At 35.3% G+C, this 144,179-nt stretch overlaps 1 protein-coding gene and 1 pseudogene across 1 annotated transcript; both read left to right on the forward strand.

Annotated features, from left to right (window-relative positions):
* The first annotated feature begins 14,618 nt into the window (after window positions 1–14,618).
* On the forward strand, window positions 14,619–113,042 carry LOC120226840 (cadherin-12). Its single transcript, XM_039225006.1, has 9 exons — window positions 14,619–14,733; window positions 27,390–27,557; window positions 51,414–51,601; window positions 67,206–67,459; window positions 84,633–84,769; window positions 99,508–99,629; window positions 103,262–103,379; window positions 107,867–108,118; window positions 110,937–113,042. Exons 2-9 carry the CDS (start codon window positions 27,416–27,418, stop codon window positions 111,434–111,436), a joined length of 1,713 nt encoding a protein of 570 aa, XP_039080937.1. The 5' UTR covers window positions 14,619–14,733; window positions 27,390–27,415; the 3' UTR covers window positions 111,437–113,042.
* Window positions 113,043–137,085: 24,043 nt separating this feature from the next.
* On the forward strand, window positions 137,086–139,098 carry LOC120226839 (annotated as a pseudogene).
* The last annotated feature ends 5,081 nt before the right edge of the window (window positions 139,099–144,179 follow it).

Here is a 144,179-nt window from a genome sequence, read left to right on the forward strand (position 1 = left end):
TCAAGTCACAGACTGGAAGGAATTCACACCTCTGAGCCTTGCTGTAATGGAAAGGACCATGAAAATCTGTAGACAAGGTAATAAAGGAAACCATAGCGGCGGGAAATCTGACTTTACTTGAGTCACAACTACTCATGGGTGGGAGTTAGGAAATGAATTAAACTGCTATCCAAACTTAAAGGCTGAATGTGGCCCCAGGTTCAATGTTCCAAAAGACCAAGAGGAAAACTTGGCCCCAGCATGCATTAAGGTCTGGTTTGTCAGGTGGATGACTGGCCAGCTTCTGAATCCTTACATGCCAGGACATCAAATCTTTTCCTGAAATTTATCTTCCCACAGCTTCTTTTTTTAATGCCACTAACCCATAATTTGCAATTATGCTCCCTTGAAATTGCCCTTCACCAAGTTTCCAGTCTATCTTTTAAATCAAATAAGAATCGAATTCGTGACTTTATCATTCTGAACACTCTTGTGCTCCTGGAGCACCATCTCCCGCTGTCTGCCCACTTTTCATCTGGTCTCTTTTCTGCCTCCTCAGCTGAGTCATAAAATAAATTCATGGGTAACCTCATCTAGCTATAACTCACTCTCTCTTAGAGTTTTAATCCCTTTTTATCTTTTAATCTGCACTCTATTTTATGGCTGGCTTACAACTTTAAAGCTCTTTAGAAGATACTATATATGAAAAATTTCATATGATGATATATTCAGCAAAATATTGAAAAGGAATCATTTTTAGTGTAATGGGAGAAGCTTTGTGACAAATAATGGAGTCATAAACTAATTAAGAGAGATAGCTTGCATTTGGAAAATAATGGCATAGTTAATTCTATCTGTGTCATCAAACTTACATTTTCAAGTAACATCTGTATGTTTCATTGCTTTAAGTAACAAGAATGCCTCCAAGTTATTGGCATACATTGTGTAGTTACTAGATTAAGTTCAATGTTCCATACAGTATGCATTAAAATTATAGTTTAGTGGTATAACAGCTTTTGTCTTTATTTTTATGTGTTACTATGAAAAGTTCAAAGTGGTTAATAAGCAGATTGCTATTCTAGAAAGTAGTGGTAATGTATGCTATTTTTCTTTTGCAATGAATTTTAAGATTCATGTCCAACTTTTAAAGTTTTGTTGTTTTTTTTTTTATAAATGGAGGCGCCTAGGTGGCTTAGTCGGTTAAGCGTCCGACTTTCGCTTAGGTCATGATCTCGCGGTTCGTGGGTTCGAGCCCCACATTGGGCTCTGTGCTGAGTGCCAGCTCAGAGCCTGGGGGCTGTTTCAGTCTGTGACTCCTTCTCTCTCTGACCCTCCCCTGCTCACGCTGTCTCTCTCTCTCTCTGCTAGAAATAAATAAAACATTAAAAAAATTTTTTTAAGTTTTTTTATAAATGAAAATGTACCTCACCATGAGAAAGATAACTGTAAACTCCTTAAAATTTAACTTACATTTCATTTTCAGAAAAGAAACATATGAAATGAAAATTTCATAGAAACTTATATGAAGTGAGCAAAGTTGATAAATTCCTTAAAGTTTTAAGTGATCAAGTATTGATTTAATTAGGTTGCTCTGTCTAGAATCACAATATGTGTTTATATAGTGGAATCTAAAGACATTGATTCCCAAACTCCCATTTTATAGATAAAGAAAATGAGATAGGGTTATTTGGCTTATCCAGTGCTATTTGTTCATCAATTGGGAGAATTTATAATAGAAGGCATATAGAATCTAATAATGATTGAATTTATTTTTAGCTACAACATATTCTTCTGGGTTATAATGAATCTAGCAAAACAATGTCATGTAGTCATAGTGTCTTTGAATTTGTGAAATAATCAGTAACCAAGCTCACTTGGTTCTAGGTGATGTGAATTGCTACTTTTTACAATAATGATTTTCCATAGATATAACCTCAACATATTTCCTGCTTTTTCAAAAGTTTACTCTTTTCCCTGCAACAGAATAGAATTATACACTCTTCTGTGCACTTGCTTGATGTGTCAGGATTACCAAAATGCTAGTAATTGATTCCTTGTATTTTTTTTTTTGACACTGGTTTTAAGAGTTCTCAACGCACTTTGATTTGAAGCTGCTCCTTTGATTTCTGTAACAGATAGCAAGCAGTATCACTGTCATAACTGTTGACAGAGGTAATATTGAGCTTTTATCTCAGGCAAGAGATATTAAAAAGGTTTCATTGTTAATTGCTATTATCAGCCAATCAAAACTTTTTCTAAACCAAACTCATTGTTGTTGTTGTTGTTTTTAATTTATTCATTCAAGAGACATGTATTAAGCATCTATTATGTACCAAGCTCCATTATAGGTACTGGGATTCCAATAAGAAGAGGAAACATGACTGCATGTCATGTTTGCATGACTCTGCATGTCATGTTCCCTGCCTACTGGAAATAGGAAAGATGTGAAAGAAGATGTTCACTCTGTGAACATATGGAAATGAGTTTCTGGAAGAGGAGCTATTGAAGTCAATGCTTACCTTGGGCTGAAGTGTACCTGGGTGAAAGGACATTTCTGATGTCTACGACAAATCTTCAAAGAGCAGGATATGAAATATTACTATGTTGTGGGGAAGTAATATTGTATTGAAGCAGCAAATAGTAGACAGGGTGTGTGGCAATGGAAGAACCTGGAAATGTAGGTGGAGACAGATTCCCAAAGAGCATTAGCGATAGTGCTGAGGACAAAATCAAATTTACATTTTGAAAAACAACTGTGACTTAAATATATAGGATAGATGTTATATTGTTATGACAGACAATAGGATGATTATTAATATCATAACACTATAATTCAAGTGAGAAACAATAACATTTTGAAGAAAAGTAGTGGCAGAATGGAGAGGTCAAACATATTATTTAGCATTGCTTCGTCAGTAAAAGAGACTGGTCTCCATATAAACAATAAGTGATATTAAAAAGTTTATAATGTAACCAAGAAATTGGGTACATCTTGGCCTACTTAACTTTCAATTTTGTTATTTAAGAACCTGGACAATATAAATGACAATCCAGTCTCTGACACCTGGCTAATATGAATGAAATTGTAGAGTTAGGTATATAGACTGTGAGAGAAAAACCTGAGGCTCATGAACCTTTGAAGGCCAGGGAGAGGAAAAGAAGTCTGTAAAGAAGACTAAAAATGGTGATCACAGTAGAAAGAGCAGAGCCAAGAATAAATGATGTTGAGGAAACCAGCCATAGTTGGAGGCAACCTGGAGAGAGAGAGTTGTATCAGTCTTACATACCTCCAGACAAAACAGGTGACTGGGGTGCCTGGGTGGCTTAGTTGGTTAAGCGTCCGACTTTCGCTTAGGTCATGATCTCGCGGTTTGTGGGTTCGAGCCCCGCGTCGGGCTCTGTGCTGACTGCCAGCTCAGAGCCTGGAGCCTGTTTCAGTCTGTGACTCCCTCTCTGACCCTCCCCTGCTCAACGCTGNAAAAAAAAAAAAAAAAAAAAAAAAAAAAAAAAAACAGGTGAACATGAGGAACGCCTTGCATTCTTGGTGAGAAAGATCAGTAAATCAGAAGAAGTATTGGAAAGCCGAAGAGTTGCAGCTGTGAGTCCAAAACGTACTATTAAGGGGTGCTAAGCTCAGGGGAAAGCAAGATTTCAGGTAAGGGAAGGAACTGATGAAACACTGTGTGAAAGTGTAGTGGTGAGCAAGTTTGTCTGTAGTTCTTCCTGAAGTAGACTGTATCTGCCCTAGTGGAAGAAACAATAGTGGCAACAGTAGAAGAATCCAAAAGGAGGTGACATATATATAACAGCTTAATTTATATTTTGCAAACCTGTGATGAAATTCAGATATATGTTTTCAATTCTTAGATGCGAGACCCAAAGTCGTTACCCCCAAATTAATTAGCAGAGGTCTAGTTTTTGTTGGACTGTGGATTAGACAAACTTCCTAAAGAAGAGGTTTGGAGAAGCATAGGAGTTAAAGTTTAGAATGAAAAAAAAAAAAGAGAGAGAGATGAATTTCAGACATTGAATAGTCCTGAAGGAATTCAGATGGTAAGGAGTGACTCATACATGCCATTGAAGGATTGGGACAGAGCAGTAATATGTTCAAAATCCTATAACCAAAAGATTAGTCTATAGTAATGGGAAAGATATTTTAAAAAGCATTAAGATTGGATTTTGTTTCAATTTGTACAACCAATTAGTAGAATTAGAAGGAAACAATAAAATGTTACCCCTTCATTATAAAGTTGAAGAATTTTAACAGCAATCACTTTGATGTGGGCTCCCCTATGTGCCAGTTATTATGCTAAGCAATTTACATGCATTAACTCATGAGTTAATGCGTAAATGAGTTCCATGTGATCCCAAGTATTTATACTCCTACTTTCAATTTGAAATAACAGGCTTAGAGTGTTTAGATGTCTTGCCAAAATGTTGTTAATTTGGAAGTAACAAAAAAAAATTCCCAATCCAACTCAAAGTATAAAATCACACACACACACACACACACACACACACACACAATGATTTATAGTCTTTTTTTTTTTTAAGTTTTTTTTTTAATGTTTTTATTTATTTTTTTAGGAGAGAGAGAGAGACAGCGTGAGCAGGGGAGGGTCAGAGAGAGAGGGAGTCACAGACTGAAACAGGCTCCAGGCTCTGAGCTGCCAGTCAGCACAGAGCCCGACGCGGGGCCGAACCCACGAACTGCGAGATCATGACCTAAGCGAAAGTCGGACACTTAACCGACTAAGCCACCCAGGCGCCCCTAAAATGATTTATAGTCTTAAATCATCAAATGTTTGGAGGTTGAGCTCCAGCCAGGTTTGATCAAGACTCCTCACTTCCTTTCCTGGGATTCCCAAGTCTGTGTCCTCTTGTGTATCACTGTCTCTGGTGACATTTCCACCAAGGTGTTGAAATGGCTATATTAGTTCCAGACATTTGCACACCAGCTTCCAGAGAAAAAGAGAAAGAGAGCATTTCCTAGAAACTCTCAGCAAACATCTCTGGTCTTATAGGCTTGAACTGGTTTACCTTTACACTTCTTAACCACTCATCATTAGCCAGAAACAAACAAACAAACAAAACAAAACAAACAAAAAACATACTTATCAGTTTAAACTGCCTTCATGGAAGTTTAGTTTCTTCTAGCATTCATAGAGGTGTGAGGGAGATAGTGATATATAAATGCAGATATAAACAGTTTTAAGGTTAGGTGGGATTCATTTGGGGGTGGGATTACCATACTATCCACTAAAATTACATTATTATCCTTACAGAATTGAAATAGCTTGCAAAACAATCATATATCTATTCAATTACACAGCTACTTCCAGGATCCAGTACTCCTGGCTTGTATATACACACACACATACATATACAATTTATATTTTTTCATTTTACTAAAGCAAAATAGATAAATGGACAGGAAGACAGATACAGATAAATAGAATTGATCAATAGATACATAGATACGTGATGGAAAGATAGATGGATGAGTAGATAAGTACGGTCTCTAGTTAAGCTTTTCGTTAGATGATTTTGCCCAACTCTAGGCTAATGTAAGTGCTCTGAGAGCACTTAAGTGAGGCTGGGCTAAACCATGATGTTCAGTAGGTCAGGTGTATTAAATGCATTTTCAACTTAAGATATTTTCAAACTAGGATGTGTTTATCAGTATGTAACCTAATTGTAGGTTGAGGAAGATCTGCAGATGGGTACATAGACCTTTTATTTTTTTTAACCCTTAACATAACAAAATCCTCTGATCAAATAAAAACAAATAATTTTAGGAGTGGAGAGTGTGTGTTAAATAAATAATTGGTTACATTAACTGGTCCTCAACATCTTGGCTAACTGTATTTAATAAAAAACAATTTTTTTATCCTTAAGAATACAATATTACACAGAAAAAATACAAAGCTTAGAGAATTATGACTGAGAGCCACTGAATGAATGAATTCCAAACTCTTATACCTCATCATGATTTCTATGGAATTTCCTGACAGCATTCATGAAAATAATTCCCAATAACATTGGGCACAGAGGAGGCAACATTGTATCATTACTGGTAATTGGAATTTAGTGTGTCACTGGGAGCAGTCATTTGCACCTTTACTGGTGTATATGGTATAGAATTCTTGGCACACACTGGAGAGATAAAGTGCTCGTAAAAATGGATTCTCTTATCTGTCAAAGTACATTTGAATCACAAGGTGTAAATATATATAGTCTAAAATATTTACTACGCATCTAGAACAAAAGTTTTATAACCTTAGAGTGCTTTTGGGTCCTTGGATCGAATACCAAATCATAAGTGGATGTCAAAGCCACTTTGCAGGTTTGCCCAGGGACGCTCTGTGGCCAGGCTGAGCAGAGTCAGAGTTGAGAACAGTATAAAACCAAAGTGCCTGCTCTTACCCTAGAAGTACAGTTCAAGAGGGCATGCAATCCACTCTGGAGGATTTTTATGACATATTATCTTTAGTAATCTTTAAAAGTTCTGATTATGTCAGCAAATTTAACATGTATGCAAACGCTACTTTCTTGGGTCTCTAACAAAGTGGTCCAACACTGTCATAGTCTACTTGTTTGTATCTTAATGGGTTCTAAATACATATTCCAAAATCATGTTTTTCTAACGTACAGAAGATAATGTCCAGATCAGGATATGAGAATCTAGATGGAGGCTTGAGGACTCCTGAGGACAGAAATTGTGCTAATGTTACATAGCTGGGTGTTCTCACCCTGCGTGCAGAGCAGGAGAACAGAAAGAAAGTATGTATGCATTTATTTTGTCAAACACTTAGCACATACTAGCGGGAAACCTTTGTTATAACTTCCTTATCAATATTAACTTATTTAATATGGCTAGAAGACAGGTATTATTTTTTCCCTTTCTTGTCACATGAAGAAACTAAAACAGAGAGGTTACGTATTTAGTTTGAAGTCAAACAGTTGGCCAGTGGTCAATCTCGGACATGAATGCAGGCTTTAGGGACCCAGAGGCACAACCGATGATCACAATGGAAAGTAATTTAACCTCTCCTATTTGACGAAACTGTGTAGCACTCACTCATCAGACTGATCAGCAAAGATTTTAAAACTTTCTGATAGGTGGCATGCCCAAAAACATTTAAATTAGACTTTCTGATGGAGGCCCAGGAATTGGTGCTCCAAATAATCCTTGTAAAAGCTTTATATGCAGCCCTTGTTGAAGATAAAGAGGATAAGGGAGCCATTTACAGCTTTAAAGGGAAAACATGGGAAGAGAATCCATAGAAGGAAGCCAAGAGCCAAGTGTTGATGAGTAGTACAGTGAGATCTAATGCAAAATTGATTAAAGACCCAGTTACTTTAGAGACTAAACTCACCTGCTGTACATCTATGCTCAATTTTACTTTATAGTTAAGCCTAGCTTTAGCATATCTCATGTTTCAGTGTGATATAGTATCCTATTCCTTTGTAGGATCTTTTACATGTGTGTGCACCCATACACGCATGCCACACATGCTCTCTCTAAATTGATTCCATTAACCTTTCTGCTTTACATTTCTTGGCTGCTTAATGCCTTTCTGATGTAATAAAATGTACATTTATTTTCCAATCTAATTTGGAAAGAAATTCCAGTGTATGTCATCCTATGCCTTTCTAACTGGAATTATATTGTATCTTGGCTACAATGCAATGTATACATAAAGCAAGAGCTGAAAGAAACCTATATGTCTATCTTGATATAATTTGTCCCTATTTTACTCTTTATGCTTCAATCCTGAGAAGGGTTAAAATTATTCAGCAGAAAGAAAAAACTTGTTATTAGCACCCTATGGGTGTGGATTTCATATTGTGGCTAAATCTTGCTTCTGTGTTTTTTTTAAATATAATGTCACTCATCTTGGTTCTGCTCTCTTAAATGAGAACAGTGATATATTTTAGATATTCGAAACAAGCTAAATTCACAATGTAGTGTCAAAAAGTACTCTAAAGGCCATAACCAGCCACCAGATCACCCATTTAGAGTATGGTATATATAGAATTTGTGTCCTCTTTGTGTACATATAAGTACTATATGTATCCAACGGACAAACATGTACTTGGGAGTTATGTCATCATATACTGGATATATAAAGAACGAATATGGAAGGGTGGATGATGTAACAGATTTTGTAGTCCATGAAAAAAACCATAATGTATTGCATTTCAGAAAAATCAAAATATATTGAGACTGAGAGCACTACAGAGGTGTGGACACACGATCTCTGCTTGGGAGTAAAAGAACAAGAGTTCACGGAAGTGACAGTGGAGCTGGGACATCAAGGGTGTGTAGGATTTCTCCAGATGGTGGGGGTAAACATGCTACGGGTCTCAGGATCACCTGGGCAAGAACGCAGAGCCATCAAAGAGCCTCAACTCCACAGTAACTGAGTATGTACAGGCTTGGCATGAGGGCCCTGACAGCACAGTCAGAAACTAATCTACAGGGAGTGGGGAAGGGTGCCTAGGTGGCTCAATTGGTTAAGTGACCCACCCTTGGTTTTGGCTTAGATCATAATCTTATGGTTTGTGAGATCAAGCCCTGTGTCGGGCTCTGTACTGATGGTGTGGAGCTTGCTTGGGATTCTTTCTCTCTTCTACTCTCTCCCTCCCTCTCTCTTTCTCTCAAAATAAATAAATAAGCTTAAGACACACATAGACACTCACACATATGTGTGTGTGTGTGAGTGTCTATGTGTGTCTATACATATATATGTATATATACATATACATATGTATACGTATATACACATAACAGTTTATATATATATATAAAGAAATTAATCTACTGGGATTTTGAAGTGCATTCTTATGCTATTTATAGCATGCCAATGAGTTTAGGTGATTTTTCTTTCAGTATGAATAGAAACTCACTAGGGCTTAAAAATTGTTTTAAACTTATTTATGTTTTATTAAATATTTTTTTTAAATTTATTTTTGAGAAAATGAAAGTGCGTGAATGAGGAAGGGGCATAGAGGAGAGGCAGACAGAAGATTCAAAGCAAACTCCACATTGACAGCAGAGAGCCCAAGGGGGGGCTCAAACTCACAAACCCAAGATCATGACCTGAACCAAAGTTGACCACTTTACCAGCTGACCCACCCAGGCATCCCAAAATTTTAACTTATTTTTCAGTGAAGGATAGTAACATGATCAACCTTGTGTTATGCGACAATGATTCTGATGTTCCTCTGTGATGGGAACTGGAGAAGGAAGCAATTAGAATGCTTCTCAGCATTGCAATTATGAAAGTGAGGGTCCAAACTAGTTGAGACAGTTGTAGGGGTGATAAAAAGCAAAGAACATATTCAATGAGTAGAATATCTTTATTCACCTAGGAAATTTTTAAAAATGTTATTATAGAAGCCATCAATTGTATATAATCCACTTATATTTTCAACATATTTCTAACACTTTTTTAAATATCCCCAATGCAAAACAACACATGGAATATAAAAACGCCTTGCTTGAGGTGACTTTTGCCAGAGTAAATAGTTATCCAAAGCATTTCTTTTTATGGTATGTTGAGAGTAGTACCTGATAGATGGTGTGTAAAACTGAACATTTGTTGATTGAAAGAAGAAATTAATCAATCAGCAAGTTAATGTTTACTTGGGCCAAAATTGTTAAGGGTTCAGTTCTGCTTCCACCTCTTCTACCATGTCGAATGAAAATGTGTTGGTGACATTCTTTGAGTGTCAACAAGAATGATTTGAACATCACTGGGTTTCAATTCTTTCACTGTAAAATGTAGGCATTATGTTGGATTATTTTTAAATTCATGCCTATTGGTAATATTAATCGTCTTGAAATCAAATAAATAGTGTATGACTATCACATGACCTACATGTGAGCAGAAGTAGGCCATGTGTGCTTGGATTATGAAAACCAGCTGGCCCATCTGCTCTAGGTTCCAAAACACGTAAGCTCATTGAGTATAGATTAGAAAGAAGAGATTAATTAAAACCCCCAAACCTCATCCATCACACATATAGAATAATATTTTTGAGAGAAGGATACATACATGTATGTATGTATAAATATATGATAAACATAAAGGAAAACCACTTGGAACACAAAATGAAAAAAATAAACTACAAACTAAGTCAAAATGAGCTAGTAATATAAGAGATTCACTCATAATATAAGAAATACAAAAGAAGAACCATGAATACTGGTGAGAATACTGGAAAATATGCCAGGTTAGTAGAAATGTAAATTAGTACAACCTTTGGTGATCAACTTGACAATATATATTGACATGTCTGATTCATATGCTTTTAGACCTGGCTTTCTCAATGGAGAGAGTTTACCAATTCCAGATTTTTTTTTTTAATGTTTTATTTATTTCTAGGAGAGAGAGAGAGAGAGACAGCATGAGCAGGGGAGGGTCAGAGAGAGAGGGAGTGACAGACTCTGAAACAGGCTCCAGGCTCTGAGCTGGCAGTCAGCACAGAGCCCGACGCGGGGCTCGAACCCACAAACCACGAGATCATGACCTAAGCGAAAGTCGGACGCTTAACTGACTAAGCCACCCAGGCGCCCCCAGATTTGTTTATAATAGGACACTCCTCCTCACCCCCCCTTCTCTAAGTAGAGTGCCCACTAAAAGGAGATTCGTTAAATGTAATATTATATACTTCCATTACTTTAATCATATTTATTATTTTAATAATGGTTATGTGCTTATATAACATGCCTGCCCATTGTGTTATTTAATGAGTAAAGTACAGTTCAAGAATATGCAAAAAGTTCCATCTCTTTCATCCAAATAAAATTGAAATATAGATTAGTGCATAAGTAGATAGTTATGTCAAGGTAAAGATAAATAATGTTGGAGGAGTTGTTAAACTCTGAGAAAGTCCTAACAATTTCTTAAAAACAGTGACTTCTTCACGACTTACTTTTCCATCTCTTTTGCAGTCCGCTGTGCGAGGGGTTCTGAGGCTCTCCTCAACACTTTAGATATGTCCTTGCCTCAAGACCTTTTTGTACCTAGGGTTCTTCTGTATGAAATGAGCTGCATAAACAAACAGAAAAACACGCCTGATTTCATTGAAGTCTCTGCATAAAGGAGATTTCTCAAAAGGTGCCTTATCTGAAAACCGTGTACAGAAGTCCCTCACTTTCTCACTCTCTATTTTCTTATAATGCTATATTTTATTTCTTAGCACTCATCAAAATGGGATCATACCTATCAATATGCAGATGTATAGCTATATATTTGTTTATTTCAATATTTGCTCCTCTTCTAATTCCCTTCTAGATAAAATATTATTCTTGAGAATTTTGGCCTCTTAACTTTGTTCGTAATTCTTCCCTAACACTCTGATTATTGTGTCTAGCATATTATAGGAAACTAGTGATTTTTTTTCCTTTTTTCTTGTTTCAAGTTTCTATTAAATAATAGTTAACATATAGTGTAATAGTGGTTTCAGGAGTAGAATTTAGTGATTCATCACTGGCATATACCATCCAGTGCTCAACACAAGTGTCCTCCTTAATCATCATTGTTAAATGAGTGATTGAATTGGTGAATACATGCTTATAACTTTGAGAGAAATCATTAGAAATAATTAAAGCACGCTGTGGGTTTCTGTGTACTGCCAGACCATATGAGACATCCGTATGAATTCTCAAATGGGAATTACTACGTCAAGTACCATGACATTTGTTAGTGTTTTCAACATAAATTGGAGGAAAAAAAATTAACTAATTTAAGTTGATGTATGTAGGTAATGTAGCACTATTTAAGAATTTTGTTTTATTTAGAATATTATAAAGATATGAATGTTTATTGGCCAAAACTGAGATCATATCAGATTACAGCTGTGAATTTACAATGTGGAACTAATTTTTCAAATATATTTTGACATGTATATGCGTGTGCACTAAAAATTACATCCAAATTGGTTCTCATATAAACTCTCGCCAGTGTTCATGTATTGTCATGAAACTCTCACTTAGTTGCATTTTATATCAAATGCACTGCTGCTAATTACTGTTCTTTCTCTGTGATAATTCTATACCTCTCAGGATTCACTTTCTCTCTTCCTTACCCTGCTTTATATTGTGCATTTTGTGATATTAACTTATATAATATATATATATATATTGAGTGACTACTTAAAATTTAAAAATTAACTATTACTATAAAATACATTTTTTATTATTAGCTTTAATTGTGATTAAAAATTACATCAATTAATTTACTACTGATCAGAACAATGCTACATGGAAAGCTGAAGTGTACAATTTAGTGATTCAACACTTCCATACACTACCCAGTGCTCATCACAAGTGCCCTCCTTAACCCCCATCACCTACTTAACCCATCCACCCACCTACCTCCTCTCTTCCAACCATCAGTTTGTTCTCTATAGTTAAGAGTCTGCTTCTTGGCATGTTTCTTTCTCTCTTTTTTTCCCTTTTTGCTCGTTTGTTTTGTTTCTTAAGTTCCACATATGAGTGAAATCATATGGTGTTTGTCTTTTTCTAACTGACCTATTTCACTTAGCATAACGCTCTCTCTCCATCTATGTCATTGCAAATGGTAAGATTTCATTCTTTCTTATAGCTGAGTAATATTTCAGTGTGTGTGTGTGTGTGTATCACATCTTTATTCATCAGTTGAAGGACAGTAGGCAGTTTTCATAATTTGGCTATTGTAGATGACGTTATAACCACATAGAAAGACAAAGATGAATAATATAGTATCCTCTCTTTTATATCTTTGTTTTTAATATTAATATGAACCTTCACGAAGTATGCAGAAAAATATTTTTCCCCAAAAGTAGTATTAAATGTCTTCTTAAGTTTTTAAATTTAAACTCAAATATTTAAAGAGTGAATTAATAAATATTCCCATAAAAGGAAGATGCTATCTTATTCATCTTTGTGTTTCTTATTGAGCATATGACATGAATTAGGTAAAAATTTATTAAATTAGTCACTAAATATTTCTTAGCAGATATAATACCTTTTCTTCAAATATATCCTCAGAGAAGAACAACTCACAGCCTTTTACCTGCCATATTTATACCTAAGATTGAAGAATTATTTAATGTTTGTGGATTGTGTCTATACAGCACATATGTAACACAGCGATAGCAAAGATCCAGAAGATAACAGGAATATCACTGTGTAACAGAAGGGAAGAAAGAGGGGAATTTAGTCTTGCACTTGTTATTTCCTACAGCATAAAGGAGAACATAGTTTTGATGAATCTTTAATAGAGGTCCTTAATGCCTATTTGTCAAATAATTATTAATGATGCAGCAAATATTGATAATGATGATCATGATGATGATGATGGGTGGTGAGGGATAATATGTTATCACTCTTGTCATCTCAGAAATGTTTGTGTACTTTCCTTCCAGAAGTTTCCTGGGAAACACTATTGAATTAAAACCTATAATTCATCTTTTGATATAGCTAGCTTTCACCAAAGCATTCTTAAGATAAAGCATTTGGTATCAAATGTGTGCTGAAAATTATCATTTTTAAATGTTTTGGCTATCTCAACAAACAAGGAAGAGGGGAAGAGATGTTTCATTCTTGCAAGTAAACCTTTAAGATTTAGTTTATCCCAGTTTTGTATAGCCTTAAACAAAAATTCTGAATGAATACTTGAATGGAAAAAAAAATTTTATTCAGAATTGGGTCGTTACTTTGAATGCCTCCAAGAATAGGAGCATTTTGTCCACTTTATACCTTTGGATGTACATATCACTCTTTATGCTCAGTGGAGATTTCCTTCTAACCATCACCAACATATTGATTTTATTTATATCAAACTTGATAATTTTGATTTTGCTTTGTTCTCAACTAGTACAGTAATATTGAACAAGATATTATGATATAGTCCAAAAGATCTTAGAGAAAGACTTAACTATGACTATGAATATGTAAGATGAAAATACAGAGAAAAATCTCCCCTCAAAATCTCTTAGTCCACAAGTAGTCAAAAAAGAGAATCAATACACATAATTTGGATTGTCTTTAATGTTTTCCTTGGACACCGATTTCTTAGCTTAATTCAGTCTTGAGGCCTCAAGGTGCTCCTGCAGTCTTAACTGCAATTATTTTTGGTTGCTCAATTTCTCAGATACTCTGTCCTAATTTAAAGTGTTCCTCCTGCTAGTACGTAGTTGTTGATTATAAATGGCAATACAAGTTACTTACAGCCTGTACAGTTCAGTAAGCCTTCAAACCTTTTAGCTTTTCTATTGATAACCTAATCATGAAATTAAAGCATCTATAGTAAGCAGATGAGCTAATGTAAGCAGTGTCATGTTTTTTTTGGTACACAAATCAATAAAGCTATCATGATGACTTTCAGTTCAATCATCTTGCTACTGGAAATGAACATAGCTTTTAAAATAGATTTTTCAAATATGTATCATTTGCACTAACAGCTATATTGTTGTCCACCATTTTGGTTATAGTAGTTACATCATTTCCAGTGGCAACATATATTCACAGAATCATGGAGTAATGCCAATTCCAAAGGAAAATAGAGTCCAGTAGATAAACGAGATGACCTTGAGCTCTGTAAAACAAAGATGCTAGAGTCATACTGTCTTATTTTCCAGGTGCATATGTGCTCCAGGTCAAGGCCACCGACGCAGATGACCCGACCTATGGAAACAGTGCCAGAGTCGTTTATAGCATTCTTCAGGGACAACCTTATTTCTCTATTGATCCCAAGACAGGTAAATTTTTTATTAGAGACAACATTATCACCACCCCTTTCAAATATTTAAACTTTAATTAAATCTTGGCATGGGAAGTCACCTACTCTAAAAATGCAATAAAGATTCAGTGTGTTGTACATTAAGTAAAAGAAGATAGGACCTTACCTTGCTGCCATAGAACTATTTCCTCTAGATTGAATTTTGTGTAAATATAAGCCGTCTCCGATATATGTGTCAAGTCCCAATCTCAAGATAACTATTCTCTATAAGTATTATTTTAAGTTTTCAGAAGCCTGGGCATATTTGATTTTTGATTCTTCTGGAATTAAAATAGTTATTCATTTTAAGTTTTCTTGATTGGGTTCAATTATAGTTAATTTTGGGCCTTATCAATATGTGGTAAGATCATGGAGCTTCTACTGTTATATTTGCCAGAGGTTATAGATGGTTGATTTGGATTAATAAAGACTTATGCTTCTAGCAGGGGAACAAAGACGGTTGACAAACTTGAAACACCCAGATCACTAATTCTACTGACAAATGCTTTTGAAGCTAGTCTCATTTTTGAGTCAAAACATTTTTTTTTTTTTAATGATTTCATGCGTCATTTTTTAAAAGTTATTTCTGAGAGAGAGAGAGAGAGAGACTGTGAGCAGGGGAGGGCCAGAGGGAGAGGGAGACACAGAATCTGAAGCAGGCTCCAGGCTCTGAGCTGGCTGTCAGCACAGAGCCCAATGCGGGGCTCGAACCCATGAAATGTGAGATCATGACCTGAGCCGAAGTTGGACGTTTAACCGACTGAGCCACCCAGGTGCCCCTTAAGTCAAAACATTTGAATGGAAGTTTTCAGAACCAAATATATAAGAATCTTTGGAAAGTATAGAAAGAGCAGGATATTATTCACTAAAAGATTTTGTATTCCTTTGTAAATAAAATGAAGTCCTTCTGTTCTAGAGAATTTGCTTTGTGAATGCTAAATACGTTTTTAAGGAGATCTAGCCAGGCTGAACAGTTATCAAAGTAGGTGTCCCATGTCACAGTTAAAATAGAACTGCACAATGACAGCTATTTTATGAGCACTTATGTTACATTATAATACATTGCATATTGAATTCAATATTATTTATTACATTAGGTTAAAATAATGAAATGAACTGTTAATATACTAGACTACTGGAACTTTATAAATTTGTAAATACATTTGTAAAGAGCTATATCAATTCGAAACAAATTAATTTCAGACACTCTATACGCAAAGAAGCTAAACGTTTCAAAATTAGCACTTCCCTGTAAATGTGTGCTGAAATCTGGAATACCAAATAGATATAGGTTAATTAATAATTAGCCATGTTTTAATGTCACCTAGAAACATAAAGTCAATTAAGTGGAAACAGAATCTGCAAAAACTTTCTGCAACTGAACCTGCTATTTTCTCATTTGTTTCTCTCCTCCTTAAGCCTGAGGGACAGAAATCAGCAAAATGTTAAAGGAATAAGGCAGGAGGTTGCTCCCTTTCATAAATCTAAAAAAAGAGTAGTTTGTCATAGGACAGCATCAATCTTTTGAGAAGGGAAGATCAGTGCTGAAGAGAATCTAGAAAAGTTTAAGACATAGAAACACTTTTGGTTTGGAAAAAGGGTCAGAGACCAAAAGCCAGAGGTGTCAAATATTAAGAGCGGGTGCATGATGGAAAAATTGTACCTACAATGTAAATTATTGTCAAGAAGTATGACAACGAAGGTAAGATATTTGGCAGTATCAGTGTTAAGGAAGTTTAAACTGGGAAATCATATGTATTTGTAGAAAAACAGGAAAACATTGTTGAAGAAAGAATTTGGGGAAGTTGTTCATTGAAGTTTATGATGGTATAAAATTCCAGAAGGGTGAAGAAGGTTTGGACAACAGTCTCAATATATAAACACATACTGAAGGAAAATTATCTAAAATATTATACAGCCTTTCATCAGATGTAAACATCATGGGTTATTTCTTCTTCTATGATTACCCATATTTTCCAAATTCACTATGATCGATACTCTAACTAGAAACTAGTGTGGGCAATATATGTGTCTTAGACCTCTTCAGCCTCTGAGAAGCAGTGCTGAGAGTCAGAGGGGATGGACAAAGGAGAAAAGGGTTGTAGAGATTGGTGGAGGGGAGGTTCTGTATTAGAGTAACTTAGTGGGTTGTAGTGATTAACTCTATAGATAGAGTAGGTAAGTTTATATAGTCAGAATAAGTGCAGCAGAAGAGAGATAAACTAATATTGATGAAATAACTATAGATGTAGTCAGTATCTAACTAAAAAGTAACATAATCATATAAAGATGAATTTAAGCATAGGGCATGGATTAAGAATACAAGCATTATAGTCAAATTAATACTAGACAGATAATAATTATATGACTCAAAACACATTCAGTCTCCTTGGCTCTATTTGGTCAATATCAACTTTAGATGAATTCTAAAGCTTTTAGAAAGTATTACCTTATAGGAGATTATTCATAATATGCCTTTAATAACTATGTATTTATATTTTGTATAATGCTTATTATTTAGAACTAAAGGTGAAATAATTCTGGCGTAAACAATGAAATAGATTTTTTGAAGCATTGATTTTCACTGGAGACAGAAGTCTTGATACTAACAAGGCCTCAGACCGCTAGACAGGAAAAGAGTGGATGAGGAGGCACTTCATTAATAGAATGATAACTAGTTCTTCATGCACAGAGACCATTAAGAAGACTTTTTGTCAAATTTATCACCTTGTGGTACATAAGAGTAAATCAAAAATCAAGGATAATTGCAATTTCTCAGAAATAGCCTCCATTTGTTCCAGCCATATAGCTTCCTTTTATGATTCCTTTTGCTGTTATTAAATAAAATGCATGAAAAACTAATATTATCTAAAATTGTCCACATTTGAGTATAGAATAGACTTTAAAATAATTTTTAAAGGAAGAGTCTCATCAGAAATTCTGGTGCCTAAGTATTTATAAAGAGATAAATAGAACCATTTATTATTTATTTGGAATAAGAAAATAAAAAATGTTTCCTTAGTGATATTGTTTTTTGACAAAAACTCTAAAGCATCTCTACCCAAGTGAATATAGCACGCTTACTTATAAGCAGTATATATTGATGCAAACTATGAAATAAGCTCAGAAATAATAGTTCTCTTTAAAATTGGCTAATTTGGGGGCACCTGGGTGGCTCAGTAGGTTGCACGTCCGACTTTGGCTCCGGTCATGATCTCATGGTTCATGGGTTCAAGCCTCACATCAGGCTCTGTGCTGACAGCTCAGAGCCTGGAGCCTGCTTCAGATTCTGTGTCTCCCTCTCTCTCTGCCCCTCCCCTGCTCACAGTCTGTCTGTCTCTAAAAAACAATCAATAAATATTAAAAAGTAAAGTAAAATAAAATAATAAAAATAAAGTAAAATAAAATAAAGGTTTATTTTGCAATTATTTGGCCTAACTATGAAATTCTTCACTATGAATTAAAATTTACATGTATTCATACACCTCAAATGATTATTAACTATTTTAAAAACTTCAAATGTAGAGAAATCTATAAAACATTAAATAACATTGATATTCATTGCATTTATTGTTTATGAAACATTAACATGTTTGTAATATTAGCATGTTATATTATGTTGTGTACATTTTTATATTTAATGTTTTTATACATTAGAAAAATATCTATAATCTATAAAACATTAAATATCGGCTTTATAATATTTTATCAAGGGCAGAAATCAGGATGCTAAACATTTCTACAACATTGATAATAGAATTACTTAGGAAAATAAACATTAATATAAGTGACTTCATGTCTTAATTTGCATTTCAAATTTGTTTAAAGTATTTAAATTGTTACCTAAATGATTTGAAAAACTAATCTGAGTTGAGTAACTAGTTATTGCTATTTCATGTCATGTGGTGATGGTATGTTGTATTTTTCCAAATAAGCTGAGTTCTAATTTAGAAAGCATCATTATTCACTTTGCCTCAACATTTTTTAAACCTATAAATTTAAATTTTCTATTGTGATAAAATATACATAACATAAAATTTACCATGTGAACTGTTTTAGGGTACAGTTGAGTGGCAGTAAGAATATCCACACTGTTGTGCAACCATCACTACATCCATTTCCAGAACTTTTCCATCAATCTCTTATAGTTTATGTGCATTGTCAGAAACAATGTATCTTTATAAGTTTGTATGTTATGTATTTATATGTTCATTCATAGAATCCATATGAAAATAATTGAGTGAGTCTTAGAGTTGAACCCATGGGCTATGTATTTTTTCCCTTTTATTCACCATTCTGATATTTCATGCTTTGTGATTCTGCCCTAGCCTCTGTTTAGGGAAATCTGATAAGTGTTGCTGAGAGATTTGACATTTCTCAAGACTTTTATTCTTTGAGTCTATCACCTTTTATTCAGTAATTGTACTCTGCAAGCCTATATGTCCTAAGTCAAACCTCCTCACATATTCTGACTGATATTTATTTTTTCAGGTCTTTAAAAATATGTTGGTGTTTTAAAGCACCATAGTATAATCAAAGCATGGGTTAGATTATATTTTGAGCTAATTCTTGATACCAGTATATAAATATTTACAGTGTTTCATGGTTTGAAATGCCTTTGATATTTATTCAGAGTAAAGTCTTTAAGGATTCAGACACCTCAGCCCTGACGTGCCTGATGAAAGAAAGATAGAGTATATCCTTTCTTCAAGGGCAAATAAGAGTATTTACCTACACAAAGTCATCATGCCTTTAATACGTTTTTGCATTAAGATGAAGTCTAATTATAGACCTAGAGAGCAAGAAAAGCAATAGGTGCTGATAGATATAAGGGAGAAAAAATGTGTCATGGAAATAGACAATTATCAAGCAAATACGTCACATATTACCTATTCTGGAATATTTTGCATATGAGTAGTAAAACTACACGTCTAACAATGCGCCTCAGTGAATGGTTCCCTTGTATTCTGCGTCATCTCGCTTCCCAAGAGCTCTATGTGAACTCCACTTGCCTTATTTAAGAAATCATGGGTTGAACACATCAGTGAGTAAAACTAAGATGTTTGGCCTTGAAAGGAAAATACTCCAGGGACATGTGATACATGCCTTTAGAAAGTTGTAGAGCTGTTATGCAGGAGGGTAACAGGCTATGTTCTGTACTGCTTGAGAGGAAACGGGCTATCAATGGCTGGTATGAGTTACAGGAAGAAAGAATTTTGGTTTGATTTCATATGCATAAAAAAATGTTAATACTTGTCTGTCAATAAGAAGAATGTCTCTTGAGATCATGGGTTTCCCATCACTGGACGTGTTAAAATAAATAATGAGCAATGAGCTGCCGATGCTGGAGTTGACTATTTATTCATGTCATGCATGTTGATGTATAACCAAAAGCTTCACAGGTGTTTTGATATCAGGAGACCAAGATGAATCAAGTAGAACCTCAAATGAATCCTCATCTCCTGGGCAAGGTCATCAGGTCCTCATACAATTCATTTCGATATTGTAGGATAAAATTCTCCAATCCATAGTATTATTGCTGGACACTGGTATAGACTGAGAGTCAACTTCCTGAGGAAAGAGGCCATGGGAAGTGACGTCCGATTCCTAAACAATTGTTAAGTTGTGCTATTGGTGGTAAGATGGTCTCTAAATTTTCTTCCTACTGAAACTTACCTCATGACTCTACTTGAGCTCAAAATACATTATTCAATTATTGGCAACTTTTTTTTAGATCATACACCTTATCTGTGTAGTGATAGATACAACATTCTTGTTAATATTTTTAAAGATTGCTCTAGCTTTTAAAACCCCATTTCACATTTTAGGCTAATTTAAGACTGTAATGAAAAGAAACTCAGTAACTTTTAATATAGACTGCTGCAAAAACAGGTCTGGGACACTGTTTTTAAATACAAGTTAGCTATGGAATTGAAAAGAGAAATTTTACAATTCTCACTGCTAAAGTTAAGGTTCCCATTTTTTAACTATAATTATTTTCTTCTATTCTACCATCTATTAGCAATTCCTTTTTTTTTTTAATATTTTTATTTATTTCTAGGAGAGAGAGAGAGACAGCGTGAGCAGGGGAAGGTCAGAGAGAAAGGGAGACACAGACTCCGAAATAGGCTCCAGACTCTGAGCTGGCAGTCAGCACAGAGCCCGACGTGGGGCTCGAACCCTCAAACCGCGAGATCATGACCTAAGCGAAAGTCGGACGCTCAGCCGACTAAGCCACCCAGGCGCCCCAGCAATTCCTAAAAGACTGAGCATTAAAATATATTTGCTACTACTTCCCCCAAATTCACATGTTAAAAGGTTAATCAGGATATGGCCAACACTGTGTTCTCCAAAGAGATATCATTTTCAGGTGTAAAAAATAACATTTAATCAGATTCTTTTTTCATACCAGCTATAATAAACATAGATCTATACTAACTACACCTCTCATTCAGAATTCCATCATGAATATTCCCATGCTCAACCATCAATAATGACCAAGATTACTAAGTTATTGAAGAATGTATGGTAATTTTTCATGTGTTACCTAAGCTTATTATTATATGTTAATTAATGTATTTTATTAATATTTTGTGTGCCCACCATATGTTTCACATTGATCTAGACCTAGGTATCCTACAGTGAAGTAAAAATAGAATAAAGACAAAACTCCCACATTCAGGAATATACATTTTATTAGGGAAAACACAAAAACACAGTAAGTTAGAAAAAATATGTTTGGAATAGCAGTAAAGCATAAGTTGAAAATGATAAAGTAGAGAAAGAGCATAGAAGATCCTGGGGAGAGTTATGTGTGGTATGCCGAGTAGTGATCTGCCAAGCATGTCTGTGTCCTAATCCCTGGGATCTGTGACTATGTTATGTTATATAATGAAGAGTAATTAAAGTTGCAGATGGAATTAAGTTTGGTTGCTCATCTGCAGATAAGGTGGAGAGATTATTCTGTATTGTCTATGTGGACCCAATTTAATTACATGTGTTATTAAAAGCATAAAAAGGGGGTGGGCAAGTTAAAGTCCAAGAAATATTTAAAGATGCCTTACAAGTGGAGAAAGAAAGCCAGAAGGCAGGGAAGTAAGACATCTTTCAGAAGATACAAAGCTTTTAGAAAGAAATGCATCGTGCTCACACCCTTGATTTTGGTCACCAAGACTCATGTTAGACTTTGTAAGATAATAAGTTTGTGCTATTTTTAGGGCACTTAGTCCGTGGCAATTTATTACAAAAGCATTAGGAAACTAAACAGTATAGAATTTTAGATAGAATGGCAAGCAAAGTCCATGAGGATGGCTTTGAGAAAAGATATGAAGGAAGTAGAGGAACTGCTCATGAGTAAACCACAGGAAGAATATTCCCCAGAGACGGAAGACAGTGTGCAAAGCTCTAGTGACCAAAGAAGAGAGTTGTGGAAGAGAAGATCAGAGAGTTAAGTGGAAAGCTGGATATCACATGAAGTTTTCACTCTGAATGACTTAACGTTCAGAGGATATGGGCAGACTTGTGTGGTTCATGCTCTGACCTCACCACCATGACTTCTCTTTAAAGACAGAATAAACGACCCAGGGCTTCTTTGGACTCTAATCCTCAGTAAGTGTAAAATTGAACCGTTCATCCATTGTTCCTCTTTCTCTCTCTATTGTCTCAAAATAATAATTAACATTTTCCAGCTTTTTGGGATATAATTGATGTATAACTTTGTATAAATTTAAGATACAGTGTGTTGATTTGATATACTTACATATTGCCGAATGATCACCACTATGGTGTTGGGCAACACCTCCATCATGCCTCATAGTTACCATTCCTTTTCTGCAGTGAGAACTTTTAAGAGCCAGTCTCTTTGCAACTTTCAAGTATGTAATATAGTATTATTAACTATGATCACCAGGCTGTACATGAGATACCCAGAGGGATCCATCTCATAACTGGAAATTTGTGCCTTTGACAAACGTCTCCACTCCACAGTTCCTGGTAGCCACCATTTTACTTTGTTTAGATGAGTTCAGCTGTTTTAGATCCTACCTATAAATAATATCTTAGAACATTTCTCTTTCCCTGCCTGGCTTATTTTACTTAGCCTAATGCCCTCAATGTTCATCCATGCTTTCACTCTCCTGACTAAATAATATTCCTGTGTGTGTGTGTGTGTGTGTGTGTGTGTGTGTGTGTGTGTGATATCTTCTTTATCCAATCATCTGTTAATGGATGTTTAGGTTGTTGTATCTTGGCTTTTTGTGAATAATGCTACAGTGACCATGAAGGCACCAATACTTCTTTGAGATCCTGTTTTCATTTTCTCCTGATATATACACAAGGTGGTATCATTGGATTATCTGGTAGTTCTATTTTTAATTGTTTGAGGAACCTTTACACAGTTTTCCACAGTAGCTGCACTAATTTACATCCCCAGTGTTCTCTTTCCTCCACACCCTGCCAACACTGGTTACCTCTTGTCTTTTTGAGGACAGCCATTCTAACAAGTGTGAGGAGATAATCCTTTGATTTTCATTTCTCTGATGATTATTGATGTTGAGCACATTTGCATGTCCTTGTTGGACATTTGTTTAACTTCTTTGGAGAATGTTGAGTTCCTCTCCCCATTTTCACATCAGCTTGTTTGCTTTTTGTTACTGAGTTGTATGAATTATTTTATATTTTGTATATTAACCCCTTATCAGATAGGTGATTGGCCAGTATTTTCTCCCATTGCATAGATTGCCCTTTCATTTTGTTGATAGTGTCTTTGCTGTGCAGCAATTTTTTAGCTTGATCCCGCTTGTTGAGCTAAGATGCTTTCCAGTGGGCTTATTTGTCTTCGAAGCCATCATGTTATTTGGTTTCCCCTCTGTGGTTTTATTTTACCCTGTCCTTCCCCCATAGCAGCCTAACTGCAGCCACATAGACTCTTCTGTATGCTTTGAGGGAACATGCCTGCTTCTACAAAGTACTTTCCTGCTTCCCTCCCTGGGATGCTCCTTCTTGTGTCCTTTCCCAGGTCTGCCTCCTCCATTTCTCTGAGTTTGCAACTCTAAAGTCTTTTTTCAGAGAGAACTTTTCCGACACCACTTTCAAAAGCACTTGATTTCATTTTCCTCATAACATGAATCACCATCTGAAATTAACTTAATTATGTAAGTGTTTCTCTATGGTCTCCTCAGCATCACATAAACATACACCCATTAAGTGTACATTCTATGAAAGAACCTTTTACAGAGACTGCCTCAATTATTATTCAAGATGGAAGCAAAGGACACCCAGTTGGGTAATTTGAGATTAGTTTAATAAAAAGACTCTTTTGGAAAGTGCAAGCAGACTGAAGGGACACCAGTAGGGATGGGGCAGTGTCTGGAGAAAGCATAACAGGTGGCTGTGGTCAGTCACCACACTAGGGCTGAAAGAATACTGGGCTTTGGGGACACATGCAGCTGTGTGATGAGGGGCCATAGCAGGAGATGATGTGGGATGTCCGGGTATCCATGCAAAGAAAAGCCCAACCTCATTCTCCTTATACCATCCAATCCCTTGCCAGTTGGCCTAATAGAACCTAAAGCTGGAGAGCAGAGAGAAGTCTAGAAAGGTGTGTAAAGTTGATCTAGAGGGGCTAGTGGAAAAATGTTCACCATTTTCCTGTTAAACTTGATAACAGGACTGAATGAAACATACATTTTCGCACAAACGGTGACTGAATCAGGTGTCCCATGTCTCAGTCCTGCAGTGCCATCCTCAATTCAAGATATAGCTCATGTAAAGCCATCTACTGGATTATCATATGCAGTATTTTATGATTCTTCATGTAAAGTATTGCATTATTTCATCTCAAAATGCTGTCAGAATATTTAACCCATTTTCTGCAAAATAAGCTGAGACTTGTTGAGGTTAAGGGGCCCGCATACAACATGAGGGTCCTGGCAGAGGATAAATATGTTCCTTGGCAGACTACTTACTTTGATACATTATTTTAAGTTTGTAACTCTTTCAACCATATATCTATATTCATATTGGCAGAAATAAAATCCCACTATTTTTCTCCTTCTTGTATTTAATTTGTCACGATTATGTATGCTGGGAAGTCCATCAAGTACAAGACATTTAAATCGTACCAAAACTCAATGTATACTTGCCTATCCACCTTTTTCTAATAAATAGGATTTGCTTCAGAATTCTAGCTAATTAATTAAATTTTGCGGTATTACTACTGTGGAATATTTATTCTATCCTGCAAAATGCATTTTTTAGGCTTCAGTTATAATCATACAAAGCTGTAACTTTATATACAAATACTAAAAAATAGAGATGAGCACATGAACTTAAAACCTGAAATAACAGAATGCAGCATTTCCGTTTGCTGGTTACATTCTACTATAGAAGCACTTAACATCATTCCTTGGCAAAGTTCCTCCTTGCTTAAGATCATACAATCCATTTTTGTCTTTTTGGCTTTAAACATTAGGCCTTTGGTAAATAATGAGTGGTCCATAAAAAGAGTAACTTCTTGGAATGGAGACTATTTTCCACCAGGCTTTTTCAATAGACCACAGTGCTTTAAGATTCTCTTCTCTCATTTGAATCTTGTCGTCTGACTGATTTCCCAGATTCACTCTGAAAAAATTCTACAAATGCCGTATTTTATTTTTCTGAAACAGTGGTTCTTAAATGGAAATGGTGGTGGGGATCATGGTCATCAGTGATTTTCTGTGGAACTACATATGCAATCCTTTCCTCTCTCCAAATTCTATAGTTCAGCAGCACTATAGTAAAGGAAGAGAGCTTAGCAACTGAAAGGTCACCTATCAGACACAGGATGAAGCAAGAAGGCAGGGCAGTTTGATGTCTGGATGATAACTGTAGCAAATTACCAGAAAACAAACAAACAAACAAACCTAGGTATACCAGAAAACAATCAAACAAACCTAGTCTTAAATAAGTGTGAAAATACTTATTTGCTCTCTTTTTCATAGCATCTTAATGTATATATATATAACATATATAATATAAAGTATAAAATTTATATGTATATGTTTCATATTAGAAATGAATCAAGTAAAGTAAAAATTATGTATAAATATGTGTAATTATGTATATATATATATACATGTGTATATACATGTGTGTATATATGTGTGTGTGTGTGTGTGTGTGTGTGTGTGTGTAAATTTTATATCATAAATGAACTGACTGAGAAGAGATCTGGTCAAAAACAAGACAATACAGCATGCCTATGAATTAAACCTAGGCATTTATCTATAAAATATAAACATTATAACACAGACAGAAGTCATGTAACTTAAGGCATGTGGGACCAGTCCCCTGAGATGGCAGAGATGAAGAATCTTAGTTAAGAGGCTTGGAAATTACACATCAAGAGTCTGAACTGAAGATAGAAAACACAGAATGAAATAATAGAGTGTCGGTACCCATGCCTGAATAAACAGTAGTAACCAAAAAAAGGAACTTGTTTGTTTTGTAAACATTGCCTGCCAAGGATCAGAAGAAATCTTAGTCTGTAGTTCAGTCTAAATTAGCAATAGAATAGCATTTTGTAAGTCAATAGTGGAAAGTACAGATTAAATGTGGATGTATATTCAGATTATGATCTGGATGCTATACTTCGTGTTGGTGCTTGATATTATACTGATTATTCATATATGCCACTTTATTTAAGAAACAGCATTATCAAAGACACACAGATTTAAGACCAATGCTCTGTAATCTCTCCCTAAAACCATTGGGTATAGGTTGGAATTTGGTATTAAATTTATTCATAATTTTACTCGCAACAAATCCAGAAGGTTTTAGTTATTTTACTATGAATAAATATAAATATAAATTAGTTCTATACTTGGACAGAAGGGGAGAAAATGAGTAGGATGTGTAAATATGCATATATATACTGCATAATTCACAATTGTAAACTTAATTTTTTATATATCCATTCATTCATTCATTCATCCATTCAGCCAGTCATTCAACTAGTCACTTGTTTGACACATTCTTATTGAGCTCCTTCTAAGCAACAGACACTGGAATAACTCGGTGACAAGGGAGAGAAGGTCCCTGCAGTGGCGAAGCTTAATGAGATCTAAGTGAAAAATCTGTGGTGAAAATAATTAAGAGGAATCCTAAGAGATGGAAAATACATGGGAGGGGATATTTTGTGTGTTTAAAAAGTAAAGTAATACATTTATTTTAGAAATTAAAGGGAAGAACAGAGAATTAGCTTTCCTTAGAAACCTCACACTCAGTGTAACCACTAATTTTTAAAATATATGTATTTTGTCTATACTGTTTAACAGTTTGGTTGTCTTTTAAAGATAGAGTCCTAAGTAAATCATGTCTGACCTGTTGACTTAGTGAGTGATGACCATCTCCTAGAGCTGATATATTGTTTTTTAACCATATTCCACAATGTTGCAAGCGTTTCAGTATATGGCTGTTATCGTAATATATTTAATTATATTCTAACCATTGAACATTTTGAGTGTTTCCCTTTTTAAAAGATAGGTAGGTTTGTTAGCATGTCTTTTCTACCGAACGTAGATAAAATCATTTTCTTGTTGCAGACTGTCTTATCTCAGGAAACCGTGTTTGTGACATTTATTATTTTTTCCCCTTAAGGTGTTATTAGAACAGCTTTGCCAAACATGGACAGGGAAGTCAAAGAACAATACCAAGTCCTCATTCAAGCCAAGGATATGGGCGGACAACTAGGAGGCTTGGCTGGAACCACAATAGTCAACATCACCCTCACCGATGTCAATGACAATCCACCTCGGTTCCCCAAAAGTAGGTTCTTTCCTATTGAGTTTAAATTACTGAGTCTTAAAAAAAAAAAAAAAAAAAGCCCTCATATTTCATTGAATGTTGCAGAAATTGTAATGATTTTTCAGATGCTTTTGGTCTTTAGGAAGTAAAAGCCAATAGATAAAAGTTAAACGACTTAAGAGTTTCATTTTCCATGAGAATCACTCTCAGTATGACTTTAATATAAAACAATACATCAGTAGTTGGACAGTAGTCTTACGTTGTAGATTCCTGTTAAAGTAAAATATTCACAATAGGTTGGAATCCTCTAATTTTTTTACTTGAAAAAGTAATATAAACATGAATATTTCATTTTAATTTAAGATTCGTATTGATGACAAAAATGACACCGTATTATTTACTCTCTCGTGCAATTAGTCTAAGAATTCTCTGCCTTCTCCTTAGCTATTATATGCGTTGAGTCATTTCTATATGCTTCCATGTAAGTATCAGATGATATTACAGTGATGCTATTTACATTACTTTAGTCTTATTTTAGTTTTGCAGTAGGTGAAAATTGCTACAGTTTCTATGATAATAGAATGTTTCACACCTGTATTTTCTCTGTAACTCTGTGCTTCTTATTGAAAATGAATACTTCTCACTTGTGTTACATCTAGTTTTCTTTTGCAGTATTACATTTAACACCAATCAGTACCTGTTCGATTTCTGGTACATTTTCAAGGATTAGTTCAGTGTTCCTAGGACTTAGAATACAGAAACTGAAAGTCTCTATCACTGGTTACACAAGGAACTTGATTAAATCCCTAGATACTCATTTGTGTGAACAGTTTGTAAAACCAAAACAAAATGATTTTCCTCTCTCAATCCCAGTAGGAGAGTTTGAGTTCATCTACTAAAATATAAAGCCCTGAGAATATTTAACTAAATGGACATTTTATTCCTTTAGCTGAATGGATTTTCATATTTTACTATTTTATCATTTTCTCTTAAAATCATTAACATATATTTTCTTATGGAAATATTTCACTTAGTGATCAGAAGGTCCAATGGCAAATGTTATGAGTGGCAATAAGAAGTCATCATACTTAAGCAAATGAAATGTATGTGACAAATGACTGGTATATAATAGGCTATAATTAATAACACAGAGAGCCTTATGGCAACACTTTTCCTTACTTTGCTGTTAAGGGAACCAGATAAAATGTAAATAAATATTAAAGAAGAAGAAAGAAATAGTGCATTTGATCCTCTAACATTTGACATTAATAAAAAATATATTCCCAACTTGAAAAATACTGATTATTTTTACTCTTATTTCTTTACTGTTTACTTCTTACATGTGACAAGCTGTAGTAGCTAAAGGGAGATAGTTGGGAAGCTACTCTACTTTTATATAAACAACATCACTGTGAATGTGGGTCCTTCCTGGTTTGCATTTTGTACATATAAAATATTCTCCATGTAAGGGATAGGAAATAGCAGAGGTAGTCCTCTGTCAATATTCTTATTCATAAAGATGATAATGAGGCTTTCAGATAAAGGATATAAACTCCAGCCAGTGGAAAGAAACAATTTCTGCTGATATGGAAGAAGGGTAATTTGTAAAAATTTGGGCAGGGATCCAGATAAATAGGCTGGGGTATAGGGGAATAAAAATATCTCCATGAGAAAGAGGTTAGATTATACTTAGCACATAGACAGTGTGCTCAGGTCCTCCTGAAACAGGACGATCACTTCTAGAACTTACCTAGTGAAAAGAAAACTAGGATAAAGCAGTGGGTTTGTTGGGGATTTATGCAAGGTTGAATATGTAGGTCTGAGGGTAACTGAATGAGGGCCCCTAGGAAGGCATGTGGGAGATAAGTGGACTGGAACTTTTAAAACATTTATAGGCCATGCCAAAAACTTTATCTCATTCCCTATTTACAACAACATTCTGAGTTCTGTATTTTCCACATTGTTAAAAAAAAAACAAAACACTGAGCTGTAGAGAAGCTAAAGAACTTTCTTGAGACCAGCAAAATTAAGGAGAGATTTTTTTCTTTGCTCGGGAGTTCAAATTCCTTCTAGGTTACCATAATATTAAAATGAAAAGTTATTCTTTTCTTTTATCTGCCACTCTGAAATCATACTTTGTAGAACACTTGCACAAAAGTCACATGACACATGTTGAATTGTCACCATTCCTAAACAGAGAAGCAAGAGAGCTAAAGAAATATACCGAGGAGGTCACCATGAAAAATTATTTTCTTCTTGTATTACACGCATTTCTGAACTATAGTCTGAGAGTATAACAGGTGAGAGATATTTTTGAATCATGAGAAAGGAGAGAGTTTTCACATTTTGCATGAATAAGAAATTAATTCCCTTGAAATTTTACATGCCCTGTGTCAAGCCCTTTTTACTGTATTGTCATTTCAAATTACATCCTTGAGAAGAAGAGACAGAACACAGTTATAAACAGAAAAGCCATTTCTTTAGAAGCCAATGCTCTTTTTGCAAGAATATTTCTCATGTGAAGCAATTGAACTGCAAATGTGACATAACATTACAAACTGAAATGATAATCTTTCAACATTAAAAGTAAATACGTATATATATTCTATATGTAAATAAGAGAATGCCCACAACTAACTATATTTGTTCCTGCTTGATAAGCAATTATTCTGAAAACAAAAACAACTTCATTCAGATGAATTTCATGAGCTACAATTTCTCATTGCTTAAAAATTATGGAAGATAATTTCTTAAAATTTAATCATGATTTGTTTGTGCTTTGTGTGTGTACCTATGTATATGTGACACTGTTAAGTACCCATTTCCAAGTGTGGAGATTCCTCAAAAAAAATAACAATAGAACTCCCCTGTGACCCAATAGCACTAGGAATTTACCCTAGGGATACAGGGATGCTGATGCATAGGGGCACATGTACCCCAATGTTCATAGCAACACTCTCGACAATAGCCAAAACATGGAAAGAGCCTAAGTGTCCATCAACGGACGAATGGATCAAGAAGATGTGGTTTATCTATACAATGGGATACTACATGGCAATGAGAAACAATGAAATGTGGCCATGTGTAGCAACATGGATGGAACTTGAGGGTGTTATGCTGAGTGAAATAAGTCAGGCAGAGAAGGACAGATACCATATGTTTGCATGTATAGGAAGATTAGGAGGAACTTAACGGAGGACCGCAGGGAAGAAGAAGGGGAAAAATATTTGGGGAGCGGGAGGGAGGCAAACCATGAGAGACTCTTGAATGCTGAGAACAAACTGAGGGCTGATGGGGGTGGGGGTAGGGGATGGGGGGTGTTGGGCATGGAGGAGGAAACTTGTTGGGATGAGCACTGGGTGTTATATGGAAACCAACTTGACAATAAACTATTTTTTAAAAATTTAAAAAATAAAACACTTTGTGATTAAATATTAAAATGGTAGCACACTAAAAAAAGAAAAAAGAGTACCCGTTTCCATCCATTTCCTTCTCTGAAGAATGGCACATGCATTTGTATCATGCAAGTATAAGCATATAGTAGACTCTGGGTCTGAAGTTTTGAAAGATAAACTTTGTTAGGGGTTTGGGTCAATACAACACAAGATTCTGGTGCTGGGTGGAAAGTTGTTTACAGCAAACACAAGGCACCACCTCTGCTTACCTGAACTGGTCTAGGGGAAGAGGAAGACAGAGCATGCCACCTCAGGGTCAACAAGGCACCATTGTTTTGCTAATTAGCTCTGCTCTGGGCAACATCACCTTGCTGCAATCTAAAGCCCTGTTTTCCTGTTTGCCAATTTTGGTCCTTCCTTCCTGTAAAGCAGCTTTCTGCTATTCTACTAAGTTAGGGAGTGTTTCAGTCTTTGCCCCTTTTATCTAATCGTATTTACTTAATCTTGTTTACCCATACTTGAGTGTGTACCTCCTATTGTTTTCTAATTCTTTATGGTTTGTTAACCCATCAGTGTAGCCCAGGGAATTCCTAAGCTTATTCCCCACGTAAGCAGTTTGCTCCTTTATTGTTGAAAAATACATGGTTCCCATGACATCAGAGCTTCCTGTCAATATGATATGATAATGGTGACAAAGATATTGACTACTAAATTACCATGTATCATCTACTATGCAGAGTGATTTCCATATGTATTTTCTTCTTACTTTTATAATGCCCATATAGTATTTTTTATATTTTTAATTTTAGAAATAAAGTAGCAAGGCATATTATTAAGAAGAGTTGCCAAAGTTAAGTTTTTAAAAGTTAAAAACTTGTGGGACACCTGGGTGACTCACAAGTGAGTAAACCCTCTGACTTTGGCTCAGGTCATGATCTCCCTGTACTTGGGTTTGAGCCCCTCATTGGGCTCTGTGCTGACAGCTCAGAGCCTGGAGCCTGCTTCAGATTCTGTGACTCCCTCTCTTTCTGCCCCTCCCCTTCTTGTGCTCTGTCTCTCTCTCTCAAAATAAGTAATAAAACATTTTACAAAATAGTTTTAATGGTATTTATTTAAGCTATATAATTTTATTCCTAAGCTCTGTTCACATCAGTAGAGATCACTTTGTCTCTGTCTTTCAAAAATGAATAAATGTTAAAAAAAAATTTTTTTTAAGTTAAAGATTTGTCCAAGATCATGCAGCCACTAGGTGAGAGAATCGAGACTTCATCTTATATAATAACTTCAGGTTTCTCTTTACACTCTTCTTGAAAGGCAGTTTGCCTTTGATACCATGTTTGACTTAGAGTGTCCTATAGATAACTCAGAAAACCATCCAAAACAAATATAGAAATGGAAATAATACCTAACATGTTAAAAGAGCTGTACCTGTAGTTCTATAAAGGCAAAATATTTTCTTTTTAAATCTTTTCTATACACTTATAAAACTACCATCCACCATAAACAAGGATATCTGCAAAAGATTTCCATCTGTTAAAATAATCTACAGAAAAATGCTGATGGTTTCCATTACTTGAATTTTAAATGACAAAACCATCTAACGAGCTGACCTAAATAATACATTATGAGATCAAATCAATTAAGTGATGTGGTTAATTCACATTAGGCAAAATATTCATGCTTCTCCCACTTGGTCTCTTTCTTCTGTATAATAATTTTGCAACGAATATGAGAACAACTTAAATGAAATACAGTATTCCATATAGAACACTGTATGAAAAGAGTTACTTCATTTATAGGAAATGTAAAGAGGTATTTGCTTCTTCTTTCTTTTTCAATAAAAGAGTAAGAAAACTCTGAGTTAGGTAAATGAGTTCAAATGTAGAAAATAAGATATTAAAATAATTGTTCTAAGAAATTTCTTAGAAGTAAGGAAATAAAGTAATTCCATTTTGATAAAATACCTACCCAACATGTTTATATTGACTGCTGATAGCGATAAGTATTTTGATTTGGGTACAAGTCAATAATACATAATTTGCACAATAATTAGTGTCTAAAATATATAGTTGTATCTATATAATATAGTTTGTTAATTTAATGAATATGATATTTGTAGATGCTAGACTTCACTCAGGAGAAATTGTTATTGTTCTCAAATAAACAAAAAGTAATGTAAGTAATATTAAAGCATTAAATGCATCAGCCAAAATGTCTACTGCACAGTGAATAAGGTTTGATCTTGTTTACATGAACTATAAGAAAACAACTACAGATTTATGGAAAAAAATATGTATATATATTTCTGTTGTACATTCATTGATATAGAAAGACGATAGACTGCCCAGGTCAGTTATGAGTTATTAAAAAATAAATATTGATAACTATGCATTTATTTAGTTTAAATATTGATGTGTTTAATTAAAATATACTTCATTTTTTTCATGCTGTCATTACTTTTCTGGAATCCAAGTTTTCTTAACTTCACTCTTTTATTATTTTGAAATGTATAAGATTGTTTATTTCTAAATACATGTTTATTACAATATGTAATTTATAAAGATTTTTGTTAGAATCAACATTAACCCAGGGCACCTGGGTGACTCAGTTGGTTAAGCATCCGACTTCGGCTCAGGTCATGATCTCACGGTTCGTGGGTTAGAGTCCCGCATAGGGCTCTGTGCTGACAGCTAGCTCAGAGCCTGAAGCCTGTTTCAGATTCCTTATCTCCCCCTCTCTCTGACCCTCCCCTCCTCACACTGTCTCTCTCTCTCTCAGAAATAAATAAGACGCTAAAAAAAAAAAAAAGAATCAACATTAACCCAATTATAACCAGGTAGAGGCAGTCTATTTCTCTTTACCATTTACTATCCTTAACTTGGAAAATTGCAAGCTTCTAGAGTGAAATTTTCTTGTTAAAATTTTTAATAAGTCTTTAAGAATAAATAGCAGAGGGCTAATTGAATTTTGACAGTTAACTCAGATCTAGCCATAGAAAATATACCCTTACATTCTTCCAGGTGCCCAAGGGGATTGTCCTGAAGATAAATGAGATAGATCAAAGATACAAACTCCATGATTTAAGTTTATTTATAGAAATTATATGCAATCTAAAAGTATACGTGTATACAATATGACAGTTCATGTCTTTGTATGTATTTTATAGACATAAACTTTTATAGAGCTATATAAATTAGATAGATACATAGGTAGACAGGTAGGTAGGTAGGTGGATAGATAGATAGATAGATAGATAGAATATCAGAATCATTAAATAACATCTCAGAGAAAATATTTTCTGGCTTTTGAGTACAGAAAAGGGCTCTGCTGCTCAGTGTTTATGTCAGCAAGGAAACATGGTGGGGATCACTTCATTGTCTTCACAGCCCACCCTGTTACTGTCAGGATGTGAATTGTATAGAACTCTCACATCCCAAATTAGGTGGGGACTTCAGCTACTGGCCTGCTTCCTACCTGCAGGTCTAGTGCAAATAATGGGTAACACCATAGTATGTTCCCAAATTATCTCCGTAAGTGTGAAGCAAAGGCCAAATTTCTACTTTTAGCACTATCTCCAATATGTTATCTTAGGTGGGGGAATGGAAAGAGAAAATGGTGACAAGTACTCTAAAAAAATACTGGAAGAAGCATGATCAAAATAATGGCTCTTACGTGAAACCCACTACTTCAATGAGGATAACAACAGCCTCATTACAATATTTGGGATTGAGAGGGTGGTTGGGCTCATTTTGTTTGCAAGGTTAACAATATAATAACATATTATTTAGTATAGAAGCTTTCACTGTAAGTATAAATTGAGGCTCAATTGAAAACAGATGAAGGATTTAAATAGTAATCCAAGAAAGTAATGATATATTGATGGGTCAACATAAATTCATGTTTGTTTATGTTTCTCAAATTTAGTACTGGTGCTGATTTAGTATCAATGTTAGAACATGTTTTAATTACCATAAATAAATTTTTACTAATATTTAAGTAATTTCAAGTAGATAACACTTTTAGAGCATTTTCTGACAAAAATTTTCCTAGTCTCAGGCTCTTAGGGGCTTGTGTATTTCCCACAGGCCTCTAGAGAAAGGAGAAAATGTAATTTTCAGAAGTAATGTTTTATATATTATTCATATTTAACCCCAAATTTTATAGATACTATCTATAAATACATGACCTTTTATGTCAGTACCTCCCAAAGATATGAATAAAGATTGAAAAACAGACAAAGAGGCCCTTGGTATTGTGGTATGCATATTATGTGACAATTATGTATCACCCGTATTCCTAATTTACATATGTAGAAATGTTTTATATATGTATCTGTCTGTATGTATATGTGTAGAACTCCTCACTTGGGGGGAGGTGAAATGTTTAAAAAGCATATAAAAAGAAATTGTAAATCTAAGAGTTTAGAAATATTACACAAAGAATGTCTATTACCTGGGTCTCATAAAAATTGTAGGCATGAGTGATAAAAATAGGCATCATATTTGATGGCTCTATTTCTATTTTTGAAAATCAAGCTAAGCTATAATAAAACTAGCTTTTTACTTAAGTGGAACAAACACTTCTACATTAATTCCCAAATGGGTCTTTTGTCTACTTCAATAAAAACAAGCAAGAGAGAACTATTTCCTGAAGATAAGGCATGCAAATGATGACCTGAGTTGTATTCACCACAGTGCACCCTACAGTTCTCAAATCATTTGCCCTAAGAATCCCTTGAGATTAGGACCCTGTGATGGAAGTTCTGGTTCAAGTGGCACAGCTTGGACCAGAAATCTGAATTTCAAACAATTAATCTGGTAGATTCTAAGTCGTCTGCAATGCATAATTTGAAAATCACTGGTTCACTGTGATAAAACAACAATTTAGAAGGCATTTTCTTTTTTTAAAAATATTTTTAAACGTTTCTTCATTTTTGAAAGAGAGGGAGAGACAGAGTGTGAGCAGGGGAGAGGCAAAAAGAGGGGGGGGACACAGAATCTGAAACAAGCTCCAGGCTCTGAGCTGTCAGCACAAAGCCCAATACAGAGATCACACTTATGAACTGTGAGATCATGACCTGAGCCGAAGTTGGACATCTAACCAATTGAGCCACCCAGGCATTGCTTGAAGGCATTTTCATTATTCCTTTTTTTTAACTTTCTTTTTTTTTAATGTTTTTAATGTTTACTTATTTTTGGGAGAGAGACAGAGTGCAGCTGGTTGTAGGGAGAGAGGGAGACACAGGTTGTAGAGAGGGCAGGTTGTAGAGAGAGAGGGAAACACAGAATCTGAAGCAGGCTCCAGACACTGAGCTGTCAGCACAGAGCAAGGGCAGGGAGCTTGAACCCAAGAACCAAATCATGACCTGAGCTGAGGTCCTATGCTCAACCGACTGAGCCACCCAGGTGTCCCTCATTATGCCTTAAATAGAGGTAATGCGTTAACTATTTTATCTCTTGAGAGTTATTTTTATCCATACAAGATTCTATTCTTACAGGTCTATTTAGGTAAAATCTGAGTATTAAAATTTATTCACTTTACAGTATTTTGAAAACCTTTGTGGTTTCTTTTGTTTGTTTTTTCTTTAACAATTAAACACTCATATACAGTTCCATACCTTGCTTAGAACTATTCCAGAGAGCCTACAGATGTAGAATACGGACGCTTTGAGACTAACACAGAGCCGAATCCACCACTTTGAATGCAAGCTCAATGAGTGAATGCAAGCTCTAGATTGTCCAATGAGAAGGGAATAGTTTCACTAGAACCCATGCAGGCAGATGCAAGCAAAGAAAAACAGTTACCACAATTTTAAAATAATTTATCTTCACTATTATTGTAACATTAATATCACATTATGCTTTGTTAGTGAAAGCATGAATCTTTTTTTTTTTTTTTTTTTTTTTTAAGTGATGCGGAAACTTTTAATGACCTATTTGGTCCTTTTCCCCATGTGGCAAAGGGCACAAGATTGCAGCCTGGTTGCTCTGTGGCCGCATTTCCTGACTCACAAAAGACCTGAGCTTATGAGCTACAACTTCCACAGGTCTTTAAGAAATCTGACTTTTAGTTTTAAATTATTTTGTGAACCATAGTAAATAAAGTTTAAAATTGAAATATTACAAATATCGTGCTTAACCTTCCAATGTTATTATCTAAAGACCACGGGCCTTAAAAATATTTAAAATATGGGGCGCCTGGGTGGCTTAGTCGGTTAAGAGTCCGACTTTCGCTTAGGTCATGATCTCGCGGTTCGTAGGTTCGAGTCCCGCGTCAGGCTCTGTGCTGACTGCCAGCTCGGAGCCTGGAGCCTGTTTCAGAGTCTGTGACTCCCTCTCTCTCTGACCCTCCCCTGCTCACGCTGTCTCTCTCTCTCCTAGAAATAAATAAAACATTAAAAAAAATTAAAAAAATATTTAAAAAATTTGTCAATATTCATCTGTGCACTTTCTGGTTCACGTAAGAGTCATTTTTTAAAATTAAAATCCTGGAGAAGTGGCTTGAATGTTTTGGCATCATGTAATCCACAATACAAATGTGAGACTTTACCTATGATGTAATACAACTCTTAGGTTTTGGAACAGACAAGTCAGGTATTGAGAAAGTTCTCCCATCTCCACTTTCCAGCCTTCCCTGCAAAAATAGGAGAAAAATTTCTTTTGTGACAATTTCCTGTCAGAGCAAGTAAATAGATGCCAGAATTTATCAGATTTAAATAATAATAAAATGCCTAAATCTCTGGCTGCAAAGCATACATACCTATTACTTATCAAATCTTCAAATTCACAAGTCGTCAGTTTGCTTTTCTGCATTTTCCTCCAGGGCTGCATCCGCTAGTTCTAAGGCTTTTACCAGTTGGTGCAGCTGCACTAGTCTTTATGGCATATGCTAATGATTTTGTGATGGCCGCAGCTACTACTTATTGCACATGTACTATGTAAAGCACATTAGCACTGCATATTAACTTCTTTAATCCTTATGAGTAGGTTGTGTTTATTTACACACATTTTAAAGAAGAAACTGAAAGAAAAAGAGATGGTAGGAAGTGGAGCCAGGTACTTTGTAGTAGTTACATGTGCGATGCAGCAGAACTTAATTGGGTACCATCTTAAAGCTGTAATTTTTAAATATGAATGTTTATGGAAACATAGATCACTGCTTCCTACACCAGAAGCATGGGTTAAGAGTGAGAGCCCTGAACGTGAACGTGGGGCATTCCATCTACTTCCCCACTAATCAAACTGAAAAGACATGTTCTCCAAGACTGTGAGATTTTTTATGTTGTAAGATCTGTAGAATAGAGAGAACCGAGGCTTTGGGAAAGGTACTGATGGAAAGCTCAGCTTCACCATTAAGTCACTGCAGCCTGAATAGCTAAATAAACTCTCGCTATCTCGTGTTTTTACAACGTCAAATTAAGATAATAAATAGTGGGATTGGTTTGCCTGATAATAAATATCCTGGTTTGCCTGAGAAAGCTCCAGTTTTCACATGCAGTCTCGAATTAATTACAAATAAGGATTGCTTTTACTCTCAAAAGTGGCTCTGTTTGGATAGGAAATTAAATAGGCATCTTAATAATAATAGCCAGTGCTTCTGGGAGGATTCAGTAAAATAATATAATTGAAGTATTCAACAGTGAAAGTGGTTTCTTCACCCTCCTCTCCTCCCTCCCACATTTTCCTTCCTTCCTCTTTGCAACCTTAGCTCCATTCTTACTTGGTATCTGTGTCTTCAACTAGAGTATGTTCTAGGCTCATTTTATACCATTTCTTTGTGTCTGTTGCTTCTGCTTTTATCAGAGTTTCCAATTAATGTATAATCAAACATGGATTGAAGAGAAAAGTACCTCAAGAAATAGCTCCTGCTTGATAGATGAATTTACCACCAGGAAAAAAAAAAATCTTAGGACTGGTTGTATAACTTTCATATATATGAAAAAAAAATCAATTTCAAGATATCTAACTCCATGGCAGTATTTAGGAAATGAATATAAAATAATTCTATCACCAAAATAAGATTATCTTTACCTATGGACATTTATAATGACTATTTTGATTTAAATTTAATATTCTGATTTAATTGTACTTAACCCAGAGAAAACACAGTGGCAGGATTATTACATTAAAACTAATTTATGACATCTTTAGTCACTTAATCTTACCACCTCAAACTTTTAATACACAGATTTCTAATACTGGTGATAATTTTTAATTTCCAGGGAGAAACATCCTAAATTCAACATTTATTTCACATGGTTTAAACTTCTCTATTTCATGTTTGCCTTCTCATTGATCTTAGCCTTTATATAGGCAAGGAAATTGAACTTCTTCAGTATTTCTTTTTAAGAGTTAAACAGAATATAGGTAATAACCCTGGACATCAAACATTCTGTACATAAGAAATCTAGTTTATTAACAAATATCAAGACAATACATTATAGCGTTTAATGAATACTTGCTGGATTGCTAATTTTATTGAAGTGCAAATGCAAAAAAGGCTATATCTTTCTTTTGTGTCAGTACAAAAAGGATAAAAAAATTGAATAATTTCCCTCAAGCAGCTCTGTGTATAATAGGGAGATTAAGTTAATGGACACTTATACTACCTGAAATAAAATAAATGATAAACTTATGCACACCATGGCACATAGATGTATAAGATGGACATCCAAATCATTAGAGAGTATATCTGAGAGGATTTTGAAGGAAATAATATGCGCTTTGATTTCTGAAACCCACAATAACAATTAGCCAGTGAGAGAGCAAATCTGCACCAAAATATTTAGATGATGCAAAAACATCATGTTTTCCCTAAAGGATTTTTTTGCTTAGAATTATGGAAGAAAATGAAAGTGCAAAAACAAGAAAATTTTTCATAAAAATGGCTTTAGGCTGACCTTGAAAGATGAAGAATAGAATTTTTTAATGTTTACTTATTTTTGAAAGAGACAGAGACAGAGACAGAGAGCAAGTGTGGGAAGGGCAGAGAAAGAAGGAGGCACACAATCTGAAACAGACTCCAGGCTCTGAGCTGTGAGATCATGACCAGGCTCACACACAACTGTGAGACCATGACCTGAGCCTAAGTCAGATGCTTAACCAACTGAGCCACCCAGGTGCCCCAGGAATAGAATTTATGCACAGAAAGAAGAGGAGTATACAGGCCAGTGAGACAATTCAGGCAAACCACCAAAATAAGGAAGATATGAGAAGTGTTCAAATAACAAAATACAGACAGAAAATTTTAAAGCGTTGTCTACAAATGTGATACATCACGTGATGTGCACATTTCCCAACTCTGTTCAGGGATGTCACATTGGCTTGAAAGCAGGCATTCCTGGGAGTTCTTTTACCCTAGAAACTGAGAAACACTAAAAATTTGGGCTTACCCATATCTGTTCTCTCTCCTTATTCTGACCCAATTGTTAAACATTTACTAGAACATCACTGACTGGGAATCATCATAATAGTGTCTATCTCATGCTCTTAATGTGGGAATAAAATTAGTTAATGATGGGGAAGTGCTTAGAAAAGTCCCTGGGAATAGAAATCACTATACAAATAATTCCTATGATAGTGATGATGATGATGATGATGATGATGATGATGGAGATGATGTGGTCTATTCTACTTAAACTGTATCTCTATTTTAAAAGTCTGTTCTTTCCTTCATATTGACACTCATAGGTTTTCTCAAAGTTCATGTATGTCCTTGCAAGAATTTTTTCAAAGATAGAAGAAATGGAGTTTCTAGCTAAAAGTGATAGAAATGGTCCTATCTATCCATGCAGTGCAGCACAGAAAATAGAGTGCAAGCTGGGGGGACAGGCAGAACAGTCATAGGAAAGCCAGTTAACCGATAACCAGAGAGATATAGACACATAGTGTGAGTCATTTAATCTATGATGGTGGTACTGATATTAGTTGTGAAAGATGAGAGTATGTGGAAAGGTCCAAATGATTTTAGATTTTTTAAGGTGTTTTTTTATTTATTTCTGAGAGAGAGAGAGAGAGAGAGAGAGAGAAACAGCATGAGCAGAAGAGGGTCAGAGAGAGAGGGAGATACAGAATCTGAAGCAGGCTCCAGGCTCTGAGCCAGCTGTCAGCACAGAGCCCTACACGGGGCTCGAACCCATGAACTGTGAGATCATGACCTGAACCAAAGTCAGAGGCTTAACTGACTGAGCCACCCAGGTGTCCCTAAAAATTTTAAATGTCTATTTATTTTTGAGAAAGAGAGGGACATAATGTGAGTGGGGGAGGGGCAGAGAGAAGGGAGACACAGAATCTGAAGAAGGCTCCAGGCCCTGAGCTGTCAGGACAGAGCCCGACACAGGGCTCAAGTGATTTTAGGAGTTAAAAAGTCAATGATATTAATGAATGTACTATAAGAGGGGGTGGGGTTCAAGTTTGTGGAACCGGAGAGGTAGTAGTATTATTGGCTGAGACAGTGACTGTTAGAGGACCTTTCCTTCTAGTGTCATGGCAGGTCTATGAACTCAGTTTTGAATATGTCAAGGCTGAGATACCTTTGGAGAGATCCATGTGAAATTTTGCAGTTAGTTATGTTTTGCCAAGGATGAACGAAACACACAAAAAAAATATATATATATATAAGCAGAAATGAAAATCTAAAGGATATTTAGCAAAAAGATAGATGAAATTAACTAGATAAAGACACCCTAGATAAAGATAGCCTGAGACAAAGGTTCTTGACTTTGGTTGCAAAGTAGAACAGGAGAAAGTTTAATCAATCTGTGGTTCAGGTTTAAACTCAGAACAATTAAATAGGAGTCTCTCAGGTGACTCTTGGGCTTCAGAATTTTTTTTTTTGACTTTTCATATAATGCCTTTAGGCAGTCAGATCTGAGACTCATTTATCTAGACCCTACTGAAAGCACCAACAAAAGAAGTTAAGAAGAGCGAGCTATACAGTGGGAGAAAATGAGAACTAGGGTAGAGTGAAACATATTAAAGAGAAAAGCTGCTTCAGGAAAAATAGAATCATCAAGAGTGTTAAATACTACTGAGAAGTTATCCGTGGACATTTTTGTTATGGACATCCTGGGGGAAACTGTTTTAGTAGAATGGTGGGTTCAGAGACTAGGTTAAAGCTGCTTATGCAGTGATTGTTAGATAGGAAGAGGTAATAATGACTACTTTTGAGAAGTTTTGTTAGAAAAGGAAATTAAGGGGGTGGCTGGAATCTGATTTTGGAACAAGGGAATTTTTTTATAATAGAAAAGCAGTTTATGTCTTCTTGAGAATATCTCGGTTAAGAATAAAGTATTGAGTACAGAGAAGATAGACTCTTAATAATTTGTACGGTGTTTACATATTATTGGGGTTTAATAAGAAGAAACAGGAAGACACCTCAGTTGAAATTGGAAAGAAGGGTGAAAGATGTCTTACTGATACAAGAGGTTTATGTTGAAATTTCCACTGGAAGCTAAGGTACAATGGATACCACATGACCCAGTATGGTTCCAGAAACAAAATTCAGAATTTACAATAGAAATGTCAGGATGCATTTAAGATTCGTGAAGTGCTCAATCATAGCAAGGCTATTTTTTATCCTTTTAAAATATTTTTATAGAGTGTAGAGTGGGGGGAGAATTTTGCACCAAGGATTTCTTTTCAGAAAACCACACCGAGTTTCCATCTAATAAAATTAAGAGAGGAGCTATGCTTCTCTTGTTTCTCAGGTTTTATTTAAAAAAAATATTTTTAACACTTTTATGTATTTTTGAGAGACAGAGAGAACACAAGCAGGGGAAGGGCAGAGAGAGAGGGAGACACAGAATCTGAAGCAGGCTCTGAGCTGTCAACGCACAGCCCATCACGGGTCTCGAACCCACAAACGGTGAGATCATGACCTGCGCTGAAGTCAGATGCTCAACTGACTGAGCTGCCCAGGAGCCCCCTTCTCAGGTTTTATGAGGGGAGACTTCCTTCACAAAGGACCAATGATAAACCCAGTATGTTTTCCCATATCTTTCCAGAAAATGGGAGAAATCCAAGATCTGAGGCTTGCCTCATGCTTAAGAAAGTGAAAGTGTCTTCAGAAAAAGTAGGCAATGGAACAAGGCTTTGTCTGGGAAAGTAATTACATGAGAACAAAAGGAGGGGTGAGATGTGGAAGCTGAATGACCAAGCCAGAGTCATTTTAAATTCTGCCAGAGAGATTTTCCTTGAAGTGAGAATCAGTGTATGGAAGGGACTGTTTGGAGATCCAGAGGCGAAGGGGAATGTTACATCAAAGCAGAGGCAATGGCTTTGTCTTGTGTATGTAGTGGGAGAAGCTCCCAAGAGCCTCCCCAAAGAACCATTAGAGCCATTAGCTTTAGTCTCAGAGAAGCAAAAAGTATCCATTCAAGTGAAAATAGCCCAACAAGCCTAGCTTTGCTGTCTCTTATGATGAGGTAAAAATACTTCTGCAAAGTGGATGATGAGACAGAGGGAAGCCTGTCACACTATTCATATCCCTGAAGTCCCACCATTTGCTGGCCCAGGTGGCCTTGGAGGCAGGGAGAGAGATAAGAGAACTCCTAATTCTGTATAAGGATTGTTATAATAATTAATATGATATGTTGGAAATTTCTAATTTCCAAATCTAAAGTTTGGGAAATAAAGTGAACATAAGACTATTATTTAAAGTTGAGCAGAAACATCATTGATTTGCCATAGTCTTCATACAAGAAAAGACAAAGCTTACCCTCACTGGAGAAAGTCTAAAGGAGCCATGGAAGACAAAGAAAAGAAACATGTTTGTTTGTTTTTTAATGTTTTTTATTTATTTTTTTGAGGGAGAGAGACAGAGAGAAACAGAGCATGAGTGGGGGTAAGGAATAGAGAGAGGGAGACACAGAATCCTAAGTGGGCTCCAGGCTCTGAGCTGTCAGCACGAAGCCCAACATGGTGCTTGAACTCAGGAACTGTGAGATCTTGACCTGAGCCAAGGTCTGATGCTTAACCGACTGAGCCACTCAGGTGCCCCGAAACATGTTTTTATTACATTATGCATGTTATGTCTTTTCAAACTAACAGTAATTCTGATGTGGGGTTGTTGGAATTTTCAGGAAACTGAGCTGTGTCTTATGTATATGAGTTCATTTTATTTTTTTTTCTGTAAAATAGGAGACAGGGTCACCCGCTAAGATGGTCTTCAATTTATGATTGTTCAACTTACTTTACACCGGTGTGAAAGCAATACATATTTAGTAGAAACCATACTTTGAATTTTGAAATGTGGATCATTTCCCAGGCTAGCTGTATGTGGGATGATACTCACTCGTGATGGTGAGCAGAGTCAGCAAGCCACAGCTCCCAGTCAGTCACGCTATCATGAGGGGAAACAACTGATAATATAGCATTCATAAATTACAGGAAATGGCCAGCCTTTGTTACAAAATAGGCTTTCTTTTAGATGATGTGGCCCAACTGTAGTCTATTATTAGTGTTCTGAACATGTTAAGGTAATATAGGCTAAGCCATGATGTTCAGTAGGTTAGGTGTGTTACATGCCTATTCAACTTACATGTTTTCAATTTATGATGGGTTTATTGGGACAAAAACCCATTATAAATTGAGGAAGATATGTAAAAAAATTAAAGCAGAGATTTGTGGAAAATAAATCAGTGTAAAATAGAGGTCATAGCAAATAGTAATAAGTTACCTTTGCAAAATTGTATGCTTTACAGCCCATCTGGAAAGTGCATTTGAGGGTAGTGATGAAAATTCATAGTGATATCTAGCTAGCTGCTTCTCTTTGGTTTTCTTCAGTCAGTCGCACCTCCTTCTTCAGAAAGAGGGTAATTATTGTTATCAAGGGTTGAGTTTGACCAGACTGTAGCAACAACATGAGCAAGATATAGAGGCCATAGGTTAATATGACAATGAAACAACAAAGCGTGTTTTAGTTGGGTGAGGAACAAAAATCAACAGAAAAATGATAATGAATTACTGGATGTAGAGAAATCAATATACTGATATTAACTAATATTAAAGTTATTTATATTTGATATTGAAGTTGATATTTACTGTCTCTATATCAATATATGTTATATAAATAGGTCATAGTGATAGTAATTGAACAAACAAAATTGGAGGGCAGAAGATTATGATAATTATTGGCTTTGTCATATAGTTTCTACTATTTGGAATATTTCTAACGGCTTACCTCACAAATCCAACATGAGTCAGTTGACTTAGCACAGGTCTTAGCTTAAATTAAGAAAAATTGAACAGAATTGTGTAACTTTCCCTTAAAGCACTAACATTACTTAGCAATTTTTCTTCATTTGTGTAATTCTTTAATTAATATCTACCTCCCCAATTAGGTCATTGATGCCATTAAGATAAACATGGTTTGGTGTGTATTTTTGTTTTCTTTTTCATTTCATGGAGGAAGCTACTAAAATTGCATTTGATTCACTTATCAATAACATGAGTTATTGGAAGACCTAACTAATCTACCACCCAAAGGAAATTTAGAAAGGACAATTCAATAATTAGCCCTAAATTTTCGTTCTGTGTATGGCTCCTCAGAACTAGAAACTCCAAAAGTTTGGAGGAATGAATTTCTCTTATCTCTGAGAAAAAAAAACACTGCTCTAATTAAATAGATTTTATAACATTTTATAAAACTTATAAATCCATCAGTATATTGTATATTAGGTTCATGGCAATTCATACTCCTGGGTGTGGTTAATTAAAGTCTAGACTGGACTTTATAACTTTGTAATTATACCTTTGTAAAAAGATGAAATAATTTGGCCAATACATTAAAGCTCTTGATTCCAAATACTGGACACTCCAATAATTTGTTCATCCCAGACCGATAGTAAGAATGAGCAGGACTGAATGCCTCTGTCACTACTGAGAGATTCTATTTACTGTCGGCTTAGTAAGCTTAACTAAAATCTAGTTTGAATCCAGCTTTGGTATCAGGATGGTCTTTCCTTGCGGACTATATTTTTATTACTTTAATTTGTGCTTGTAGAAAATACTCACAGCTTCAGGCTTTTGAGGAAATAGAGGGCATAAAACATTCTTCAACCACCAGGATATTTTTATTCTTGAATCTTCAGTTTTGAAGATATGGGAAAAATGTTTCAGCTAAAATTAGAATGGCTTTTCAGTACTCTTTTTAACACCTCCCTTTCTTTCATCTCCATACCTCCTTAGGCAGTCCTATTGATTACTGCCCCTCCTACAGGAAAATAGTATAATACAGACAGGGATATTATCTACAGAATTACTATTTAAAAAGCAACTAGTAATAATAGCTATTACTTAGGAGTTTCACTATTGTATGAGTAACATCACCATCAGCAGCAGCATCATCACCATCATCATCATCATCATCATCATCTTATTATTCCAACTTTACAGATCAGGAAAAGAAAGATTAAATATTTTGCCCAAGGTCACAAAGCTAATAAGCTATAACAGTACATAGTTTATATAAAGCTCATTTATCCTGATATAAATATGTTGTTTGCTTCCATTTCCTTTTTATTTTCTTTAGATAAGATGGAATTATTTTGTGTGCTCTTATATACTTGCTTAAGAAATTAAAACAATAGAATATTGATAAAGAAACATATTATTTTTATGTGATTAGATGGTAAATCACATACACACAAACATGTGAGATCATTATTTGAACAATTAAATGTTTGAATTGAATCACTTAATCAAGAGTTTTGTGGTAATATACATTATTTTCAAAGTTGAAACATACATGTAGTATTTCATACAATCATCTGCTTACAAGGTCTCAAATAATATGTTTTCATATTCCTCAGTATAGTAAGTTTTCTGTGCAGCTGAACATTGACTTCTTACATATTATTTTTGATTAACTTTAGTTTATAGTAAATATAAAATAAAATGTATTTCAAAAGAGAATTTATAGTGGATTATTCTATTTTCTTTTTACTTGCTATTTTTATTAATGAATGTTGTCACATTATTATATAGTTCATTCATTCACTTAATATATTTTTTCAGGTCCTAAAGCTTTTATTTCTGAGTAGCTTATAACATATTATTTTATGCTTTGTTAAGTAAATATATCTCTTTTGGTATATTCATTGATGCTTGGAAATGTTCCAGAGAATACAAAGAAGAAAAATATAGTGTATATCATTTTTCCTTAGGTATCAGTGAATGTTCCCTTACATATACACAAACCCAGTGTCAGTCCCAATTATCAAAGCATGCTTTTAAATTTAATTTAATATTTTAAATTCTTTAATGTTTATTTATTTTTGAGAAAGAGAAAGAGCATGAGTTGGGGAGGAGACAGAATCCAAAGCAGGCTCCAGGCTCTGAGCTATCAGCACAGAACCCGATGTGGGGGAACCCACAAACCATGAGATCATGGCCTGAGCCAGAGCCACATTCTTAACTAACTGAGCCACCCAGGTACCCCAAAGTACATTTTCTTAAACCACATAGTTCCTGAAAGGATACTCATTTAGCCTATAATTGAGTGATAGATACTCACTAGGGAGCATTATCTGTAAGAAGTTTTAGAATTTGATCACTATAATTTCATCTTAGTTCACTATATACAATTTTCTCATTTTCCATGGGAACATGTTTTTCTTTTTCTTTTAAGCATAGCGTGTATATTTGATGAGTATGTATGCATATATTCTTATTGACTCTAAACAGTTTCTTGTCACCTGTTTTATTTCTTAATCTGTCTTGTACAGGTAGTGCCATTAAGATGTTTCATATGCATCAAAAGTAGGACATGCAGAAGTTGGTGGCACTGTAATTACATACTACATCAGAAGCGATCCAACTTTGGCACAGCTGAAGATTACTTCAGTTTTGAATTAATCTGAATGACCCCAGCTTTATTTGCTGTCTAGTTTCTAGAAATGATAAAATGTCAAGTCACTGGAAATAAACTGACAGAGCCTAAAAAAATAGTGACATGACTAATGCATAGTTTCTCTGACTTGTTCCATATTCTGTAGACTTTATTACTAACTACGGTATTTTATTTAGAAATGCTTGTTTTAATGAATATGTCTTCCACCTTACTAAAATGTGCCATCCCAAAGAACAGAAAATGCAGTGCTCTGTGTATTTGTATTTTGTGTACACTAAAATCCCAATACACAAAAAAGATGCACATGGTAAATCACTGTTTCATTTCTATTATTTATATCTCAATTTGGTGGGGCATGTTAGGGACTACTATGGAGTCAAGCTTTTATGGAGAATGCTCCTATTTCAATTTATTACAAGTTTTCCAATCCCATTAGATAATTATAAAATTTGTAAGCATACTATATGCTGACCACTCTTTAAGAAACTGTTACTTAACTTACTATTGACATAATACTACATGGAATAGCCGTCTTCACATTTACTGTTATAGGTTTCATAAAATGTCCTTTTATAAAACACAAAATTCATTATCTTAACATAGTGTCTTAAAAAGGGGAACTCTCATTTAAAGTCTGCATTATCTGATGTCCTTCAGGTTACCATTCAGATCTAAAAATTCTTCTCACTTTGGAGGGTATCAATGCTGGCCAAACTTATTCCCCTTCACTAACCGTAATCTCTTAATGATGATGCCAGACTAGATTCTTTCCCTTGATTTTTAAAATTATTTTAATTTTGCTTTTAGTTGTTCAAATGAAATCTAACTCATAAAACAAATATGTATCTGAACTTGTTCCTATTGAGTGGATTAGATGGAGTAAGCAGAAATGTTATAAATGCTTTAAGTTAGATGTCCGTATTTTCCTAAATATCCCATCCAACCTCTCCCTACCTCCGTCTCCACCACCATCACCACCTTGCACTGCTGGCCATGTTTGAGGTTTGAAATCCAATGTATGTGGCATCTGCCTACCATACTCAATCTCTGTCTGTCAGCTGTGTCTTTGATAACGTTTTTTTTTTGTCTTGTTTCCTAATTAAACATCATGTGAGAGGAGGATGTACAGTACATTATTAGGCATAGACCTCCATTACTCTATCTTATCAGAAAAAAATGTCAAGACCTTTCTTAGCATTTATCAATGTACCATGACATTGAACTATGACTAATTCTAATATAGATTCAAAGCTTTTGGTGTTTCTTCAGGTTCTTTGTCACAATCACTCAAACCGAAAAGGTTGTGGACATGTTTCTGACAAATGATACTTCTCCTTAATAGGCATTAAGAAGGGAAGAAAAAAAGAAAATAAAAAATAGCACATATATGAGAAGTTTAGTACAACTTTAAATAACTGTTGCAGGCTTTCTTGCCATGTTAAACAGGAATTCAGGCATCCTCATCTTTTTTAGTAGCTCAGAAGTGTTTCAATACAATCAGGCGTTAGGCTATTGTGAAACAATTAACAACTCTCTAAAACGTAGGCTGCAAAAGTCACATTAGGTGCTGCCTATCCAGCCATGGCTATTTGAACTCATTTTCACTTGGATACCTGTCTTTACTTTTTTCTTAGACAATGTGTATACATTGTAACCTGTGATTTTATCCTTCCTCTTTGCCTCAAGTCCAAACCTACTTTAAATCCTGCAAACTTTGAGCATCTCTCTAAGACAGCCACTGTGTGAAGTGTTTAGGGAATAAAATCTATGAAACATAATCTTAACCTTTGAGAAGTTGCTAGCTTGATCACGTAATATGACTTCTTTAACTCAAATCCTTTCGTAATGTCTATGTAACACTCTATTATTACCACTTGGATTATTATTATTACTTGCCTGTGTTCTGATTTGTTTATTTAGTTATTTAACTCTTAAATGTGCTCTTTTAGAAAGATTTGACATATTCCCTGTCGAAGGCAGGTATACTGTTAATTAATTATCAAATTAATTGAACAACTATTTTTGGACCACTATAAAAATCTACTTTGTTTTACGTGGAATCAACCAAATTTAGGTAAATATTTAGATCTTTTAATATTAATTGTATGTTTCAATGAGATAATGTCCATTGAATGTAAATAAGGCTAATTTTAACACTATATGTGCAAGTGGTGGATATCTATTTCGGTATGGGAGGTGAGAGGTAGATGACAAGATTTAACGCTACCAGGGATAATGAAATCACCCCATTTTGAAACTGTGAAAGAACTACAAAGCAAAAAATAATAATAATAATTGGTAATAAAATGGAAAGTATTTGGCAAAATGTCTACAAGGTGTGATTGAGTACTTTCTCCTCATATATCTTGAAGCCAAATACTGAAATATTATAATTTGATGAATGAACTTCACCATTCAAAAAACATATTAAAGGTCTTCCTAACTAATTTCTATAAATGCAACTAGATGTTCTAAATGAATGAATTACCCTGGTTTCTTTAGCCATGAGTAAGTTCAATCTTAAGTACATTAATAGAAATTAAAACCGGAAAGCAGATATCAAAATTTAAACTTTGTATTTTCGAGTTTAGTTTTGCTTTTGCATTTATATTTCTTTTCATATTCCTTCTTTCCTTATATTAAATTCAATGGACTGCCATTTAATCCTTTAATATTTATTTTGATGACAGGTCGGTAAAATAGCCTATATCTTTTTCATGTTACATGTACAAAATTTCTAAAACTCCTTTAAGAAATGTATATATTTACATTTTTAAGGGATATTACAAATTTTCCCGATTCTGATATATAGATAGAATTTTTTTTAGGCTTTTCTGAATCAGTATCAAATTCACAGTAATGTACCTGCTCCACCTGGTGGTGAAAAATAAGCATTTCTTTTTTCCATTTTTTTTTTTTTATGCTAAAGAAAAATAGTGGAGCAGATAGAACTTGATATCCTGATTTTATATGTGTAAGAAAGTAGCTTGTAGGATACCCAGGAAAAATTTACTAAATATTATACATAAATTGAATATTAGTAAATAGTATAATATACTTAAACCCATCATGGATTAAAATTTTGGTTAACTATTTTACAGGTTCTTTTTAGCTTAATGATTTATACCTACTGAGTAAATACTGTCTTTCTACATATGGAATATATAAGAAAAACATATAATATTTATGTATATTTGAAAATATAACCTTAACTTTCTATAAATATCTAACTATCAATGTGTCATCTATCTTTATTTTATCTCTATCTTGTGTCCTGGATTCTACCCTAATGGTACCAATTAATTACATGAGTTTCCTGCCCTTCCATGTAATATTACGTACACTTTGAAGCTGTTATTATGTAAAATACTTCCTCACACTAATTTAAGTTTAACACACTTTACTATTTATAATTCCCAATTAAAATTCTAGAGCAGGACCTATGGAAGTAAAAAGTGAAGTTATTACTCCTAATCGTAATTCTTAACTTGACAGCAAATTCCCTTTCAGTTTGGCACTATTATGTTCTAAATTTGATTTACTTTCTAGATAGTATATTTCTCAAGCCTAGTCATCTAACTATACACTTTACTAACTCCACTGACAACTTGAATTGTACATGTCTTATCAGGTATCTTCCATCTGAAAGTTCCCGAGTCTTCCCCTATTGGCTCAGCCATTGGAAGAATAAGAGCTGTGGATCCTGATTTTGGACAAAATGCAGAAATTGAATACAATATTGTTCCAGGAGATGGGGGAAATTTGTTTGACATCATCACAGATGAGGACACACAAGAAGGAGTCATCAAATTGAAAAAGGTACATAAACAAGGTTTTGGACATGCGATCACCCAACAATAATTAAAGAACAAAATGACTAAAAGTTGAAAATGACAAATTTTAATTTCCTTCAATTATCAGTGTTTTAAATAATAAAAAGACAAAGTGACTCTGAAGTATTCACTTCCTCAGGCACTTGTATTCTGCAATTCAACAGATAGACATTTTTTGTTGTTGAAATGGTCAGGTTTATGAATTTAATTATTAAAAAATTCTTACCAGAAATTAATTGTACTTTAATTTTTAATTGGTATAATCTTAAACAAAAAGATTAATTAAAATAAGACCTAGGGGTTCCTGGGTGGCTCAGTTGATTAAGTGCCTGACTCTCCATTTCAGCACAGACCAAGATCTTATGGTTTGTGAGTTCAAGCCTCACATTGGGCTCCTCACACTGACAGCAGGCAGTCTGCTTAGGATTCTTTCTCTCCCTTTCTCTCTGTCCCTCCCTTGCTCACTCACTCACTTTATTTCTCTCTCTCTCAAAATTAAAAAACAAACAGAAACACATTTAAAATAAAATAAAATAAAATAAGATAAAATAAAATAAAATAAAAAGATCTAGAAGTAAACTCTAACCTTACCAAGTCTGGTCTTAACCATCTCATGAGTTTTCTGAGAATATAAACATCTATATAAATATCTAATTCACACATTGTTGGTAAAGGTTTATATCAAACTGGAAGAATCTCTATGTCAGTAATCAGTATTACTAAGAAAGAGAAGAAATGAGTAAGGGTAATGCTGGGCTTGAAGAGGTTTTAAAGAGGTAACTGAAAAGAAGGATTAATGAGAGATAGAGAGGAGGAAGGGGAGGGAGAATGAGAGGGAAAGGGGAAAGGAGAGGGAGAGGAAGGAAAGCTGGACGGTGATGGGAAGCCATTGAGTAATGTTAAATAGATTAGGGGTTCCTGGGTGGCTCAGCTGGTTAAGCAACTGATTCTTGGCTTCTGCTCAGGTCAGGATCTCATGGTTCATGATAATGAGCCACATGTCAGGCTCCATGCTGATAGCATGGAGTCTGCTTGGGATTCTCTCTCTTTTCTCTCTCTGCCCTTCCCCTGCTTGAGAGCTCTCTCTCTCTCTCTTTCTCTCTCTCTCTCTCTCTCTCTCTATCTCTCTCTTTCAAAATAATAATAATAATGATAAAAGGGATTAGTACAGAAGAGAATTGTACAAGGGGAGAGCACAATTGTAAATATTAGGGAGGCTATAATCTGTCTTTTGTTGGGGAGTGCCATGAAGAAGGGTTATGGAAATGTGAGAAATAGAAAAATCACAATTATATTTGGGGCGTGTAGATTGTTTCCATATCAGTGAAGTAAATTACAGGAATTTTCAAGAATGAGTTGTAGGAAAAAAAGTGAAACTCATGGAAATTAGTACTGTTTTCTCCTCTCTTACAAAGTATGTTCTATTTACCCCAAACTACAGTATATCATACATATTTAATAACTACAATTATTTTAACCTGCAAGAAGTATTTTACAGTCATTCCCATTAATTAGGTTGCTGTGTCCATATTTGCTCAGGAACTCTGAGTTTTAACAAAGAAATAATATATATGGCAATAAAAATGATATTGTAAATAAAACAATTTTCATATAGATTATTTATCACTTTTTATTTCCACTATTGCACATAAATTGTACCTTTCCTACAAATTAATATAACCACATGATCTCATTCAGCAAAATTATACATTTATGTTGAATTGCAAAGTACATTTACAAAATATGTGTCGCATTCTGTCATAGACTCTAAGTCTAAGGTTGTCTCTTGGCCAGTGAGAGAGCAGAAGTAGGATGAAAAGGGGAGAGATGGCTAATGTCCAGGAAAAGACAAGCGCCCCGAATAAGGGTTCTTGCCCCGTTTTTATTAGGATCAGAAGGCTTACAAACATGGCGATGGACATGCACAGAGACAATGAACCTGTGAACATTAACTTGTGGAGTGAGGATAAGGGGATCTTGAAGATATTAAACATTAGGGGTTTGGTTAATACATAGCAAAATCCTGATGCTGGACAGTGGGACTGAAGGTTGTTTACAGGGGACATGAGGCACCACCCCCTCTGTTTATCTTAGCTAGCCTAGGGGATGAGACAGGGGAAATAGCCTCAGGGTCAACAAGGCACCTTTTCTTTTGTTAATCATCGCTGCTCTGGGCTGCTTCACCTGCAGCACAGGGGTCTGTAGCCCAATTTACCTGTTTACCTAATTTGGTCCTTCCTTCCTGTGAAAGCAGCTTTCCGCTATAGTATTAAATTAGGGGGCACTTTGCCCTGAATGCCTAATCTTATTTATTTCATATACCTATGTACTGGGGGCCTTTGCCTCTCTTCTATTTTGGGGGCTCTGCACCCCCTCTCTATTTTGTGGTGCCTTTGCACCTCCTTATTTTTGGTAGCCTTATCTTATTTACCCAAACTCTGGTGTGAGCATTCTATGGTTCTGTACTTCTTTATGCCTTGTTAACCCATTGGTATAAGCCGGGGAATCCCTAAGATTATTCCCCACAACATTCTTATCAACTTTACTCCTTTATTGTTTTTTCCTGTTTTGTCCATGTTTCTCTTTTCTATACAGTAGCAAGTCAATGAAAATCTTATCACTTATTTTTTCTTAAAAAAGAACTACACTTTAATGACTTACAAACATTAATTTAAATGGAGCAAACATGAATGCTGTTAGTAATAAGGAAAATAATAGAAAATATTTTACGTCAACAGTTAATAAAATTTATGTCTGAAATTAAGTAAAATTACAAAGTAAAATTGAGGTACATAAGAGTCAATATTGTGTATACTATATATTTAAAATCTTTATATGCATGTATAATTAAGTTATTGTACCTATATTTCATATTTAAACATAGAATTTTATATAGTTTTATTTATATACATATATCATCTGTGCCAATAAAAGAATGGTGTCTAAGTGTCAATCTGGGAAAATGTGTGGCATTCTTAGTTACTTTTTAACACAATTGGAAAAATGTGCCAACTATAGTCTTTACAGTATATCAAAATGGCTTAATCTTGGAAGTAAATATTTAGTTATATAAATCAATTTTTTGTAAATATTTACTTACTATACATCTTCACTAAAGCAATAGGAACATATCTTTTTCCTGTTTAGCTTATGAAAGATTCATAAAAACAGTTACATTTTTTTAATGTTTTATTTATTTCTGAGAGAGAGTATGAGCAGGGGAGGGTCAGAGAGAGAAGGAAACACAGAATCTGAAGCAGGCTCTAGGCTCTGAGCTAGCTGTCAGCACAGAGCCCGATGCGGGGTGGGGCTCGAACCCATGAACTGTGTGATCATGACCTAGTCGCAATCGGACACTTAACTGACTGAGCCACCCAGGTGCCCCCATAGTCACATTTTTGAACAATTTTATTTTGCTGCATTTTCTAATTTAATTTTTTGAGACTTTTCTTTCATAAGTAGATTAAAACTGAGATTTATGAAATTATGACATAACATTATTAAAATTGATTTACATAATATAGAAAAACAGTCTGAAATGCGTATCTCCAAGTATAAAAAGTAAATTTTTCTTCCTGTAGTGAATGAATAATTGTCCATTTTGCTGGCATAAAATTTGTAATTCAAATAAAGTTCAGTGTCCATAACTAATGTTCACACCTTCGATCAACAGGTACTGATGAGAAGTCACTGCATCTGAGCGCCCACTCTGGATTCTGGGTATAGAGCAGTAGACAAAACAGATCCATTCCCTGAACTCAAGCAGCTTCCACTTAGTTGGGAAAGAGATGATAAGTGTAAATCACTGTCAGCAGCAATAAATTCAAGCTTGAAAAGTGTAAAGCAGGGCTTATGGATACATGTAACACTGCACATCGTGGCTCTTATAATGAGGTGGTCAAAAAGCATTTCTCTGACAGGGTGAAGTTTCAGCAGAGGCCTGAATGAAGCAAGAAAGGAGCCATGTAGTATCTGAGGGATGTTTATTCCAGAAAGATCGGGCAGCAACTGCAAGGAGTCCAGTCAGTTGAGTGCACTAATGAAAGGGTTCCCAGCCAGAAATGAAGTTTAAGATTCAGAGAAAGGGCCCTTCTTGGAAAGCTCAGTATGCCAGTCCAAGGACTTGAATTAGATCATTGAAGCCCAGAGTGACTTTAGATCTAAATTACCTCTACCCTTGTAAAGTCAGGATACGGTGGTGTTCTGAGAATAATACTAGGAAGTAAGGATAGAAATAGACTAGTTACAAAACTATAGAAATAATCCAGAATCTGTTGATGGAGATACGGAACATGACTTGCGTAGTAATTGAGGATGTGAGAAATGATGAGCTTCTGGCTCGATGTTAAAGGGATGGCCAAAATATATTTTCATAAAAATTCTGATCATCCAGCAAGTTACCAAAGCATTTGAATAGATTTGCTGTTAGGGTTGCAATTTGTCTTAATCTCTAAGTGAGGAACCCTAGGGGCAATATGTTGGAAAGGAAAATTGCAGCTTGGAGAGTTCATCTATTAAATCTCAAAAAAGACAAATATCCTAGGAGAACACTTCTGTAACAAAATTTTAAAATTACCTATCACCTGTCTACCTACCTACCTGCATACCTACCTACCTACTTACCTACTTACTGCTGTATGTATTATATTTTGTGTTTGTACAAATATATATGTGTAGAATTATGACTTGATTAACCATGGCAAAATGATTTCATAAAAATAAAACCATTAGAAAAATTCCGAGAATAGAGCCCATGAAAACCTCAAAATTAATTTAAATAACTGCAGTTCTTTAGAGGGTTTGGGGGGGGGTTGAAGACTGTATTATAGAATTATTTGTGCATATTTTCAGTAAGTTCTCAGAAAAGTTACCTTGCACTTATATTTAGAAGTCCTAGAAGAATGAGGTGTGTAATAATAAATAAGTATGTAAACATCAATAGTAGTGTTTCAGTTACATGGTGATCTCTAAATCAGTTTTTTGAAAAATTTTCGTTCAACATCTCAGCATAAATTGTTGAAATTTTACATAAAATGTAAAAATGTTTTAATGTAAAACCAAATTCAAGCAGGAATTATGTTGTTAATGCATTTAGAAAGCCCAAAATATATTCTACCTTTGAATATGTAGCTAATTGTTAAATATCAATTCTTTTAATTGTTTGGCTAACATCGAGTAAGATATTCTGCTTTCAGAGTTTTTCTTTTCTTAACTCACGTAATAAACAAAATACTGGGTGTTGTATGTAAGTGATGAATCACTACATTGTACTCCTGAAACCAACACTATATTATATTTAACTAAACTGAATTTAAATAAAATCTTGAAAGAAAAATAAAATAAAATAATAAAATGAAATGAAATAAAATAAAATAAAATAAAATAAAATAAAATAAAATAAAATACAAAGTTCTCTGAAGCACATATTCTCATTATTGTTTTATCTCCAAAATCTTTTTTGCTCTCTCTTTACTATTTCCTCTCTCTCTTTCTGAGGAGGGTGTAAGTGGATAAAAATGATGGTCAGGTTTATATGAACTGAGAAGATTGGAAAAAAGCATTTTATTAATTTATTTTTAACATCAGCTTGGATTTGTTTTATGAGTACTATGAAAGAATGTTATTTCACTGTCACCTGGAATTCAGAATATCATTATGAAACTTTACAAATCTTCTTAAGGCACAAGCTGTTGGTAAAAAATAAAACAAAACACAATGTCATATTGCATTGAGCAAAATTTAAACAAATAGAAAGTACCCTGTATGTTCTAAAGTATTATAACGTTAAAAACACTAACAAAATCATAATAATAACTTTAAAAATTTTCATCCCTTCTAAAAATTAGGAGATAGGCTACATTTAAAATGAGAGCAGGAGGCATTTTAAATTAAGCAATTTTATCCTTAATTGAAAAAGTAAATGAAATATGTTTTACTGAGTAGTTTTTTTCTACTCGATAACTGAGAATAAATATATATTTATTATATACTTACATAGTTAACAGATATAAATATAAAATTGCATGAGTTAAAAACATTCAAGTACTAAAAATAGAAATATATTTATAAAATCACTGTAATTTTCTTGTCACTATAAAGAAATTAAAGCAATGAAAATAGTGTGGTCAACATTTAAGTTGTGCAGAAGGACAATTTTATTGTCTTCCACAATGTCTCACACAGTTCTCTACCATTTCTACAAAAATGTTTATTGCTAACTAGGATATGAAGATAGCATATGTTTAAAGTAAAGAATGATGAAGTGATTTCCTCTTTATTTTTAAATAAGTAACACCTTTTGATTTTAAAATAGAATTCTTACTCTTTGATGTTACTTGGCAATATTATTTCATCCCAATTAGACATAAATGTTTTCATAATCCAAAACATAAATCCAAAGCAGAATTATTTTTTCGCTTTAAAAAAAGGAAGTAAAATGCTTTATTCTTCACCAGGATTTTTTGGTAAATAGGCTAAGCTCTGAGCAGGTCCCATGAAGCTATTCATATTTTATTTATGTCCTGTTAGTAAAACTCGTTTTCTTTTTGCAGTCAAATGGCAAGGAAAGCAGTTCACACCAAATGATTTGGTGAAAGAGCACCACCATGTGGTTAATTTTTGAATAACTCTAAGGGGAAAGCAAAACTTGGAATCCCTTATTTTGTGTAGCGAAACATACACCTTTATTCATTAAGTTTAAAACACTCCTGTTTTGAGGGGCACCTGGATGGCTCAGTCGGTTGAGCGTCCGACTTAGGCTCAGGTCACAATCCCTTGGTTTGTGGGTTTGAGCCCCGAGCCAGGCTCTGTGCTGACATCTAGCTCAGAGGCTGAAGCCTGTCTTCAGATTCTGTATCTCCCTCTCTCTCTCTCTCTGACTCTCCCTTGCTCACGCTGTCTCTCTCACTCTCAAAAATAAAAAAAAAAGAAAATTAAAAAAATCCACTCCTGTTTTTAGTCAGTCTAACATGCATAACTTTAAAGAAAAATAAGTGGTTTTCTTTGTTTCTGTAAATATTATGTCCCAGTTTTTGTAAATATTTTCCATCGCTTTCTCTTTTAAACATCTTACCTGACATTGCTAATGAGTCTTATAAACCCTACACTGGCTCCCAAACTGAAACTACCAAAGGAGCTAGTTTTGCTGCCCAGCAGGCATTTAAAACTGTGTTCTATAGTCTGTTCAAACTCAGAATGAGCAACATCAAATTCCTTCTCTTCTCCCAACAAGAGCGCTTCTGTTCATGTCTTTTCCTTCCTAGATAAGGCTTCATTTCCTCTCCAGTTTCTTAAGCCCCAAATCCAGACTTTTTCTTATGTTGCTTCTATTGCCATCAGCCTCCTTGTGCCAAATAGGACATGAATTCTGACCACTGATTTCTCCAAAACATGCTTAAAATTTCCCTCTTTCTCTGCCGACTAGGGTACCTCGCACCTTCTTGGTTATTCCCGCAATGGCCATTCTCTGAGTATATTCATTTAACTATTCATTCAACTTCCCCTTTCCTCTATGAGGGAGTGGTCAAAACCTAACTGTTCATCTCACTCTCATGCTTAAATCCTTTTTTTTGTTTGTTTGTTTCCATCATTAGTAAGACACCAAGCAAATTGTATATTTTGTATTATCATCTCCTGCACACACGAATAAACACGCACACATACACAGGCTACATTCCAACCATATCAAATTCACTGATTTGATTTCTATGAAATGTGCTATTCTTCCTTTTACACAGAAGACGTTGTTCCACATGAATATCTTAGTTGATTCTTCCTGCTTGTTTAATGATCTCCCACGCTTCACACCAAGTTGATCACTTCTTACTTTCTTCCAAAATGTCAGGATTTCTGTCAAACACCTATGATACTTACGGCATTAATAGTTTAAACACAACTGATTATTCCTACTGTCTTCCAGTCCTCCAAAGGCACTTTTCATATCTATATTTCTGTTGTCACAATAAAGGAAATGCTTGAAATACACAGGGTGTTTAAATTTTTTGTCGGTCACAGAACAAATGCACTGTGTTGGTTTATGGTCTTAATTCATGATGCATTATTTTTTTTTCATTCTCAGTACTATGTAAAGTTTAATGTATTTCTTAAATTACTTAGAAAGATAGTGTTTTACGGATTATTTAAATGAGAAATAAGAAACTCAGAGGAAAAAGGTAACTTTTTCAAAGTCAAAGAGCTTGTAAATTATAGTACATTTGAAAAGCATATTAACTATCATAACTATTGTTATCAACAATATATGTTAGAAGTAAAATGTGACATGGGCACCTGGGTGGCTCAGTCAGTTGAGCATCTGACTTCACCTCAGATCATGATCTCACCATTAGTGGGTTCAGGCCCCACATCAGGCTCTGTACTGACAGCTCAGAGCCTGGAGCCTGCTTTGGGTTCTGTGTGTCTTGCTCTCTGTCCCTCCCCCACTCAACACTGTCTCTCTCTCTCTCTCAAAAATAATTAAACAATAAAAAAGAGAAGTAAAATGTGAGATTGGTTATTCAAGAACACTCAAAAGACAATTGGCCTCCCCTAGATAATAATGAATTATACTGAGTGTGCATATACAACATGTATTTTACTTAATCATTTATAAGAGTTAATGTAATTTTTCATTTTGGGGGAAATTATTACCCCAAACCCTTAACTAGAAGCATTAGAATTTCTTTCAATATTCTTGTTTTGTTTTGTCTTGCTGAATTAGTTACTGAATTTGTTCCAAAAACTATCATCACAAAACATGGGCATAGAACTAATAATAATAATGCCCATGATTCTTAATTCATTAAAAACTATGAAGAATTTGTAGTGCTACAAAAACCTGGAGTCTAAATTATACACACAAAAGTTAAAGGCGTTTCTAATAAATACTTATGTGACAAATTTATGTACAGGTAACTTTTAAGAAATACATGTTTCTTTAATAATTTTATTTAGAAAATACATTTTTGTCTTGTCAGTCCTGTTTTTTGTTTTTTAGATTTTTTTTTAAATTATAAAACTGAGATGCTGTTGAAATTTCTCAAAAACTAAAATTCAGGTTTTAAAAATGGCCACATTTGGTTTGTTTTCCTTCATTGTTGGGGCATTCTCACCTAAACATGTGACAACTTTTATCCATCAAATAATTACTTCAATGGGCACCTGGGTGCCTCAGGTGCTTGAACCTGGTTCTGCTTGAACCAGAAGTGGTTTGAACTTCGGACACTTGGTTTCAGCTGAGGTCATGATGTCCCAATTTGTGAGTCTAAGCCCCTTGTTGGGCTCCATGCTGACAGTGAGAAGTCTGAGATTCTCTCTCCCTTTCTCTCTGCCCCTCCCCCAACCCCTCCCCATGCTCTTTCGGCACACACTCTCCCTGTCTTAAAAATAAATTAATAAACTTAAAAAAATAATTACCTTCCTATTGTTTAGTAAGTTGCTGAGTTGAATTCCTTCCTTAAGGGATAGGATACACAAACTCCCATCTATCTACCCCCAACACAGAGAACATGGTCTGTCTCCAACTGTTACATTTTCCATGCATTTATTGCCACCCAACATGCTACATATTTTGCATATTTATCTTATTACTGTCCATCAATTCCTAGAAGGCAGCAGACTCCATGCAGGTGGTGATTTTTGTCTGCTTTGTTCAGTTCTAGCATGGGTAATCATGTCTAGAATGTGGTAGGATGTTCAAGAAATATTCATTGAAAGGAACATAATGCCTCCGGAATTTATCCCTTGCTCACCTTCCATCAGGCTCATTTCCTTCTGACTTCCCCATGCATGGTTCTTCTTATCTCAGTTCCTATCATTACATCCTCAGAAATCACTTCCTGGGGTGCCTGGGTGGCTCCATCAGTTAAGTGTAGACTTGGCTCAGGTCATTCATGATCTCATGGTTTATGGATTTGAGCCCCACATCTTGCTCTCTGCTGTCAGCGTGGAGCCCACACTTCGGATCCTGTCTCCCTCTCTCTGCCCCTCCCCTGCTCACTCTCTCTCTCTGTCTCTCTCAAAAATAAACAAACATTTAAAAAATGCTCTTCCAATGTGCTCTATGTAATTATGTTTCCTCCTGTCTTGTTACCTCATTTTCTTCATAGATCTTAATGCTAGCTGAAAATTATATAATTACTATTCTTTTTGTTGTGGCCCTCCCTTTCTACAATATAAGGTTCCTGATAAAAGGGACTTAATTTAGCTTGTTAACCACTCTATTCTCAACTCCAAACATTTGATTCAATTGATATGAATTTAAATTGGACTGAATAAATCAAAGAAGTACGTGCAGATGTCATCTATGGATGATTTACAGTGTTACTTGAATAGTGGTTGAGTTCTGGAATACATTCTTATGAATGGAAAGTGCCAGCCACAAATAGATAAATCGATTACCACATTGATCATAAAACTACATTTTGGGAAACTTAATTTTCCTTTAGAATGATGCTGGATCAGAAAGTCTTATCTTTGTAGTGCGCCCTGGCACAAAGAACTTCCTCTTTAAGATCTATTCCATCTTGTCTTTTCATCATATTTAGCCTGGTATAAATTGTTTTCTGCTTGTCTTGAAAGACACCTACCCTGATTTGGATAGGGGTTCAGCCTTTAGTCATTAGGAATGATTGAAAATATTCCCTTCCACTGGCCATTAAGAACTACTATATATGATTGAGAAAGTAGTATCTTATTAGTAAAGAGCAAATTCTGTGGGTGCCTGGGTGGCTCAGTCAGTTAGGCATCCGACTTTGGCTCAGGTCATGATCTCATGGTTCGTGGGTTGGAGCCCCACGACCAGCTATATGCTGATGGCTAGCTCAGAGCCTGGAGCCTCCTCCAGATTCTGTATCACACTTTCTCTCTGATCCTTCCCTGCTCACGCTGTTTCTCTCTCTCAGAAATAAACAAAACGTTTAAAAAAGTTTTTTAAAAAGAATACATTCTGTTGAGTGAAGACTTTGTTGGCAAAATAATACAGATGCATGTTAATCATAAAAATGGAAGCAATATAGAGGAGTAGAAGTGAAAAGGGACGGAAGTACACTATGGTGGGTCAGAGGATACCATAACTGCTCCCGTGCAGAAACCTCCCCTGCATCGGCTTGGTGCCATCTGATTTGAAGATTAGGGACACTTTCCAAGCTTATCAGTTGTGGGCAGAATTCATTTATTTGTTGCCTTATGAGTGAGGTCGATATTTCTTGCTAGTTATTGGCTAGCTTTCAGTCTCAGGTCCAGTAGGCGGTTTTGCCAGGTGGTTTCTACACTCACAAGTTTACTTCAAGGCCAGGGGGAATTTATCTGCACTGCCTTTTTATTTACTTTTATTTTCTAAGCTTATTTTTATTTATTTGGGGGTGGGGCAGAGAGAAAGAGAGAGAGAGAGAGAGAGAGAGAGAGGGAATTCCAAAAAGGCCTATGCTGTCAGTGCAGAAGAGCCTGACATGGGGCTCGATCTCAAACTTTGAGATGATGACCTGAGCTGAAATCAAGAGTCCAGGGCTTAAACAAACAACTGAGCCTCCCGAGCATCCCTGCACTGTCTTTCTTTTAAAGGTTCATGTAATTAAGATCTCTCACTGAAATATCCCTTTTAGTTAACTCAGTGTCAAGTGATGAAGGACCTTCATCATATCTGCATAATTTACTTTTCCATAAAACTTGAATTCATGGGGTGATATCCAATGAAATTCTGAGGCTGCTCACACAGTCAAGGATAGGGGATTATACAAGAGTGTAGTCATGGGGCGGAAATCTTGGGGACATTTTAGAATTCTACCAAAGCTCTTGTTTTTCAAATTCCTCAAAATCTATTTATAGCTCCATGTCCACTCAGCATTATCTAGATGCATGATGAGGCCTGAAAGATCCTAGACAGTTATTGTTTTGTATTTCATGCCCAAATTGCTTTCCTCTTTGAAATGAAAAAAAAAAAAAAAAAACATTTACCATTTAATGTTTTATGTAGTTTTCCATGACCTGGACCTGAGCAAAGTAAGAGCAGAGAAAGTGGCTAAAGATAAAGATGCAAAAAGGTGATACTCACCCAATTCCTCTCTACTCTGAGGAGCAATTAAATATATTATATTCCGTTTCTCCATAGTTATGGTTTCTTACTGGGCAGCTCCCTACAATGTCAATTGTTCCCTTAAAATTATGATCTTACTAACTTTCCTTTCTTGAAACATCCTTAGGAGCAGTGAATTACTCAAATAAATTCTTTTTAATCAATCATTTTCTTACTTTTCTAGAAAGTTGCATCAAATCAAATGGGCCCCAAGCAATGCCACAAAGGCTTCTATTTATTGTGCAAGAGCTAAATTAGCTCAATTTCATAAGAATGGAATTCTGTCATAGAATATGATCAATTTTCTAACAATAAAAATAATCCTATTTGTTCAATGCCTATTTTAAATATTACCGTTTTTGTTGGTTGTAAAGCTAGCTGAATTTCATTCCTCAGACCCACCATCCCTAACCCTCAAAAGAAGAGTGTAGTCAGCCAGATGGTTTGGATAAGGTCAATTGGAGAGAGGTCAATATTGATTCTCTTTGCTGTTCTTGAGCTATTCAATTTTATAAAATGGCATTGTCCGAGGGTCGGGGTCATGAAGTAGGGCCATATAGGATATTATTGTGACATTTCTCTTAGAATTTTCTCCAGTTCTTTCATCACTGCACAATATAAGTTTTTAGTTGCAAAATAATCTGTATGTACAGAAAGTTTCATCTCACTCTGTGTCTTCTTGATCACCAAATATTTGCCTGCTACGAAAGGTCAAAAGTTCTTAAAAGACAAAGACTATGACTGACAACCTAGAAAAAAAAAAGTTTGGAAAAGTTTTCAGAATTCTACCTCCATTTCTGGGCTTGAAATGGACTTCAAAGGGGGAGTTAATCCATCAGGTGGGAGTGGCACATTAATCAAGTAGGTAAATAAAATGTAGATCTTGTCTAGAAAGAATTCATCCAATCATATAGATAATCATGAGCATTTTAATGTCTAGGAGAAAGTAAAGAAGGAAAGAGAGAACAAATGGTATTAGCTGCTATATTCTAATATAGAAGTTAATTCTGAGCCCCCCAAAGGGGTAAGTATAAGCCAGAGAAGCTCAGTTAGCATTCTAGCCAAAAGGACCCAAGGTAATAAAATCAAAATAGTCTTACTTTAGAGGATAGGGGTCACTATGATGGAAATCATATTGTTTTACATCCATAGAGCATTTAGAGTTTACAAAAACAGGAAATATATTTTACTATGTTCTTTAATTTGAATGACATAGCACAGCCCTCTTTCTTATATATCCGTCTCTCTCATTCATTAAATGAGATGACCTGTTTCTCACTAATTTCTGAGTTTGTTGAATGTAGAAAGAGCAAGCCGTGTCATTGTACCCAGAATGTATCCCAAGCCTTACCACCATGTAGGCCGTTGATACTTTTAAAATTAATTCAGTTTTGAATGCTTTAATTTGTTAGAGATTTCTTCTTTTTCTCAACCTAAAGTTACCATTTTAGTAATCTGAGTTTTGCTAATTCTACTAAGACACTATTAGAAGAAGCCCAACTTATATTCAAAATGATAGCCCTTTAATATTTAAATTTTTTTCCTATCTTGCTTTGATCTTCTGCATTCTCAGTAAACATTCCCACTAATTGTTAGCAGTTTCATATTTCCTGCTTGAATAATGTTTTGCTATCCTATTCTGGCAATTGGTTTTCCTCTCATGAGTTTGATTCCTTTAACAAAACACAGTAGTCAAGCTGTAGGCTGATCAAAATAGCATCATGGGACTATCTCTTTTTTTTGTTCTTGATATTATATTCCTATTGATGTAACCAATAGTTATAATATCAATGATGGCATATTATGCATGCCATTCTTTACTTTTATTGGCTTAAAGATAAATCAAAATTCCTTACAGAGATGGAAATAGAAGAAAATAGATATTCTATTGATATAATAGGTAAACAGGCATGAGACAAGTCACTAAAACTATTTTAAAAATAAAAGAAAATGTTGAGTGCAAAGCAGATAAAAGGATGAATAAAAATTAGATAAAATAAGGGAATAAATTACAGGGAAAATAAATATAGATTTCTCTGAATGAAAATTATTGTGAACAAAACTTAATGCCACTTCTGGGCAGTGCTGCTGTGTGCTCTAATAAACTCTATGGAATTGTGAGAGTTTTTGAGGATTTCACAGGGATTTTTAAAAAATATTCCTTTTTCATCCTCAGAGAAAATGCATAAAATGACAATCTTGTCCTTAAGAGAGAAATATACCTTGTTTATTTCCCCCAGGTGTGCTGAAGCAAAATAAATAAATAAATAAAGCAGATGTGTTGACACAGCAATTAGCAAGTCATTGGAGTCATACCAGAGGGAATTAATTTAGAAAACAGAAACAAGTAAATGTTCCTGAAAATCTCTATGTTAATGTGAATTTCATATTGTTTTAGTTTCTCACAGATGACTAGAAGTGACAGCCACTGACTCTAAAGTTTATATAAAGCACCATGGCAACACCATATTTCCAGAATATAATATTGTCAGTTATTTGGAACATAAAAACAAATATTCAGAATAAACATGAAAGTAAGTAGTAGTAGGGGCGCCTGGGTGGCTCAGTCGGTTAAGCGTCTGACTTCGGCTCAGGTCATGATCTCACGGTTTGTGGGTTCGAATCCTGCGTCGGGCTCTGTGCTGACAGCTCAGAGCCTGGAGCTTGTTTCCAATTCTGTGTCTCCCTCTCTCTCTGACCTTCCCCTGCTCATGCTGTCTCTCTCTCTTTCTCAAAAATAAATTTTAAAACATTTTAAATATTTAAAAAAAGAAAGTAAGTAGTAGTAGTAGTAAAGTTAAAACAGTGAAATCAGTGACTTCTGGACAAATGACTTTCAAATATTGTTTCACAATTGTGTTTAATTTAATCATACATGTTCCAGGTAAAATATTGGTAAAATATCCTGATGATTCATTACAATGCTTGCTAATTATATATACAATGCTGAGAATACCAAAGACCAAAACTCTGTATAATTACCACTGCATATGTTTTAAATCCTGACATAGTCCTCTTTTAGTGAAAAGACTTAAACATTCAAAAATTTTTAATAAAAATGATATTGCTGTCAAAAATAAGAACAGTGGTCCAAGAAAAAAATCGTATTTTGTTACACCAAATTTTTAACTGGAATGCAGACTGTTGGAACTACCCAAATTTATTGTGTTTTAATTACAGCCTCATTCCACTAGATGTCAGTATTGTATAAGATCAGAAAATGCTTGCCTTAAAATTTCTCTTGGTGTTTTTATCTGCTCCTGTATAATGAACAAGCCCTACTTAAACATGTATGTGCACATACGTGCCATTTTAATATATGCAACTAATTATCTTTACAAGTTACCCAGAATAATCTACAAGTGGGAGATTCTGAAAATGTATCTTTACCCACTCATTAAAAGAGATTTGAGACCAATACAAAATTGGTGTTAACTTGTAAATGCTCTAAAAACAATGCTCACCGTCTTTGCCACATCCTATATCAATGTACCTCTTTATTTCTAATCTGTCCTTATTACAGCCATTAGATTTTGAAACAAAGAAGGCATATACTTTTAAAGTAGAAGCCTCCAACCTTCACCTTGACCACAGATTTCATTCCGCGGGCCCTTTTAAAGACACGGCCACAGTGAAGATCAGTGTGCTGGATGTGGATGAGCCCCCGGTGTTCAGCAAGCCATTATACACCATGGAGGTTTATGAAGACACGCCGGTTGGGACCATCATCGGCGCCGTGACTGCACAAGACCTAGATGTGGGCAGCAGTGCCGTTCGGTAAGAAAAAAAAAAACTTTTTATTTTCTGTGTTTCGGAAAAGATAGGAAAAACAATGCTCTGTCCAAACCTGCACGAATGATTTAGTTTGGGGAAAATGTAATGCTTTTGTGTGGTAAGTATTAGAGGAAAAGCCATAGGATTTGAACAAAAACATCTGCTCTCAATCTCGGCAGAGGGGGTTTAACGTTGGCGGGGATGTCGAACATGTCACTCAAGCGAACCAACCTCAAAGTTTTCATTTAGAAAAGGCATTTAATAAAACAACTGCGAGGCATGATTTCCCATAATTAATGATATTAAGATACTTTCACAGTGCCTGAAATAGTCATTTAATACATGTTTCAATTAAAATCTGTCTCTTACCAAAAGTTAATGTTTGAAAACCATGGTTTTACCACTTGCAATTTGCAGTTGAGTTTTTTTCACCGACAATTGTGTCTACTGATGAAAGCAGTTAGAGTGAGTTCTAGGGTAAGATGGATTATGGAATTGCCCAAAGCCCAGACTTTACAAAGAGCTCCTGTTGCTATAAGGTTGCTGGGTAGTGAGTCAAGAAAGCCATCGATAGAGTAAGAAAATAATCTCTCCCTCTCTCCTTCCTTCCCAAACCCATACATTCCATCTGTACGACTATGGAAACATAGTCATTTTTGCTCACTTATACGTTGATTCTACAACATATTTTGAGACTTGCTATTGAATCAACTCCATTTCTTTTGAATGTTTAATTTCTCTGCTAGTTGCCCATACCCCCACACGCATACAAGTACTGAGAAAAAAAAAAAGTAAAAAAGAGAGAGCAATGTGTGATTTGTTCTGAATCTTCCACTTCTAAGGGGTTAAACCTTCATATCCAAAATCAACCAAGGAAAAATTGGTTTTTAATGCAAAAACACTACTGACATAGGAAAATATATTGACACGTATCTCATAAGATTTTATGCAATGGGGCAAAAGTAAAATGCATAAATCATTCAGTGGTTGCCTAAACACGTTCATAGCATATAGGAAAGTCTCAGGAAATGGCTTGAGAGCATATAAGACTTGTTCTTTGTATTCATCTGAATCTATCTCCCAAAGTGGTCTGAGTATTCCTCTTCTCGAAACGTGTTGGTCAAGAGAGAGCTCTAAAGAAGCACATTTGTTTCGGGAAAGAGAAGAGAAATAGCAATTCCTGAGTAGCCCTCCATGTCGGGTTGAAAGCTGGTTAATTTACTCATTGGATTCAACTTGTTCTACATGTCTGTTCTACAACAGGATTCACATTCAGCTTAAGTCCAGAAGATTGTATTTATTAGCAGTGTTTGTAGGGGCATTCTCCAGAATCGGCTCCATTAGTAGTTGTTATATATTGACCTGTCATCGTTCATCAATCCTATTCTTAAGACCATGAGTGTGCTGTTGATAATTATGAAACTGGGAAATTCCTGGTAAGTAGATTTATGAGGAATTTTGAGAAAACAAACAGTTACAGAAGAAGTATTGAAGGCTGTAAATAAAGTAACAGAAAAGTAAGTAAATATGGATTGAAATTCCTTATGGTACAATAAATGAGAATTCTGGAACATGGTGAAACACGATATCTAAGGAACATGCTAAATTATGAAATTTCCTGTATATTCTATCTTTGAAGGTTGATAAGAGCATGATGGGGTCAAAATATGTATAAAATATGAACTTAATGCAATATGTAAAAAAAGCAAAAGAAAAAAACCCACCGCTTGGTAAAGGGGAAGTAGGGTTTCAGATTTCCAGATACAGGAACATGTTTACAGTTTAAGACCCTGGTGTGAGGAACAAAGAAAAGCTATGTTTTAGAGAAACAATTTAACTGTAAGACTGATTTTTTGTTCCTGGGGGGTGAGGTTACTGTTAGAGGAGCTAGTGTCTGACAGGAGCTACTGTATATGGGATAAAGTGGCACTGCTAGTCTGCCTTCTAATGGCAGCAGCCTGACTCACCAAAGCTGTAGACACAGATGGGTCTAATTGATCCCCGTGAGGGGTTGTCAAAAGACAGAGCCACTTTTGAATCAACATGAAAGCTGTCTTCCTTCCATGTCCTTAGAGTAAACAATAAGCTTGCATCATGTCAGTTGAGGAAACGTAGGGTATGAATCATCGTATTTTTGGCCGGAAAACATGTCTGCTCACTTAAGAATGATAGTAAAAATATGTTGTGAAAAGTAAGCATCAAAATGTGAAATTACCTGACATTTAGGTACACTGTTTTCCTTTGCTTAACTGTCTTTTCACAGGACTACTGTACAAAGCATTAATTCAGAGCTACGTTATTCCATACCATATTGTTTTAAGGTTTATCTATTTATTTTGAGAGAGAGAGAGGGAGAGAGAGAGAGACCACAGTGGGGAAGGGCCAGAGAGAGAGAGAATTCCAAGCAGGCTTCATGCTGTGCAGAGCCTGCTGCTGAACTTAATCCCACAAACCATGAGATCATAATGTGAGCTGAAATTCATAGTCGGGTGTTTAATGTCCTGAGCCACCCAGGTACCCCAGTATTATTATTTTGTTATCGCTGAGCACAGAGCAAAGAACCAGAATGCAATGACATTAAGCAAGGTTAAAACAATTTGAAGAAAGATTCAATCGGGAATAATGATTATGAATGTAGTTGACCCTTGAACAATGTAGGGGTTAGTGGCTCTGACTCTCTGCATAGTTGAAAATCCACATATAACTTGACCCCCAAAATCTCTACTAATAGCCTACTGTTGACCAGAAGCCTCATGGTTAACACAAACATGCATTAACATATATTTTGTGTGTTATATGTATTATATACTGTATCCTTAAAATAAAGTAAGCTAGTGAAATAAAAACATTATTAACAAAAGCTTAAGGAAGATAAAATACATTTACAAAACTGTTTTGTATATATCAGAGATGACACTCATATAAGTGGACCTGCACAATTTGAATCTGTGTCGTTCAAGAGTCAACTGTATACCATACCTGGTGCCCCCCATCCCAAGCTTAATTTCTGGTTATTGTTTCCTTTGCTCTTCTAGCCTTTGCCATTAGATACATTGATTTCCTGTCTCTACTGTTCTATTTCCTATGACCCTCCTATTATATAGTTCATGAGAACAGTTTCTAGTGAGTCAAGTGAGAATGAGTGCGCCCATCACTGGTGCAGTGAGGGATTTTCACAACAGTAGCCTCTTAAGGTCAGAAATGAAATTTAAGGTATATCATCACTATTCAGTGTCAGAGGCCGGCTCTGGCTTGGGTTCAGGGGTCCCTGAAGGATGGACGGTGTCGGCAAGGGAGGAGTGAGAGAGCCCTGAGAGTCTTTCTGGTCACCAGGCAGGCATCTCCCCTCTGACTGGGGCTCAACTTTATTTTATAAGTGTTTGGGGGATGGCACAGAAGTGGCGTTTGCCTTAGACAATGATTTCTGATAAACAAACTTCTTTGATATGTAAGAATTTCCCAGAACATAGATTTGTAGAAGACTTCTGCATGACCTTTATCAATAGTGAGATAGGTGATTTAGATGCAGCATATCAGACAATGTTTTTAGCCTAAGAGGGTGAGGTTACTTCTCTGTGAGCAGGGGTCAAGCAGGTCTTTCAGGAAACACCTTTGCTCCCATAATCACAAAAGAAGTTCCTCAATAGGTTCTTCCACAGGGAGCCATCAGCATATTCAAGGCCAGAATAAGTCACTCCAAATACTTGATAACAAATGCCTTGTGGTGGGGGGTGGCTAGTGCTCCAGGCAGAAACAGTTGGGTGAGGGTGGATATTTGCCCTTAACTCTAAACTAGGATCTTTGTCTCAGGGCCAGACTCAAGCCTCCTTTATTGTGTAAGTCTTGGATCTGCAGTGCCCTTAGGAAGAGCCTTTTAACAATCATCCAAAATGTTTTCATCTGAAATCTCTTTTGAAAAGGCAGGAATAGACTTTTCCTTATGAGGAATCTGTATGGGGAATATGGGTCTGATCTGGAATATTGTGAGGCCTGGTCAATACCAGCAGCCTCATTTCCAACATGAGCCAGTAGTAGCAGAAGGAGATACCAGTTTTCGTTTCTCATGGCAGGAGCTGTGCAAACGCTACCATTTCCTCACTATGACTCATCCAGCGAGGCCGGTGCGGCTCCCAGCAATTCAGTAACACTGGATATTAGTATTTGTTTTGAGTATGAGTGATTTGTAAGGTAGAAATTTTAGTGGATAATTTTGTTCTGTATGTCTCTTTTCTTTTGTTCCAAAGATGTAAACATCTTAGTTATCCTATGAATTTTAAAAGAAAATTTAATCTAATTTTGTGTATATAATGAAAAAACATGGACAATTTGGTTCTAAACTCAATCTATGTAAGTAGTATGGGATGGTAAGAGTTTAATGACTCAAAGTAAAATTTATTTTGTGCATATAAACTTCCATATGTAAATTCAAACTCACAGAATTTAATTGAACAATTATAGCATTCTTTTTTCATGTAACCTTCTTTTGTTTAATGGTATTTCTAACCAAAACCTACTACTTAAAACAAGTAATACAATTAATTAATAAACAGAAAACCATTATCTATTATCATAAGTAGAATGTGGTATTTAAAATAATTAATAACTGGTTGTTAAAATAGAAATGTTTATCTGTGTCCTGCTTGAAATTATCTTAAATCCCAAATCTGGTGTGTTCACAACACTTTTGGAAAAAATTTCTGTAGTCAGTTGGAATTGATTTTTTCATCATGAATTAAGAGACTATCAACGTAGCTGATTTTACCTGAAAGCCCTTTCCAATACATCAAAAATCTTATTCTATGGGCAGAAAGTTGAGCTCAACTACAAAACAGTCTTGGGGAGTGAGAGGAAAGAGAGATCCAGATAATCAAATGTCATCCAATAGCAGCAAATATAATTTACTTTCAATGTTAATTAACTGGTAAAAATTCAGCGACGCCTGGGTGGCTCAGTCAGTTGAATGTCCAACTTTCGTTCAGGTCATGATATCATAGTTCCTGAGTTTGAGCCCCACATTGGCATCATGCTGTCAGCACAGAGTCTGCTTCTGATGCTCTGTCCCTGCTCCTCACTCCTAGCTTGCACTCTCTCTCTCTCAAAAAAACAAAAAAGGCAAAAATTCAAACTTCAAAAAATCACCCACTCCCAGACATTAATACATTCAGCATCTACTACAGTGTAGAAATTCCACAGTCCCTTTTTTCCCCCAAAGTTTCTTTGAAATATTCCATAATACCAGGTTAATTCTGTCTGCTTTTTATTCTCATATTTACATTTATTTGTTTACCATATCTCTATTTTTTTCACTTAACACTTTTTATTCTCCATTTTTCACTTATTTAGTGATTTTTTATAGGATTAAATGAGGTATTGTTATAAAATAGTTTGTTTTTACATTTTTATTTTTTAAAAAATTTAAATAGGTGTTTTGAATATTTTTTAATGTTTATTTATCTTGAAGGAGAGAGAGATAGAGCACAAGCAGGAGAGGGGCAGAGAGAGGGAGACACAGAATCCAAAGCAGGCTTCAGGCTCTGAGCTGTCAGCATAGAGTCCAACATAGTGCTCAAACCTAGGAGCTATGAGATGCTGACCTGAGCCAAAGTGATGCACTTAACCAACTGAGCCACCCAGGCACCCCATATTTTCACAATTTTAATATTTGTAGAGAAGCTTAAGTTTACAGCAAAACTGAGAAAAGGTACACAGATTTCCCCTATATCCATGGCCACCACACATGCATAGGGTCCTCCATGACTGACATCATCTACCAGAGTGATACATTTGCTCCAATTGAACCTACATGTCATAAGCACCCAAAATCCATAGTTTGCCTTAGGACACATTCTTGGTTCTGTACGTTCTGGGGGTTTGAATACATGTATAATGACAGGTATACATCATATTCTTACCACACTAAAAATCCTCCGTGCTCTATCTATTCATTCCTCCCCCAGCCCTACCCCTACTAAGCCCTGTAAATCATTCATGTATTTATTGCCTCTATAGTTTAACTTCTCTAGAATGTCAACTAGTTGGGGTCATACAGTATGTAGGCTTTCCAGGTAAACATCTTTCTGTTAGTAACATACATAAAGTTTCCTTCATATTTTTTTTATAGCTCACCAGGTCACTTCTTTTCAGTGCTAAATACTATTCTGTTGTCTGGATGTACCTTAGTTTATTTGTCCAATCACCTACTAGAGAACATCTTAATTACTTTCAAGTCTTGGAAATTACTGATAAAGTGATTTAAAGATCTATGTGCAAGTTTTTATGTGGAAATAAATTTTCACTTCCTTTGTGTCAATACCAAGAAGTGCATTTGCTGGATCATGTGGTTAGAGTATGCCTAGATTTGTAAGAAGCCACTACATTGTCTTCTAAAGTGGTTGTACCATCTTGCATTTCCACCAGCAATGAATGAGAGTTCCTGTTTCTCCACATCCTCACCAGAATTTGGTGTTGTTAGTATTCCAATATTTGGACATTTTAATAGGTGTGTAGTGGTATTTCATAGTTGTTTTAATTTGCTGATTAAACAGCATAAATGGAACATCTTTTTACATCCCTATTTGACATCTGTGTATCTTCTTTGGTAAGATTTGTTCATTTCTTTGACCAGTTTTTAAAATAAGTTGTTTGTTTTCATATCGTTGAACTTTATGAATGTTAATTTTTCCCTAGTGTGATCAAAATAAGCAGGGAATTCTAGTAAAGGTGTTGCCTTTCTTTAATAATGTCAACTCCAGATAAGAACCTATTGTAAGTGGGACTTTCTGATGGATGAATAACTCTATAAAAGCATGTCTAAAGCTTATACATACTCAATTATCTGAGTTTCTGGCTAATGGCTACCCAAGGAGATTAAGGAGATATTACAGTTATGCAAATAAAGTCATAGATAAATGTATACAATTCAGATATACCAGTAAGTGATGTTCAGCTCAGAATTACCATTAGGAGCTCTGAAAATGAGGTTCACCAAAATTTACCTTTTCTCTTTACCTATTCTAACTCATTTCTCCTTCCTATCAATCTTGTGTTTCTCTTATTTTTCATATTCACTAAAGACACCAACCATATAAGACTCTATTATGGTACTTACTATTTTTAGCTTATTGAATACATATGTATTCACTTTTTAACAACCATCCACAAATACACAAAATGAAAAGATACCTGATAATCAGGAATATTTCTTTATTCTCTCACATACTACATGCAAAATTTAATGAGTCTAAAATGCTTTTGAAATATTTACACTAATATATAATGAAATGCAGTAATGAAATCTAAAATGTATATGTATGCATATATGTACATTTGTATTTTTCCAAATTGGCCATAAGCAGATCTAGGTACATAAACATAATAGATCTTTTTTTTTTTTTTTTTAACTTTTGAAGAACTATGTGTTTAGTTGTAATGTTTATAGGGCTGTATCTCTGCTATCCTAATACAATACAGTCAAGACTATACTCTTTCTTCTTCCTCTTCCTCTTCCTCTTCTGCTTCTGCTGCTTCTTCTGCTTCTGCTTCTTCTGCTTCTGCTTCTGCTGCTTCTGCTTCTTCTGCTTCTGCTTCTGCTGCTGCTGCTGCTGCTGCTGCTGCTTCTTCTTCTTCTTCTTCTTCTTCTTCTACTTCTGTAAATGGTTTTTCAAATCCTTAGCTTTTATAGAGTTAATGGAAGCTAAATGTCATCAGTACTTTTGCAAGTAGACACCATACAAAAATCAACTTTGGACAAATAATTCCCTAAACACATCACAATAGTAAAGAAGTAAAATAGGGAAACATCCCCAGATATGAACACTTTAAGCTGTACCTGTAGTGCCTAATTACACAATTTCTTTTACTTTTTCCCTGAGTTTCTTTGAAATATTCCATACTATCAGGTTCTATCTGCTTTTTCCTCCCATGTCTATCATTCATATATATTATCTCTATTTTTCATTTAATATTTTTGTATTGTTTATATAGTTATTTTTCCTGCATCCTTCTAGTGATCTAAAAATTTGCAATATATATTTTGGTGGTACTTAATCTTACCTAACGTTAAAGATCAGGTTGTTTCCACTTAGAATTAATGAAGTAATTCATTAAAGATTCTAATAAAGAGACTAACACATTATTTCTTTTTCTTAAAGTGAGCTTTAAAAATGCTTCCTTATGTAGAGTCCAGTTTCTCATTTTGTATAACTCTAATCACTCTTTTGTATTCCGGTTTATATTATTTAGCAGAGAGCAAACTAATTTTATATTTATGGCCTGTTTTCTTAGAAAATACTGAAGACTCAGATAGCAATTGGGAGAAAACATTTTATCCATAAGGTTATATAAAATATTCATTAAGATAAAACAGTTAATCCTTTTTGAGCACTGCTTGCCTTATCTCTTTACTTTAGCATTCACAATGTGAATTTTAATATGTATGTTTGCAAGAGACACATTTGATAAAGGACTTTTCTCTAAAACATACAAGAATTCTTTAAAGTCAAGGATGAAGGAGATGAAATAGAAGGTGAGAAACTATTTTAATGGAAGGCAATAGAATTGTGTGAACAAAAGTAAAGAGAATAGTTGAGTTTGGGTGAATTTCATTTTCAGATTTCTTAATGCTAGTTTTCAGTTGTGTAATTTATCAGAGACTTGATTTGCATATCTGTAATCTCTCCTTCATCTCCATTAGCCAGAAACTCAGCTAAGTTTCTGTGAGACAACTAAGTATATATAAGCTTTAGACGTGCTCTTATCCAATTATTCATCCATCAGAATCTCTCATTTACAACCAGACCTATTATGCAGTTGACAATGTTAGAGAAAGGCAATGACTTTACTAGAATTCCCTGCTTATTTTAATTGCACTAGAAATGAAAGAAGCATTCCCTCTAAATTTACATCAATGGAATGATTAAGAATTATTCATTTGAGAGGTTGTTGATTAAGAATTTATCTTTCTATGAATAATAAGAAATCCCTTTGTGAATAAACTCATTTTGTTTTTCTCAAATGACCAATCCATTGACCATCAATAAAAAGGAGCTACTGCAAAGAACATGTACCAAATGGACATGTTTACTTTTATTTACTTTGGTTGCTACCATATATAGTGAATTTGGTTAACCATCAATATCTACTGACATCATAATAGCTAATTTGTTCCTGGATTTACACTGAGCACTTTCGTCAGATTTGTTGAAATATAACTGACTTTATTTTACAGAAGGAGAAACTGAAGCCCATGTAGATCCAATTCTATTTTAAGCAAGAATGAGAATAGGATTTAACCATAAGCAGCCAGATGCTAAGGATCAAACTAATTGCTCCCTTTCTTCAGTGTAATTGAAATACTCATCTAAGTTTGTGAGTTGCTTTGTAATTTTTTAAAAATTGTTGAATATATAATTAAACTTTCAAATTTTCAGTAGCTTATTAAACAAAATTGGTGGAAAGTCAAAATAAGTCAGTAAAAATGTACAATTATTTAAAATATGGTAACCATGGACCTTATTATACACTTGAAAGTATTCTAAACATTATGTTTCCTTGATTTAACTCTTACAGCAATTTTCACTAAATCTGAAAAATTTTTTTTTTTTAATATTTTTATTTATTTCTAGGAGAGAGAGAGAGAGACAGCATGAGCAGGGGAGGGTCAGAGAGAGAGGGAGTCACAGACTGAAACAGGCTCCAGGCTCTGAGCTGGCAGTCAGCACAGAGCCCGACGCGGGGCTCGAACCCACGAACCGCGAGATCATGACCTGAGCGAAAGTCGGACGCTTAACCGACTAAGCCACCCAGGCGCCCCAAAATCTGAAAAATGTTTAATTGAACTATGACAACATTGATATTTGTCAGGCTGGAAAAGCAAAAGACAAGTTACATAGTTGTTATATTAAGTTTTTGGTATGTATTGAAATAAATTTTTTATTATTTGAGATTCAGTGACTTTTATCTTTTTAGACAACCACAAAGTTCTTATAAGATTTAGACATAATTGAGGATTTATTGACAAAATTTAATGGATCTATGATACAGACCTACAAGTCTAGTTTATATGTAGATTGACAGTCAATTATGTCAATGATGAATTTATTTTAATTTTAGACAAAATTGTGTTATTCTAGTGATACACTCAAGGAAATCTCAATGGCTAAGCATTTGGATACTAGTTAGGATGATGGGTTACTTTGAAGCCTATCCTATTATATTTCATGTTAACTCCTCAAAATGACAAAACAGCCAAATTTATATATATATTTTTATAACTGACTTTTTTTGGTTTACCTTTTGCCTGGTGGACGTTGCTGTTCTTTGCTTCATCTTGAAATGCTGCGGGAGTACCCCATATAAGGCACACACATTTTATAGCTCATTCCCTACTTTCTATTTCTTTAATTGGTTTTGCAAAATAGCCTTTTCTCACATTTATTTGAAATTTCATATTATTTTGATACTTAAAGATCAGTTTACTATTTTTAAAATTTTTATTTAAATCTAAGTTGGTTAACCTATAGTGTAATTTAGTAATTCATAATTTACGTATAACACCCACTACTCATTCCAACAAGTGCCCTCTTTAATGCACATCATCCATTTAGCACATTCCCCCACCCAAGACTCCACCAGCAACCTTTAGTTTGTTCTCTGTATTTAAGAGTCATTTATGGTTTGTCTACCTCTCTTTATTATCTTATTTTTGCTTCCCTTCCCCTATGTTCATCTGTTATGTTTCTTAAATTCCACATGTAATACAAATCACATGATATTTGTCTTTCTCTGATTTATTTTGCTTAGCATAATGCACTTTATTTCTATCCATGTTGTTGCAAATGATAAAAATTCATTCTTTTTGATCAGCAAGTAATTTTCCATTATACATACATACATACATACATACATACATACATACCACATCTTCTTCATCCATTCATCAGTTGATCGACATTTGGGCTCTTTCCATACTTTGGCTATTGTCGATAGTGCTGCTATAAATATTGGGGTTCATGTGCCCCTTCGAATCAGCACTTTTGTATCCTTTGGATAAAATCCCTAGTAGTGCAATTGCTGGTTTGTAGGGTAATTCTATTTTTAATTTTTGAGGAACCTTCATTCTGTTTTCCACAGTGGCTGCACCAGTTTGCATTCCCACCAGCAGTGCAAAAGGGTTCCACTTTCTCCACATCCTTGCCTACAAAAGATCAGTTGCTTTAAATATATCATAAATATAAAGCCCTCTCCTTAGAAAATATTATAAGACTATTTAATGAGTTAAGAAAATGTGTGTCATTTTCAGAGTGCAAAGGAGCTAAAGAGTAAACAAACTGCAAAGAGGAGATGTAGGTTTGTTATCAGAAAAAAAGGAAAATAAAAGCTGTCTTTCAAATATGATGCCTATATATGGGTCTCAAATGGTAAAGAATTCTAGTTAAAATGTCTCTGGCTCAGAGACATTTTGTCACAGTCACTAGAGAGTAAATAACTCCCAACTGTCAACTGGATCAACAGGCACTTGATTCAGTTCAAGAGAGTAATTATGTGGAAGGTACCTGTAAAGGGCTTCAGAATTAATACATTTGAATAGTCAAGGATACACATTAAATGATTCCATGCTTGAAATATCATCAGACTATTATTAACAAAGTCAGGTGTTTTATAAAATAATGCAATTCATACATACAAGTATAAGATATGGATGCAACAGTAAACTCGGTGATGAATCCTGACTATTCTATGGAAACTTATGTAACAACAAAGCAAAATACAATTATTTCACTGTTCTCATTGGAGAGAGACTATTAATGCCAATTAAAATAGATAAATTAGATAAAAGAAGTAGGAAGATAGAATTTTGTAATAAGGAAGCAATAAAGCTGCCTGGAGGGATTTGCTAAGGCTTCATGGAGAGAAACATGGGCAAAGTCATGATCACATTTTCCTTATTTAGTCAGCTAGTACTGTCCATATTTTGTAATGCATGAGAAAACTGAAAATTCTGTTTAATACTGAAGTTTTTAACAGCAGAACCCAAACTGAATCAATATTTGCCTAACCTTTACTTTCTTCCCACTAGAGCAAGCTGCTTCAGAGGCTCCAGGTATAAAGCTTTGGGGGCAGATAAAGTTGGCATTTTGATACATAAAGGGATACACAGTCAGAAGGCCTTATGTGACTATTTAAAAATAAGTTAGAAGGTTCCCCTTCACCAACATTTCTAGCCATTCTGACAGATGCAAGAATAGTATCTCATTGTGAGTTCTATTTGTATTTCCCTGTTGATGAGGAATTACAAACTAAGAAAATCTTAAGCAACCTGGAGGTAAATTAAAATATAACAACTATAATTTTAATAAAATGTAGATTATGATGCATCTCTCTTTCTTTAAAGATGTATTTATAAACATATTATGTACTTCCAAATAGAAAACTTAAAGACACAAAAGTTATGCCTTTCTTAAATGATTATAATTTTATAAAAATGTTCAGTTTCACATCAAACAATGAGAGAAGCTCTCTAAATCATCTATGATATAATTTTTATATTTACTAAGGGAAAGTTAGAATAAGGAGATTCTAACTCCTTTTGTTAAAGAAAACAAAAGGAGATTAATAGGAAACTAACAAGTACAATTTAACAAGTTTGAGAGAAATATTGGGATTTCTAAGAAAGAAATTTAATTGTGATTCTTGATGAAGCAGTTATAACCTAAGTGTTGTTATATCTGGCTTAGGTTCTCAATAGAATGTTTGTGGAAATAAATTGAACTGAATTTATTTTCATTTAATTATATTCCACACACAAAAAAAATTAAAAAGAAACAAAACAAAATAGTGACTAAGACAGAATGAAGAGATTTTGATTATTATCATTTAACAAAAGAAAATTTTCTACCTTAACCTGAATCATTACTCCTACATCTTTATTGCTTAAAGAATGAAATGTAATACTTTTAGAGTAACTCTGGACCATCAGGTACTTTTTACAAAATGTGTTTGAGAATTTAGCTTTTCCATTAACTGTGAGAAAGTTATTAGGCAAATTAAAAGACACAATTTTAAGGAGAATGCTTACCTAATGAAGAGAAGAAAACTTTTTAAGGCATTTCTGAAAACTCATTTACAGAAAAGTAATAAAATTGTACCCTGTCAAGTGGTCTGAACAGATTTGGTTAATGCTTTAATTTTTTATTTCTATTCAATTGTGGAAACAGGTTTCTTAGCAACAGTGGCTGCATACTTATATGAACTATACATGTATTTCATTATATATAGATCATAAACACCTTTTTAAAAATTTAAATCTCGTCTACTTACCAAATAGGGGTAAGATGATTCAAATTCTATATTTCAGGGATTTTCTCATTTACACAGGTGGCTGAGGCCAAATTAGACAGTTCATGTTATACTTTTATAAAGAGTTGCAATTAAAATATCATTCTCCCCTTAGATTGGCTGTGCATTGTGGCAAACCTAAAGTAAACATGTCATCTACACTTTAGAAGAGTGTATGTCCTGAAAAATAATCGACACATTTTAGAACAGGGTCATCTTCTATGAAAATGTCTAGTAAATGTAAGAGTAACTCTATTTTCGCTTCCTCAATGTGGGTCGTTTCTTAATTGCTATATCGGGCAACACATCACAATTTAAAATGGTGGCTGTTGCTTCATGGTTATTGTTCAGTCAGGCACAGGTATCAGTCAGTCACCCTAAGGTAGGACATCAGGCCAATGACAGGACCTAGTACTAACCTACAGTCTTGGAGTTTGATCAGTTATGGGAAGAGTCTGAAGATGCTTAACTGAGTAGATAATGTTCAAATAAGTTTCAGTAGTACTCCAGAAGGAGATAGTAAGTTTTCCGGAAAGATAACATCCAGAGAAAGGAGGTACCAAAAAATATGGTGATGGAGCTAAAAATTAGATGCCAGACAATAGTGAATGAGAGCCAAACACAAAACACTGTTGTGTGAAATAGGGCCTGGATGTTTGTGCTTATGGTTTGTATTTTAGGGCTTTGTGTAGGAGCTCTGTGGTACAGGTATTTTAAAGTTGAGGGCTGTGAATGTCACAGCTTGGTTCCAGGAGTAAGCATGTTTTTATGTTAGGGATTTTTTTTTTTTTTTGTAATCTGGGAAGTAAAACAAAATAATCCTTAATGTGGAAAGAGAAAGGAAGGAAGGGATATACACACACATGTACACACACGCATGATTCTATGCTGAGCCCCATATATTTTATGTCATTTCACCTTTACAATAGCACTTACTGTTATACTGTTAGGTGAGTATTATTTTCCAAATACAAGAGAAAGACTAGGTATCAGAGGGGAAAGATTTTGAAACCAAAAAACACACTCTTAACTAAAAGAAAAAAATGATGGTTACCAGAGAGGACTTGGGTGAGTGGATGGTGGCGTGGGGGGGTGGAGATGGCACAGAATATGTGATGGGGAGTAAGGGGGGCACTTACTGTGATAACCACCGGGTGTTATATGGAAGTGTCGAAACACTAAATTGTACACCTGAAACTAATATTACACTGTATGTTAACTAACTGGAATTTAAATAAAAACATAAAAAAAGAGAAATCATCAACTTCCCCTCCCTAAAAGATTGCAAATTATCCCCCTTGATAGTGTTCATTACCCATAGAATCATGTCCAAAGTCCTAAATGTACTTTATATGACCCTCCTTGACCTAAATCTTTTAACTTTTTCCATATGACTGTGCATTTTAGATATTTTTCCCATGATTTCCAGCAGTTTACTGTTAGTTTACCCCGCACACCATAGTTTTGCTATGGCTGTTGCAGCTTTCTGAAATGCCTTTCCTCCTCTCCACACTTTGCCTCTATCTCGCTCTTCTCCTGAATAATTCCTGTATCACTTTCTAACGTCAGCAAACATCATGTGAAGGAAGGTTTGCCTGAACCAACAGGTGTTGAACTGGGTGTCTTCTCTGCCCTATCCGGCACTGAAATTACCTGTCTGTGTCTCCCTACTGACTTCTCACTGGTGGGCATTGTACTTTACTGTATGTCTCAACTCTAGGAGAGTGTCGAGTGTAGAGTAAGGCCTCAGAAAATATTTGGTGAATTGTACAATCGGACCTAGTTTCTCTACACCAACAATTTTCTCCAGAAATGCTACAGTCACTAAGGAGATTCAGTAGCAAGGTTCTTCTAAATTATTCTTCTGACCAATTGAATAAAGGTACTGGAAAAGGGTTTTGTGAGAAAATGATTTCTTGTTCGGAAAAGTGGATGATGTGATAGGGAGAATTAGCTCTATTATACTCTGTCCTTTCTGACCTTTAAATATGCCTTAACTTTATTATTTATTTATGTGTTTATGTGTTTATTTATGTATGTATGTATTTATTTATATAATATTAATTTCTGAGAGTATTCCTCCCATCCAAGTACTAATCAGGCCTGACCCTGCTTAGCTTCCGAGATCAGACGACACCGGGCGTGTTCAGGGTGGTATGGTCGTTCTGAGACTATTCCTATGAGACAGGATGCAACATTGAAATCATAAGACATCAATGCATTCTCACCCATCAAATCAACAACAGAAATATCCAAGGCAGATTAACGGCATGGCTCATAATCTGACTCCATCTATAAAAGCAATTGGTTTTAATCTAGCGCTGAAATGAGATGCAAACTAAACTCAGTTTAATTCTTTTTATGTTTTTGTTTAATTTTTGACAGAGAGACAGAATGTAAGTGGGGGAGGGGAAGAGAGAGAGAGAGGGAGACACAAGCTGAAGCAGGCTCCAGGCTCTGAGCTGTCGGCACAGAGCCTGACGCTGGACTCAAACTCATGGACTGTGAGATCATGACCTGAGCCGAAGTCGGATGCTTAACCTACTGAGCCACCCAGGCACCCCCACTAGCCCCAGCTTTAAATAACCAACTTGTCAAAACAGTAACTTGCTATTTTGAAATACATGACTTAATAACTTCACAATGAACAACCAGATCACTTTCTTTGTCCTGGGGATTTAGATGGGTTCATTCGATGATGTCTGTATTGACCTCACCATGATTCCCAGGCTAGAGTAGTGTTGATAAATTTATTGTACATTGAGCCTTTTGATGAACAGAGCTCTTTCAGATTCAGTGCTATTTTAAAATTGGTAAGACTACATAATGACAATTATGAAAAACATTGATGACCTATTTCAAACATCAGCTCTAGAATTTCTATGTGAACTGAGGCACATTCCTTAATATCTCGATGCTTCAGTTTCCTCATAGGTAAAATGGGGAGATGAATAATTCTTACTTTTTAGAGTTTTTGTGGGGTTTAATAAGGTAATACAAGTAAGCATTTAGAACAGTATCTGGCACATGTTAAGATTTCAAAATGCTTCTTACTATGATTGAAAATATGTGTTTGAAAAAGATTTTTCACTCTATATATCTGCAGCATAAGGATTTATATCATTGCAATTTCTGTTTTTTTTAAATTTATTTTCTTGGACTGCTTTAGTCCAGTTTCTTCATATAAAGAAGGTAACATCTGTTGTTATCAAAAAGGTTAACTAATAAAGAAGATAAAGGGACATTGTTCACTGCTTTGTTTTGTTTGTTTGTTTTAGAAAGTTGTACTGATATATAGAGTAATAAAACGACAGTGTCTCCTTTATATGTGTTTGAGGGGAATATTTCTCTATAAATGCCACATTGTCGGTTCCAAAATTGCCCCTTAGTTTCCATAATATGATTTTTTTTTCTATCCGTGGAAATAAAGATTCTACCTCTGTTCTGGCCGAAGTTCTTTGTTGCTGTATCCAGATGCTTCTCCTACCCCCAGTTCTTCCCGCAGCCATTAAGGAATCTTTTACTGCTTGGAAAAGTTTTAATATTCAGCAGGTTAAGGAAACCCATGGTCAGCTTTAGAATTTTCGTCTCTGCTGAGCTTTCAAGGTGTCAAGACCCTAAAATAATATGAACAGCAGGAGCACTAAATCTTTCATTATATCCAGTTTTCCCTTGAGCATACTGACTTTGCAATAAAGAAGCTGTCATTTACACTCTTCTTTATTGCAAGATAGGTAATAGCTACAGGGAGAAAAATAAGGAACTGTGTCAAGTTAGCCTGACTGCCATTATGATTAATGTGTAATCACTGCACATTTGCATCTGCTCTTTTTATATACAGGTACTTCATAGATTGGAAGAGTGATGGGGACAGCTACTTTACAATAGATGGAACTGAAGGAACTATCGCCACGAATGAGTTACTAGACAGAGAAAGCACGGCGCAGTATAATTTCTCCATAATTGCGAGTAAAGTTAGTAAGTATGGCATGGACACAATCAATGTTACACTGCAGTTCTTCGTATTGAACAGTCTTAAACGAGTCCCTGCTGAGGTGTTTTTCATTTTTCGACTGACAGCTGAGTGGTCTCCTGGGGAAACTCAGAAACCTGTTCTTTTTCCTCATAGCGTAAGTCCGGAGAAATTGTGACAGCTGCCAATGAGTCCTGTTCGCAGGCTTGCATGAATATCTAGTAGTGCATTTCATTGTGTGACCTCATCGCTTTCAATGCTACACCCACAGAAATCCATCGGTGTTCCAACTTCTCTCCCATGCCGGACCCCCTGTACTGTAATATTGGGAGCTTTGGACACCAGGCATGAGGAATTCATTATCACGCAAAACAGCCCATTCTGAAATGTTTTCTCACACTGAAGAGAGTATTTTTAAAATCACCCCTCTTCCTTCTCTCTTTTTCATAGAATGTAATTTTAATGTGATTTTTTTTTTTATGAATGTCACTGTGGGATATATAGGAGCTGTAAGTGGTTTTCTTCAAGGTGTCCCTCAGAATTAATAGGATTGCTGTCACTGGTCCCTTGTGTTGGTGTCTGGTTGGTCCAGAATAGAATCCTCTAGACTGAGAGTGACCTAGGACTTACATGTTTGGCTGGACAATGTAAGACATTATCACAGCTTCCTAAGGCAACAGATTAGTCGGGGGGGATGGTGACGTTTGGTTATCAATGTAGTTGTTTGCAAAATAAGTGGGTCTTCCAGTCCCTCTGCTTAGAATCTCCTGAAAGGTTTGGCGAAATCCTTTTATTTTTTTATTTTTTTTAAAATTTTTTTTAATGTTTTACTTATTTCTAGGGGAGAGAGAGAGAGAGAGAGGGTGAGCAGGGGAGGGTCAGAGAGAGAGGGAGTCACAGACTGAAACAGGCTCCAGGCTCTGAGCTGGCAGTCAGCACAGAGCCCGACGCGGGGCTCGAACCCACGAACCACGAGATCATGACCTAAGTGAAAGTCGGTCGCTTAACCGACTAAGCCACCCAGGCGCCCCTGGGGAAATCCTTTTAGAGTATCTCTCATTTTGTTTCCTTCTTATTTTATTTTGTTCATCTGCTACAGATACATTGGCAGCTAATTTCATTTTTCTATGCAAGGAAGAGTTGACTGCGACTATTTCTGCTGAGGGGTTTTTGTTCAGTCTCAACTCAGTGGGGTGTAAATATTAAACAGTTTTGTTTATCTTCAACAATTGTGACTAAACATGAATAGCCAGACATCTATTCTCAGGCCTTACTGACGTCTTTAGCCAATTGCATTACCTCTAGGTTATTCTGATTATTAAAGGTCAGACTTATAATAAAGAACATGCAGCTTCTACCTTGTTTGTTGGAACGCTGACCTGTCATATGAGTGAACTGACTACCCCGAGGCTGCCATTCTAGAGAGTTCACACACGGGTGGTCAGGTTGACCATCTCAGTTCAGCTCAGCCTTCGCATCGTACCTGCCAGGATGTTGGGTATGTGCGTGAGACTGTCTTGGAACATGCTGGCTGAAACCACAGTGGAACACCCAGCAACGCCATGTGAGTTGGACATGTACCCAGACCGGCTCTGCCCAAGTTCTTACGACATTGTGAGAAAGACTAAAACTGTAATTATTTTAAGCAACGTTTAGGGTCATTTGTTGTGACACAGCAATAGATAACTGCAGACTTCAATGACATCATAAGTTGGAACTGTGACCCCTCCATTGTGGGGTACACATTCTCTAGCCTGTCAGAGTGGACAAGAGAGAGGGAGCACACAGATCTCTCTTATCTGTCCTATAGAATGCCATTGGTCACCACTGCTTCTAAGCCTGAATGGACTGGCAGGAAAGGCGGTTGCCCATTGTTGTCTTAAGTGATCTTTGAGTTATCTGACGATGGGGGTTCTGGGCATCCCATCTGCATAGGAACGTGGTATGAGCACTCAGTGGTAGACCTTCCAGCTTCTCAATTCCAGGGTCCCCTTACATAGAAGGCAGTCTTCTTGGGTGAGTTTAGAGCAGGATTTCTCAATTTGAGCTTTTGGTTGTGCCCACTTGACTCTGAGGAAATTCCCAAGTCCTTGTCATGCCGAACAGGTTTTCCACAAGCTGCTCCTCTACCATATGATTTCTCTACAGATAGTTCATTAATCCCCTGTTCTGTATCTGGAAGGTCTCTTTCTCCCCACTGGCCATGTAGACCATCAAAGCCATCATCACTGTGTGAGGGCACTTGAAGTAGCAAGGCTGACACTTCCAGTCAGAGCCTTGGGCTTCCACCATGTAGAAGATGAAAGGAGAGTTTGCATTTTTGCAGTGGAAGCAAGTATCACTGATTCTCAGTTTTTGATTTTTTCATATTTGGAGAAATCTATCTTTTTTAGCTATTGATATGATTAGAGCACATGCTGGCTCTAGAGTTTACTTACATGCAAATTAAGAAACCCTCTCGAATAGGTTCTCATTATTTATGTTGGTCCTTACTAGGAAATAAGCAGAACTGGGATTTAGATACATTTATATATATATACATATATATGTATCTAAATACACATATATGAGCATATATATGTATATATAAATACATATAAAAATACATATATATGGGAATATATATGTGTATATATAAATACATATAAAATATATATATATGGGCATACACATACACACATACAAACATGGAGCTATATATGTATATATGTCCATATATATCATCTTATCCATATATATGTGAACATATGTATATATAAAATGTTATACAATAAGATTGTAAGAGTGATGTCAAATTAACATTTCTAAAATATGTATCTCCCTGATCTGTTCCAGTATCTGTTCAAAGACTACTGTTTATTTTAGAGCCCTCAAGGAAGTCTGCTGGGGTAAATGTTATGCATTGATGTGAAAAATAAAGAGACTAAACATATACCACATGGTAGCTAAAGATTTACAGTAAGAATAGCTTATTGTGGGCTTTATTTTGCTTGAATTTGCAGAGTTTAAAAGTAAAATGTATTCATATTCTAATGCATAAGGCTGTTTTCACTGATCAAACTAGCCAGCTAAGCAGGAAACTATCATCATGGTGACTGACTGAGAAATAAATAGATTACACTTGTACTGCCAAGAAGAAAAAAACATGTAAGTATACCTTATTGCAGATTGAACTAGCATATGTTCCGGCCTGACCCTTACATTAAAAATCTCAGGCAAAATGAAATGTTACAATGATTGAATAACTTCCAATTAATTAAAAAGCAGTCATTAATCAGTTGCTATAGTCGGAGGTCCAAATAATTTATAAGACTCCTAATAATTCTTTTATGCTTTACTGCCTTGCTGTCTTTATGATGCTAATGTTGAGAATTTTAAGAAAGAAGGAAGCTCCAAAAATTCCCTTCATTCCAATTATCAGAAACTATCAATGGATTATTTGCATTGATTGTGGGACAGGTCTAATATCAGTGAATTGACTCACTAGCTGCTACATTTGGGGAAAATTTTGTATGTAAATATATCATTATGAATTGGGATTAAATTGTTGGGTAATTATTTTTTGAGGTTATTTGGTATATAAAGCTATTTTGTTATAACTGTGTTTTACTTCAACATAATGAATAGGACACCACCTTCATATGTACAGAAAAATTAACCTCTGGCATTGCTATCCATAATTCAGACTAAACATAAGTTCATGTGTTCGTTGTCATGAGCTTGCCCTGAATATAATTTACATGCCAAACACTGTGTTGTGGTTTATGACAAAAACAAGACTGAAGTCTATTAAGGATATTAAAGTTTAGGAGTAGTTAGAAACTGACCAAAATAAGTGACAACAGTTCAATTGATGCTCCTTTCCAGGGACTTTCAGTTTAAGGATGTTCTTACACAGCCTCCAGGGAGATGTTACAAAAGGTTATAAGTGACCAGAGTGTGGTCATGTCATGATTAAGAGCTTAAACAGAAAGAAATAGATTTTGTGATACAGTTTTCTGAAGAATTTCATCTGCCTGCATGCCACATCGCTCGCGATGAAATGATGTTTAGACTAAATGAGAAGAAAGCATCTAATTTTTCTAGAATAATCGTAAGCAATAATACTAGTATAAACTAATAAACTAAATAAGTCTTATACCTCAATATACATTCAGTCAAGATGAAGACTATGGTCACGCTGTGAGTGTGAGGAAATGGAGGCTCAGAGCTCTTTCCTTTGCAGCCCCGTGTCACACAGGGGGTGGTGACCAAAAGGGGCTGTGAGTCCTGGACTCTCTCACTCCCCAACAGAATTCCACAGGGACAGTTAATCACATGACTATGCTTTATTAGGTATATTTTAAGTAAGTTTTTAGTTAAACTAGTCATAGTGATTTTCATATGCATAGAGTACCAAATAGTAAAAAATTATTTATATATTTGCAATCTACGTATAACTAAATTGAAATTATATTAGTCTTGATATCTATTGATCTATCTATCTATCTATCTATCTATCATCTCTATCTACCTGTCTATCTATCTAGGTTTGTTGGACTGTTACCTATTACAGTTCTATAGTGAACAGTCACATTTCAGAAATTTGATATATACTGACATCTATTAACTACTTGTATGAAATCACCTCTTTTAAAAAACTGTTTATTTATTTTGAGAAAGAGAGAGAGAGAGTGCACACATGTGCGAGCTGGAGAGAGGCAGACAGAGAGGGAGACAGAAAATCCCAAGCAGACTCTAGCTATCAGCACAGAGCCCCACCAAATGGGGCTGAATCTCACAAACTGTGAGATCATGACCTCAGTCAAAATCAAGAGTCAGACGCTTAACTGACTGAGTCTCACAGGGGCCCTCAAAATCACCTCTTTTTTATAAAATCAATGATGAGTTTTACTTTCCTTCCACATATTAATTTAATTTTGTTGTGATTATATTAAAGACAGTCACTTAAGAAGAGTTTTTAAAATTATAGAGAGTTGAACATAAAGTGAAATGGCATCTATATTCTTGTTGCCCCTAGGTGAATTCAAGGAAAATATACCAATAATCATGGTGCCCATGGGTCATCATCCACAGAAGTTTCCTGTTTTATCAGCTGTATTAAATTCATTCTTGCTTCTCAGTTTAGTCTGTTTTGGAAAGAACATTTATTCATTCATACATTTAATTTGCTAGAATTTACTAGGCTCTGTGTTAAACTCTAGAGGCTTAAAGGTGAATATGGTACAGCTCTTGCTCTCCAGGAATTCAGAATATCTAAGGGCTTCATGGTATTGCAAATATTTAAAATTAATGGTAAGTTTTCTCTAGTGTGTTCTTTGGGGGGAAAAGCTGATTGGCGGTATTTTAAAGGTTCCTTTTTCTTTGGAGATCAGTTTTTGTCACCAACAGCCAAGTAATATTTGACTTTGGTGTAGGTTTTATGAATAATTTAAATGCGCTTGATGGATTGTCTTGGTATAGATGCAGATCACACTGCTGTAATTGAACAGGGCTATTGTTAGATAGGGTTTATCTTAAGTTGTAATTTAAAAGTGAACTAATTTAAAGAGAAAAGGAAAAGAAAGCTTGTGTTATTCATTGTATCATGCTCAGTTTGCACTATCATTCAATTTTTTTTTTTTTTGGGCATAGAAAGCTATGATTTCATTCTTGACATTGTTGTAGTTGCAATTTAATACAATAGTCACAAAATTGAATTTTTAACACCTATAGTTATTCAAAAGCAAATGTCATTTTTAAATAAGGAAGCCTAATAGCTCCAGTGTATTTTAACATATTAGGAATCTTGTGTTTGTTATTGCTTTACAGTTTTCAAAACATTTTCGATTACATTTCTCATTGGTTCCTGGAAATATTCTATTATTTGACTGGTGTTTATTGAATATTTAGTGCAAATTTAAAAAAAAAAAATCCGTACTTTGATCATTGAATATGAACTGTGCTTTCTCATAGCATGGTGGCCAAATAGCAGCCTAAGTGTTACTCTTTGAAAGTAAGTGATTACTGGGGCTCCTGGGTGGCTCAGTTGGTTAAGCGGCTGACTTCAGGTCAGTTCATGGTCTTGGGGTTTCTGAGTCCAAGCCCCGTGTGGGGTTCTGTGCTGACAGGGTGGAGCATGGAGCTTGCTTCCATTTCTGTGTGTGGGTCTCTCTCTCTTCCCATCAACCCCCCTTCACAAAAATAAGTAGACATTTAAAATTTTTCAAAAAAGAAAGTAAGATTATCACACACATGGGCAGATCTCAGGCAGTGTGTCTTCTTCTTCTTTGAGTTCAATGACCTATATCACAGAGCAGTGAAAAGCCTAGTGAGAAGATTGGATTCCAGTCTTGGCTCTGACAGAAAAATGTAGGGCAAGATTACACCAAAATTTTCTCACCTGTGAGTGGGTATTTATAGATCTGTATTTTTCAAAAGTGTAGACTATTGCGGTACTTTGTCAAATGAAATCTTATGTGGAATCTTGATATTCTACATTGACGAGAGCCTTGGATAAAGCCAATGAGTTCTCTTTGCCCCTTTATGCTAAACCCCTCAGTACTGAGGAGCAAGGCGTCAGGAACCAAAGTTCATATCAGTTCTGACTTCTCTTTTAAATACATTTTAGTTTTCCCATCCATGAGCAGGAATGTTTTTCCATTTCTGTATGTCATCTTCCATTTCTTTCATCAGTGTTTTACAGATGTCAGGGTAGGGATCTCTTACCTTTTTGGTTAGGTTTAGTATTACACTATATGTTAACTAACTGGAATTTAAATAAAAACTTTTTAACTTAACAAAAATTAGCTTTTTTTTTTTTTTTTTTTTTTTTTTTTTTTTGAGAGACAGAGAGAGACAGAGCGTGAGCAGGGGAGTGGCAGAGAGAAAGAGGGAGACACAGAATATCTGAAGCAGGGTCCAGGCTCCGAGCTGTTAAGCACAGAGCCCTGATGTGGGACTGGAACCCATGAACCATGAGATAATGATCTGAGCCAGAATTGGCTGCTTAACCAACTGAGCCACCTAGGCACTCTTAAATAAAAACTTTTAAAAAATAAATAAAATTTAATTTTCTTAAGATTTAATAAAGGTTACTATGCTAGTTACTAGCGAACCATTTCTGAAAGAGATTTCTAACTGTAAGTTCCAAAAAAATGGGCATGCTATGTGTCTCTCCCTTTCCACAGATTCTTTTGACAGTAAGGTTGGCATTCCTTCTGTCAAGAATTGGGTTCTGTCAGGGCACCTGGGTAACTCAGTCGACTGGGTGTCTGATTCTTGATTTCCTGTCAGATCATGATCTTACTGTTTGTGGGTTCAAGCTCTGCTTCAGGCTCTTTGTTGGTAGTGTGGAGTCTGCTTGGGATTCTCTCTCCAACTCCCCCAACCAACCCTCCCCTGCTCTCTCTTTCTCTCTCTCTCTCTCTCTCTCTCTCACACACACACACACACACACACACACTCTCTCTCTCTCTTTCTCAAAATTTAGTAAAATAAACATTAAAACATTAAAAATTATGACCATGTTAGGTCATAAAAGCAAGAGTTTCTGTCTGGATTTCTTTTGTTTTGAAACACTTGCCTTTGACCATTAGCCACCATGCTGAGATGAAGCCCAGGCTACATAAAGAGACAATGAATGAGTATTCTTGTCTATCCCTCCACCCAGACCTCTAGCAAACCACCAGCATCAAGTACCAGACATAGGAATAAATAAATAAATAAAATTTCCTTTCCTTTTTTCTTCCTCCTCTTTTCTTCCCTTCCTTCCTCCTTCTCTCCTCTCCTCTTTTTTTTTTTCTTTTCTTTATGGTGTAGGTGCACTTTATTTGTTTTCTTTCATAATCATTCTACAAAATAACAAAGTTAAAACTCAATCCTTGTCAAGAGTGTAAGAACACTCTTTCCCAGTGTCTTCCCCCATCCCCATGTTCCTCAGTTGTGTCACTGCTGCAGTGAATATGGGTAGAGCACTTACTACTTTCATCTCCCACCTAGCCCCAAAATGGAAAAGACCTATTGCCCTGCACTCAGCCCCTCCCTCACGCATTGGTCCAGGTTACACGATGCTGGGATCCGGGAGGAGTTCTGAGTCCCAGAAGGCCGTGGCGAGGACACAGCCCGTGAAGAATACTTCTTCCTCTAATTAGTTGCCCCTATGAACGCTGCTGGGCCCAGCATATCAGTCACAGAAGCCAGCTGTACATACTCTGTGCAGATAGAACCAGAGCCTGGGGCCTCGGCTCCAGGTAAATACAGTTATACTTGAAGAGGCAGTGGCCTTCCTCCCGTAGGAAGGAGGCTGGTCCAAGCCTTGAAGCTTCTGATGAGTTGCCTCTTCTCAGCCTCCTTGCTCGCCCAGAATTTGTTGGAGGTGATGTGGCTACGATGGGCATGATGCCGGGGACAGGCCTTGATGTCTGGTGGGAAGTCCTGGCACCGCTTTTGCCAGGCGCACAGGCAGCTCGGCAGTGGGCATGGCTGCAGCTGGGCAAGGTACCTCTGACTTGTTCCTCACCCTGTCCATGCAGATGCCACACATGGCGCCCTGACCGTCCTGCTCCCCTCAAGGTCCGGGCACTGAAATGGTGCCAGGAGCTCCCAGGCAGGTCTGCCTTGGGCTGAGAACCCTGAGAATAGCTATGATCCCTGTCAGAAGATGATGGAGCCAGAGACTTCCAGAAAGAATCACCAACTTCCCTGCCTTTGTGGCCAATCCCTCCAGGCCAGGCTCTGTGCCCCAGCAGGGCCCTGCTCACCTCCCATCCACAGGCACAGAAGGCAGGTAAATGGGCTCAGTCCCCCACTCCAGGCCACCAGGGGCTATGAGTGCTTAAAGCTCTATCTATCTCCATAGAAACAGAAGCTTCTTGGGGTGCCTGGGAGGCTCAGTTGGTTGAGCGTCCAACTTCGGCTCAGGTCATGATCTCATGGTTTGTGGCATTGAGCCCTGCTTCGGGTTGTGTGCTGGCAGTTCAGAGCCTGGAGCCTGCTTCAGATTCTGTGTTCCCTTTCTCTTCAGCCCCTCCTCTGTTTGCGCTCTGTCTCTCTCTCAAAAAAATAAACATTAAGAAAGACAGAGAGAGAGAGAGAGAGAGAGAGAAAGAAAGAAAGAAAGAAAGAAAGAAAGAAAGAAAGAAAGAAAGAGAGAAAGAGAGAAAGAGAGAAAGAAAGAGAGAGAGAAAAAGAAAGAAGAAAATGAGGAAAGAAAGAAGAAAGGGAGGAAGGAAGGAAGGAAGAGAAACTTCTCTGGAAGTAGCTGCAGCCTGGCACACTTTCCTGTAGTGAGTAAACATCACCTGGATCCCTAGTGACAGGCCCCTTGGACAAAGTTTCTGCCTGGTTAGGGGCAAGGGTTCCTCTTCCAACCATGGACGCTGCCTTAAGGCCCTGCGGGGTCCATTCCAACTCAAGTCCTAGAGAGAATCCTTCTTTCCTTTTAATATATATTTTAACGTTTATTATCTCCTGGATTAGTTATCTATTGCTGCATGATAAATTTTCATCGTTTCTTTGGGGCAGGAATTCTGAAAAGGTTCATCTCAAAGGAATGGCTTAATATCTACTCCAGGAAATCTGGAAGACTTGACAGGGGAGTGCTGGAATCTTCTGAAGGCTCATGCACTTCAGAAACTCAAAGTCACTGAAACCTTTGGCTTTCTGAAACTAACCAAGCTCCAAGGAGCAACATCAGTCTTATTATCAAAGAAGACAGTGTATTTGAGATTCATTCAGGATTGTTGTATCAGTATTTTGTTCCATATCAGTATTTTGTTCCTTTTTTTGTTGGAGTAATTTTTATTGTACAGATATGCCACATATTATTTATCCATTCACCAAATATACACGTTTGACTTGTTTTCAGTTTTGAAGAATATGCATAATAATACTTTTATGGGCATATGCATACAGGTTTTTGTGTGGACATTTATTTCATTCTCTTGGGTGTGGAGTGGAATTGCTGCATTATAAGTTCATGTTCAATGTTTGTAGAAAGTTCCAACCTATTTTCCAAAGTGATTAAGTAATTTTATACTTCCACCAGCTGTTCTTTCTATCATCAATCTATTTGATTTCTCTGATCAATTATTTGTGATTTTCAGTTTATAAGTCCTGCATTTATTTTGTTAAATCTATTCCTAAATATTTTATTATCTGTGATTTTAATGTGAATTGAATTTTTTCTCAACTTCATTGCTAATTTGTCTTTTGCTGTTATTAAGTATGCAATCGCTATTTTTTTATATTAGTTTCTTATCTCATGGCCTTAATGTACTCTTCTATTATATATCTATTAGTTTCTTCTTTAGAATTTCCTATCTATAAGGTCATGCCATTTTTTTAATAAAAATACTTTTCTTTCTTTCTTTCCAATCTGGATACTTTAACCTTCTTTTTAAATTTTATTTTCATTTAATTGCATTATATAAACCCTCTAGCACAATGGTGGATGTAAGTGGTAAGAACAGCCATTTTTGCCCTGTGCCCAGTATTAGAGAGAAAGCATTGACTTTTTCACTGTTGAGTATGATGTTAGCTATGGACTTCTTATAGATAGACTATATCAGGTTGAAGAGCTTGCCCCCTATTCATTATGTTTTTAGAGGATTTAAAAAATTTGTGAATGGATGTATGATTTTGTCAAATGCGAATTCTGAAACTCTTTGAGATGAGAGTTTTTTTATTTTCTTCTATTATTATGGTATATTCGATTGATTATTCTTGGATATTAAACTAATCTTAAATCTTTAGGATAAATGCTATTTGGTCATTAGTTAGTAATTTTATGATCTGGAAGTGATTTATTAATATTTTGTTAAGAAATTTTTGTACTTATGTTTATGAGTGAAAATAGGTTACACCTTTGTTTTCTTGTGATGTTTTCAATTGGCTTTGGTATCAGGATACATAGAATGAAGTGTTGTTTACATCTGTATATTCTGAAAGTTTGTGAAGAATTGATATTATGTGTTCCTTAAAAAGTTGATTGAATCCCCCCAGTGAAGACATGTTTGCATGAGTTTTTTTCTTGGTTGGGATATTTTTAATTACAACTTAATTTTCTTCATTTGTTTAAGGCCTATTAAGAGTTTGTATTTCTTTTCAAGGTCCATGTTGGTAATTTGTGTCTTTCTTGGAATTTGTTCAGTTCATTTATGTTGACTAGATTTTTGGCATAAATTCATAATATTCTTTTATAGTAATGTAACTAATTTATGATAAATAGTGATTTTTTTCCCTTCATTCTCTGCTTTTGTAATTTGAGCTTTAACTTTTGTTTTCTTAATTGAAGCTACTCTTGAAAAGACTACTAATAAAACATTTCTAACTCAGACTGACTCAGAAAGCTTAAGAGAGCTGACTGAGATATTATCAAAGGACAGGGATAGAGTATCTAACAAAAACATCTTTGAAGGTATCAAGGATAAAAATAAAAGTATTTTTTGATTATATTATGTGAGCTAAAACTATTAATAAGTTGGTTATTAAACAGAGGCAACATGGATCAATAATAATTGGAAAATAACTGATTTAACTAGTAACAACACAGTAATTAATCATGGAAGATTTTGGATACTTAAAATTTACTAAATTTATATTTGAATTTGCTTACCAAGTGTTTAGTGATAACAAGTTTCTACATGGCAAGAATGTTGATAATCATGCTCATGCTAAATGATGTCTGAACAAATTTCATTGCTACTGTCCCAAATACAGATTAGCCAAGTCAGAAAAGAAGTAATTATTTCCTCAGCATAATTTTCTGAATTATATGCATAATAAAAAAATCTGTATTACTCTAATAAATTATATTCTCTTGTACAAAATGTTATGCTCCCTTGAGTGCAGTAATTCTTAAACAGAGATGTTGCTGCTTCCACAACTGGCATTTAAACATTAAGTTCACATTTTTAAACCTTAATTATGAAAGAATTTACAAAGATACAATAGAAGAGGTAATAATATAATGAAAGCCATAAACCCATCATTCATTTTTGACAATATGAAGTGTCATTTTGTTGCTGTTACAGTTTTTTTCTTGATCCTTATTTGGGCTTTTATTTGTAATTGCCGCAATGATGACTGGTCACATTTAATGTTAAGTGAATTTCACAAATCCTCAAGGCCACAGGGAGATCTCGTACCACAAATTGTCTTAGGTAAACTACCAAAAGAATCTTTTTGAAAAATACTTTTAATAATATGATGTTACAGAGGCACCTGGGTGGCTCAGTCGTTTGAGCGTCTGACTTCGGCTCAGGTCATGATCTCATGGTTCGTGGTTTCGAGTCCCGCGTGGATCTCTGTGCTGACAGCGAGGATCCTGGAGCCTGCTTCTGATTCTGTGTCTGCCTCTCTCTCTGCTCCTCCCCCTCTCATGCTCTGTCTCTCCCTCAAAAATAAATAAACATTAAAAAAAATAGTATGGTGTTACAATAGTGATTATGTTTTTGTGACATATTAGTCATTGGACAAATGTTACAATCTATATTGTAAAAGGATAAATAACTTAAAGCTACCAAAAGGGAGTTTATTATGGGTAAAAATTGACTTAACTTAATTTGGATACTATGCTTATACATAATATAGGTAAATCTGCATTAAAAATAATTGTGGGAGAAGCCTCGTCTCCTTTGGAAGACATCCCATCCTCACACCAGCTTCCCAAAATAAAACTGTGATCCAAGAAAAAAAAAAATAAAATCAACACTTTCCTGTTTATATGGCCTCAGGACATATAATTCACATACCATGTAAAATGGAGAGTGGAGACTGATTTTGATGTTATACAGAAGTTGAATAGGTGGGGTTAGTCATGTGAATTTATTAAAGCAATCTGTGATATTAATTTGTTGTCTGTTTTTTCAATAGCTAAATACATTTCAATTTTTTTTTCTAATACAAAGTATATAATAGAATTTAAGAGCACTAACTTGGAACTAGACCACCTGGATTCAAACCCCATATTATTACTTCCAACTTGTGGTCTTTGCATGAGTCATATCCCCTCTCTGTTCCCTATATGTGTCACGAAATACTGTAACCTTAAAGTTTATCTGCATGTTTTAGAATATAGGTACACTGTAAGCATGACAAAGTATTAGGCATTAATTTTGTTGTTATTTTTTATAATCTCCAGTTTTTCATAGGAAAGTAAACCAAGTTTAATCAAATTGCTGACTTTTATCTACATGCTATACCATAGGAATAATTAATGGCAATAATAGATGTGGAACCAGATAACCCCCATAAAATGCACTTGGCAATACAAGTAATACAATTTACCAAAGGTGATCTAACATCTAATGTTTTGTAAAGCACCACCTCTTATTTAATACAACCTATGAATTAAGGACTATTAATACTGTGTGTTGTTCATGAAGAAACTGAGTTGAAGTCGAATTAAATAACTTGTGTAAAGTGCCAAACATTTTCTACCAAATAAGATAATTCCCTCTGACCAATATTAATTTTTAAATCATATTTTCTGTATCCTTCTCCAAGATTACCAATACACCTTCTATAAACACATTTCATATCACAAACTGTACCATTCATCCTTCTTTTGTGTTATGTGTCTGAACTGGTCCACGATGATGGATTTCACTGAGTCATGAATGAATATGTGAACATTTACTACGGTACTGTTTATAGCGCCTATTATTTTCTAACAGGATCATGTAGTTTGAATCATTCACATGTGGAGATTTTGCATGCTTCTTTAAAATAATTCAGAAAGAGGTCTAAAAGAATACTACCATGATGAATCTTCAGCAGCACACAATGAAGGATTTAGCACATAAACCGATCAGTAGGGAAGTCATGGGGCCATATACATGGTACTTGGATTTCCACAGTCCTGGGTTTGAATCTTAACCTCCCATAACCCTAGATGTGTGACTCCGCACAAGGTCCTTCAACAACTTGAGGCAGTTTATCCACCTGCAAAATTTCATAAGGTAAAACTTTATAACATTTAAGGTGAAAGGTGCATTGTTATGTCTTACTAATTTTATTTTATCTAGTCTTCTTCAACAAATGACAGGGAGACAGATAATATATCAAGGGCTGGCGCTAAACTTGTGATGAGACTTTGGCAGACACTTTTTCAAAACAACATTTTTTCCCCTTATATTGAAGGAAGAAAATCTTGATTATTCTTTCTTTTCTTATCACCATCAAGTAATTTGTGGGTGCATACTAGCTTTCCATATCTATGCCTTACTTTTACTTCCTTAAATCTGTTTTTTAATTTTTATTTATGAAAAGCCCTTTGTCCTTCATGCTTCTTGTAGTTTATCATACTTTTCAGGAAGAACCATTTTGAGAGAAATCTTTAAACATGTAGATGATCCTACCCAATAAAGTTTTAATTATATGGACACACCATAGAAAACATGTTTTATCCAGTGATGATTATCACTATGGTGAAGATTGGTTCTGTGACCTAACTCTGGTGTGATGGCTACACACACACATTTGACAAAATACTAGCCAGATGGTTGAGCTTATCTTTGGCAGTGAGTGAATTTCAGGGATGAACACTGATATACTTCACTCCTGGTACTCTGAGAGCAAAGCAATGATACCTTACTTATCATCCTTTCATTGTTTATATTTGGCAAAACACCTCAGATTTTCCCATAAAGGAAGGATCATTTAGATCTATATAATGGTTAATTTAAAAAATTAAGACCATTTACTATAAAAGCAATAACTGACCAAATTTTTTTAATTGTCTGTTTTATGTTTTCAATAGGTAATCCATTATTAAGCAGCAAAGTCAACATATTGATTAATGTCTTAGATGTCAATGAATTTCCTCCAGAAATATCTGTGCCATATGAGACAGCTGTGTGTGAAAATGCCAAACCAGGACAGGTAACTTATTAATAGTATTAACTAATAGTATGTGAAGATCTACTATATACATATGTTTCAGGTTGTAAGACCACACATGAACAGACACACACACATGTATATGCAAATATTTTCATTTAAAAAAACCCACAAGGAATAGTAAATTCATAAATTAAGGGTGATTTATGGATGTAGAACTAACACCACAGGAGATAAAGTGATGATAGCCTAGTGAATATTCTTTATATAACTAAAAAAGTCTATGACTGCAGATCTGCTATGTTTTCCTTTCCTTTACTGCGGAATTTCTATGGAATCTCTGACTATAAATAAGGAACAAGTTTAGAATACATTCTTCTAATGTTTCTTGCTTTCTTCACATGCTTTATGAAGGGCTGCAGACAAGCTCTATAAAAAGCTTAATTAAAAAAATTAAGACCATTTACTATAAAAGCAATAACTGACCAAATTTTTTTAATTGTCTGTTTTGTTTTATGTTCAAATGTAAGGCGTCTTTCTTTGTTGGCCTTGAGTAGAACATCTGGGTGATTCAAAATCTCTGAATTATATTTTCCTTATTAAGTCAATATTGTTCTGGTTGTAGTGAGAGATCTCATGGGGGAGGACACCATAGTTAGAAAAGTTACTATCAAAATCCTAGATGTAATGTGGGTGGTGTTGGATAGCCAAGTTTTTTTCTAGGCTACTATAGATGAATGAATAAAATAGTATAGCATATTATAATGTAACATGATGGTATGATATGATAAGATACAATATGATTGATCAAGAATGAGCAAATGATGAGAGTGGGTCATGAAATAAGAATATGATTAACTCAATACTGTGCACATAGGTTCCAAAGGAAAAATATATCAGTATGTTTGGTTTCCTTTCTATTTTAATCACCTTTAAATAGCATAACTATTCATTTAAATAAATGTTACGTTTTAATTCTTACTGAAAAAAATATTTGAAACAGTATCTTTATTCAAAAAGATTATTCCTTAATCTTCAGTTTTTCTTCAATTTGAATGTATTAAACTGCTTTGTAGAAAATCTGTCCCATAATTGTAATCCTGTGATGTCCACTGGTTAGGTAGATATTCAATTAAAGTTAAATAAAATTAAAAATCAGTGTTCTCATCCACACTAGCCACATTTCAGTTCCTCAATGGCTATATGTGGTAAGTGGCTACCATTTTTTGTCCGTGTAGATATAGAATATTCCCATCAATACCAAAACTTCTAGTGGCCTGTTTTGCTCCAATCCTTTCTCTGATAATTTGGAGACAGTATTAATTTTATTACAATATAACTTATACTGACTCTATAAGTATTTCCCAATTGATAACTTTGCATCCTTACTTTTGAATAGACACAGAAATGCAGATAAAGTTTTAACTCTATCCCTTTAAATGTATCCACAAATTACATGGGATAAGCCCAGTGCTTGCTTTAGTCTCTGAAAGAGTAGCAGCTGCTGCATAAATGTTTAAACAAATAATAAACTGATTTGGTTATTTGAGGAGTTATTAAGAAGTCTTCTGAAATTCCACAACTTAGCAATTTCTCACTTTCCTGATCCTTCACCCTCACCCCCAAAACCCAATCCTCTATTTTTTTTTTTTTTAGATAGTTAGGGATAGCAATTCTTTTATACCAGTCAGACTCTTAGAATGCACAAAATGAAAGTCCTTTGGAAAAAGAACTCCACTTAATGCTTCTCTGCTTGTCTGGTAAATGAGTTCAAAAAGTTGGGAATAGTAAAAATGGCTCAAGATAACTTGATTTTCTTACATCTGGACAAAGTGGTAAGCAATCTGTGGGGTCCTCAGAGGCTTTTTTTCTAATAAATATCTGTTGGGCTTTCTACTGGGCCACATTTATGTACAAAGCACAATCCTGAAATATTACTGAGTTTTCAGGGAGTGTGGTCTGTGAGCATTTCCTACTTTTAACCCAGCCATCTGTCCATTGTCTAGGAATTATGCATAGGAACTGTCTATATCTTCAGGTCTATAATTGAATATGTATGTATGCTAGTATGCATATATCCATATATATGATCTCTATCAAGAGACAATAGGAGAAAGAGAAGGATGATACTATCTAAATCAACAATGGTGAATCACTGAAGTGGAAGAGTTGGTTTTCCTTAGGGTAGTGACTCCCAAGTGTCAATTCCAGAGAAGTGCCAGTTTATACCAAAATTTTCTACTCTGTTATTTGAAAGGACATTGCTTCATTCTAACATTATGTTCTTGATCTATTTTGATGTTAAATAACTTTAATTTAGTATATGATTATACTTGCTGATAGTAGTTAAAGGCAAAACAAAACACCTGGCCAATCAATCCCTTAATAATTTACAGAAAATTTATGGATGGGATATAGTGATCTGACTGAGCATATGGGTTTATGTGAAAGAAAGATGAAGTTTTATAGAATTGTGACTCATTTACACTGAACTAGAGAACTGAATTTCTCATTAGAAAATGAATTTGTCAAATTACAAATTAGCAATAGTGCACCAGGCACTAAAAGTCGCAGTATATATGCTTACGTGTGAGTGTGTGTATGTATGTATGTGAACATACATGCACACAGCTCTACAGGAAGGTAGATCATAGTAATAAGGTTGAGTTTAACCATGGAATGAAAACAAAAAGTAGTAAATAAATCACATGTTTAACGACATCTTTCTAAGAACACATGACGTATGCTTTTCCCCCTGTGACCATGATTTAGTACTTGAACTGTGGTCTTGTTTAGGCAAATTCAAATTTAGTCTAAGAGAGTAATCACCTGAGCAGTCCTCTGCCCTCACCCTCTTCTACATACAGTTCCCGAAATTCTTCCTGATGCAAAGGCATTGGATATGTTAATAAATAAAACTTCAAAGCTACTATAATTTGCTTATCTGTGTAGTGAATTGTCAATTTCACAGTTTTTCTCTTAGAAGTTATTTTTAATCTCTAAATTCTTAAGGGCATTTTATTGAAGTGTCAGAATTTTAACTACTAGACACACAACCTATGGGAGAGATTTAGGAAAATTTTTGAAACAGGATTGTTAGTACTTACTTCCTAAAAACATTTTATGAAAATACAATTAGTATTCTTGCCCATTGGGGGAAACAAATAAAAGAACAAAAACTGATATACATCTCTTGAATTTCTCTTTGTCAACATTTTACTTATTTATGAAAATAAAACTCATTCACAGAAACATAATTATTCTAAAATTTTGCTGTTGCAAGGGCTTTTAAATAATCAGAGATTTTCTTTCCAGTAAGCATTTTCATATTTACGTTAGAAAGCATGTATTTTATTTAGTTTAAAATGCAAGCAAGCGCATTTTAATTTTATTTTGCTTATTAGTGAGAATTTTCAATGCTGTTAAGCTTTTTAGTTATGTGATATTGATTTGGAATTTACCCAGACCTTATAATTGTACCTGCCATTATGAACTGTAAATGTTTAGATATTTGTTTATAAAAATTATTTGTAAATTGGTCTACTGATATGAATCCTAAAAATGTCATTTTTGTCTCCTTGCCATGCATCATTGACTAAACTTATTAGCCTGATATGTCAAGTTCCCTTTGAAACTCATGACTGACTTCAAGTTTCATCTCAACTTTGTTTCAGATAATTCAGATAGTCAGCGCTGCAGATCGAGATCTTTCACCTGCTGGGCAGCAATTCTCCTTTAGATTATCACCTGAAGCTGCCATCAAACCAAATTTTACAGTCCGTGACTTCAGAAGTAAGTTTAACCACATAAAAACTTACCTCTTACCATGTAACTTTGTAAAAGGACACAAAGGCAACAACCCATGTTTTTCCTAGAAGCACTCAGGTTCATAAAATATGGAAATCCATATATGAGAAATACAGAATTCTATAGCTAGCAGTAAATTAAATATTTAACCTATATAGATTGTATCTAATGAGGCAAATTGCTTCCATTTATAATGTGGATGGTCCCTTAATGAGTCAAGCCAAAATAGCCTATCTGAGAAATTGAATGCTTTCTATGTTTTAAATGTATGCACATGCACATTACTTGTACAAATAGGTAACTTATTAGCAATTGGTTTATTTGAATGACACATAGTACAACACAGGTTAAGAATACAGGCTTTGTAATTAGAATGACAGAGGTTTTCATTCCCACTGCGTTATGTCGTCAATGGTAGACTCTCAATGTATGACGTTATACTGCATCATTTTAAACTCGCAGTTGAAATAAATCAACCTCATAGTATTTCTATTAAATAAAATATTACATGCAAATCTTTGAGCACAAAACCCAAGACAATATTAGTGATCACCTCTACCATCATATCTGCACTCGCATGTCTACCACTGCCAACCCCACCATCATCACCACTGCTACCGCTACTAATACGGTCACATCTGCTACTGTGCCAGTCACTACAAAAATACAAAGGACACTGGATTAGAAATATTAAAGCCAAGTAATGGCCAGCCGTTCTTACATTATTAGTCCTGTATATCTGTGGATATTTTATCCTTTAGAAACATGAGTTCATAATATTGCATAGTAAAAAACTAGTTTCTTACTAAACTCTATGCTTATAAAACAAATGAACCAATTGTGATGAGATGATGATGATTGACAGAAGTCAAAGGATGTCTGAGAAAATTTACTTGTCTGTAAATATTTAGAGGAGGAAATCAGACATTTTGCCGCAGAAGGAAATTCAGTAGGATTTTCTTCATCCAATAGTGTAGCATGAGGAACGGCTATAAATGCAATAGGGTCCCAAATATGAAAGACCATATAAGTAGAGATGCCACGTATTTTATTATGAAAACTTGAATACTTTGGGGAATAAAAATGGACCATATTAGTAATTTTAATTACAACAGCTCACATAAAATAAGCCCATCCAAGGCATACCAGATGTGGTCACCCTAACTAGAAGCCATTTAAAGAGATTATAACTTTGGAATGGTTTAGAAGAGCATACTATGTTCAAATTTGCATAAGGAGATCAGTTTGGTTGTAGTGTGGAGGAATATGGGATTACTTTTGATGCTATTGCAAGAGAGGGTGAGAGTCTTAGATTAGGGTAATGGCTCATGGAGATATGTGGATAGAGATAGAAATTTGTAGGGCTGGACACTAGATTCCTTAAATTCCAGAGTGAATACAATGGAGAAGAAGACTAATCAGACTTCCAGGTTCCTGGCTTGGGCAACAAGGTAGATGATCACATCATTTAGGGACATAAGTGTTGACTGTCTTCCTTATTGTACCCTTGCTAGAGAATCGATATCTCATAATATGAATTACATCATCTTGCCTCATAACAATAAAGTTTTGTCACAGTCTGACATTGTTTGCTTTTTAAATATGCCATTTGTTATATTCCTCCTTTTATTTTAAGTTATATTCCACATGTAAGTGTTAAGGTTTTAAAAACTGAATAGAAACTCTTTCACCTCACATTTTTACCTTCCCCTTCCCCTCCCACTGAGGGGTAGAACTTTCAAGTTCTACTCTGCAAATTTCAATTCTATGATACAGTGGTATCAACTATAGTCAGCATGTTATAATGGTATCAACTATAGTCACCATGTTATACCTTAGAGCCTCAAGCCTTATTCATCTTATAACTGAGATTTTGTTTTGTTTTGTTTTGTTTTGTTTTTTACCAATCTTTCCCTATATTCCCCCACCGTCAGGACCTGGCAGCCACATTTGCACTCCCCATTTTTATGAGTTCCTTTTTGTTGTTGTTGTTCTTTTTTAGACTCCACCTCTAATATCATGCGCTGTATTCATCTTTCTCTGCCTGCCTTATATCACTTAGCATCATGCCCTCGAGGTTCATTCATTTGTCACAAATGACAATATTTCTTTCTTATAGATGAAGAAAGCTTCATTATGTGCATATATATTTATAGTCATATATATGTAGACTTTTTCTTTATCTGTTCTGCAGTAGAAACTATTTTAAGAGTGGAAATGAGATTTAACGTCTTTCTTTCCTACCATGAACAGCACAATGAACTTTATATGGTCATATATCAGTAAGAATGATGGATTGAAAATTCAGTAGTCCCCCTTTTCCAGGGGGATATGTTCCCAGACACCTAGTAGATGCCTGAAACCAAAACATAGAGTGTACTGAACCCTGAATATACATGTCTTTTACTATACACAGATATCTATGAAAAAGTTTAACTTCTAAATTAGACACAGTAAGTAATTAACAGAGATAACAGTGAGGTAGAACAATTATAGCAATAGGCTCTAATAAAAGTTATGTGAATGTGATCTCTCTCTTTTTTTTTAATATCTTGTACTGTACTTACCCTTCTTCTTGTGATGATATAAGATGATTAAATGCTCAAATGATGAGATGAAATGAGGGGAAGGATATAGACATTGTGGCATAGCAGTAGGCTACCATTAATGTGGATAATGGGGGTAAGGGAAGGTTATTGTAAACATTAACAAAAGGGTAGGGTACATTTTTTTTAAATGTTTTTTTATTTATTTCTGAGAGGGAGAGAGTGAGGCAGCGTGAGCTGGGGAGGGTCAGAGAGAGAGGGAGACACAGAATCTGAAACAGGCTCCAGGCTCTGAGCTGATCGGACAGAAGCCCACACAGGGCTCAAACCCATGAACCCTGAGATCATGACCTGAGCTGAAATCAGAAGCCCAACCGACTGAGCCAACCAGGTGCCCCGGGTAGGGTACATTTTGATATAATGTGTTCAAGAATATCAAACCCATGGCTTCTCAAGTACAGATATATCAGCTTCTCCAACAGCCTCTTCTTAATAATAATTTTCACTCAGGTTTCAGATTTTAATCCTGACTGTTCCTTTTTCTCAGGTTCAAGTATTCAACCAGTTGTTGCAGATTTCAATGTTAATTCAACTAGTGCCCATTCCTCTATCCCTACTGTCATCATCATTATCTGGCATTATGAAGTTTCATTGGCAATGTTATAATAGAAATTTAGCCTCTTGGTATTTTGTTTTTTCAATTTAAAAAATACCCCTATGTAATAACCAAGTCATCTTCTGATGTAAAATAATCTTATCAAGTAAATTTTTCTCAACTTAGTGCTTCTACTATAACTAGTCCAGAGAAACTGCCTAAATTTTAGTTGTTGAAATTAGAATATACAAATAGCTGAATGAGTATTACTGAGTTAGTATTTTCTGACAAACCTATATTTTATTGAGTACTATATTTTTTCTAAAATTAGTTTCCATGATTCCAAAGTAGATATGATATATGGTTATAATAAACTAAATATAAATACATTAGTTTAAAATAGCAAAATATGTGTAGGAGTTACTCTAATAAACACAAAAAAATGAAATGATGTTATGAATAAAACCAAATTCCCACTTGTAAGCATAAAAATATAATAAAGAACAAATGTATGCAAAATAATACTTTCAATGGAAGTATCAATTGAATTTATATAAATTTTAAAATTTTTATTGCCTTGGATTATTCTAAGTTAATACTGCTGTTGTTTCTGTCAGAATTAAAATGAATTATTTTTGTAGTTATATTAAAATGATGATGATTATGATTTATTATGTTTAAAATTTTTAATGAATCTTGATGTTTTTAACACACTTTCTTTTCTATTTTTCTTATACTAACTAATGTGCAAAGGTGAAAAATGTACAGATATATATATAGATATAGATATAGATATAGATATAGATATAGATATAGATAGATATACACATATATATGCAGATAGATATAGAGAGATAGATATATAGGACAGATATACATCTAGGAAAAATAAAAAGTCAAATAGGATATTGGTATTTGTTATATTTTAAAGAATAGCTTCTTGGGTAAGATATTTTACACTTTCATGCCTTGTGATCTTTGCTCTTCATGTAGGAAAACACCCACAGTTGTATTTTTTTCTCAGTGAGATTTTGATGTTAAAAAACATGGGTCAATTCAACACACTTCTTGCCAATAACCAGTTTTATATTCCTCTGAATTGAAAATTTAATTCTTATACCAGATAAGACTAATGTTTCTTCCTTTCCTAAGGATTATTTTGATTACATTTTATTACATTTGGCAGCTCTTATGATAATAAAAGAAAGAATTAAAATAGGGATGTATTTTGCTGATGCAAGAAGAGCTTCCTACTGTTTAACAGATACCAACTTTCAGATTTGAAGTGAGGCTTTCAGTAACTGTCTTATCATCAATGTCATGTTTTGTAGACAACACAGCTGGAATTGAAACCCGAAGAAATGGATACAGTCGCAGGCAGCAAGAGTTGTATTTCCTCCCTGTTGTAATAGAGGACAGCAGTTACCCTGTGCAGAGCAGCACAAACACCATGACTATTCGAGTTTGTAGATGTGACTCTGACGGTACCATCCTGTCTTGCAACGTGGAAGCAATTTTTCTACCTGTAGGACTCAGCACTGGGGCTTTGATTGCAATCCTGCTGTGCATTGTTATACTGTTAGGTTGGTTTCAATATTAATCCCATCTTCTCTCTCTCCTCTCTGCCTCTCCACAATTTACCATGTAAATCAGTTTTTATTCACTGAGATGTCACATCCGGATAGAAGGAAGATTATCTATATTGAATTATATTCTTTATTAATACTAATTTTCTATTTAATACCTTATGTATATATAGAATTAAGAATAAACAAATAACATCATCAGAAACATAATCGTACGTTCAAGCCCTTGGGGATTCCAAGGAATAATAGTTTGTTGCACTTGCCACGGTGAAGTTTTTCATTACAAATATCCCATTTACAGCAGTGTTTTTTAATTCACTTTATATTCCAGTAATTATTGCTATCTAATACGATAGTGCATAATCTTTAAAAATACACTAGATGAACCATGGTCCTCCAACACCAGTTCAATAAAGGAAGAAAAGAGGAAGGACAGGAAAGAAATGAGAGAAAGTAGAAGTACTCCTCAATTTGCTTTTTTTACCCCCCTGTTTAAATTGCCAGCCAAAAACAGTTCTCATTCCACTTTTCTCACAGCTCCACACATAAAAATTCTTACCATATTCACTAGAAAGGAACACACTCAAGCATCCCGAAGCACTGCAAAGGGAAGGGATGGAAGAAATGTATTCTGTAACATCTCTGTGAGAATTAATATAAATCTACTTTAGGGGTTTCCCTATTCCATCAGTTCTGTGCGGCTGGCTCCATTCACTTATTAATTCATGGGCAGATTCACAAAACCAGAGAAAGCTTTTCTGTTTTGCCAATCATGTCTTTAAGTTCAAATTGCAACAGAGATAAAACTGGGCACTGCGGAATCTGTTTATATGTGCTTCACAAATGTAGACACATACCATTATCTTTAAGATAGAAAATTAAAAAAAAACACCTAGGATGTAAAGCATGGAGTAAGGCGTTATACAATAGTTTTTGGAGAACATTCTCTAAGTCAGAAGCTTCGTTAGTTTGGAGGTTGACGTTGTTCTGGTCCAATTTGGATGGTGTAGATACTAATTCCACACAAGTAACTTTGGTGTATGGAGATAAGTTTCCTTAGTATCCTTATAATTTATCCTAAATTATATCTGGCATCTGTTTGTGCTGATGATATGCACCTTAAAAGAGAAGATTCAAAATAACATCCTCACATCTGAACCTGAACACACCATCAACTGGGTGCTAACCTCAAATCAAGCATTACTCTTGCTTCTCTCTTCTCAAGGAGCCACCAGAGTCCCAGAGTATTTCCGGCTCAACCTACCACGACTTGGCATGTTCTGGAGGCTGACTTTTGTCCTGTTTGGCCCTTTTATAGTGTAGCGTGTCATTTTGCTCAGGTCAGCGTCATTATGCCCTTCCATCTGTTACTCATTCCTCCAAATACTTCCTGGTGTCCACAGCGCCCTTGTCATATTTTAGCACATAAGTGTTCAAGTACACAGCAGTGAACATTGGCATTTCTAGTTCTGTTATAAAGTATTCTTACAAATCCAACTACTCTTGGACCTCCTTAACCAATCTCAGACTCCTTCACATCTTCCCACTTATTCTTAACCATTTTCGTATCTTTCTGGGATGAGGGGAAGCATGAACGTCCGGTCGTGTTTAGGGGGCCCTCAGACACATCGGCTAGTAGTCCCTTTCTCAGCCATAGCAACTCTAAAGCCATTTTAGATGTAGGCCTTCTCTGTGAGACTTGCAGTTTCTGGCTCATTCCCCAGGTGAGCAATAGTCTTTTGCATTTTGGGGTCTCCTCAAATTCTGGGAGGAGTGCAGAGTGCTAAACATCCCTCCAAAGCCCATCATACAGAAGTTCTACCTATGTCTCCTCTGTCCTTTCAGTTGGTCAACATTTAATTTGGGAAGAAGAGGGAAAAAATGAGCTTTCCTCATTATGTAATCTCTAATTTCTAATCTTCTGACAAGAGTCTTCCAGACTCTGCTGTAGGAAATCAAATTCTGTGGCTTTCAATTTATTTCCACTTCTGTGGAGGAGAGTGGGTCTTATGATGACCAAAGCTGAGCACTGATTTCATTATTTGAATCTGTGCCCATTCACTTCTAGAAGAAATAAGCACTTTCAATTCAATGGGTTATTAAGCATCAACTAGGAACAAAGAAAGATTTAAATGAGAGTGTATAAATTAAATATTTCAAAATTGTATCATACTTCATGAATGCAAACTGAACACTGGGCATTTGATTTGGAAAATGTCTCAATATATTAGGACACGGAATTGAAATAATTAGAAATCTCAGTTGACACAATTTATAAAACTAAGGCCCTTATATTATGCACTCTTCTTTCCTTTCTCCTTTCCTTCCTTCCCTTTTTAAAATTTATTGCTTTTAAAAGTCATTTTCACAAGTAGATTTGGGTTTATTTCATTAGCAATGCAAGTAATGTTATAGCTGGGAAATCTAGCCATGAATAATATCTAAGTGTTACTTAGGCGCAATAATATTCAAGTTGTATTATACCAACATGATACAGCTCCCTCTATGCTGAGAACAAGCATTCTTTTTACAAAATTTTGTAACACACACTTTTAACTGCTACTAAAATATTTAAGTATAACACAAACTAATATATAAGACTGCCGTTGCTTGATTCTGTGAATAATTTTGCTAAGGTTTCTTGTTAGCTACAATTCGAAAATGAAGTTGAGCTTTACACGATGAACAAACAGTGTAAACATAGATATTCTCCTTCTTGACTATAATATGTTCACTTTGAAAATAATGGGTTTGAAATCATTTTAGAAAGATACCGACTACATATTCTCACCTTGCAACTTTTGTCTTGTTCTAGCCATAGTTGTGCTGTATGTAGCTCTGCGAAGGCAGAAGAAGAAAGACACTCTAATGACCTCCAAAGAAGACATCAGAGATAATGTTATCCATTATGATGACGAAGGAGGTGGGGAGGAGGACACCCAAGCTTTTGACATTGGTGCTCTGAGAAACCCAAAAGTGATTGAAGACAACAAAATTCGCAGGGATATAAAACCAGACTCTCTCCGTTTACCTCGTCAAAGACCACCAGTGGAGGACAACACAGACATACGGGATTTCATTAATCAAAGGCTACAGGAAAATGATGTGGACCCAACTGCTCCACCATATGATTCATTGGCTACATATGCATATGAAGGAAATGGATCAGTAGCAGACTCCCTTAGCTCTATAGACTCTCTCACCACGGAAGCCGACCAGGACTACGACTATCTGACAGACTGGGGACCCCGCTTTAAAGTCTTGGCAGACATGTTTGGTGAAGAAGAGAGTTATAACCCTGATAAAGTCACTTAGGGCAGAAGCGAAGGATAAAACACAACCAAATGGAGAAATTTAAGAAAAAGAAACACAAATAGAAATATCACACACACACACACACACACACACACACACACACACCAGGCTTTATAGGACACAATCCTTTGATTACCTGGTTTCTAACAAGTTGCTATATTTATCATATTGTCAATTTTGTTTTATTCTGCCAAACAAGATAAATCCTATTATATGTACTTGCTTGGTTTTGTTTTGTTATTTTGGAAACACACTGAGACAAGCTCAGGCCTATTAAATACAATTTACTGACATGACAACATAGAACGAAGATAGCTATGTGGCATCACGGTGGAAGAGTGTTAGATTTTTCTTAATTCCACTAAAGTGCCTATTGAAACTCTTATCATTTAAAGTGGTGTTCAATACACTCTGCTGTGATGGCATTTCAGGATTCAGAGATACAGAGGACATAAAACAAAGACATTGTCTTTATGTCAAGGAGCAATAGCAACATGCTGACTTCTAATTCCTTTTGAGGAAAAAAGAAGAATACTTTCTGAACTCCATCTTCTTACGATTCAAAGGGTTTTTTTTTTCTTTTTTAAACTGTATGCCAAAACACACTTGTTTTTCCTACCCTTTCAGAAAATTTAAATAAATGCGATAATATCAAATTCAATATGTAAGTCCTGAATTTTAAAAGCAATGTTTGATCTTCACATTAGTTCATATTAAAGGTGTTCAGCAAAATGTTACCTTTTTCCAAAAAAATAAATTATAAAAAAGGAAACTAAAAAAAAATCCCTCTTTATGAAGAGAGGCCTCAGGGCTGAAACTCCACATTAAAATAAATATTGGTTTTGTCTTAATACTGTGCTGGTGTGTGGAAGGTTCGTTTTAACAAATCACCAGATTAGTAAAGTGTTCAGTCATAGATAAAATTTTAAGTTGCGTTTCTATGAAAATTATTAAAGAAAAAAGTGCCATTAACTTAAACATGGGAAGAGAAATTCATTACAGAGCTTCTCAGAGTTTCTTACAAACTAGCAATTTTGTTTGATGAGCAAAAAATAAAATAAAATACATGTCAAATAACACAGGATGGATTTATAGCATGACTAAAACTATTTACTATATATATTATTAAACAAATAAAAAAAAACCCAGGGATTTCAGAAAATTCAAACCAGTGACTAATTCCTAAAATAAACACAGATGCAAAATCAAGCAGTTGATTTATTTATTTAATCAACATAGATTCCAACTTTGTAAACATTATTATTATATAAAAGCACACAGTTGCTTCTTTATGTGATCATCTACAATAATTCCAATATAACTGATCCCATACAACTAGTCTATAAAGAACATTGCCTTTTTAATTTAATGCAGATTTCTGAGAAATGTTAGATTTTATAAGCATACAAGTAAACTGTAGTCATATACTTTACTTTCAAGTGAACTGTATACTATCTAGAAATGCGCTTAACAAAACAGGTAACTCTGAAGTGAAAATATATTTTCTTAACAATATAATTATACAAATGACTACTGAATTATTGAGACTATCTCTAGGAAAAAAATAAAAGTTGCTTATAAGATCCACCCTGAAAATGTGGTCAATATCTAGCTGTATTTATGAAATATTTACAAATATATTTATATTATAGTTGCAAAGTTGAAAAAGAATTCACATACAGGAAAAATGGGTAGAAATATGGATGGTATAAGCAAATTATGTTCAGTCCTATTCATTATTAAGTAGTACTTCAAAAATATATATAAGTGATGATTACGCAGTGGTAATTTGGCTCTTAGCATTTGCAGTTCACATCCCTTCTTTGGTGCCACATAGTTGCACACTTTCCTTGGTTTCCATATCAAGAACAATTGTTGAACTTCTTTTCATCCTCACAGCACCCAGATTTCACTGGTGTCTCAACTTTGTGGACTACATTCAAATATTCACATAATGTAATAATTTGCAACATGGTATGCTTTGGGAAATATTTATGTAATTTTTTTTAAAGCTTGTGATGTCACAACCATACTGGGAAAAATGAAGGCAACTTTTGGGTTTGTTCTAGCAGGATGATTCACTATGCAGTGATGCACGATCCCTTGAAGAAGGTTAATATGGAAGATCACTTCTAGCTGACAGCCTGATTCTTGTCAGGAATTACTGAAGTTTGTATCTTGTTAGAGGAACTAACTGCCTCTGTGAGCAGTCATAGATAGAAAGCAATGGTGACACAAAGAACACTTGGGAAAGACAGGTCATTTAAAACCACATGACCATGACTGAGATGCTAAGCAAATATGTGAAATTGGTGAGTCTTAACTTTCATCAAACTAATAAGAGTTTGTCCATTACTTCTCTATTTTATTTTTGCTACACCACTGCAATAGTTTGTTAGGGCTGCCATGATAAAATACCACAGACTACGTGGCTTAAACAACAGAATTTTATTTCCTTCTGGTTCTAGAAGCTGGGAGTCCAAGATCTAGGTGTTGGAAAAGTTTGTTTCTTCTAAAGGCCTCACTCCTTGGCTTGTACATTTTTTTTCTCCTTGGCTTGGCCATTTTCTGTGTCTTCATATGGTTTTCCCTCTGCGCTAATTCCTCTTCTTTTAAGGACACAGGCCATACTGAGTCCACTCACGTGGCCTCTTTTTACCTTAATTAACTCTTAAATGCCCTATCTCTAAATACAGTCATATTCTGAGGCACTGGTGATCAGGATTTCAAAATAGGTAGACACAATTCAGCCCCTAAGAGCCAATATATTTAAAAGCTATATTTGATTTACAACAAATGAGTGAACAAATGGGAAAAACATTATATTGAAAGAAAATAATTTCAGGTACAGTAGGAAACCAGAGTGATATAGTGAAAAGAGGTCTTTTGGTGTTCATAAACTGGGATTATAATGGGTTATCTTTTAGACTAATCAATACTTGTAATATCTTATTTTTAATTTTTAATAAACAGTCCCTGGCCTTCATTTGGGAGTTAAACAATGTAAAAAAAAGGCTTAGAATTTACATGGAGAATTTTGGCCATTAATAATAATCATACATAACTTTTAAAATCACATTACATGTTTATCTTTATGAAAATAATATGTACATATTATATGTTACATATGCATGTAATATATATTTTAAATGCAACCTTGTGCTCAAAAAGTATTAAATCAACACATAAGAATGGAACTGTGATATACTAAAAATAATTTAAAGTTGCTTTGTACCAAATTCTATCACTAACTGGAAATGTACTGTGGGGCAAGCATCTTTGTCTCCATGTTTTATTCTCTTTGGTAAAATTTATCTGTTGCCCTTGGTGTTATCTAAGTTTCTTCTGAAATTTCTTGATACTTAAGTGCTAGCTATAATTACAGGAAGTCTGTTAAATTGTTTACATATTGATTACATAAAGTTTTGAGAATCATAAAGATCTTTAAGACAGAATGAACAAAAATCTTTGAACTAAGGATTTGATTACTTACATTGGCTTACCATGTACCACATAAAGAGAGCCAGGCAAACATTTCTTAAGTCATAATGTCAAAATGCTCCAGCAAGCCAATGGTAGAAATGTGCATAGAAAGAGAGAAAAAGAAATATTAGAGCCCAGATCCTGAGACAGAGAGGAAAAACAAGCGATAGAAAGAAAAGATTAGAAGTGTGTGTCAGTCTTTGTTTTTAAAAGGAGGGCATTGTGGAAATCCTTGGAAAAGTTTTAGTAACTAAAGTATTAAAATGAAAATTTTGGCGGCACCCAAGTCGGTGGCTTGGTTGAGTGACTGACTCTTGATTTTGGCTCAAGTCATGACCCCAAGATAGTAGGATTGATCTCTGCAGTGGGCTCCATTCTGAGCATTGAGCCTGCTTAAGATTCTTTTCCTCTTCCTCTGCTGCTCCCAGCCCCTGTCATAAATAAAACAAGATGAAGTAAAATAGGAATTCTTAAAAAGCGGGTGTAAAAATGTAGGCGTATTTCAGGTGGGCCCCAAAATAAGATGAGTGTGAAAAGAGTTACTAGGATGTCAGTAACATTTGTCTGTTTCCTAAGAAAAAAGGAGTGGGAAGGACATAATTTTACAAACACATGTTTAAACATTTCTCTTGACTCTTACCTAATCCATAGTCTATCTAGCTATACAATTCTCATTTAGGTTTTTTAAAAATATTTTGAGGATGTTTTCTATCATATTCTGGCATCCAACCAAACTGATGAAATGTAAGGATGAATGTATCACTCCCTCATTTTATGCAATATGAGTTTTTTCATGATGATATTCAGAACTTTTTCTTTTCCTTTTCATTATTAAATTTCATACCAATGTGTCAAGATGAGCCTTTTGTCATTCTCAAGACTTGACACTGAGAATGACCTTTCAATATCGAACACAGATCCTTCAGTTCTTGGAGATTTTCTTGTATTTGTTCTCTAATGCATTCCTACCCCGTGTTTTTTCCTATTCACCCTTTATGGGATTTTTAATAGTTGATTGGATGCAATGGATTTAAGAGTTAATTGCATTATCTTTTAACTATTACTTTCTCGCTTATATTTTATTCCATTGTCATGATTATCTTTTCATCTTTGTCTTCCAGTCCTTTTTTTTTGTTTGTTTGTTTTGTCTTACTTTAATTTATTTCCTTTTTTTCCTTGGTTTTCCAGTTCTATTGATAAACTCTCTAGTGATTTTTTTTTCTGATTTCAAGACCTTGTTGTTGTTGTGTTATTATATTCTGTCTCTTTCCTGTTATTCTGTTCTTATTTTTAGATAGCTTGTTTCTTTACTCTCTATGATAATGTTAATTTTAGCTCTTTTTAATTTTTTTTGTAATTTTTTTCTCTGAAATAAATGTATCAAATAGAGTGGGGGAAAGAGAGACAGAGACAGACATTTTAGTTTATTCTATTTTGATTCAGGTCTCATTCTAGTTCTCTGCCATATTTGACATTCTATGTCCTGACACATTCCAAGACTGTCATGAGAAGATAAGTTCCCTACTGAGCTGCAACATTGCTTTTTTAGTTTACAGTTTTATACTTAGTTTAATTCATCACCATTCCATTAGCCTTCCAGTAGCTTACTCAAAATGCTGATCTGCTAATAGGCTGTGTGCCATTCTGTCTTTCATTGTGGTGATGCACACACACAAACATGCACACAAATAATTACATATGTATAATTTAAAAATATCTATAGAGAAATAGTATATACATATTATTTATAAATATATATTCCCTGGGTCACCTGGGTGGCTCAGGCAGTTAAGCGTCTGACTTCAGTTTGGGTCATGATCTCACAGTTCATGAGTTCGAGCCCCACATTGGGCTCTGTGTTGACAAGGTTGAAGTCTGGAGCCTGTTTCAGATTCTGTGTCTCCCTCTCTCTCTGCTCCTTCCCACTCGCACTTCTGTCTGTTTCTCTTTCCCTAAAAAATAAAGATTAAATATATATATACATATTCCCTTATGTTTAAGTTATGTAATTATTATAACCTTTTGTCTCAGTATGAAAGGATCTTAGATATATAAATGCAATCAGTCATAAGTACCAAAAATTTGAAAAGAAAAATTGATAATTTTTCTCTTACATCCAAATTTTATAAAACAGACTAATTTAGTTTATATATGTACACATATACACACAGAAATATTTATTTGTAATTACATGGTTGATAATTCTAATTTGCAGTTAGTTTTGGACTGCCACTTAATTCCTTTATTCAAGTCCCTTATGTTTCTTACCGTAATGGATTTTCATAAATAATCAGTCAGACTCACTAAATTTCCCAAAAGAACTTAATCTTTAATAGTTTAATTGAATTTTTAAAATTGTACTCTAAGATTAAAGAAATAGAAGTTAAGAGTGTCCAAATAACTTGAGCAAAACCAAATTAATAGTAACCTAATAGGTGGTGGACCTCTTCAATCATGAAGTTTAAGTAAACCTAACCTTGGCTTCTATTCTGGGGTTCTTTCACTGTTTTTCCAACTATATCCTGTTATATATTATATTTCATTGATGAGTATAATTAACACAAGTTCTTGGGAATTCTGACCCATATTGAAACATGTTATTTTACTTTCTTACAAAGAAGAAAGAAACTGGACATCACTGATTCTTATGTCAATATCTTAAAACCAGGGTTTTAAGACACAATAGTATCCTACAATATAGTAACAATACTATATCATTGAAAATATTGATCTATCTTACCAAGAAGCAATATATTTAAAGCTATATCAATTTGCACTTCTTTTTGAACATCCACATTAATGGTCTGTGTGCTATTCTGGCCTTAACTTTCTAAAACTTCTTCATCCAATTGTGTCTATTTTCCCTTATTTTCACTTTTTTATAACTTAGCCTTAGTATCATTTACATTTCCAAATTTAAATGCAAATTACCTAAATCTCTTTCAATCCATCATCAAGTGAATATAGTATTTGCTATGATTAAAAATTCCAATATGTTATCCTTGAAAATTATCTGAGACAATTAGCAGTCCCTTTCTCCTCCTCTGTCAACATTTTTTTAAGTAATACTTTTTAATGTTTATTCAACTTTGAGCGAGCGAGCGAGAGAGAGACAGAGTGTGAGCAGGGGAGAGGCAGAGACAGAGGGCAACACAGAATCTGAAGTAGGCTTCAGACTCAGAGCTGTCAGCACAGAGCCCATCACAGGGCTCAAACCCATGAACGATGAGTTCACAACCTGAGCAGAAGTCGGATGCTTAACAGACTGAGCCATTCAGGAGCACCTGCTGTGTCAATATAAAAAAAAAAAAATGTGATCACAGTAACAGAAGGAGCTGCTAATCACTGAAAATATACTCTACTAATATATATGCTACAAACATTTAATTCTCACAGTAACTTGATAAGTTATTATCATCTGTATTTTACATGACTGTAAACTAAGCTCAGATATGTAAACTAACTTGTCTGTTTAGATTCATTTAACAAGTGGTGGAGCCAGGACCTTACCACCATTATCATACGCACACTCCAACCCTTTACCCACCATATACAGTATACTTCATTCTCCCACCTCCCTTACTTGTAACTGACCATTAAACAACCTGAAATCAGTTTTCTCTTTCTACCATGCTATTTTGAAGTAACTAGTAACTTCTTAATTAAAAATTCCAACGATCCTTGCTTTCACCTTTCCACGATATCTGCAGAGTTAAGTACATCTTCATATTTCATCCTCAAATTTCTGTTTCCACTTCTCAGCTCACTCAATTGTTTTCATATTTAATGCTTCATATACCTCTCACATAGTTTATATGAATTATCCCACAGAGTTCTCCCATTTGTTTTCACATCTTTTTTTTTTTTTTTTGGCTTTTTCATGTCATTAATATTTGGAGATATCATTGTTAACATTGACTCTCATCTTTGTATAAATAATATTCAAATAATCCTTAAATTTATATTTATACATTTGCTCTTTTAACAAGATGAAAGAGTTTTAACTTGCATAGATTTGCTACTTTCTAAACATATACACCTGGTCCATCCATTGATTTCAAATTCATCAGATCCAAGTTTAAATGTTCTTGTTTTCAGAGCTTAGGATTTCTGTTGTTATAATACAATATACATATATAATATTCTGAATATAATTATATATTAATAATCATTTTAATATTTTATATAAATTATATATAAATATTTGTTCTATTTTACTGATCTGTTTGCACTAGGATATTCATAACCCTCATTTCTAGTTCTGTTAACCTCTTCCTGATAGACTCTTTCATTACATCGCTGTTGTACTGTTGAAATAATCTTTTTACAAAATAAACTTCTAAAACCACCAAGCCAGGAGGTGCCTGGGTGGCTCAGTCAGTTAGAGCCTTGAGCCTGTTTCAGATTCTGTCTCCCTCTCTCTCTGTCCCTCCCCAACTCACGCTCTGTTTTTCTGTCTCTCTGTCCTCAAAAATAAATATACAATAATTTTTATTAAATAATAACAAAATAAAAGTACAAAGGCGGTACAGAAAGTTCCCACGTACTCCACACCGAACCATACCAATAACATATTAGTTTGGTGCATTTGTCATAATTAGTGATAATATTTATTCTTGACTTTTTATTAAAGTTCACACTTTAAGATTTTTAAGTTTTTGCCTAATGCACTTTTTCCTTTCTAGGATCCCATACTCCCATAGCACATTACATGAAGTTATTAAGTCTCTTTAGGTTTTTCATGACTATTGATAGTTTCTCAGACTTCTTTTTCAATAACTTTGATAGTTTTGAGAATTACTGGTCACGTATTTTGTAGAATATTCCTCAACTGGTATATGTCTGATGTTTTTTCCTCATGGTTGGATTGGTTATATCGGTTGAAAGGAAGACCACAGAGGTCAAGTGCCACTCTCATCACATCATATCTAAAGAACACAGCATCTAAATGATTTATTACTGTTCATTTTAACCTCAATCACCCGTCTAAGGTGGTTTGTCAACTTCCTCACTGTAAATTATGCGTTTTCCCCAAATCCCATATTGTACTCCTTGGATGAAGGATACTGTGTGCAGTCTACAATTAAGGAAGTACGAAGTTAGGGTCTTTCTTTTGAGGGGAAATTATCAACATAAAATATTTGAAGTTTTTCTGCGTGGAAGATTTGTGTATGCTTCATTTATTTATTTCACTAGGAATGCATAGTGGATGTGATACTTTGGTTCATAATCCCACACTGCTTTATTTATAAAACTATTTCAGTTAGCGTCTGTGCCATTTACATATCCTCATTACTGCTTACTTCTTGTTTCGACTTGTTTGCTTGTTTGTTTCTATGTCTTAAGCACTTTCCTTACTTTTTACCACTACAAGCTTCAGACTCATCTCTGTATACATTCAGCCCTAGATCTAGAATCAGCCTTTGCTCCAAAAATCTTGCTTCCTTTTATTGGAAAATTATATTATAGATAAAGATGTGGATGTTAAGTTGGTCCTTGATGCAGAGGTTTTTGAATTTCTAGATCCTCTCAGATGACAGAACAATAGGATATTTGTATATAACAACCAGTATGTGTGTACATAGATGGGTTGGTAGATAGATATATAGACAGAGACCTCTGTATGTAACCATCTGTATCTTTATTAAGCTAACACTGAGTTCATTATACATATATAGCATATGTGTGTGTGTGTGTGTACACACATATATGGCCTTCTCTCTCTCACTTATATGTAGCTTCTTATCCCAGCACTGAAAAATGTACTTTTCAACATTTGTTATTTATTTACTTAAGTGTTCAATTCCAATCCATAGGTATAATATGTCAGAATTGATAACTCATGTTATTTGTTATCAAAACAGCATTATTAGAGTTGTTTTGACTTTAGTCTCGTAGACACTACTCATTTCCAGAGTGACTTGGGTCCCAACCTTTTCACCCCCACTACATTCAGTAAGGTTGTTCTATCCATTTGTTAAACAGTTAGATGATTTTGTCACATTCTTCATTCAATCTTTGATTCCTCTAATCTTCTAAAAAATACTTTTTACTTTTTTCATACATTAAGGTTTACTTTTTTCTGTAAAGTTCTAAAGATTTTGACAAATACATGGTATTTTGTATTCACCATTACAATGCCATATAAAATAGTTTCACAAATTAAAAAAAAATCCCCTCTGCTTCGAAATACTTAAGAGCTTCCTCCTTGACTCCTGGAAGCCACTGATATGCATAGTGTCTTTGTAGTTTTGCATTTTCCAGCCTATCATATAAATGTAATCATACGGTGTATAGCCTTTTCACACTGAGTTTTTCACTTAGCAACATGAAGTTAAGGCACATGCCTGTCTTTGTGTGGTGTATATAATAGCTCACTCCCTTTTATCTCTGAATGTCATTCCATTGTATGGATGTAACACAGCTTACCGATTTACCTATTGAGGGACATTTTGGTCTCCTCAAGTTTTTTGCAATTATGAATAAAGTGGCTATAAATATTTGTGTACAGGTTTTTGTATGAACATAAATTTTTCAAATCACTTGGATAAATATCTAGGAGTTCAATTGTTGGCTTGTGTAGTGAAACAGTTTTCTTTTGAAAGAAGCTGCCAGAGTTTTTTCCAAAGAAGCAATGTTATTTGGCATTTCCCCAGTAATGAAGGAAAACTTCCCTGCTATTCATTCTTAACAATACTGGTATTAGTTTTGATTTTACAATTAAATCCAGTGGTATCTCATTTTTTTAAAAAAAATCACATTTCCTAATAACAAATTATGTTTATCATCTCTTTATATCTTTATATGCCATCCAAATCACTCCTCTTTTTGGTAGAGTGTTTGTTCTAATTTTTGGTTGAAATTTTTCATTGTTTCTATTTCTTTTCCTATTGTTTGTTTTTAAGAGATCTTTGTGTATTTTGGATACAAATCTTTTATGGGATACACGCTTTACAAATATTTTCTCCTAGTCTGTGGCTGGCTTTTCAATTCTCTTAAAGGGTCATTTATAGAGCACTTTTAATTTTAATAAAGTCTAATTCATTATTTTTACTTTCATGGGTAATGCTTTTGTTACTCTATTCCAATGTTATCACCAAACCCAAGATCACTTAGAATTTCTCTTATGTTTTCTTTAAAAAGTTTAATTATTCTCATTCTAGGTCTATAATCAATTTTGAAAAAATTTTCATAAAAGCTAGATTGTGTGTGCTAAGCATATATATATATATATATATAAGTATATATATATATATATATATATATTAGCATATGGACTTTCAGTTATTTTAGCACACTTTGTTAAAAATACTATTCTCCAGTGAACTGTCTTTACACCTTTGTCATAAATTAGATAATTGTATTTGTGTATGTTTATAAACTCTCTGTTTAGTTTCATTGATCTCTGTGTATACTCTTTTGCAAAATTAAGCCGATTTGATGAGTATCACTTAATGGAAGTCTTGAAATCTGTGAGTGTGAGGATTCCAACTCTGTTCTTCAGTGCTGACTATCCTAGGTTTTTCCTCCTTATATGAACTTTGGAGCCATTTTGTTTATATCTACATCTAGCTTGCTGGGATACTGATAGAAATTGTATAGAATCCATAGATCAAATTGGAAGAATTAACATCTTAACAATATTGAGTCTTCCAAGCCATGACACAGACTTTCTCTCTTTTAATTTAGATGTTCTTTGATTTTTCAGAATGTTTTTGCAGTTTTCTGTGTACATTTCTTGTACACAGTTTATTAGTTTATACCTAAATATTTATTTTTTTGTGTTTTATAAATAATATTTTTTAAAATTTAAAAGTCTCATTGTTGTTGCAGATATATAGGAAAGCAATTAACTTTTGTTTAAATTGAACTTGTATTCTGTACTCTTGCTATATTTGCTTATTACTTCAGAAGTTTTTTTGTAGATGATATGGATTTTATACATAGACATGTCATATTCAAATAAAGGGATTTTTATTTCTTCCTTTCCAATCAATATATTTTTATTTTTTTTTTTTATTATTTATCTGCTAAGCATTTCACTGTGACGTTGAACAACAATGGTGACAACAGACATTCTTTCCATGTTTCTGAACTTAGGGGTGTGTAGAGTCCCTCACCTTTGTGTGATGTCAGAGAAATATTTTTAAAGACTTTCTTTTTTTAATCAAGTTGGGAATATTTCTTTTTATTCATGTTTGCTGAGATTTTATTATTTTATTTTTTATTTTATTTGTTTCAGGTTCTTATTTAAATTCTAATTAGTTAACATATAGAGTAATATTGGTTTTAGTAGAATTTAGTGATTCATCACTTATAAAACACCCAGTGCTCATCACAAGTGCCCTCCTTTAATGCCCATCACACATTTAGTCCACTCCCCCACCCATCTCCCCTCCAGCAGCCCTCTGTTTGTTCTCTGTAGTTAAGAGTATCTTAAGGTTTGCTTCCCTCTCTATTTCAAACTTGCCTTATGTTCATCTGTTTTGTTTCTTTATTTCACACATGAGTGAAACCATATGGTATTTGTCTTTCTTTGACTTACTTATTTTGCTTAGCTTAATACACTCTAGCTCTACCCATGTTGTTGCAAATGGCAAGATTTCATTATTTTTGATGGTTGAGTAATATTCCTATATATATGTATATATTCCCATATATATAAATAGGAATATATGTATATGGGAGAATATTTATGTATATATACCACCTCTTCATCCACTCATCAGTCAATGTACATTTGGGCCCTTTCCATAATTGGGTTATAGTTGATAATGCTGCTATAAACATTGGGGTGCATATGTCCCTTCAAATAAATATTTTTACATCCCATCTTGTTTACTGTGATTTTAAAAATCATTAATGGCTGTTGGATTTTGTCCATTTTTTCTATATTAAATTTTCTATACCAAATTATTTTTGTTTGTTAGCCTATTGATATGATGGGTTATAATGATTACTTTTTGAATGTTGAAACAACCTTGAGCCTTGAATAAATCACACATGTTTGTGGTATATATACATCATCCTAATATCAAAACCAAAAACGTCATTAAAATAGAAGAAAAATACAAAAATCCTAAACAAATGTTAGCATATCAAATTTAATTATATACAAATTATAATAGTCTTTATTTCCCTTACTTTATATCATTTATGGATTTAATATTGGGGTAATGTTGGTCTCATAAAATAAATTAGGTATTCTTACTTCTTCATGTATAATCTGAAAAATGATTTGTACAATTGGTATTAATTTTTTTCCTTAGCTCTTTGATAGAATGATCTTGTTGTTGGACACTTATTAATTATGAATTTAATTAACTTAATAGATACAGGGTTACTCAGGATTTTTTTTTCATGTGTGAGTTTGAGTAGTTCAGGTACAGTAGAGTTTTGAGAAAGAGGGAGAGACTATATTCAAAGAATTTCTTTTACAACACATTATATTTGTTTTTATTTTAATATTACTGTTGTCAGTCTCATACTGTGCTTCATTTATAAATTAAACTTTATTATAGGTATGTACGTATAGGGAAAAAACAGTTTATATAGGGGTTGGTACCATCTGCAGTTTTAAGCATCCACAGAGGGTCTTAGAACACATCCCCCATGTGAGGGAGGCTACTGTATCCATTTTGTCATTTTAATATCTATGTATCTGTTGTGACAAAACCCCTCCTCTTATTTCTGATATTTTTGGTTTGTGGTTTCTCACTTTTATCTTTCCTGGTTAGTCTGATTACATTTTTGTTGATTTTATTGATCTTAAAAAAAAAACAAGCTTTTGAAAAAAATACTCTATTTCTAAGTTTAAATTTCATTGACTCGTGTTCTATTTTTTAAAAATTTTGATTCTAGTATAATTAACATAGAGTGTTTCAGGTATACAATATAGTGATTCAACAATTGTGTGCATTCTTCAGTGCTCAGCACAATAAATGTACTCTTAATCCCCTTCACCTATTTCACTGATTCTTCTATTTCATTTATTTTAAGCCTAAAGACTCCCCCCTCCCCATAGTTCTCTAAGAGAGAGTTTTACTTTGCTTATTCTGGGTCTTTATCCTTTCTAATATATGCATTTAATACCTTATGTTTCTCTCTACACACCATTTTCACTACTTCTCTTAAATTTTGATAAGTGGAATTTTTGTTTTCATTTAGTCCAAAATATATATTTACCTTAAAACTTCTTCAATACATGTACTACTTAGAAGCGTTGCTTAACTTCCAAACATCTGAGAATGTTTCCATTTCTATTTCTATTTCAGATATACTTTAATTCCATTATAGATACTCCAGCATTCCTTTGATTAGTAATTAGCATGGCTGGGGCGCCGGGGTGGCTAAGTCAGTTAAGCGTTCGACTTTGACTCAGGTCATGATCTCATGGTTCCTGGGTTTGAGCCCCGCATGGGGCTCTTTGCTGACAGTTAGCTCAGAGCCTGGAGCTTGTTTCTGCTTCTGTGTCTCCCTCTCTCTCTGACCCTCCCCTACTCATGCTGTCTCTCTCTCTAGTCCTCTCTGATAATGGCTAACTTTTAGTACGTTTAGAATGTTATGCTGGAGTCTTTTCATGCGGTGGGAGGTGTTGGAAGATGGGGAATGTTCTATAATCTTCTGTTAAATCTCAATGTTTTAATAAGATTGTCTCAAGTCTGAGACTTTCATCAGTATTTGTTCAGAGTCATAGAATTTTCTTTTAGATCACCTGCTCCATGCCTTTCAATGTTTTCCAATCTATTTTTCCGAAGATATTAATTTGTTGCATGAAAAAATTTCATTCCATGCTGTTATATACTTGCATATATTGTTGCTATAATTTTCTCCATATAAAAATATGTAGTTAATATAAGGAACCAAATTTGCACCTCATTGAAATAATGTAGAATAAAATTTAATTCATGAGACCTTAAAAAAAAACATTTGAAACACTTAATTCTCATATTTCTCTACATGATTTTTTAAATGTGATTGCTTATGTGTGTGTGTACACTTGCATACATGCATATCACTCAAAATATTATGAATGGTTTATCTATCATTTCTTATTTTTTAATGTTTTATTTCTGAGAGAGAGACAGCATGAGTAGGGAGGGTCAGAGAGAGAGGGAGACACAGAATCTGAAAGGCTCCAGTCTCTGAGCCGGTTGTCAACACAGAGCCCAACGGGGGGCTAAAACCCACAAACGGTGAGATCATGACCTGAGCCGAAGTTGGACACTTAACTGACTGAGTCACCCAGGCACACCAATCTATCATTTCTTAAATCCAACATTATTAAATGAAGGCAAAGTTTGATGTTTTATAACTATTAATGTATATTTGTTCAACTTCAACCATATAGCATATCCAGTTACCATTTAGGAAGGTAATGTGAGAGTAGCCTTTTTTTTAAACAAGTCATTAAGCTGATGGACACAAAGAATAAGCAGAGCAAAAATCCAGCCTTGCCTCATTATAGTTTATAATAAGCGTTTATTATAACATCCCTTAAATTCTTGAAACAGTGAAAAGGTCATATGCAAAATAAAATGATAAAAATACTTCAGGTGCCCAGCATATGAACATTTCAGCTGTAGACAGAGAAATGGAGAGAAATGTGAAGTAATTAACTTAAAATTCTGGTTCATTATGACATCTGTAAACTAGCTTGATAAGAAAAGTCATATTCAGAAAGCATATTGAAGATATGCTTAAATCTTCTGTTCTTAAATGGATGTTACATTTTGGTTCAGATCATTTGCTCTCTTACAAATATTACAAATACAAATCAAGCAATATGAGTAATTTACAAAGCTTAGGGAAACCTGTAGAAACAATCATGTAGCTCCAATTAAGAAAACTATTTAGAGATTAGTCTAATTCTTATTTCCATATGTATATATACACTAAAAGAGGACCTGAATACACATTTGGTGATAACATAACGTGTATTAGTCACAGCTGTCTGTCTTCATATCTTTCATTTTATCCACACAATCCCTATGAAATTATTGCCTCTCATTTTTTTAATGCAAATATAATTTCTCAACTTAATTAAATAACATACCTATAGTCACATTGCTTGTAAATGACAGTTCTGAGGAGAAAAGTAAAATCAAGTAAAACCAGCAACAAAAACAATAGTTAAAAACCTTCCCAATTTTGTACCTTGCAAAGAACTATTTCTATATAAATGTAAAGAAATATATATGCTCTTATGTCTGTTTCTTTTTCAATATCAAAGATGCTTGACTTCTGAGTAGGCCATTCTGTCAAAATAATTCTCATCTTACAGAAAATCAGTACTTTAGAAAGTAAACCTCTAAATGATGCCACAAATGTCATGTTAACACCTAGTTCACTCAAAAGGAAAATGCACTTTTATCAAATTTTTAGTTACAACATTTGAACCTTTTTTTTTTTCAAGCGTGAAAAGTGAGGAACTGGGAAGTTATATAATTTCCCATGGTCTCAAAGCTAATAATTTTCAGAACTCTGATACGAACACTTGTTAGACTGACTTCAACGGTTAAGCTCATTCCATATCAGTTCTCTGTCTCCTCTTGACATACCTAAGCTTGATAATCCTTTACTTATCTCCAGCCTATTTCACTTTCCATTCCAAATGGAAGTTGTTTTAAAATTATCTAAGTTCATTTCCAATCACTGAGACACAGCACTCCACCTCTTACATATCTCTGCAGAAATTCAAGCTTCCAAATTTATAGAGTGACTAATAATTCTGTTTGTTCCACATATTTTCGCTCATTCTTTTTCCCTTGTCTCATATCCTAGAGGGACTATTTACACAATTTTCAGGAATGCCAATACTACAGTGTCTTGCTGAAGTGTTTAATATTTGTGACTTACAAGTGCTCTGGAATTTGAGGAATGAAGTTTCAAATGTATAATTTTCAGGTCAACATATGTTTTATAATTCTTTTTCTTATGTAAAGTGATTTATTTATCTTTTGTTTTCTTTTGCCTATTATCAAGTAGTCAAGAATTTCAAGCCACTCTTAGTAATAATAATAATACATGTTTATATTCTCTTGAGTGGCTTCATTGTCATTCATTCATTCTTTCAAGCAATATTATTAATTGTCGATCTAATTTCCACCACTTAGTAAAAAAGTTGCATGAGAAATTTGACACTTAACATCTTGTTTTTTATATCCATTTATATAGATAAGGGCAAGTACATTATAAAAACTTTAAAAAATGTCTATAATTTTTAGAGGTATTCAGCCCCCATCATAATTAACATATATCCAATTGTTCTTTCTTTAAATTACCACATAGTGAAAAATGAGCCATTAAAACATGCTTTAATGTAACCTTCTTTCTTTTCTGAGCTATCAGGGTCTGGCCATTATGATTACTTAATGAATGTCACTAGAGCATTTAAAAATAATTTTGTTCTTGGATTCATAATAAATTGTTACAGTCTGCATCAACAAATTGACTGTTTTCATAGTTGCATAAAATGATGAGCTCACTTATCTAACGAGATGTCAAGTTCATTTTCAAAATAATCCACATCAGTGTAATAATCTTTCAACTTAACTATTTTATTTTTATACTTTTTCAGGATTTCACCAAATTAGCTGGCATCTTTATTTTTGTTAGCATTCAAAATGAATTTATTCGTACAAGAAATATTCATTGATGATCTATTCTGGCTATACACTACATTAAACATTGAAGAAATAAAGTTATGAGAATATCTATGTTCCCTGATTTTTGGGAAATTAAATATATGTATATATATGTGCATATATATATAATATGTATATTCATACATACACACATACATGTATTTATCAAATAAATATATAAACCTGGCATTCCACTAAGTTTGGAGACTTCACAAAGGGAGATTGTATTTTAACTTCTTCATGATAACTTGATTAATTGCACATTTTCCTCTATGCATAGTACATATGCTTAGAATACATAATAGGTAACTTTTAAGCTTCATGCAATACAATCATTGTTTATGACTCATATGTTGTATAATTAATGGGTTCCACTTTCAGTTAATTTTTTCAGCCCTGAAATTTCTTTTTCTTTCTTTCTTTCTTTCTTTCTTTCTTTCTTTCTTTCTTTCTTTCTTTCTTTCTGTCTTTCTGTCTTTCTGTCTTTCTGTCTTTCTGTCTTTCTGTCTTTCTGTCTTTCTGTCTTTCTCTTTCTATTTTTTGCTTATTACATATATATTTTGGTGACCCTTTCATTCAGGATATGGTATACAGAGTATCATCTCATATTATACCCATTACTGGAAAAGAAAGTAAATTTTAGAAAGACCAAAAAAAAAAAAAACAAACCCATCTGATAACTGCCTTCATCCTTAGATCCAAACTTTAATAGACTGGACAAATAGCAAAGAAAGCAGTGAATTTCGACAAGGATATCTGAACAAGAAATTACTAGACTAGTCTATGAAGAGGGCATGATATCTGATAGCCTCTCAGTTCTTCACAGCATCCCAGTACTTTCCCTTTCTTGTGTGTGGAGATAATTGTCCAAGAAATGTTACAGTGAAATTTTTTTTGACAAAAAATATGTATTTTTTGTTCAATGGCATTTTGAATTTTAAAAAAATTGATAGAAGAGTGCCTGGGTGGCTCGTTGGTTGAGTGTTTGACTTCCACTCATGATCTTATGGTTCATGAGTCTCAACACTTCACTGGGTTTCCTGTGTCAGTGCAGACCCCGTTTTGGATCCTCTGTCCCCTCTTCTCTGTGCCCCTCCCTGCTTGTGGTCTCTTTCTCAAAAATAAATAAAATATTTTCAAAGAAAGTAGATAGAAGCACCTGTTTACCCTAAGACAAAGTAATCAAGTTTTAATTCTAGAATGGCAGGCACCGGTATGCTGGGTATGTTGAAGAACTGAAAATTTTTTCTATAATAGTAAGAAAGGATTTCCTGGATCCCTGATATGTGATAAAAAGCACTTTTACTGACTCTTCATGAAATGTTTATAATGGATGAATCTGGAGAATTGTAACAATAATGACATCCAATGATATATGCATTCCTAGAACCATACCCTGGACATTGACTGGGGGGTGGGTGCTTATCAGATGACATAATGTCACCATTTGAAGGTTTAAAAATGCAATGCAGTATGGGACTTGAAAAGTTCTTAAACATTGGAACATACCCTTTTTTTCTTGTTGCCTTTTGAATCTGGTGACTATTAAAAATGCTTGGGTTGGTCCCTTGGAAACATGTGACCAGTAGCAAAATCACAGTTTAGATAAGACAGACTTCATGACCACCTAGCTCAAGTTGAGTCTTCTGATAATTGAAATTTCATGAGTGACCACAGGAAACCATTTAAAGAACCACCTAGCTGTGCCAAGGCCAAACTGCTGACCCACAGAGTTGTGAGGAAATGAAATGTTCTAAGCCTCTACATTTTAGAGGAGTTTGTTATTTAGCAATGTATTGCAAAGATTTGCATTTAGATAGAGTCATTGGGGTACCTGGGTGACTCAGTTGGTTAAGTGTTCGACTTTGGCTTAGGTCATGATCTCATGGTCTGTGGTTTTGAGCCCCATGTTGAGCTCTGTGCTGATAGCTCAGAACTGGCGCCTGCTTCAAAATCTCTGCCTCCCTGTCTCTCTGTCCCTCCCCCACTCACACTCTGTCTCTGTCTCTATCAAAAAGAAATAAACATTAAAAAAATTAGATAAATCGAGTCACAAGTTCAATGTTAATAGTGTGGGATAAATGTTATACTAAATAGCATATGCACATCACTTTATATGTAACATATCTTCACAGTAATTGGTTTATTTGGCCCATGACCTTCTAAATTCTTACTGTATTTTGCTGTTGTTGTTCATTTGTTTCCGCACAACATAGTCCTAAATAACTAAGTACAGTGTATGACAAAGACTGAAGAAAATTCTTAATGGACCACTCAGCAGAATCGAAGATATGTGTTAAGTTTCAATAAAATAAAGGCATTTATCATTTTTGGCAGTAATTAGAAATCCTTTTGGCAAATCATTTGAATTATTTGTAGGATAGTGTTTGAGTTTATTGTGGGTAATAAAAGAAAAACTGGATGTTTTAATATGTGGACTAAAGGTATTTACATATGTCAACACTCAGATATTTGATAATAGCTCTTAGCTGTTGTGGTAAGCTGAAAAATGTTCCCCCCAAAGATATTCCTAGACTAATCCCCTGTAGCTGTGAATGTTATCTTATTTGTAAAAAAGTTTTTGCAGATAGGAAAAGTGTTTGCAGGATCTGGAGATGGGGAGCTGTGCCTAAATGCATTGACATGTATCCTTATAAATGGCAGGCAGTCGCAGATCTGAAAAACACAGAGGAGGAGGCCATGTGAAGTCGCAGTGAGGTTTGAAGATGTCAGCTGTAAGGACTGGAATGACATGGCCACAGGCAAAGAAATCAGCCAGCCACCAGAATTGAGAAGAGGGAAGGAACAATTCTCTTCTAGAGTCTCTAGACTGGAGGGAATGTGTAGACATTAATTTTGGCCAAGGGAAATTAATTTTAGACTACTGGCTTGAATAACTATGAACAGAAGTTTCTGTTGTTTAAATCTGCCACATTTTGGGGCGCCTGGGTGGCTCGGTCAGTAAAGCGTCGGACTTTGGCTCAGGTCATGATCTCACTGTTTGTGGGTTCGAGTCCCATGTCGGGCTCTGTACTGACAGCTCAGAGCCTGGAGCCTCTCTTCGGATTCTGTGTCTCTCTCTCTCTCTGACCCTCCCTTGTTCACACTGTCTCTTTCTCTCTCTCTCTCAGGAATAAATAAAACATTTTTAATTTTTTTTAAAAAAAGGGGCGCCTGGGTGGCTTAGTCTGTTAAGCGTCGGAATTTCGCTTAGGTCATGATCTCGCGGTTCGTGGGTTCGAGCCCCACGTCGGGCTCTGTGCTGACTGCCAGCTCAGAGCCTGGAGCCTGTTTCAGTCTGTGACTCCCTCTCTCTCTGACCCTCCCCTGCTCACGCTGTCTCTCTCTCTCTCTCTCTCCTAGAAATAAATTTAAAAAAAAACATTAAAAAAATTTTTTAAAAATAAATAAATCTGCCACATTTTGGTAATTTGTTATAGCAGCTGTGGAAAACCAGTAGGATTATGTTCTATTAAAAGAATTAATCAAACACTGAATTATCTTTCAAATTTACGTTAAAAAATTTCCAAAATGAATACCACTAATGATTCATTAAGGTAAATAAACAATAGTTTGTGAACATAAAATGTTATTATGGATTATTCACTATTAGTTTAGTATATATATATAGAAAATGAATGTGATGTCTTAGGTTCCGTTTCAATGCCTATCAATAATAATAATTTCTGAGTAGGAGACTCATTTAAGTGATGAGCCCAGGGTCAGGTCAATTATAACCACAATATTATTACTATAGATTTTCAATAGTATGTTCAGTGTGATGGGAAGCAAAAATAAAATGGAAAGCTTTCATTGGGGAATATTTTGTTTATATTTGGAACACCTACTCTGACTAGCAAAAGGAAAGTATTATATAAGAAAAGAGTAGAATTAGGGAGTGTTATGAGAAGATTGTTACTTTAGACCAGGTAAGGATGATATATATGCATATACCATATACCATAAATAGTATTTGTCTCCAGCTGTTAAAAATTTGGGTGATTTCTGGCTTGGGGTTATTAATAAAGCTGCTATGAACACTACTTAAAAACCTATTTGTATTCTCTGTTTTCATTTGTCTGGGGTTAATCAATGGAAATGGTAAATCATAGGGTAAGTACATGTTCAATTTTATGAGAAACTGTCAAACAAATTTCCAAAGGAAATAGTATTTACACTCCTAATACTCCTTCCCTTCTTTATCTGAGATTTCAATTAGAAAGTTAATAATCATATTTTTATCCCACAGTTCATAGAAGTTTTTTTCATTTCCACTTTTAACAGTTTTCCTTTCTGTACATTAGTTTGGATGATTACTCTTTCTCTGATTTCAAGTTTATTGATATCTGGTATTTTTAGTTATTTAGTGTTTAACCCACTGTGTTTGAAGTTTTCTTCAAGGCCTATATCTATTCTCAAGAAATTTCAGTGAACTTTTAAATTATTCAATAAATTAAATTATTCACTTGGAATTTCATTTATTCATAGTTTTCATTTCCCAAATGAATTATTCTATTTTTATTTTTTATATTTTTTAAAAAATTAAAACCTGTTCACATTTTAATATCTCTTTTTATATGCTAATTTTTCATTTATGGACCTTTCCTTATTGCCTGGTCTATCTCCTGGTTATAAATCAAATTTACCTGAATTTTTGAAACTTTGGTCATTCTGATCGTCTGCTGAAGCTAATGGATGTTACATTTTTTATGTCTAGATTTTGTAGTCTTCTTTAACAGAAATGTCGACTTTTATCCTATTATTCATTTAAGTTATTTGCAAACATCACAGTTTTGATGCTCAAATTTACAGGCTGTTACGACAGGCATATTGCCTTTATTTCAAGACTAGAATAGTGTCCTTCTAACCCATGTTATTTCAGGGAAACCTACGGTTTCCTAACTGCCTCTTAATTCTGACTGGGTAGAACTCAAATATTTCTTCGCCTTATATGAGTTTCACTGGTTGCACAGCTGAAAGTTACCTGATAACGATCCCTGGCCTAGTTTTGTGAAGCCTTCATCTATCCACACACAGTTTTACGTTGTGGTAAAGGCTGAATGGGACTCTCTTTTAGATTCCTGGAAGTCTTTCTTTCTCAACTACCTTTTCTCTGGTACCTTGAGCCAAATTTCTCTCTGTTTCCATTCTCTGGCTTCTGAATTCCTCCTTAGTGTGTTCTAGTTCCAAAAGTATAAGCACAAAACCCAGAGTTTCCTTCACTTTGTTTTCCTCCAGCTGGGATTGCAGGCTTCCTTCCTTCCCTACCCCCACCCCTTGTGTCTGAAAATAGTAATTTCTCACATTTTGTCTTGTTTATAGTGGTTTATGGAGGAGGAGGAAGGCTCTTCCAGTACCAGTTCCTCTACTGTGGCTGAAATAGCAAGTCTCTGAAGTAACATTTTTGAACAAGTAACAAAGAATGGGTCCTGTGCTTGGAGAACGGATTAGCCTTAAATAAGATCCAGAAAGACTAGTCTAGAAGTCTTGAACATTTACAAAACCAAACATAAAATATTTTCTTATAATCCTTCCCTACTTTCTTGTTCTCTTTTGTTTTGTTTCTTTTTTTTGGGGGGGGGGGTGGATGGTTCATCTACTATCACTACATACCACAAGCCTTCTGACAGCAATGCTAAACTCCTACCTTTGTCTTTCCCTCCCTTTCAAACCCAGTATCAAATTGTGTAGATACCTATGTTCTTAACCTACTTGCCACTTTCCTTGCTTTTCGTTGTAACTGATTGAGCACAGGCTCTCACTATATCTTGACTAGATTATATAATAAACTCTAAATTTATCACTTGCTTTAATATTATACTAACAAAAGTAATGGCACTAAACAATATATTGGTCTGCTCAGGCTGCCATAACAGAATACCACAGATGGGTGGTTTAAACAAAAGAAATTTTTTTTTCACAGTTCTGGAGGCTGCATGTCCAATCAGTTTAGTTCTTGTTGGAGGTAAATTTCCTCACTTATTGTTCTAGTTCAGTCCTTACGTGGCCTTCTTTCAGCGCCTGTGTGGATAGGATGGTGGGGGTGTGGGAAGACCAGTTTTGGTGTGCCATCTTCTATAGACACTAGTCCATCAGATCCGGGCCCCACCTTTAAATGCTTTTTTAATGTTTATTTATTTGAGAGAAAGAGACAGAGACAGAGTGTGAGCAGGGGAGAGGGAGAGAGAGGGAGACACAGAATCCAAAGCAGGCTCCAGGCCCTGAACTGTCAGCACAGAGCCCGACTCAGAGCTCGAACTCATGAGTAGTGAGATCATGACCTCAGCTGAAGTCAGCTACTTGACCAACAGAGCCACCCTGGTGCCCCTAGAGCCTGACTGGGAGGGGGGGCAGGCAATCAGTCCTTAAAAGACTACTACTAAAATTAAATTTATAACACCATTAGAAATATCAATTTAAAAGCTGATATTAAATATTAAGATTTTCAACAATGGCCATATATATGAAAAGCAAAATCCAAAGTTTCTTCCAATCTGTTCTATGATATTCCTTTACAGTTTAATTCACTCATCAGTAACCTAACAAATCATTTCTTCCTACAGATTTAGGACATAACAGCATAACTTATTTTGCAAAGCCACCTAATAGACATACACATACAAAGATAGATATAAAGGTACAGAATATAAAATCTTAGATGTATTATATTAGTTATATACATTAGATACCAAATATGTAAAATCTGTGTCTTTATATATCATTACTAGAATAATAAACTGATTGATTAGGCTATAACTTTCAGATAACATTGAGAGAGGTAGAAATTAAATTATCTTTCCGTGTTTACAAAGTAAAGCCTTATAAATTGACATTCATAATCAGAATTATTTCTGCATGTTTCTTGTTACCTGAACTCTATGATAGATTATTACTAACTGAATGTGATGGACTTCATCTGAGTTCTACATAATTTATCATTGCCTAAAAATTCAAGGACATGAGAGAAGAAAATGCTGAGAATATAAAAAATTAGGCAAGTGCTTATCTGGCATGGATTTCATTTTATGATACCAGGAAAAATTTTATAAAAACCAGAATTATATCATAATATTTTCAATAAAAATTTGTAAAATAGAGAAAGAAAAATATTAAGGAACTTAGAATAATATCAAATGGAAAATATTAAATTCTAACTATTAATTTAAGAAACTATGAAACTAGAAAAAAAGTAGAGCATATGATAATGAATATATTATTGCTACAAATTTTCATGAAATTTTATCTTAATTCTCATGTAATATATTAGAATAATGTAAGGACAGCTGAAGAGTTAAGAAAGCAATCATGGTTAATCACAATAATTTGTCCAAGATGTAATAAATTTCAGATAACTTTGTATTTCATAATTTTACTGTATACTGAACATGTATACTGAAACTTTTTGTGATAATTATAAAATCACATACTATATATATATAGATATTGATATTTTTATTAAATTTTTTAAATGTTTTATTTATTTCTGAGAGAGAGAGACAGCATGAACAGGGGAGGGTCAAAGAGAGAGGGAGATACAGAATTCGAAACAGGCTCCAGGCTCTGAGCGGCTCAGAGCTAGCTGTCAGCACAGAGACCGATGCGGGGCTTGAACTCACGAACCATGAGATCATGACCTGAGCCGAAGGCAGACGCCTAACTGACTGAGCCACCCAGGCGCCCCTGCAGATACTGATATTTTTTATGAAGTGGTAATAATGTGATTTTACACAGATGTGGGTATACATGTATTCATTACCTGAAATATACATAATACACAGAAAGAGAGAATGCAGAGGTTAATAAATGCAGTTGATGCTAATTAAATGTGTTCTTGGCACAAAAGAACCTGATTATCAAACTTTATTCTCTTTAAATTATTGATGTATTATTTAGCTGAGAGCATTATATTAAATTTTAACACCTTACGAACTAATAATATTACATTAATATGTTTTTCTAAATTTATTTCTGAGAGAGAGAGAGAGACAGCATGAACAGGGGAGGGTCAGAGAGAGAGAGGGAGATACAGAATCTGAAACAGGCTCCAGGCTCTGAGCTGGCTGTCAGCACAGAGATTGACACAAACCCGACTCGGGGCTAGAACCCACAAACCATGGGATCATGACCTGAGCTGAAGTCGGACGCTTAACCGACTGAGTCACCCAGGCGCCCCAATATGTTTTAAATTTTGATCATTATTTGAAAATGCTTACTGTCTTTTTCTCCTTTTTCGCCATCAAGTTATTAAGAGCAAGTCAGGAGGGCGTTGGCTGCCTGTGGTTGGGGGCGGAGTCTCAGGAGCCAGGGCCCCCGGGTTGTGCTGAACATGTAATTTGTGGAACTGCTTAGAGATGTCATAACCATGTATTCATGGCAATGACCTCAGCATCTCCATTTTTCAATGGGGAACTGAGGCCCACTGAGGCCCAGGAAGAGCCAAGATTCACTCACCCCCACCCCCCTCCCTGGTCTTTTTGCCCACACCTGCCTGCCTGGTGATTTGGTGAAGCCAACCCAGCTATCAAGCACATGACTCTGTGCTACTGGGGTGTCACCACCACCAGGGACAGCAGGCCTGATGCGGATGAGGCTCAGCCCATGGCTACCAGGGGAGGCCTGAAGGGCCTTCTGCACCGGGCTGGCCCTGGCAGAGGGGACCCCGAGGTCATCTTCAGCGAGGCCACACTGACTGCACAGGAGGTCTGCATCCACGTCACACACAAAGTCTGCATCACTCCAGGCTACCTCAGTCTCTGCTGTGTCACATGCCCACACATGTGGTCTCAGGAGACTTGAGCCTGGCAGTGTACTTCCACGGGGGTTTCATTTCTGGAACTAATCTGAATCCTTGGGAGCCGGCCGTGTGGGGCTGTGGGCCTACAGAAGCCAAGCCTTGCTCAGAACCGGCAAAGCAGGGGTGCGGCTCCTGAACCCAGCCTCCTCTCAGTGCCTCTTTGCTCAGGGCAAGCAGGAGTTTGTGAATGGCATCACTGTGGGAGCTGTCGAGCCAGGAAAAGATCCATCATTTTAAGAACCAGAGTCTGGGCATGGCCTTTCTGCACCGATGTCACCTCGTTCTCTGCGATGGTGTGTCCCCTGGAGAAGGTGGCCAAGAAGCTGACCTCCAAGGACTGCATTCCGCGCCCCTTCTGGCTGCACATTCAGTAGCACAACGTGTTGACGCCGCAGATCTGTGCGAGCCCTCCAGGCAGGCGGCGCTTCCCAGCCTCATGGTCAAGTCCCCGGACCACGCTCCAGACGGTGGCACCCCGCTTGGGCCCGCAGCGCATGCCTGGAGGTGGTAGCCCCCACTACAGAGGCGAGCCCTGCTGCATCCAGGGCAGGGGCAGGCCCAGCCAGAGCCTGGACCTGAGTTGGCCACTGGACTCCCCCGCTCATGAGGTGCAGAGACGGTGGCATCCACCGGCACCCAGTCCAGCCAGGGGGTGGCAGTGGCGATGACAGCACCAGGAATCCCCATGATGCCTCATATGGGAAGAAAACCAAGGCCGAGGAGGTGGGTGACCAGCCAGTCAACAGGCCTCAGGAAGTGCCAGGGGCCTACTCCTGTGACTTCGGGATGCTACCCACGTGGTGCTGAAAGAAGGCCACATCAGCATCGGCTGTCCGGACAAGTTCCTGGAGCTGACCACACCTTCCTGGGCTGTGGCTCTGTCCTCGCTGTCGCTGGTGGACGGCTATTTCCGACCGACGGCCCACTCAAGCCACCGCCTGTACTATGAGGTGGTGGCTCCACGGCTGGAGATGCCCCTCCGGGACAGCATCCGCGGACCCCTGCTGCAGCCATTCGTGCCGGCCACTCTGCAGCCCAAGGATGGCCTCTGCTTCAGCCACTGGAGCACCAGCCACCTCAACCCTCTCATCCCGCGGTGGCCCGGGGAGACCAGGCAGCCAGCGCACAACACTTGCACCTGCATACGTTCCTCATTGAGCTGGGGCTGGGACGGTCCTTCCCCCGCTTGCAGGAGCCACCCTGCGCGCTGCTTGCTGTGGGAAGATGACGACTGTTTCTCCCCACACTGCTGCTGCCTGCCATGGCCGAGAGAAATCTCCAACCTCAGCACCGTGTGGGGGCTTCCGGCCAGCACCAGGGCCAGTCAGCCTCAGCCAGCTCGCTTCCACCGGGCCTGTCAGGGTGACGTCACCCAGCTGTCCCCCTTGGGCCAAGGCACGAGGAACCGTGTGTGTGAGGGCATCGTACCGGTGGGCCCCAAAGGCGGCAGGACCGATGGTGGGGATGCCCCCAAACCCAGTGGGGAACGTGGCCTGGAGCTTCAAATGGTACTCAAGGTAGTCACCACCACATCACCTTGGCCTCTAGGGGACAGCCAGCCTCACGAGCCGGGTCTCCCATGTGCACGGCATCTGCATGAGCTGCTCTGAGAACATCCTGGTGACAGAGTAGGTGGAGCAGAGCCCCTGGACACGTGGCCGAGGCTGGAGGGGGGCCACCTGCCTGTAGCCCGGAAGGAAGCAGTGGCCCAGCAGCTGCCAGTGCCCTCAGCTACTTGAGCAGGCAGAGCGGATTCCCTGGAGAGCCCCCCCCCCCCGCCCCCCGGCCAAGGACTGTCCGGTGGTGCCAACAGCTGATAAATGGGGCTTTGTTGCCACCTTCCTGGAGCTCTCCTTTGATGAGGACGCCCCCGCAGGGAGGTGGCCCCGCTGAGAAAGAGTGCTTCTAGCGGCGGCAGCGCTGGGTTCCTGAGTCCTCACGCCCAGAGCCGGCCACACTCACCACCCAGCGCCTGAGCTCTGGGCCAGCTGAATGCCCCTCCTTGTGTACCATCTTGCACAGGCTGTGGGCCCAGGGTGAGCCCCACCCTGTCGCTGGGACCCCCGCTTATGCCAGCGCTGTGCATAGTGACTGAGCATGTGTGCCTGTTCCTCATTCACTTAGGAACCCACAGATGCCTGTGCTCTCCTTAATGTTTTATTTGGGGAGAGTCACAACTTCTTGGACAACTAAGCCCTTGCGGGTTTGTTTTTTTGTTTTTTTGTTTTTTTGCTTTTGTTTTCTCTCTTGATGAGATACCCTTTACCCAATCGAATAAACAAACAAACAAATAAATAAATAAAGCAAGTCAAGAGTGATATGTCTAAATGAAGACCACTACACCTAGAGAAATGGCACAAATGTGTTAGATAAGAAAGACCTTGAGGGGCTCCTGGGTGGCCCAGTCAGTTATCATCAAGAGCCTCTGACTCTTGATATGATCTCATGGTTAGTGAGTTTGAGCCCCACATCTGGCCCATGCAGAAGGTATGGCATCTGCTTGGGGTTCTCTCTCTCTCTCTCTCTCAAAAAAAAAAAATACCTTGAGTTTTCATTAAAATTCTAAATTTTATCTAAACACTTACATAACAAAATTCCTAGTCAAATTTACGTATCTATTATAATTCTCTAAATTAAAAACGGAACTCAAAAATGAGTAGATACATACCAAAGAAGCATATCGTGTAGATATATATTGGATGTGTCATTTTTTATGCAATAGAAATGTTGGAGAATAACAGCTTATCTTTGTCTTCACCAACATCAACTTGGTTGTAAAAAATTGTTCCTTGTCATACACACCTTTCTGCCCACCAAGATTGATTTAAACATAAATTTTAGTTTAAAAGAAATGACAAAAATGCTTTTACTTTAATTGCTATTAAGCAAATGCTGAGTTTATTTCTTATACTATTTTTTATGTTACTTATTTTTTTTTAATTTTTTTTTAATGTTTTATTTATTTCTAGGAGAGAGAGAGAGACAGCATGAGCAGGGGAGGGTCAGAGAGAGAGGGAGTCACAGACTGAAGCAGGCTCCAGGCTCTGAGCTGGCAGTCAGCACAGAGCCCGACGCAGGGCTCGAACCCACGAACCGCGAGATCATGACCTAAGCGAAAGTCGGCCGCTTAACCGACTAAGCCACCCAGGTGCCCCTATGTTACTTATTTATAGATGCACACGTATGTCTGTTCTAGGGGTTGATAATTATATACGGTGATCTCACATTCAGAATTACCTATGATATAAAGAGGAAAACTATTTTATTCATACTGTTATATAACAGTATTTATATAATATTTTCCAAAAACCTGCAATGCCAGAGAGATTACACATTGGTTTCTCTACCTTTTATCCATTTCCTCTTAGAAAATCACTGTGCTTTGCTTGTGAATGACTCCTTCCAAATGCTCAGCCTGCTGGTTCCGGTGTTGCTAAGCACATCATATTCTAGTAATGGCCATGCCATCCAGCTGTGACTAATTGGTGAGCTCACATTCCCATGTAGATTTCTGGAAGGATGGAGACACACTAATGCCACGAACAAAACTATTCTAAGACTTTAGTTAGAATTTTTGAAATAAAAGAAGTTATTCTTACATTTTATGTGATAAAACTCTCTGTAGGGCCATGGAAGTTCTGGAAGCAATCGATTGCACAGAACCAACAAAGAAAAGCCACATCAAGAGATGGAGAAGCAGGGTTTAATCTTGATGCTGTTTTTGGAGTCTCTAGACTTATCAGGAGCTGGTGATGTCTTTGGATTATTTAATTTAAGAGCCTACAAATTTTCTATTTTGCTAAAAAGATTATGAATTGGGTATTTAGAACTTTTTTGTAGATGATGAAATTTTAGATTAATCAAGGTACATGATTTTCCTTTGTCAGTGACAGAGTTTGTAATGAAACTTTTGCCTTTTTAGAGCTTTCTCCATTCATGATTCTAAACATTAGGTTTAATTGCATTAGTAGATAAATGTTATATATGTGGATATTAAAAGGAATTCTGTCACCCTAACCCTGACCAGTAATAAACTACTGATACAATCGAAAGGTTGTTTCATGAAATCTAATATTTGTTTCATTTTGCCTTATCATTTCCCTAAGATGTTGATTAATTTGAAGGTCCATGTCATTAGGAATAAAGTTACATGGAATCTAAATTTCACTTTATTATGTTATGGTTAACAATATACTTCAGAAAGCTTTTTTATCATTTCAAATTGTTTAACATTTTAGTCAAATCAGAGAGAGGACCAGAGTCAAGTATTTTTGGTACTAATGACAGCTATCTGGTCATGTCACCTTGAGGTAAATCCGATAAATGATTTTGAATTTCTACATCTAAATGTAAAATAGGGGGAAATGACCAGAATCCCTAGAATAGATTTTGCAGTTCTATTAGGTTGAGTATTAAAACTAGTGTGTTATTAACACACATACACAGCATTACAACAAACAGTTTCACTGAACAGCTGGACATATTTTATTTGGTCTATGATGTAGGGCCTTTAACAAATTTTTGCCAATATTTAACAATTTGGAGAATTCACATAGAATTTAAGGTTTTGCACAGCATAAAGAAAAAAAAGTTAATGCAGAAATCTGGCTGCATTGGACAGAGTGCCGTGGTGTCTCAAATGGTCAAGCATCAGATTTTGGCTCAGGTCATCATCTCATAGGTTGCGGGTTTGAGCCCCGCATCGGACTCTGTGATGACAGCTTGGAGCCTGGAGCCTGCTTCAGATTCTGTTTCTGCCCCTCCCCGACTTGCACTCTGTTTCTCTCTCTCTAAAAAATAAATAAACATAAAAAATATAAAGAAATTTGGCAGCAGTGGAGCAGCATGACCATATGTGGAGAATTAACTGAGCTAAAGAGCAGATGTGCCATTTAATGAGGGCCTGCGTTCGGAGTCACGGTTCGAGCAAACTCACATTTTTTTGAATGTATTGATTATTAATAGGGTGTGAAGAGTGACCCTCTTTCAGCCTGAATATTTCATTAATTTACTTTATTGCCCAGATCCTGAGGACATTTGGATTTGTGACCCTCAAGATATACATAAAAGTATGGACAGCCGGGCACATAATTGCAAAATTATATTCCAAGTCAAAATAGTGAAGTTTGATCAAGTTTCAACATTAAAGCTGTGTGTTGAACGGTATACCCTGTGGCTGTAGGGTCTAATTACGTGATGGAAATGGACAACACTGATGCAAAGCTGTTTACAGTTTAGAAAATTAGATGTATTTGACAGTAAGTGGTGTGGGCAGAACAATGCACAGGGGGGAATGTGGTATTATATTATGTTTATGCAAACTATGGAGAAATAACAGCATCAAAAGAGACCTGCTGTGGCATAGAAAAGGGAGATTAAGCAGAGCACAAAATTATATGTATGATTTGATTACAACTGTGTTTAAAGTACTATACTAAGACTGGGGAAAACACAGAAAAATCAAAGGATTTGATTTGTTTGTATGATTTTTTTCTTATTTTAAGTTTCACCTGGAGCTCCCTGGGTGACTCAGTCAGTTAAGTCGGTTAAGTAACTGACTCTTAACTTCAGCTCAGGTCATGATCTCATAGTTTATGAGTTCGAGCACCGCATTTGGCTCTGCACTGACAGAGTAGAGCCTGCTTGGGATTCTTGCTCTGTCCCTCTCTCTGCCCTTCCTCCCTGTGCTCCTTCTCTCTGTCAAAGATAAATAAACTTAAAAAAAAAAATAAATTTCAGGGTGCCTGGCTGGCTCATTAGGTTAAGCGTCTGTCTTTGGCTCAGGTCATGATCTCACGGTTGCTGGGTTCGAGGTCTGCATTGGGCTCTGTGCTGACAGCTAGTTCAGAGCCTGGAGCCTGTCTTTGGATTCTGTGTCTCCCCTCTCTCTGACCCTCCTCTGCTTACGCTGTCTCTCTCTGTCAGAAACATTAAAAAAACTAAAAAAAAAAATTAAAAAACATTAAAAAATTAAAAATGAATCAATAAATTTCATTTAATATTTTCTATGATAAAAGGGATCAAATTAAAATTATGTAGTGGGTAATCTGATTTGTGGATAAATAACCATCTTCATATTTCTGAAGTAAAACATCACAATGGATTTCATCCATTGTGTAGAATACTGTAGATCTACACATTCATGACTCAAAGATATATACAACAAAAATATTCTCAAGGTGATTTATGTTTCAGAGCAGTATTTTCCAAAAATTTTTATATCATGAATTATACAAAAAATGTTATTTTTTAGTTTTTAAAAAATGAACAGTATGCATCCACTTGTGAATTATACACTTACTTTGCAGTTTATTTATGAAATATTTGTAAAACTTACCATTTATTTCTTAAGATTACAACTACATATTAGAAGATCTAATAGTGTATTTATATTCATAGACCACTGTTCTAGAATCCACAGACACACCATGGAAAGGCATGCACAAAACTGAGAATCTAGCTGAAGAAGACAGATATAACTATGGAAGTGCAAGAAAAGTAGCAAAGATTCCATGATATGATATAAAGTCTAAATCATTTATGTGGTGGTATTTGAGAAGGCAAAAAAAAATAGACAATTTTTATTCATTCTAGCTCATAATCATTTCAAAGATATAAGAGAAATGGAAATGTTATAATTTTTATTATTGTCAAATTATTATCTCAGAAATATGAAATGGGTTCTCAATTGTTTTTTTTTGTTTTTGTTCTTAGCAAGAATTACAGAGTCATTTGGATAAAAGACCTTTCTTCTAATTCTACAAATCCAAGTTCTTAAATAAGCTTGGAATTTGCTTTGCATTGGCCTCGGGAATCTAAA

This window comes from Hyaena hyaena, unplaced genomic scaffold, assembly GCF_003009895.1.
Source record: "Hyaena hyaena isolate Hyena2069 unplaced genomic scaffold, ASM300989v1 scaffold_1853, whole genome shotgun sequence".
Taxonomy (NCBI): Eukaryota; Metazoa; Chordata; class Mammalia; order Carnivora; family Hyaenidae; genus Hyaena; species Hyaena hyaena.

What these genes read in the sequence shown, in the direction of transcription:
- LOC120226840 (XM_039225006.1), top strand. Translation starts at nt 27,416, where the DNA reads ATGGACAGGGAAGTCAAAGAACAATACCAAGTCCTCATTCAAGCCAAG. An exon ending in TCCACCTCGGTTCCCCAAAA is followed by an intron (nt 27,558 to 51,413) that starts GTAGGTTCTTTC and finishes ATGTCTTATCAG; the next exon opens with GTATCTTCCATCTGAAAGTT. An exon ending in GAGTCATCAAATTGAAAAAG is followed by an intron (nt 51,602 to 67,205) that starts GTACATAAACAA and finishes TCCTTATTACAG; the next exon opens with CCATTAGATTTTGAAACAAA.